At 40.5% G+C, this 141,862-nt stretch overlaps 1 protein-coding gene and 1 long non-coding RNA gene across 2 annotated transcripts; one reads left to right on the top strand and one right to left on the bottom strand.

Moving 5' to 3' along the window:
* Positions 1 to 20,909: 20,909 nt before the first annotated feature.
* Positions 20,910 to 86,114, top strand: MKX (mohawk homeobox). Its single transcript, XM_031034697.2, has 8 exons — positions 20,910 to 20,950; positions 23,168 to 23,434; positions 25,218 to 25,377; positions 33,045 to 33,198; positions 33,621 to 33,959; positions 81,010 to 81,043; positions 81,161 to 81,349; positions 85,313 to 86,114. Exons 2-7 carry the CDS (start codon positions 23,247 to 23,249, stop codon positions 81,345 to 81,347), a joined length of 1,062 nt encoding a protein of 353 aa, XP_030890557.1. The 5' UTR covers positions 20,910 to 20,950; positions 23,168 to 23,246; the 3' UTR covers positions 81,348 to 81,349; positions 85,313 to 86,114.
* Positions 54,525 to 62,829, bottom strand: LOC145721412 (uncharacterized). The gene is made up of 3 exons (XR_014145085.1): positions 62,674 to 62,829; positions 59,116 to 59,201; positions 54,525 to 54,910 (listed from the first exon to the last, which is right to left on the bottom strand). It is a non-coding gene; the product is annotated as an uncharacterized LOC145721412 (long non-coding RNA).
* Positions 86,115 to 141,862: the final 55,748 nt, after the last annotated feature.

The following is a 141,862-nucleotide window of genomic DNA, read 5'->3' as shown; positions in this document are numbered from 1 at the left end:
GGTGATGGGTATTAAGGCGGGCACGTACTGCATGGAGCACTGGGTGTTATACAAAAACAATGGATCGTGGATCACCACATCAGAAACCAATGATGTATTGTATGGTGACTAACATAACATAATAAAATTAAAAAAAAAAAAAAAGAAATTGGAATTTCAATCAGGATCCTTTGTGCTTATTTTAACTATGTTTCTACTGAAAAGTCAGATTCAAATGATATCATTTCAAAAATGATATCAAGTATCACTTGGACAAACAATGCTGTTTCCAGAAAAGCTGGATTCCATATATAATAATTTCTACACCTGAAAACAATGGTCTCCACACTCTTTCTGAGCAGTGCAAGTTCTCTGTGTAAAACATAAATTCAGGGCTGTTCTCAATGAAGCTCAATAAGAGATCAGCACCTTCCTTCCCCACTCCCATTTATCTGTAAAGTAATACTAATTTTTTGTATGGTTGTTTATATTCCAAAACCAGAGGAGAGGGTACTTGGAAAGCCCAGAGTAACGGTTTCCAAACTGTGTCCCCAGAAGTAGCTATGTGGAGTTGCCCTGGGAGGTGGGTAGAAAGCAGAGAAAAAAGGAGAGGTACAGAGGTTGGCACTGGAGGAATGAGAGGTGGTGACTGTAGGACATCAGGCCCATATTTGTCAAGAGAGACAGGCTAGGTTGTGACGGCCTGTGATCTCAATGGCATCATACCACAAATGTTTATTTCTCTCCCCACAAACACCAGTGTAGGGTGAAAGGCCTTCTCTTCCATCTGGGAAGTCCAGGGTCCGGCCGTCATCATGGTGTGATGTTACTAAATCAATACATGGACTCCACTGTTGCTGTAATAGGAAGAAAGAAAAGGAGGTCCCACAGGGGCTTTAGGGCCAGCGAAGTGACACGTTTCATCGGCAGGAATGACGTCACATGGTCTCAACCTAACTTCAAGGGAATCTGGAAGACATAAGCAAGCCCCTGAATATACAGGGAGCACAAAATATTTCTGCCACAGGCCCTACCGCTGCTTTGATGAGAGCAGCTATTTATTTATTTACTTATGTATAATGTTTCCAAGGGATATTTTACCTGAAGAATGCATTTTCTGGCTAAAAAAAAAAATATATGAAGGCACTGATCCAAAAATAAAAATGATTATTTCAGATCTAAGATAGTCTCATTCTAGTATGCTTCTGAGAATATAAAACTTTTATGGTTTGACCAAGTTCAGGAAGACTGTTGATAGACTGATGTGCTGACTTGTCAGAAGCAACAAAAAAAGGACATCATCCCCTATAGACGTTGAGCTTCCACTCTAGAACAAGAGTTCTAGAACAGGGCATCAACTATTGGTGGCCACCCTTCATTCCATCCTTTTTCTAGTTGGCCTTCTCGGGCTACCGAGACTAGAGACTTAAGGCCTACGTTTTCCAGATTACCTTGCAGCTTGGATTCTGAATGCGATCTAGATTTGACAAATCAGACGTGTTCTGCATGAGATCTGGCATTTGGAAGTAAGGTAGAGGTCTCGCCTCCCAGTTTTGCCATTTCTTCTGGTAGGCCTCCTCCCAGAGACATTCGAAGTTTCTCATGCTACCCTCAGCAGATGTTCCAAGTGTCCACACATAAGTTCCATGGGTCCACTGTGTCCAGAGGCACAGTGGAGGACACTGATGCTGTTTGAATGAATCATAGCTCTGGAGCCAGCAACAGTGGTGGCTTCTTAATTACTGCAATTGCTGACGATGACACAGGGCTGGTGGTGTTCTAGCACTAGTAGCTCCCTGATCAGGGACGAGATGGAAGCTCTTTTGGTGGTCCTGCTCTGTAGTGAACTTGAGAGTCATTTCTTAAAAATCTACCCAGAATTTACTTATTGAGCACCTCTCCTGCCCACTCTTAAGCTCTTAATGATTTTCTAAGTCATTTAATTCCTTCCTGATGAAACTAGCTAGAGTAGATTCTGTTTACATCAACTAAGTCCTGCCTGATACAAGACCCAAATGTGGAACAATTGTAAACCTTATCTTGATGAAATAAAGAAAAAGATAGCCATGTGGGGACATTTTAGTTACTTACTCAAGTGGTCTCCCTAATGTCCTGTACCAGGATAAGTGCAATTCTCACTCAAACCCTATTTTCTTAGCATTTTGTATGCACTACTGGTTTTTATAAAGGAGCTAAAAATGGGGGTGCCTGGGTGGTTCAGATGGTTAAGCGTCTGCCTTCGGCTCAGGTCATGATCTTCAGGTCTTGTGATCCAGCCCCATATAGGGCTCCCAGCTCAGTGGGGAGTCTGCCTCTCCCCCTCTGCCTCTCTCCTTCTGCTCGTGCTCTCTTTCTCTCTCTCTCTTAAATAAAATCTTAACAAAATAAATAAATAAATGAGCTAAAAATTGACTAAGGATGAGAGTAGAGGGGAAAATAGCCTTAAAAAAGTAACAGAAGCTGCAGGTTATCCTTCCTTTTCTTTCATAGCAGGGATCAGCAAACATTTTCTGTAAAGGGCCAGACAGAAAATATCTTAGGTTTTGTGGCCCATAGGCTCTCTCTCACAAGTACTCAGCTCTGCCATTGTAGTGTGAAAGCAACAACAGAAATTATGTAAATGAATGGGCATGGTTATGGCCTAATAAATTTTTATTTACAAAAGTAGGCAGCGGCCAGATTTGGCTTGCAGGTCATAGTTTGCCAATCCTTCTTCCATAGTAATAGTATCCTAAATTTTATAGATGGGCACCATGGCCACTTGGAATAAAGTCTGCATTTCTCAGCCTTGCTTGCAGCTAAGTGTGGTCACACAATTAAATGTGATGTGCGGGATACAAAAAGTAGTGTGGGGGTGGAAGAAGCATGCATTTCTGTCTCCTGTTCTCCCTTTCTGCTGACTGGAATGTGGTCACAATGGCTGAAAACTCCAGCAGCCATCTTGGACCAGATAATCATCTCAGAACAGAAAGGCATGCCTTAGATAAGTAACAAGACAGAAGGTGACTAGATCCTTGACATCTTGGAATGTCAGGTAGACTCTTGAATATATAAGAAAGAGGTAAACTATTATCTAGTTTAAACCACTTTGATTTGTTTTTTTTTTCTGTTAATCACAAACAATCCTAACAGATCAAGCAAGAATTCAAAAAGCACAGTCAATAAATAAGGAGCTGCTCAATAAATAATTTTTACTGAATTAAATGACCATGAATTGAAGTTGGCACTACATGAAATGAGGCTGTCAGGGGTTGGCTCAAATGATCTAAATGTCCTGGGGTGCCTGGGTGGCTCAGTCATTAAGCATCTGCCTTTGGCTCAGGTCATGATCCCAGGGTCCTGGGATCGAGCCCCGCATCGGGCTTCCCGCTCAGCGGGAAGCCTGCTTCTCCCTCTCCCACTCCCCCTGGTTGTGTTCCCTCTCTCGCTGTCTCTCTCTCTCTGTCAAATAAATAAATAAAATCTTAAAAAAAAAAAAAGACCTAAATGTCAACCTTTTTTTTTTGAGCAAGAGAGAGTGAGCACAGGCACAAGTGGTGGGAGTGGTGGTGGGGGAGGGGCACTAGGCAGAGGGAGAGAATCTAAGCAGACTCCATGCTCAGGGTGGAGCCCAACACGGGGCTCAATCACAACCCCAAGATCATGACCTGAGCCAAAATCAAGAGTCAGGCGCTCATCCAACTGAGCTACCCAGGCGCCCCGATCTAAATGTTAACTTTAACTACAAAATGTAAAAATGTACTTGGTTTATGGTATTTGCAATACCACATTCCTGTATATGAACTTTCTTTGTAGAAAGTAATTTCATATATTCATGATATGAAATAGAGAAAAATTAATTTCATCAAAAGGGAGGAAAACAAGTCTAAATCTAGTTATAAAGTGTGAATTAAAAATTTATAACTAAAACACTCACTAATTACAGGATAAGCTGTCATTATATATAGTATTCGTATTTACATCACAGTTTAGTCACTGTGCTACAGAAATAGCTTTCTTAATTAGTTTTTACAAATATTTCTCTATACCAATAATACAATTAAAATAATTTTTCCATCTCTATCCATCTCCCCACTGCTCCCTATAAAGAGAGTATCTCATTGGGTACTATTTGTCTTTCTAGGTTAAAAAAAAATCTGAAGTAAGCTCTAACTAAACTCTTACAACCTTGCTATTCAATGTGTGGTCCTTAAAAAACAAAACAAAAGCAAACAAACAAAAAAGCAATAATAGACCCATAAATACGGAAAACAAACTGGTGGTTGCCAGAGGGGAAGGCAGTGGGAGATGGGCAAAATGGGTAAAGGGGAGCAGGAGGTATAGGCTTCCAGTTGCAGAATGAATAAATTACAGGGATGAAAGTTACAGCATAGGGAATATAGTCAGTGGTATTGTAATAGTGTTATATGGTGACAGAGGGTAGTTACTCTTGTGGTGAGCACGGCATAACATATAGAGTTGCAGAATCACTATGTTGTACACCTGACACTAATGTAACATTGTGTGTCAACTATACTTCAATTAAGCAAGCAAGCAAGCAAGAGTATGGTCCTTGGACCATTAGCACCACCTAGGAGCTAGTTAGGAATGCAGAATCTTGGGCCACATTGTATCATAAGCTGATTTTTAATAAGATCCCCCCAGGTGACTTTGTATGCATGTTCAATTTTAAAAGACTGCTTTTTAATTCTTTTGCACTGAAATCCAGTAGCAAATATCCTTTAACTTCTGTTAGCTCTTTCAATCTCAAAAAAAACCAACAACCTAAGTAAAATACTTCTGTATTCCTAAACTACCTACCAAACACAATAACTCAGGTCAAATATCAGGAAACCAGAAAAAGAACTAAAATTAAAATATATGTCTCATAGGATCACATTCTTTCCCTTTTGTGATCTCAAAGCACTTCTTTTTACTAGTAAAGCACCTAGGATTAGGCTTATCTCAGGTCTTGAGGATGAAGAATGAGATTGTAGTCATAAATCCTTAACAATAAGATGCCATATCTGTAAAGCTATCTGTAAAGCTATTTGGAGATCCTACAGAGTCTATTAAACTCTGATAAATAAAACTAGTGGTTTTATTTCTTGAAACATCAATTCATTAAGGTCCTGATACATAGGCTATTACATAATACTCTTTTCACTACAAATATGTCAGTTTCATGAGTGCTATAAATGAAAGAATATAAAAATTTGTATCTTTTTTATGCTGGTTAACATACCCAAATGTATGCTTTAGGGATTTGGAGGAGAGCACAGATGTAACCAAAGGTTTAAAAGTACAAACTTGGAAGAAAAGTTAAAAGCTTCTAGAATTAGAATACTTAAAGGAAATTGAAAAATAATCTTCTAACTTTTGTCAAAGAATGGTTTCTGGCTGTTCACAATCTCTAACATCAACCAGAAAAAAAATTAGTTCCATATAAAGGATGAGAGTTTCAGGTAAGGCATAAAATTAATAATGGAATATCTCTTTCTTTGAGGGTATTTAAAAATATATTGGGTAGAATCCCATCATGATCTAATTGTGGCCTCGACTAGATGTGGAAAGATAGATTGTATAACTCCTCAAGGTCTTTTTCAACTTAACATTTATTGAATAGTCTCTGTATAAATAAAATTCCATAGTGAAAATCAACTCAAGCACCTTATACCTTCCGCCATTCTGTTTTCTAAGCTTTGGCTGAAATATTCAGAAATACTGGCAGCTATATTACCTCTTCTGAAGAAGAAATAAGTAGTAAGATTCTTGATCCCTTTCATACCGGCAGTTTTAAAGACTTTTAGTGTATTCCTGATACTTCTTTGAATTCATATTCTTATGTACGTAATTCTTTTCTTGCCAGTTTGATATATCAACTCATGTCTGAATTAAAGGCCTTATTAAATGTCTGAGTCAAGAACAGCAAGATTCATTAGAGATCTGTTGTTGAATGCCATGCATTTTCTATATGGCAACTTTAGGGTGACCAACTATCCCATTTTGCCCGGGACTGGAGTGTTTACTGTGACAAGAGACTTCCAGTGCTGAAGTCAAGAGAGTTGGTAACTCTATAATTTAATAATACATCTTTCTGTGTGTGTGTGCGTGTGTGTGCACATGGGTGCATCCTCATATGTACCTGCTCATACACATTTATAATTTTCATGTTCTTCTGGATTTAACTTCACTTTAGAAGACAAAATAACAAGCAAATAAATATATGCTTCTTTTCAATGTATGGGCTATGGAATGAACTGTGCCACTAAGCCAGTAGTTAGCTGTTTATCAACTCATTTTTTAAAAGGGTAAGAAAAAAATCTGAAGTTCAGTATCTGCGAAAAGAAAAGAAAAGAAAAATTCCCCAAATAGAGACATCTTATCTCGACTATGGTACAATGAACAGTTCCTGAAATGGTGCTTTCCTTTCGGCATTGGTAAATCCATTTTTCCAAGAGTAAATTCATTTTCGTCTTGCGAAGCTGACAGACAGAACTTCACACACTGCAACGGGTGGAGGGCATACTCCGAGCCAGGTGGCTTGTCATGTGTAATGAAAGGGATTTTCACCATCTTGTCAATCTTATTTTTTCAAAATATTCATAAAATGGTAGAATTGGCTGTATCTGTTTCTTTTAAATAGCACTGCAGTGTAAAACAACTGATGCTGAATTACTCAACTTAAAACTTTTAGTTCCAAAAACTGTTTTGAGGATATAGGAACATTGATTGAATCAAAGCAAATCCATGAATCGAGAATGATACTTAAAAAAAAAAAAAGCCTTCTCCCCCCTCCCCCAGATGTCATCATTTGAGGGAGTTATTAAGTAGGCTTTTTCCTTTGAAAACATGTATCTAATACGGAATATTAAACATTTATTCTGCAGTTCCAGTTAGACTATATTACAGAGTAACCAAAACAAAACAACCCCACTTGATGAGGAAAAACTTTATCTCATAGAAGAATGTCACTGACTAAGAGAAAAGGAAGGATTGAATTAGATTTTAATCACTGTTGATTCCTAATGAAATTATTGACCCAGGCAAGGATTGTCAAGTAGTGTTAAAAGCATTAAGTGCATGATTTATGGGGAATCTGATTTTCGCCGAGAGCCAAAGTAATACCACAAAGATTTCTTTCTAGTCACAGGAGAAAAACATAAGTGTACATTTGTAGGGGGATCAGATTTTCATCACCCGAATCCGGTGCGCAAATTTAGCCCCATGAATGGTGGAGCCATTAAATATTATGTCTCCTGATGTGGCACAATAAACTACAAACCGTCACCTATGGCATATCCTAGCCAAAATGTTTAACATGAACCCAGCAAAAAGACCTAACTTTCAGCATAAGAAAATATAGGGTAGATGGGGGAAGTTCAATGATAGCACCAGAAGACACCCAGACAAAATTAAGATGAGTCATTCTGTTAGGATCCTTGGTCTGGTCTATTCAACAAGTCAGCGTACAATGGGAAAAAAGTTAAGGATGATGCTAGAGTAAAAGAAAACTGAGAGCCATAAAAACTAGATTCAATATGTAGGACTAACTAGCTCTAAAGGGTATTATGAGGATAACTGAGAAAATCTGATTAGAGATAGACTGTTAGATAAGATTAAAATTTTGACTCATAAAGGGAAAGATCATTAGAAAACCAGGGTACAGAACAACTTGCAAAGTATTATCTCATTTTAATAAAAATACATCCATAAATATAAAGTATCTGAAAGCAAATCAAAATGATATTAAAGATAATCCCCAGTAGCAGGAATATAGTGCTTTTCTTAATTTTTGCTTATCTAATTTTCTAGCTTTCTCAAGGTACTTATGCAGTGTTTGTAACAATAAAACGTTTCTTTATTAAAAAACTAAGAATTATGCACTGAGGGTGGGAGTGCCATGATTCAATGCCCTTAGAGTTTTAGACTGTTCTAGTACCTAGCACTGATTACTGCAATAATTTTCGATGACTTTAAACAGAGAACTTTTAATCCTAGGTAAGGACTATTGGTGAAGATTTGCTCATCCTCCTTTTGTTTATTGCCAATAATATGTCTTCCGAACATAAGAAAGTGATTCTGTTTTAAAGGAAGGAAGGAATTAAAAAAAAAAAAAAAAAAAAAAAAACAAGCAATGAAAGGAAGTTTGTGAAGAGGGGAACGGCAAAGGACAGAGGTGAGACATGAAAGAGGAAGCACATGATATCTATTTTCAAGTACTATGATACACATCTGAATGGAACCTCCTCTGCCGCCCCTACCATTCCACCTAGCTAACTTCCTATCATTCCTTTGGGAAGCCTTCTGTCTCCCCAAGTCTGTGCACAGCCGTTTTAGCCATATAAACAATCTCAACACGCTATATTAACTACCTACCCACTCACCTCTTTCTCTCTAGACTGAGAGTAAGGGACTGATTTTTGAAACCACTGAATCTCAAGAATCTAGCACAATGCCTGGAATAGAATGGATGCTTATATATAGACTCATTCAGAAGAAGCGCTCCAAGAAAACACAAACTAATATTTATAATATTAGAAAGTGCCCTAGCCACTAATACGAAATCTCTATATGTCACAGAAATTAAAGAAACACATTCTGAAGTTAATGATATCCAAAACAACCAGATAGAGAATTCCTGCCAAGAAGGCTGTAGACTTCTGGAAATCAATGCTCCACAAGATCAGCTGATGATTTCAGATATTCTAGCCTCTACTCTGTTTGCAGATTTAAGATTGCAGAGGGCACCTTCCGCGGGAGGGAGGTCTGCTTCCCGAGTATGTAGCATGCAGCCCCCAAGCACCCTCCAGTACCTCTTCCATCTTACTGGGAAGCCAGAGTTGTCATAATCATAGGTCCGGGGCCAGACCTGCATTTCAACTCCTCAGGTCCACAAATGAAGTCCCCAAACTTGCCAGATTCCTGGCTCCATTATTTAGTGACTATATGACCTCGAATGCAGATTCCTCATCCATAAAAGCCTGATACTAGAACTGTGCCCAGGACATTGTGTGAATAAGAAATGAAGTGATTCACATAAAGCCCTGGACAGTGCCTTTCCTAATTGTCAGCTCTTGCTACTGTTGCTATTCTCTCTCACAGTGAAGGATTCCACTACACACCCAGTTACTCAGGGCTGAGAGTCATCCCAGATGCCTCCCTGCCCCTCCCACAGTGAATCAGGGATGTCCACAATTAGCATTTATGACTGCTCCATTTTTAAATGAAAATGAAAGCATAAAATGAAAATGAAAATGGGCATAAAATACAGTCCTCCCAGTATCTAGCCTTCGCCCATTTCTTGGCAAGCTCATGATTTTCACCATTTCCTTTACATGTCGGAAACCTTAGCTTTAAGTCACGGTCATTTGCTTATTGTCTTAAGGATGTGACTTTCAATGGGAATCTACCTTACTGTTATATAAAAAACATAGAACACTGTTCATCTGCCCCCTTCAGGTAAAGATGACATTTAACAATAATTGAGAAAGTAACTGCTTTCCAAAAGACACTCATGATTTAGAAATGTACCCATCATTGTGTGATTTTGTTCGTGAAAATGACTTGTATTGCCTATTGAAACTCCTATCATACTTCAAAAACTTGAAAACAGAATTTTGAAATCTCTCAAAGAGTTTCAGTGAATTATTAAAGTCAGTTTTTGAAAATAAAAGTGTAACATGCTGTGATTAATTTACAAAAACTGGTTAATATCAAGGAAGACTTGTAAGCATAATTTTAAGCAAACTCTTTCTATCATTTGTGGATGGGCTGAAAACAAATGGTAAATACAGTCGGAAATCGACCTGTTCTCTGTGAACCTGTCTTGTCTTGAAGTACCTTTTTTAGAGATGACATGAAAAACAAGTCTCTGATTAACCTGAACTTGAGTCCCAACCTTTAAATTATTAAGCCAAGATTTTTTTAAAGTCTGAGGCAATTCACATTATATTGCTTTCACTAAAAATAGCCTGTTAATCATATTAATAAATATTTCTTTATTAACAATTATATTTTGCTGGAGCAAAAAGTATTTTTGTATCACTGAAAGATAAAACAGTTGTTTTAAAATATTGTTTACCTTTGCCTTTTAGACAAATTTATGGTGTTTTGTATTTTACAATTTACATGATATAATAGCATAATAATGCACATACACTATTTACAAATAAATGATTATATATTAGAGATACCTGACCAAAATATTTTTACTCATCAGGGTGTATAGTTAAAAAAGATTAAATAGCCCTAGATCAATTTTTTTCTCAAGCATGGTTTGAGAAACTCCTGTGTCACCTTGTCAGCATCACCATGGGGCCTAAGCCCATGTATAGTTGGAATCTGGAATGTGCATTTTTAACCAGTACCCCTGCTTAAGGCAGTTCATAGGCTACATGTTGAAAAACATGGTGTTGAAGGACATTTAAAAGCATTTTGTGGGGCTCATGATTGCCTGTGAATAAGGCAAGTAAGTGGTAGCCAGATGCAGTGCCCATAATCAGCTGTCTCCTCGTACATCTGAAGGGAAATACTTTGCAAAGCTGACTTCGCTCAAGTGTATCATCCTCCGACCCTCAGGGATGACATTATTTTCCAAAGGATGGCTCTGTAATAATTGCCCCTGCTAAAAAATGTCGGTTAAGTGTCTGCCTTCGGCTTGGGTCATGATCCCTGGGCCCTGGGATCGAGGACCTGGGACCGAGGCCTGCTTCTCCCTCTCCCTTTGCCTGCCCCTCTGCCTGCTTGGCTCTTTCTCTATCTTTCTGTCAAATAAATAGATAAAATCTTTTTTAAAAAATGTATGTTTCCCTGGCACGGCTTTAAAAATGACCCTGCTTTCTGTCACTTCAGGTGTCGTCCTGCGTGTTAATCATTGTAGGATCATCAGAGGATACACTGATGCAAAGGCTTCGGTAAGTGTGATTTCATTTTGATTCATCAGAGGGCCCAAGTTTAATAAAGTAAAAAAAGAGAAGTAAGTATGTAAATAAATACGTAAAAATTGAAAAGCACTCAAAACGACCAATATCACCCTTAGATCCAGGCAAAAGGCCACTGCCCCGAACGTTTCTTTTAAAGGACCTCCATCACACACACACATGCAGGTAACTGTATTAAAGAACACAGGGTGCTTCTGTTGTGTAGGATTTAGCACTCACTAGAACACAGTGCAACTTAAAACCCAAAAATCTGCTGTCGTGACTACACTATTCAGGGCCCATAGAAATGCTTCTATACATCGTTTGCTGTGCATCCTCAGAGTAAAAGGTGATCACATCCAAAAACTGTAAAGGTTTGGGTTATCCTGCTAAGAGCATTGGAGGTGACCACTGCTTCCAAGAGCAGGGAGAAAAGACAAATTAATCACCTCAGCAAATTCCCTGAATGCTATCTAGCCTTACCTCATGCAGTATTTGTTTTCTAGGAGTGCCTGCCATCATTTTTTTGCTTCTCCAATACATGGTTCTGCAGGTATTCAATGTTTAGCAAATCTCTGCAATGGTGGTGCCTGGCAGCAAAAGAACATTTTGCAATATTAAACAATTCATGTCACTCAAAGATTGGTAAGTGTACAGATACAGACAAATCATTCACAAAATTGGTTACCAATGAAAGTTTTACATTGACAACCAGCTGTGCCTTGAACACTAGCATTAACAAATAATTTTATTTATATAAAATATTCTAAATTAATTTTTCAAAATATTAAATAAAATTTCAGCTTTAAAATATAGTATTCACTAATTATTAATTTTTCTTTTCTATTTGAATATTATATATAATGAATTTTAGAATAAAAATAGCACTTTGTAATAATATATATTAAAATAAATTTAAAGTTTTCTATATTTGTTTTAATGTATATTCTTGATGAAAATATATTCATATGTTTCAGATAGTCAATATATTTTGGACACTTTCAGTAGAATTACCTTTTATTTGAATTCTTTCAGAACACAAATTGTGAGAGAATATTGATTATAATAATATAGTGATTTTTACTGAAATGAAGACCAGAAAAATAAATTTCATTAAATAAATACATAATAAATTATGAATTATGTCTTTTTCATTTTATTACTCATCTAACATTGCCAGTCTAACAACAAAACATCCAGACATGTGCAGTAACAATTAAACCAACTAGTCTTTGATATTTTCCCAACAAAAATCATAACTTTACATAGTTTTCGACTTTTCCTTATGATAGTACAGTTGTCAAGGTAGAGGGATGTGACATATTTTATTGAACAGTGGTTTAGCTTGATTTGTAACTTTTAAATATTTAGACATATGGTGTGTAGGCGTTCATTTGTACTCTTGCCTTGGACTACACAAATGTTAGAGGCAGGCCTACAAACTATCACAAATGAAAACAAGACAAAACAAAACAAAACAGAGACAAAACAGCAAGAAGAAGCTCATGACGTTGTATGAACCTCTATCATCTCTGTAGGCTTCTCAGTCAAAGCTACTGGTTTTCACCCCACTTGAGATACGCCACTTACAATCATGCTGTGTCTACTCCTCTTATAAAGCAACATTTCCAAACTGCTGGGGCTATTCCAAAGCATGTTTGTTTGTTTTTTTTCCATTGCTGAATCACTTCACTGCCTGGTAGGAAGGATGTTCTCCAGATTTAGAGAAGCCACAGAAGAGTCAGCACTTATTGGCTTTTGAGTGTGAACCCACACACGAAGATGAACAGGAAATAGAGCTTTTTACCATGATGTCGGAGCTGTGGGAAGTCGTCACATTCTAGGTGACACTGAGATCCCACCGGCTCCCCACCTAGGAAAAAGGTCACATACAGAAAGAAAAGCAAACACATTGGCATTGAATTTCCTGCTGTTATGTGAGGAGCCAAAAGTGTGCAACCACATATTTAGCTGTGCCTACAATTACACAGTCAAGTATTTTCAAGTTCTTTCTCTCTACCCTTCCTAGGTACCTTCAAAGAGGCAGTGAGTTATAGTCAGGCACTCGCCTGACTGCATTCAAATCCTGGCTCCACCAGGGATCAACCCGTGACTTAGGGCAATTCTATGCCTACGTGTCCTCTTCTACAAAATGGGCGCTAATGGGTGCTTACCGCAAAGGGTGGCTCTGAGATTTACATGAGTTAAGTGCCTAGAATAGTACATGGGTGTGTAGTAAGTGCTGTGTGCATATCATGTAAATTTTTACAAAATCCGTAATTATGTCCCGATTTATAAGAGTCCAGAAGAGCCGTATTAGGACATTCTGTCTTGAGCTGACTGCTACTGCAGGTCCAAGGAAAAAATTGTGACATCTGGGTATTGTAAGGCTTCTCTTATCCTAGACTCTGGGCTATTTAGATTGCACAATTCACTGGCATACACACCTTTTTTCCTTTTCCCTTTCTTGTATAGCCCACTCTCCCTTCTAAATAGGATTTGTGGTAGCCGACAGCATCAAATTAGCAAAGATAATGAATATCAAAACAAACGATGGCTAATCAATTACTTAGGATCACTGCATAGTTCTAGGTGCAGACCTGACTCTGCCCCCACAAACATGCCTGTGGGAATTGGGGGGGTCTGGGGCCCAGACACTTGGGCAAGAGTTAGTCTCCTCAAGCTGAGGAGCGGTGGGGGCTTCTCTCTCCAAGCCTTAAGAATTACCTCACTGGGGGCACCTGGGTGGCTCAGTCATTAAGTGTCTGCCTTCGGCTTGGGTCATGATCCCAGAGTCCTGGGATCGAGCCCCGCATCGGGCTCCCTGCTCAGCAGGAAGCCTGCTTCTCCCTCTCCCACTCCCCCTGCTTGTGTTCCCTCTCTCGCTGTGTCTCTCTCTGTCAAATAAATAAAATCTTAAAAAAAAAAAAAAAAAGAATTACCTCACAGCCACATATGACAAGTTTATTCACAAAACTCCTCTCCTCCAATCCTCCTCTCCCTTCAACAGTTTTCCAAAGGCGGGTAAGGTGGAAGGCCAGAGGCAGGTTGCAGGAAGGCCTGGACAAGGGAAGGAAGAAGGAAAGATCATGAGCTAACCCGTGTGTTTACTCTTTCTGTATTTTTTTTTTTTTCAATGGAAGCCCTAAAAATCTCTCTTGAAACCCAGAGGTTTGGGGCATAAAACTTGAAAAGTCTGATGTAAGAGGTGAAAATGCTGTTTTTCAATCAGGTTCAAATTTCTGAAATAATGATCTTTTTGCATGTTTTCGGGAAGGATGTTGGTAATATGGTTACAAAATTTTTAGCAGACACATAAAATGGCCCTTCTATCGTCTTCAAGCTCCCTCATGCATTTCTACAGATGATTTACAGATTTACCGGATTCAAGCAATCTTTATATCAGACACCTTAGAACATTTTAGATGAGGTATGTTTGTTTTCCCAGGCTTTCTTAAGTTTATAAGCTGGGCAAAGATCATGTCTTCTAAATCAAATTCTATGCAGTTCTTGGCACAGGATTTTGCATGCAGGTGTCCCATAAATATTTACTGTTGATGATTTAAAAAGAAAACAATGAAAAAAATAGTTTGAATTTTGTGGGGTTTTGGGGAGAGGCAGGAGGAGGTGAGCCAGAAAACAGTAATCCTTATAAATTAATCACCTTTTTCCATGACTTAAAAAAAATAAGCATCAAAACCCAAACACCAATACTGTGTTTAAAGGTATGTCAATACTTTTTTAAAAGGGGTAAAAATATAAAAAGAACAGCATCAAAAATATTGTAAAAATAATTAGGCTAATTCTCTAAACACATGTAACACATTCTCAGGAGGAGTGGGGAGAAAGCATGCTTTCTTTACATCCCCTTTCCAGTTCTCTTTGTTTGTGAAAGCCTCTAGTCATCTAAAAAGCCCTTTGCTTAAGCCCACTGGTGGTAACTTTATACAGGTGTGCATTCTGGAGGGTACAGGCTAAGTTCCCTTGGCCAGGAAACCCCAAAATACAGTGACTTCAAGAAGGGGAGGTCTTTTTGTCTCTCATAAGAGTCCAGAGCTGAGTAGCCCAGGTCCAGGGGACCAGCAAACACAACCTCCAGTCAAATCTAGCCTGCGGTCTGTTTCTGTCTCTGAGGCAAGAATAGTTTGTACATATTTAAATGGCTGGGAAAAAAGTCAGAGGAAGTATATTGTATGGCCATTAAATAGTTTGACTGAAACACAGCAACACTCATTCATTGACTCATTCATAGTCAAGCATTATCTATGCCTGCTTTCATACTGCAATGGCAGAGTTGAACAGAGACCTTATGACCCCCAAAAGCTAAAACATTTACTGTCCGGCCCTTTCCAGAAAGAGTTAGCTGAGCCCAGGCCTGGAAGCTCTCACCCATGTGGTCCATTCGAGGTCCCAAGTTCCTTTCATCTTGTGGCTCTGCTGTTCTTTGAGTTGTTATCTGATCAATAGATGTGGGTCACTGCCACATCCGTGTTCCAGTCTTTGGTAACAGGGAAGAGTTAAAGAAGAGGACAAGCATTTTCTTTTTAAGCAGGTTAAGCAAAAGTTGAACTCATCACTTTTGCTCACCTGCATTTCTTTGATGAACTTATTCAAATATCCTACACATAGATGAAAACGGGATAAAAATGAAAGCGGGGAGGATGGATGGGGTGGGGGGTCAGCCGAAAGCTTGATACAGCATGAAGTACATATAGTAATTAAATTGAGTACCTGAAGTCCATTAGGCTCCAAACATCAAGTCATACTAGCTTGTGATCAAAAGTCTTCACTATATTTATTTAAATGGTCACGTTTTGATGTGCAAACAAATTGATTTTCAAGATAGAATAGTCTCCTGGGAGAAATTCTTGTATTTCAATGCACGTTTTGAGGACAAAATGTTCTCCAGATTCCCCTCAGGACCTCAGCATATAGTATATTTTCATGTGTGTAATGGAGTAGAGACTCCGTGACTATTGGTTGTGGGTACTGGAGATATTTTGGAATTAAGCGAAGAGATGAGGTACCAGTGTCCCAAGGTTACTTCAGATCCTATCTCAAACTCTCTGAAGTAGAAAAAAAAAAAAAACATTAACCCACCTGGATCTCAGCTCTACTGACTGTCTGTACTTTTATGTAGCTGACATTTTGAGGAAATGGTGGCAACAAAATATTTGCATTTTTGTCCAGAGTGAAATTGGCTAATATGCAATCAGATTGAAGGTTCTCATCTTGACTGGTTGCTTTGTGAAAAAAAGTCATTCACATTCCATAAAGAATTGAGCAAGAAAAAAGAGATGCATTTTACTTTTTCAAATAATGGATGGCAGGGACTCATCACTTTGACAAATAACCTTATATTGCTCGTGATCAGTTACCACTTGGTTATGTGATGCATTTGCAAAGCTCTGTGCAGCCCGTACTCCACTCTGGAGAATATGGCTGCCTGAAACTGCTCTCCTGCTTCGAGCAGGACGGCGACAAAATGAACGGCAACTTCGTCCTAGAACAGTATTGAATTAGCCTTCTAAATTAGAACCATAACCAGGCCATGCATATTACTATTTCGATACTTGACATGCTCTGAAATTAGAAACAGAATAATATTGGAAGTCTTTGGAGCGCAAGATGGTTTTAAATTTTTGAAGATTAAATTTATTACAGTCTATTGGGTGTTTTGCAACATCTCTTAAAGCCTTCTTAGACCAACCTACACATGGAAAGGAATTTGCCATGTACACCAGGAAAGTAATTTCAAATCAGTGGGAGAAAACTATTAGACACCATAGGAATAACTGGCTATTCAATTGAAGAAGAAAAAAAAAATCAAATTAGATTTCTACCTCACAACATATACAGATTAATTCCAGGAGGATTAAAGAGCCAAGTGAAAACAATTTTTTAAAAGCATTAGAAGAAAATACAAAAAAAAAAAAAAGCCTTTGTAAGGAAGACACAAAACCCAGAATTCATAAAGGAGAATGCAGACCTATTGACCTATATTCATGTTTAAACCTTCTGTAAGACAAAAACAAAATAGGCAAAAGGCAGACGGCAGACCAGATAACATATCTGTAATATATAAAGCATATATATCATGGAAAAAATGATTAATAAAGGACTTTATAAAATTAACAAGGCATCTGATAAAGATATAAGCAAGTTTCTTCAATTAAGAAATACAAATGGCTCATAAACAAATGAAAAGGTTCTCAAACAATAAGACATTATTTTACTTATCAGACTGGCAAACATTATGAAATCCAAACATAAGAAATGCGGTGTCGCATGTCAGCAAATGGGGCCTTTGTGGGGGGTACAGTTTGGAGAGAAATTAGAAATATCTATCAAAATTTTTAAATCATGTCTCCAACCCAGCAATTCTACGTCAGTGTAGCTATTCCTGGAAAAATGTTTACACATGTGCAGAAATAATACTAAACAAGGGTGTTTAATGTTTATAATAGTGAAAACTGAAAAGGCAACAATGAGGATGGGGAATGGCTAAATGGATTATGGAGCATTATGTAACAGTTAAAAATATGGAATTACACGTTTATGTCCTAATATGAAAGTTCTCTATGAAGTTGAATGAAAAGGCATGTTTTAGTTTAATTCTGGGTGTCTGTGAGTGTGTACATTTATACAAGGGTATAAGTATGGTCTCATCTCTTTCAAAAGGTCATAAAACAAAACTATAATGTTTTGTTTGCATTCACGTATGTGAACGCAGCAAAAAAAGACCCAAAGTCTACACATCAAACCAGCAGTGGCCACCTCTTGGTGGTTGCCTCCCAGGAACGTGATTGGGTGGAGCTGGCTGAAGAGGAACTTTCACTTGTACTCTATCCCTTGGTTGTGAGTGAACTTATGGAGAAGACCCTCTCCCAGAGAATTTAGCCTGCATTATTTATGCAATTAAAGTTAAATTACAAACAAAGCACAAATGCCTTGTGAGAAATTGGGAGAGCCCCCCCACCCCCATTCTCCTGGTTTGCCCACAATGTTTCTGCAGCTGTGATTTTCACTACTCCTTCCGTTGTTCCACTTAGGCACTTCAACATGTATCTCTGCAAGTCACAATGGCCAAGTGTGAGGTGAACCTGCTATTTGTTCATAAATTTACTATTTTATAACATTTGGACAGGAAGTGACAGTCATTCCCTGGCTTTGTAATTTATTTCATTGCCTATAAGTAATAACTAGGAAAGAAAGTTTAAAAGCAATCCTTATTTTCAAAAACTTTAACCAATATTTGTTCTGAAATGTCAGGCTCCTTCATAAAATATCAAAATGCTTAAAATAAAGACTTCTTTTTTTTATTTGAAAGTAAAAATTACTTATAATTACACTCTAGGTCTAATAGAATGAATTAAGATTTCTGCCAAATGTTCTTACTTAACATTTTTCTAGCTTTAGCAATGGCAAACGTTACTTTCACGTTTTAAAAAAAAATCTTAATAATAGCATATGGCAAATTTGTGGAAAACTTAATATCTTCATTTTATAGTTTAGTAAATTCAGGCTAAACCAAGATCAAATTAACCAGAATTAAGATTAGGACTCAAATTTTCTGACTTCTGGCCTAAGCTGTTTTTTCTTTTCCCTGCATATGGCTATCTCCCACAAATTACATACTCTCTTAAATCTTCTGATATGTTTTCTAAAACTTCAGGGTTTACTTCTGAGGATTATAATACAGCATTTCATATACTGAGATTAGAATATAGCATTAGAAGCTCAGTAAAATTCATCTTCAGAAAAGGTGAAGTTTAAGATAATGATAACTGTATCTCTACTGTGGGTTAAAATGAAGAAACTTTACTCTTGTAGAGAGGATGAAACTTGCAAAAATAAAATTTTGTTCTATCACAAAATACATGCCAATTTGTATATTACAGAGGGATTCTCCATACTATTTCATTTTAAAATCAACCCTTCACTGTTTTTTTTTTTCATTTTAAAATGGACTCTAATTATTAAACTATAATCTAAAGTAATTCTGCATTACTTTTTCAGTGACTTAAAAACTAAGGTGTATGCTATTCCTATACCAAATAAAAAATGTTTTGCAGAAAGATTTTTCGCTGTATATTTTATATCAGATTTTAAGAAAACAAATCTTACGTGTAAATATATCTCAAGTCAAAGTCCTCTAAATGCATTTTAAAATTGTGTAAATGCAGTAAAGACTAAAACAGCATTTGTCCTATGCTAGCCTCCATTACAGCATATTGCTCCATGAGTCAGTATTGTACTATGAAATTGCAAGCAACTACATACATGCCTGTTGCTTTACCCAGCACAGCTGACCAAAATATATGTCAGAGGGGCGTCTTACAGCTGATTTTATTATAATGTCTGGTGACCACCATCAGTCATAGAGACCATAGGACAGAATCCGTCTCTTTCTTCCTCTGAATTATCAATTGTTGTGAAGCTTAGTGGCTGCAAGTCTGTGGCTGAAATTTTATGATGTATCCCTGACTTTAAATTCCACAGCGAGGACTGTAGACCGATGCGTATATTGAATTCACACTACAGCAAGTCAAGTGCAGCGCCAACGACAAAATGTGAACGCTCCAGCCGCAAATTATACAATAAAGGAAAACAAGGACATTGGGAAATGTTATCAAATGATAATATTTGCCTAATGCGCAAAAACTTAAACCTTCATCCTTTTCTGCTTTAGATTGTGCCACTGCCCGGTTTGCCGTCGCATATTTTGGGAGATAATATAATGGAAAATTCAAAGGTGTGATTAGTCTTGGAAATAATAGCTTCAATATATATAAATCTTTAACCACTTCCAGGCCACATAAAAGGAAGATGCTTAGGTGGACCCCTGCCGCAGAGTTGGCCAGCCACCTTGAAGGAGAAAAGAACAAATGATGCCCTAACTTTCAGGTTTGGGAAAATCTACTTTCGCTCTTATAAAAAGATGAAGGTGTCGCTGCGGCGGCAAGGCCCACGGCGAGAACGCGGGCGGCTTTGTGCTCGGCGCCTTGAGGATCTTCAAGGCTGCCAGAAGCCCTGAGCTTGCAGTTGCACCTAAATCACAGCTTTCGCTACTCTCATATTTGGGGTGATGGTGGAAAGGGGACTATCATCAATAAGAGAATCTGAGAGGCATTCTCTCTCCTTGCACTGTGTCCCAGCTCTTCTTCCAAGTTCCATCCCCCCTTCCTCCATGCAGCTCCCTGGCCCAGGGCTCGCCTTCTCTTCCCTACCTGGGGCACAGTGGGTTGGGCACCTAGCCTCGCCTCCCTCCACCCCTACGTCCCGCGGCGAGCGCAGCCTCTGCAACGCTGGCCTCAGACGGTGAACGTGTGCCTGGATTTGACACAGCCCGGACCTCAGAAGCCCAGTGACACCAGAAAAGAAGCTCCCGGGGCGCAAGCACCTCCTGTAGCATGCTCGCGCGTTATAGGCACAAACCCGAGCTCTAACTTCACTCCCGCTAATCTCTAAGAAAATAAAGGGCGCGACGCAATGCTCTCTGGTGCCTAGCCACGCGTGGTTAAATTTCCGGCTCTCCCGCCAGCTAAAACGCGGGATTTGCACCGCAGCCTCTCAGCTCCCAGAGCCCGAGCCGGGCGCTACTTGCGGCTTCTCCAATTTCTCCCCTAAATGCGAAGGAAATAGCCCCTTTTGCTCTGCGCCTGCGAGGCCGGCGGATCTGAGAGCCGGGCCCCGCTGGGGAAGACTGGGCGGGCCGGGGGGCTCCTCGGCGGCGCCTGCAACGGCGGCTCATCTGCGAGGGTTAACAGCAGTCCCCGCGGCCGGGTGGGTGCCGAGGCTTCCTCTCGCCGGCCCGGGAACGTGGATACCGCGCCCGCAGGATGTTCGCCGGCTGCGCCGGGCAGTCAAGAAACATGAGAAGGCCTCGGTATTCCTGTTCCCGGGCCGCGCGCGCCCGTCTGGGTAAATAAAGCCGAGACGACGGCGGTGGCTGCGGTGAGCCGCGCTGGAGCCCGCGCCGAGAACATGCGGCGGGGATGGGAGTGCGCCTAGCCTCGACGCGGGAGAGCCAGCCGCCCTGCCGCCGGCCGCCGGCCCCACCGCCACAGGTACAGCCCTCGGGTCTCGGCGTCCCTGCTCCGGGCCGCGGGACGCGAGGCTCGCTCTGGCTCCCGAGCTGCTGGTTTCCCCCCTGCCCCCCGGCGCCTCCGTTCTCCCCGCCCTTCCCCCACCCCCCTCCGAGGTCCAGTGGGCACGCGCCCTGGTGGTGGCCGAGGCTGGCCCGAGGGTCTGCGAGGAGCCTGGAAGCCCACCTGGCCGCTCCTCCTTGCCTTTAAAATTCTTCGCGGGCGTTGGGCGGGGTAGTTCCACAGGGAGGGGATCTCCCCAAGCGACAGTTTGGAGTGAGTCTGGGTAGGGGTAAGTGGGGGAGTACAGGAGCAGAGAAGAGGCGCTGGGCACTGCGCTTGGGCCGAGGGTGAGGGCCAGGAACCGCGCTTCACACGCCCACCCCCCCGAACCCCTCGGTTCAGGACCCAGCTCTCGGACCTTTGCAGCCCCCTCCCACCTCGCCTGCTGCCTGCAGACCCAGACCGCTACGGGTGTCTGTGGTTGCAATCTCTGTGTGGGCTTGGGACAGCCGGGAAGGGTCCGGTATAGCAAACCTTTCGGCGGAGTCGTTAAGAAAAACTCGCCGTTGAATATGGGAGGACAGGACTGGGGTGGGGAAACACTGTGGGACTGGAAAAGGGTGTGTTTTACAAATAACGCAGCATGAACGCAAAGCACTAAGCGCACTGATTTAAAAAGAAAAAAGAAAAGAAAACAAAACAAAACCAAGGCTAGTCCTGACCTTAGAAGAGGGGCTTCGAGCACGGAAATTTGCTTTGACACTTTTCGGCGAGGCTGTGTGCACACTCCAGACACGTACCTGTCTGCATGGGAGGACTCAGCCTTACGGTATACCGGGCAGCCAGCGGAAGTCTGACTTCACCTCCCCACGAATACTGACGGTAGCTGTCGCTTAATCGCTATGGTCACGGCCCTAAATGTCGCCCGTGGCCGCAGCTGCGGTGGCTGGAGGGCGGGGCAGGGGGCGTTGGTAAGTGTGGGCAATCTGCGAGGCAGGAGATCTGTACGTGTTGGTGTGGCAGCCCACGCCTGGGCGGGGCGGGGTGAGGGGGCGCTGGCAGCAGTGCCGAGACGGCTGGGAAGAAACAGGAGCTACCCCGAGGCGCGAGGCGGGGTGATGGGGGCGGTAACTCGACTGCTCGGCGGCGGTGTGGACTTGAACCTGAGGCCCGCGCTCTACAGCCAGAGGCTCCCGGCCGCCGCGACCCGGGAGGTGAGCTGAAAGCTTTCTTTAACCATGGCAGCCGCAGGCTCGGTGGTGCGCGGACCGCGATGCCTCCTTCCTCTCCTAACACCTATGCAACCTCAAATGGTTCCCCGAGACCCGAGAAAGGAGCGGGTGAGGAAGGGCTCCGAGCTCGAGGCTCACACCCGGGCTGCGGAAGAGGACAGCACTGACAGCGGGCTCTGGAAGGCCTGGGACTCCGGCGCCTTTGACCTGCCGGGACCCTGCGCATCCTGGAGCAGGCTGGGGGATGGGAGGAAGACTCCGGGCCAGGGAGACAATGTGGTGCATTTGTCCCTGACGCCACTTAACTTTCTAGCTCCGGAGTCAGCTAACTTTCCCTGCCCTCACCCCGACCCCCAGGGACCTTAACCGGAATTAGAACACTGGTTTCAGCCAAACCATCCAGGATCTAGAAAACATGAAAATCCCCGGAATCCCGGTGTGGCCTGGGACTCATTAACCGGGACTTGGATGGAGATGCAGTTGTTCATATTACCCAAAATTTTCCCTTCCTTCCAACCCCTCCTTAAAACCCGAGCGGGAGCTCCGAGATGCTTTAGACTTCCGTTGTGACTGAAGAGCAACCCCCCCCCCGCCCCCCGCGCGCGCATATTCCGCTCCGCTAACCCGAGTGCAGTTCTTCCAGATTAAAACCAAAAAAAGAACTCGTTTAGGAATTACTTTCCTTTGCCTACGCAGGTAAATTATTCCTGGTTGAGGTTCCTTGGGAACTCGATCGCCAGGGCAAGGAGGAGGGTAGGGACCTGTCCCGGGAGCGTGCGGGGAGTTGGGGGGAAGGGGGAAGCAGTGTAGCCAAGTGGGGAGAGGCAAGGGGTCCCTTGTCCAGGTGCGGCGGCGCCGCTCCTCCCCTCGGCTCCCCGGCCCAGAGCCTCGGCCAAGCCCGGGGCTCAGGACGAATAGGGATGTGAGCACTGAGCGAGTAACGTGATGCATCTTCTTCTCCTAGAACCCGAGCCCTGCGGAGCTCCCAGCGGCCAGGCCTCGAGGCGCTGCGGCCGCGCGGCGAGCCCCAGCCAGCCGGCACCATGAACACCATCGTCTTCAACAAGCTCAGCGGCGCCGTGCTTTTTGAGGACCGCGGTGCTGCGGAACGGGAACGGGGCAGCCGGCCCTATGGTGGCGTCCTGGACAGTACCCACGCCCGCCCTGAGGTGGGCATTCCGGACGGCCCGCCCCTCAAGGACAACCTCGGCCTGAGACACCGGAGAACTGGGTACGCTCACGCACCCGGGACCCCTGCCCGCCTGCAGCCCGGAGGGGTGGGAGCGGTGAGCGGCGCGGGCGTGCGAGTGGCAGCCGGGGCCAGTGGGTTAGGGGCGCAGAGTTCCCGGGAGGGCAGGTCTCGTGCATTGTCTTTTTAAGGCATTAGTTTCTCAAAATATTGGGGAATCGGTTCATCAGAATAGCTCAAAAGAGGCTTGTTGGAAACTGAGGACACGTGGAACGGCTCCTCAGTCCCCTGATACCTGGACCTCAGGGTAGGGGGCTACCTGCCCCTCTCCGGACCATGGGTGCAGACGCGCGGCTGAGAGCGAGGCGGAGAGGACTGAGCGGGATGCCTAGGAACAGGGCAGGGCCAAGCAGTCGGGGCTTCCCAGGTCAGGCCAGCCCCGTGGGCTTCCCCTCTTATGTCACGACAGGGCCTCGCCACGGCCTCGAAGCTCGCCCCGCCTCGGCCAAGGTGTTGGCAAGGTCGGCTCTCCGCAGGGCGCCCCGGACGCGCGCGCGCGCGGTTCGGCGGGGCCCGCTGCGAGCCCGGAGGGGGAGGCCGCGGGCCTGCCGGCCCGGGTTTCGGTCTAGCCGGGTGAGGGGCTGCTGGGGAGCGAGAACTCGCGGGTGGGCCAGCAGCTCCGGCTGCAGAGGCGTGGCGGCGGCTCCCTGAGCGCCCCGCGGGGGGAGGGGCAGCCGTCCTGGCAGTCTCCACCTGAAAGATTGCATCAGCTGCTTGTTCTGCGGCGTTGTTGGTTAGGAAAATAGAGATTAGGTTTCCTCAAAATGTTACTACCAGTCCTTTCGGATGGAGTTGCATTTCAAAGTGTTTAAAGAGGCAAAAGTCCTGGAGGCTGCGGCGCAGGCGCGCGAGCCTCCCCGAGTGGTGGGGCGCGCCGGCGGCCGCGCGGCGACACCTCCCGGAGCCGCGGGGGAGCGCAGCGCCAAGCATCGGACTCCAGGCTGCTTCGGCCCCTTCCCCCTTTGAATGTGCTTTTCCTCACGGACGGAGTTTTCCGTACTTTTAAAACTCTCCCTTCAGTCGGGAAAAGGCCCCTCGAGTGGTGGTTTTTTGTTTGTTTGTTTGTTTTTTTAAGGTTCTGCGTCCTTCCTCCACAAACGCTTGCTCGGAAAGTTTCCCCTTTTTCCAGAGGATCAAAGGAAAGAACCAGGGCGGCGGGACGGCCATCATCCCTTGCCTTATTCCCGCCGTCCAGTGGGCGACTTTTCCTTTGACCACGGGCGACGGGAAGCCCCGAGCTGCAGGCATGAGTTCCCTAGAGCTGGCAGCAGCCTGACCCGGCCCACGAAGCCAGAGGCACTCCAGGGCGCCGGCGCAGGCGGGCGAGAAGAGGGCGACAGCCCTGCTGCGCAGATCTATAGCCTGAATAACAAATTCCCTCAGATCATTTCACCATCGTCACCTAAACCTCTAACTCCTGGCTACTCGCTCCAAGCTAGCCCCCCCTTTCAAGATAAACTTAGTGTCGGTCACCGCCACATGACCCCTTGCGACAACCAGGCCATTTCAAAGAGAGACGCCCAGGGAAGGGTATTCGCGCCCAGAAGTCGTGTTGCCCCCTTCCCTGCCTCACCTCAGCCTGGGGGCGCGGGGCGGGCGCGGCGGTCGGAGCCGGACGCCCTGCAGAACCGGACGCGGGCGCGGCGGCCGTTCTCCGGGGGCGCGCGGCTGCGGGAGCAAAGGTATCCAGCCGTGGAGGGATGCTGGGGGCAGCGGCCAGGCGGCGCCGCTCACCCGAGCCTCCTCCTCCTCTCCCGGTGTCCAGGGCCAGGCAGAATGGCGGGAAGGTGAGGCACAAGCGGCAGGCTCTGCAAGACATGGCGCGGCCCCTCAAGCAGTGGCTTTACAAGCACCGTGACAACCCGTACCCCACCAAGACCGAGAAGATCCTCTTGGCGCTCGGCTCGCAGATGACGCTGGTGCAGGTAACCGCGGCGGAGGAGCCGGCCCGCGTCGTGTGTGCGCGGATCTCCACCTGGCGCCTCCCGCTGGGGAAGGATGGGGCTGGTCGAGGCGGGTCCTGGTGCTCTGGCTCCTGCCTCAGAGGATGCTGAGGGCTTGTAGGAAGTTTCTGGGTTTCCTCTCAATCTTATCTATCAATTCAGTGCTCGTGCTAGGTTCAGGAGGGACTGCACGGTGTTTTGGTAGGGAGGGCAGTGAAAAGTCAACTGAGAGTTACGAAAAGGTGTCTGGGAATCGGGACTCGTGTGCCCTGTATTGATGGGTACAGATGGGACTCCCTGCAGTGATTTTCAAATTTGAGTGTGCATCACAATAGCCTGGAGGACTTGTTCAAAGTCACACTGCTGGGCCCCACACCGGAGTTTCTGATTCAGTCGTAGGTTTGGGGTGGGGTCAATATTTTGCATTTCTAACAAGTTCTCAGGATGATACTAAAGCTGCTGACCCTGGATGAAACTTTGAGAGCCATGCAGAAAGGCACTTCAATATTAGGTACCCGTATTAAAGATCAAGTACAGGATAACTTAAAAATTACCTTTACTGACAAAGCTAGGACGTAGGGTGGAAGGGCAAGAAGTGGGTTTTGATTTTTTTTTATTTTTATTTTTTAATAAGAGGCATCCTGAGCATTAGCTAGAATCCACAGAATTTTGCTGCTGGTATTTTTCTACTGGGTCTAAGAAGAGGCCAATTTCAAGTGGTTAGTTTATTTTGTCAAGTGCAGAGAAAGGGTGCAAGTTTGTTTCTTCTCTAGTGAACAAACTCCTTTATATTTGACTAGCTTTTTCCTTACATAGTCTTACTTGGTATTCACAAAAATGCGGTGAGGTAGAGCAATAATAAGCATTTTACAGGTGATGTGACCAAGGCACTGTGGCAGTTAAGTATTAGTATGGGGTAGAGGTAGGCCTGGAAATAATGTAATCCCAGATCAAATGCTGTTTCCAACACACCACAGACTTCTTTAATAAATGTGATGACATGAACTTTTATACATGCAAACAACAAATTTATTCAGAAAGAGGAGGAGGAGCTAAATAAGCTGAGAAGTTTCATATATTATAGTAGCACTACATTACTGCATTTGTGAAGTTTTGGTCATTCCATTAAATTTATAATGAGAGAGGCCCCAAATGAAAGATAATATTTAACTACTAGATAAAATAAAAGCTGCTTTCCAGAGTATTTAAGGTTGACATTTTAGGAATTGCTGGAAAGTTTGACAAAGCATGAAAGTTGACTTGTATTCAAGCTTATTAAAACTATAATATGCATTTGTCTGCTTATATTCAGAATACAATTGTAGAGAAAAACATCTGTTTTGCTTCATGTTAACAGGCAATAGTATTAATAGTGATTTGCTGCAGCACTGGAGGGGAAAATTTATTTAGTGTTCTTGGCTTAATATCTGTTTAACATAAAACTATGAATTTTCAGTGATTCCAGTCAGAAAAACTTGACTTGTGAAAATAAATGCATACGTTCAAATTTCAGTTTAAACAGGTATGCTATTTATTTTGAAAATACACTAGTTTATAGAGCTATTTGAATGTTTCATAGTGATGTCAGCAATAAAACATTAGACTAATTCTGTATATCATACAGTTCCATACTTAATGCTTGTCATTCTTTCATACAGAAAACAAAAAATATGACATATTTAGAACATTTTTTAATTATGAAAAGTAACATTGTCATTAGTAGAGACATTTAAATTTTTGTGTACAGTAGTTTTGTTGGGATGCAATACAAGTAGTTGTAATTTTAATACAGAACCAAATTATTTCCTACCTGTAATGATAGTTCAAATACAAATAACCATTCTTTTTGCGTTAAGATCTTGGTAATGCTATTACGATTTTCTAACTATATCTTATATTCTCATTATGTTTTCTTTTTCTTACACTAGTCCTCAGAAAATAAAAATGCCACAGAATTATTTAATTTTTAAATGGAGTAATAATTATTTATAATAATAAGATACCTGCTTAATGATTTCCAAATTTTTATAATAAATGAAGTTGGTTTCTGGAACGTTGTAGTGATAAATGGAAAAAATCAAATGTATAGAATAGCCAAGGGACCTTTAAACATAGTAATCCAATTTGGCTCTGCTTATTTTCAATTAGGCATAATAGGGTATCTATGTAAGAATATACATATATATGTGTATATATGTGTATGTGTATATATGTATGCATGCATATCTATTTACAGCTAACCCTTGAACAACACAGGGTTAGAGGTGCTAACCCTCCCTGCAAGTCAAAAATCCACATATAACTTTTACTTCCCAAAAACATAACTACTAATAGCCTATTGTTGACTAGAAGCCTCACCAGTAACATGAACAAGTAACACATGTTTTGTATGTTATACGTATTATATATTGTACTCTTACAATAAAGCAATCAAGAGAAATGAAAATGTTATTAAGAAAATTATAAGGAAGAGAAAATACATTTACAGTACTGTACTGTATTTGGTGAAAGAAGTCCGAGTATAAATGGTCCTGTGAGGTTTAAACCTGTGTTGTTCAAGAGTCAGCTGCACTTATGTTGACATATATGTGAGAGTTTGTGAAAGTCAGACATACATTAAACATCCAAGCAAATTCTGACTGTATGGGAACCAAATAAATTATGTAAATACTTTACACTTCTGAAGGAAAAAATATAAAGCTATGAGCTGAATAAAACTTTTGATCCCTGCAAATTAGACCCCTATTGAATGAGTCAAGTTCTCCCAGTGAATAAATTCTCTTGTGGAGTCAGCTTCTTGAGAAGAGCAATCATGTCTTTGTCATCTTCATACCCTCATATCATTCCAGCACCGTACATGTTTACAGAGTGACTAAGTTCTAATTGGGGAATACCATTATAATCACCATGCAGCTTTCCAAAACACCATTCTGAAAACTAGAGAATGTCTTGAAATCTAAGATATTCTAGTTTTAAAATCCATTCCATTGAATACACAGAGGGCAGCTCATTATCCTTAATGCTATATGATGGTTCTATAGAACAGCATGAATATAACTCATTATCTTCAATATAGCTGGGAATATGTCATATTTTTATGTCTGTGGACAAATACGGAGTGTTCCCCTTATTTCTGGCTCTAAAGTCCTATTTCCTGTTTATTTCAGTACCTCCTATCTCTGTTTCTCATGACTGATGTTAGTAAGTGATTAACATAACTTTTATTCCCTAACTATGAGAGTATCTTGTATTTTGAGAATTTCTTTTACACTTAACATTTTCCTTTTGACTGTGTGTCAAGCTGTTAAACTTTTCATAAAATGTACTTTTGCCTTGTTTTGTTACTCTTAAAATGATAAAGAAGGACATAAAACCTGCTCAGCAATCTCCACTAAATCTAGAAGGAAGGAACTGAAACGTTAGTGGAGGAAATATTTTTAGGACCACAAAAGGTACTTTTTCTGATAAATAGAAGCTCTAAGGATATTAATCTGCACCTACATTGTATTTGTCCCTGAAAAATGAGGCAGAAAGAGTTATTTATTGTTAATCTGGCATCTTACTTCCTAATGAGATATAAACATTTTCATAAAATTAACAGGTAATGATGTGTGTGTGTGTGTACTTTAGCCAACCAAAATATTCCATTGTGCTTAATTTCTATGGCTGACCATTGCTTAAATATTATAAAAAATATACTCTGTATTATCAAAATGTGAACAGCTTTATTGTGGAATAACATAAAGTGGTATGCAATTGGGATTTTGTATTATTGTAGGATATAGAGCTTACTGCAGAATAATTGCCTTGGAAGAAGTTTTTCAGAGAAGGGCAGATGGGTGCTGTATCTGGTTTCAATGATCCCCATTGTTCATGTGTATATATTTTTAATATATTTATATTTTTTCTGGATTATAAAGAGTGAAATGTCTCCTTGGGATGATTTCTTTCATGGTCAAAATGCAGAGTGCAATGCACGTGGAGTTTGAGATTACATTTAATGATTGGATGTTGATGCTTCCTTTACTTATAGAAGTTTCACATTCCTATGATAATGTCCATGTACAATTGGTTAAAACTGCTGTGTTCTAAGATTTTGCCCCCTCTGTTGACATAGCTCTATTTTTGCTGGGTGAGTGTTTCTGCTGAGATATGTATGTAGTTATCAACTGCAAGGATTATAGCACCTGTTAAATATTCAACAAAATCTCAGATTGGTCTTTATTCCAGGTGTTATACTACATGGTGTAGAAATGAGGTTCTCAATATTTCAGATGAGTAACTCAGAGTAAGTTTGTTAATTCTGTATGTTCAAAGGTGGACAGATGCTAGCTTATCCCTTTGGGTTTACTATAATGATTGCTCTGTCAGTATGATGAATGTAAACACCTCAGTTAGAGTAGGGATGAAAATTACTTAGTTTTCTCTTCCAAATTCTAGGATATTTGCTTCTCCAACTTTTCACTGTAAAATACAGTGTTTCTTAAGCACTGAGTTTGACATCAAAATGCTGTTGCAGAACCTATCCTTGGTAAGGAGGCCTGTTTCATGTAAAATAGAATTTAATGAGATTTGCATGACAACCTGAAAGAATCCATAGTAAGTTAAAGGTAGAAAATCTAAACTGGTATTTTTACCTTCTGTGAAACAGATGGAGTTTGCATTATTTCATCAGGACAAAAAAATTTGCAGAACAGTACTTATGCAAATTTGTTAACCAACTGTTTGCTGTTTACATGACTGAACGCAAGCAGATTATTAAACACCTTGGACTATATCCAGCCCTTAAATTGTATGGTAAATTTCTGGTGATAAAATACTGGCAGAGTAAATATATTAGCAGATTGCTTGCCAGTCATACTTAGGAAATCAGGTTAGAGACAGTCCATGTTAGATACCAGCAAACCTTTCTGGAAAATTTTCTGATTTGTAATTAATATCTTATGGTAAGAACTGAGTATATAAAACACAAAAAAGGATATGACCCCTGCGTATGAAAACCTGTAATCTCACCGTGACATTTAAAGGTCCCCATTTTTTGTATGTTAGAATTATAGTGTGTTAATGTTTTTGGAAATCAGAAGGCTATTGCATTTAAAAAAAAAATGAAGAGTTGCTTAAGAATTGGATTTTACACTGTATTATGTGATGGTTGTGCTAAAGTTTAAGCTTAGTTATGATTTAAGGATACTCTGAATTATATGATATTTAGTAAAGAAAGTAGTAAAAATGTTTTGAAGTATTCTAATAAATATAAGTGATGTAGGCATAGGAGAAGTTGCAGTTTGTCCTCTGCATGTCAGGGGACATAAACACACGTGTCTGATTGCTCGAAAGGGTGGTGGTCAAGAGCAGAAGGTAGGTTAGCACCAGCTATAAAGGGAATAAATTAACACTTTTGTAGGAGAGCATAGACTATATTCACAGATCTTAGTTTTTAGAATTGGTAAGTGTTAGGTACCATCTAATGCATTTTACAGATGAAAGGCTTAAAGTTCAGAAAAGTTGAGTGACTTCTCTAAATTCACACATGTTTTTGGCAAATTGAGAACAGAAAACCAGGTTTCTTTCCATTATACCACAGTTATAGGACAATAGGACATTAATGACGATTTGAAGAAGTTAAGCAATTAAATCATCATGGTGCATCAACACTTGAATTTGAAGGTGGTGGTTAAGATTCATTCAAGTGCATAGAATGGAAGATAGGGAAGTTCAGAAAAAGAATGTTCTAAAATTCCCAGTTACTACTATCCAAGGCATGGATGAATATTTCGGCCATGACTTGGAGAATAGAGAGAGGTTTGAGGACTGGACCAGGCATTTCGTGCTTCCATAGTGAATGTTCACCCATGTATCACAGTTAATACATAGTTCTATGCCAATCGTTCCCTGTGTGCAGGGACAAAGTTTATCCTAACACTTAAAAATTTCTGTCACTGACCACCATGGCTAGAGCACAAGAGCTACTCAATGTGTATTTATTGAATGAATAGTCCCAGAAGTTGTCTGTCTTTAGAGGTTGGAGGAGACTTATAATTTGAAGCCAGATTAAATCGTAGTTATTATAGGGGAACTTGATAGGAAGAAGGTTAGTAGACTAAGACTTCTGGAATGCCATGGTGAGTTATTACATCAATGCACATAAATTTAAAAGGACAGTTATTACTTAAGACACAAAGGAGGTAATAATACTGAATATATATATTATATATGATATATTTTCTGTATACATATATGTGTGTGTATGTGTATGTGTGTTTATAATTGGGGAAAACTACCATGTTTTAAAAACCCATGGAGGCAAAGAGGAAAAGAATTGTGGTTTTGTTTTCTTAAAAAGTAGGATTCACCCTAGGTCTATTCAATAATTAGGTCTTGAGAAATGTGTAAAAATTGTATATTTATATTATAAATCTAAAAAAAGAAAAAAGAAATTTCCAGTGCAAGCTTTGACACATAAACCATTACAGTAATATGGAGTCATGTTCTAGAATAAATTGGCAGAAAGATGTAATTCTCTTTCCACATTTCATTCTTTTAAAAGCAAATATTGGCCCTTTGGGTTATTTACATTTTTTTTTTTTGGATGATAGCCTGATATTTTAAAGGAAATCTCAAGCACCATTTTAACTTCTGGAAATCCAATAGCATCTTTTAAAAACAATGGAAGTAACTTCCCTTTGTTCTGCAGTGTTTGTTTGTTTGCCTTCACCTATTTGCTTTTGGAAGCACTTGACTTGCAACTTAAAGCTGGGTGTTATTGGCATTTTTCTCCCTCTGCTTGTCTGATTGCTCTATGTCTGATTGTTCTGCTAGCTCCTCTTTTATAGTCTTGCCTCTTTGATGTCTGGAGGTTTCCAGCATTTGGTCTTCAATCATCTTTCTTTCTACCTACTCAAAACTGCTGCTGTCACCTCTGTGTGTTTGTCCCACATCTGCTCTTCCTCTCCCTGAGTCTCGGATATCAGTTTTATTTTCTTGCTGCACATCTCACCTGTATGCTTTTCTAGTTCCTCAAACTAATCATTCCCCAAACCAAGTACATCCCTTAAACAGTTCTACTTTCTTTCTCAAATGGCACTATCCTCTTGGTTACACAGGGATGACTCAAGGTCATCTTTAACTTTTCCCTCTTCCTCACTCACCACGTGTCTCTGGAATTTGACTCATATTTGTTCCCATGTCCTCTTTACTGGGAACACACTTCCCTACCCGTTACACCTGACACATTCCTTCAACACTTCACTTAATTCCTCATGAAGTCTTGAAAGTAACCCCTTCTTCCTTTGGACTCCTGCATCATTTTATTTTAATGCCTCCTAAGCCATTCCTCACATTGTTTCCTATGTTAAAGTTATTTGTACACTCTCCTACCTCTCTTACTAGCCTGAGCATTTAATGGCAAGGGATGTTCTTTTTTTTTTTTTCATTCCCAGAATACAGTATGTGCTCAGTCTCTGTAGTAAGTGCTCAGCATGTTTGTTGAATGAATGAGTGAATGAATGGAATGAATGTCTAGTACTATTACATTCTGAGAATATTTAATGATCAGAGATACTGAGAGAGGCGTAGGTCCCTTGTGGGAAAGTAATTATGTGATGGGTAATATTTTATGTTTTGTTAATTGAAAAATAAAACTTTTATAGGTGTCAAATTGGTTTGCTAATGCAAGACGTCGGCTTAAGAATACTGTTCGACAGCCAGATTTAAGCTGGGCTTTAAGAATAAAATTGTACAACAAGTATGTTCAAGGAAATGCTGAGCGGCTTAGTGTAAGCAGCGATGATTCATGTTCTGAAGGTTGGTTAATATTTTTTTTTTGCTTTACCTCTGTTAATAAGAAGTTCACCCCAATTGCTATTTTTAAGGTTGACCCCACAAAACATGATGGTGCCATAATGGTTCTGTTTTACTGCATGAGGTAACTTCACTTTTACAATACTGTAAATGACCAACAGAATTATGGCTGTTTCCTCCTGTTTATAGATTTATCATGTGTCGGAATAACATTTCCTGTGAAATTCATTAAAATTAAAGTACCATAGGGAGAGATTACTTAGATTCCTGCTTCCCTTGCCTAAAAATTAATCTTGAGTATCAAAGATAATTTTATACACTCTAAATACTCTGTCTTTATGTATATATTTAATGATTAACTGTAACAGTTTGGTGGCTGGGGAAAAGTATATTAAGTACTACCTACTGATATTTTTCTCCCTTAGATGGAGAAAATCCTCCAAGAAACCACATAAATGAAGGGGGCTATAATAATCCAGTTCACCATCCTGTGATTAAAAGTGAAAGCTCAGTCATAAAAGCTGGAGTGATCAGGCCAGAGTCACGGGCCAGTGAGGACTACGTATCACCCCCCAAATACAAGAGCAGCTTATTGAATCGTTACCTTAACGACTCTTTGAGACATGTCATGGCCACAAACGCTGCCATGATGGGAAAGACAAGGCAAAGAAACCATTCAGGATCTTTTAGTTCCAATGAATTTGAGGAAGAATTGGTGTCTCCCTCATCATCAGAAACCGAAGGCAACTTTGTCTATCGCACAGGTAAGTCTGTGCTTTTCATGATACCTTGTCTAAAACAGAACTAGAACTGCAGCAAGGGGTCTATTTCAACAGGTATAAAGGCATAATTTTTATTGCTTTTGTATGAGATTATTCACATATAGCCCATAATTTAATTTGAAAGCTTTTGTTTTTGATAACCAGATACGCTTGTTAGTAGGTGATGGTCTACTGGGGATTTTCACCCTTAATAATAAAGATGAGAATTTTCATCCTTAATACTCATTTTTAATCTCAATGATACATATTCTTGGAGGAGGAATGCCCTGAATTATAGGCAGCCATGCAAACACTTTGTATTTCATCTTTTCTCTTAAATTCTTTGGTTGCTAATAGTGGTGGAAAATGAACACAAATTAGCATGGGTGCCAAGACTCTTGTGAAGGGAAAGTGTAGGTCTGGCTTAAATTGCTTCGGAAATTTTACTTTTATTCCTGGAAAGCACAAATAGGGCTGATAAATAGCTTTGAAATTTTTACTTTTATTCCAAAAATAATAAATCGATTTCTGCCTGTCCAAAACTTTCTGATGGAGTAGTGAGTTTGGTAAAAATTTCTCTCTTCACTTCAGTTTCCAGAGAGTTTTGCTCGTAAAGAGTATTTGAGCAAGTTACTCAGAACAAAGGATATGTGTGACCTACATCTGGTGTAGATAGAGTCCAGGTTCTGAAAATGCCAACAAATGAGATTTAGAAATGTTAGAGTTGGAAATAACTTCAGAAAGCATCTAGTCCAGCCATGTTATATCATAGGTAAGAAAACCCAGACCAAGAACACATAGCTAGTTACTCTTCCTGGATCAGTAGTGCAGCTTAGCCTGCATAAGGGGTAGGAGGAATGTAACTACTAGCAGACTATGATGATTCTTAATTATTACATATACCGCCACCACTCATTTATTCAGTAGTTATGATATGCTAGGCCCTCTACTAAATACTACACAAACAATACTGCATGTAGTCCTTGTAAGGAGCTTAATATGTGAATAGTAGGGCTTTATAAAAGAATTTAAATTTGGTCTGTTTAATATACTTTTCAGATTATTTAACTAGAAATCTTCTTTTCAAGTGTCTACAAATGTGTACAAGATATATTATCTGTGAGGATTCAGAGAAAATCTCAATACAGTTTTAAAGACTTAACCTCGTTTTCTGTTTGCATCTCCAACTTCAAGAATGAAAACAACTCCAAACGCTCTGAGATACAAAATTAGTCTTGTAAATAATAATTGGGTCTAGGAAGAAGTAAAAGATGAAATAAAAGACTATTTAGCTAACAACAAAAAATTTAAAACTACATACTAACATCTAGCTAATGTGACCAGAGCAGAACTTGGAGATAATTCAGAGCTTCATGAATTTTATTTACAGTGATAAAGGATAGGAAATCAAATCATTCATGTACAGATAATTGAAAAAAGAATAAAAATAAAACAAAAAAGTTAAAATGGAAAGCTGCAAAATAAAGAGTTGACTCTTTGAAAGCAATACTAAAAAAATAAGCAAAAATTGGCACAGATTAAAGTTGGAAGTGAGAAAGGAGATATAGCAATCAATACATAGTAATTAATAATAGTTTTTAAAATTATGGTGTACTATGCACAGTTGTTTGACAATATACTATATGCAAATGTGTAGATGAAATGAATCGGTATTATCCACACAAATTAAATTATAAAATTATAATGAGAAAAGTTGTAAATACCACTAATTCAGGAAAAGTCAAGGTTTTTAGTAAACCCCATTCCCAAAACACATGATTTGATAGAGTCATTGGATTTTTCCCCAAACTTTGAAGAAATAATTAATTCTCATGCTTTATGCATTTTTCTGGAACATGTAAAAATATGGGAAGTATGTCAGTTTTTTGTTGTTTTGTTTTTAAAGATTTTATTTATTTATTTGAGAGAGAGAGAATGAGAGAGAGAGAATGAGAGAGAGCACATGAGAGGGGGGAGGCTCAGAGGGAGAAGCAGACTCCCTGCAGAGCAGGGAGCTCCGATGTGGGACTCAATCCAGGGACTCCAGGATCATGACCTGAGCCGAAGGCAGTCGCTTAACCAACTGAGCCACCCAGGCGCCCAGTATGTCAGTTTTTAAAAATGTAAATGTAATCCTAATCCAAAACCAGATTAGAATAGCATAAAAATCAACATTTTTATTTATGATACTGACACGGACTTCGAAGCAACATGAGAAATATTGATAACATAAGGTTAAGTGAAAAACAATTTAAAATTGTGGAAACATTGAATGCAGTTATGACAGTACAAGTATGTGTAGACAAAAAACAAGGAAGATTTTTGGAAACAATGAAAATTAATTTTGAATAGGTGGGATAATTCAAGGTCTATTATTTTTTTTAATTTCCTATAAATTTCTTTATGCTGCCCAGTAAAAACTAATTTGAAATTTACCTAGTGTGATGAGTCTTCTGAAAATGCACGTTCTTTTCAAAGGTGATAAAATAGAAAACCAAAGAGGGAATAGCATGCCTATATAGTTGATGCTTCTCGAAGTTAAGTATCTCAGCCATTTATTTTTATTAAAATATCCAATGGCCTATTCTTTTGCCAAGTTCTATTTTTAAATAAAAACCTATTTTTTAGTTATGCAAGCAATGAGAAAGCAGCCTAGACACGTAAATTTCTGGTTTTGCATGCATGTGTGTAAACTTTAAAAAGAACAGAATACATTTTTTTGGTTTTGTGGATAGAGAATTAAGAAAGACTGGTGGTCTAAGACTGGTTTGCTAAATCTTAGCCTGAAATAATAAATGGCTGTCTTCTGGGGGAACCAAGCAACAGCGTTGCTGCAGTTTACCACTCATGCATAAATAGTAGAACAGGGGATTTCAATAAATACTTTCTGAGCAACTGCTATGGTTTTCTCTGGCATGCAGGCTTCTGCTGAATTCCTTCAATTCCTTCTGGTTATATCTTTCTTTCTCACCTAAATAGAAATCCTCTAAATCTGCTATTAAATGCCACTCCCCTCCCCCACCCCACTTTTATAGTAGTGCAAAGATTTCATCTTTTAAATTATTTTTCAAGAGTAGATTGCCTTTAAACACAGTTTATTAGTTCATCTATGCTAAAAACAACTGTATCCATTTTTCCACCCATTTTTGCTATCTTATGATGCATTTCATTAATGATACAGAATCAAAAAGCCAAATGAAAGAGTCGGCGTGTGGAAAGATAATGTCTCACTGAATTTTATTTCACTTGTTCTTGTTAAATTCTAGGAGGGCGAAGCCTGCTGGATTATGATGTAGTAATCCTAATTGAACCATATAGGCAATAGAACTCTTTTCTATGTTAGTGTGAATTAATCAGATTAGCTTCCTCTCCACTTGACTAACAATATCAAAGTAGATACAAACATGTTTTTATTGATTTTATGTAGACATTAAATATTTCTCTGTAATCTGCAGTCTCCCCATCGTGCAAAAAAAAAAAAAAAGCTCTCTCTTCAGGGGGCATGCTAGGCTTTCAATAAATATTGGCTAAAGCATTTCTGATAGCAGAAATTATAATATTAGAATTGATTAGAATTTTCTTTAAAGATTTTACTTATTTATTTGACAGAAAGACACAGCGAGAGAGGGAACACAACCAGGGGGAGTGGGGGAGGGAGAAGCAGGCTTCCCGCAAGCAGGGAGCCCGATGCGGGGCTCAATCCCAGGACCCTGGGATCATGACCTGAGCTGAAGGCAGACACTTAACGACTGAGCCACCCAGGCGCCCCTAGAATTGATTAGAATTTTTAAGGTTTTTGCTTCTAAATACAATGAAATAATACTCGAGAAAAGTTAGTCACTCAGTGTTGTCTGTTGAATTAAGCTGTCTGATTTAAAATTACAGTACTTTTCATTATGTTAGGTTAATGGATGACAATTTTCAGATGTTTGATGGAGCGAATTACCATTACAAACTGACCTCAAGTCCTCTAGTCCTTAGGTGGGTCTGCTCTCTGAGGTATCAGGATGAGGACTCTGGCTTTAATATCCACCTCCATTTCTATTGAATCAGTACTGATATTCTCCAGATGGGACCATCCGTGAAGGAGCCATCTGCCATCTGGGCCACCTTACAGAGTGTGTCCTTACTGGACCCTTTCCTAACTTGCATTCAAGTTTGATTTACCCTCAAAAGCCTATCAAATTTCTTTCTTTACCAAAGGAGAGAGAGGAGGTTTCTAAGAGGTGTACTGACGAAGGGAAAATCAGGCTAGTCTTGAAATAAAATGTGTGGACTTCCCCTCCTTCTTTTGCTTGGCTTGAGGACAAGTCCCTGTTATGTTTTTTATTTTTGCAGCTCACAAATGATCAACTTACAAATGGCTAGTACATTCGAATGGTTATTCTCTGAGCCCCACTGCCCTGGTAGTATATAATTCATAAATTTAACCGGCTCCCACAGGCTGAATGTTTAAACTTCATCTTGTTAAACTGTCTAAAATCCCTCTTAATTAGACACATCTGGTGTGGCAAAAACATTTAGGCAGATAGAACTCTTTTCTATGTTAGTGTGAATTAATTAGATTAGCTTCCCCTCCACTTGACTGAGGTGAATATCCCTGAAGAAATGGAGATTTTGATTGAGAGAAGAAAGAAGTCACTTACTTAGTACATGGAATTCTTTGGAAAGTAGAGTCCATTTGGATGGCCCTGCCACAGTTGGAGCAAGATGACAGAACTAGGGATTTTGGTTACTAAGGAAGGAAGAACTAGGAAGTAGAAAGTAAGTTTGGGAGGATGCCAGAGGCTAAATGCCATTTCCAAACATTTTTTCTCCGCTAACAATGCCCCCCAAGAGGAGAGAGATGTTCTCTTTTCTCTCTCTTCCTGCATACGCATGTACTTTAGAATCCAGGCTGGCATTATCAGTGGTAAAACCCAGGTGTGCACATGAGTTCAATAAAGCATTGGATTACCCTGGGATTTAACCTTAATTTATAGCATGACTTCTTTGAAGAAGTGCACTCTCAGTTCTAAAAGCTGACTTCACAGGTACATTTCTGAGATACAGTCCACTCATATATGAGGTGCTCTTTCATGCATTTATTCCACATACAGAAATGTTTATTAAGAGCTACTCTACACAGGCCCTGTTCTAAGAACTAAGCTTTGCCCTTTTGGATTATTCCAGACATTCTTTTCCTGGCATGCAAATGACTGCTATGTACTCCAACAGAGCATAATAAAACCCTCTATCACCAGCCCAGTTAGTGACATTTAAAGGATACTTGAAAGGTTATCCAATTTCTTGTCTTGTATCCTTACTACAATAATACCTCACCTATCAAACACCATCTGGGAATGAGGTATTCCACATAAGTGAAATTTCCAGATAGAAAGTTAAGTACTGATTTTAAAAATACAGAATTTTCTGCTCTCCTAAGCTTGTAATATTAATCACAGCATGTGGGGTGTGCTTCAATATCCTCTCTTCTCTAAACTACCTCCTCCTATTGCTTTTTAAATGATATTCCACCCTTTCAAATCAGTAATTTTAGGATTAACCACAATCCCAAGCTTGCCCCTAACACCTTTGAATAAAGAATGATGTCTTTCTGATAGCCTGTTGAAAGGGGTTTCTTTCCTAATTACTGATTCCAAAGCATAATCTTATAAATGAGATCTACAGAAGTTCTGACTTTTGGGTAGGCATGGGGTTACTCTAGAATTATTAAAACTTAAGCATGATACTCTAAACACCATAGATTTTTATTTATTTTTTTTTAAAGATTTTATTTATTTATTTGAGAGAGAGAATGAGAGAGAGCATGAGAGGGAAGAGGGTCAGAGGGAGAAGCAGACTCCCCGCTGAGCAGGGAGCCCGATGCGGGACTCAATCCCGGGACTCCAGGATCATGACCTGAGCCGAAGGCAGTCGCTTAACCAACTGAGCCACCCAGGCGCCCCACCATAGATTTTTAAATATTAGTGATGTTGAAGACCAAACACATTCATATAAACTATTGAAAAGTCACTTGATTTTTAAAATTAAATTTCCCTTATGGATTCACTTGAAAAATTTAAATGATATTGCCTAAATGTTCCATCTACTGTTAAAAACTGAGAGACTAATGGCAAACAAAAATAGAAAAAAAGAACAACTGTTGGCATGAGCAGCTTGCTGGCTCCTTCAGGGGTAGATTTTTCCTTCACTTTTCTATTTATTTGGTATCATATGAGAGTCTGAAAAACCTGAATGTAAATACTGAGACCTACAGCCCCTACAAACAGCATGGCTTACAAATAAATCGAAAGGATATGGCAGCTTAGTTTAGAAAATGTACCCATTTTTTAGGACTGTGTTTGGTCCTAATGTTTTCTGCCCTTTCACATTGTGTTTCTTCCATGCGGTACCTAAGAGTGATAGCAACGCTAACATCCCATGTTTGTGAAGGTTAGACACACTGTTTTTCTGAAATACAGCTGCATTCTGTCTCTCTTTTGTGATGCTACTCACTGCCTTATGTGTATTAAAAGTTCTTTGAGGCCCCGAAGTGGCGTTTTATTCACTTTATAACCCCCTTAGCACTTAGTACAGTGTCTTCCTCATATTTGCCCCATAACTGTTTCTTAAATGAGTTAGTGTTTTAATGATTGGGTCTGTTTGCCTTCCAAACCATAAAAGACATCTTAGTGTACACAGATATATGTTGATCTGTGTCCGTGGACATGACAAGAGAGAGAAAAATGATCTCGAATCAGCTTAAACGGCTTTAAAGAAAGGCAATTGCGAAAAAGTTAAAGCCAGAGGAAAATATTAAACAAAATGTAGCTGAAAACTATGAGATGTTTAAGAGATTCAAAATAATAACTTAGGAAGTATAAAATGAAACTAACCCGATTTTCAAGTAAAAGAAGCGACTTTCAGGAAAATGCAAGGATGATACAAGGAAAAGATTAGCTAGTTTTTAAAAATCCGCCAAAGAATAAAAAGAGTAGCAGATAGACAAAAACAAATATTTGTAGTCTCTATCTAGCATATAGCCTTGTAAGTAAGATCTGAGAAACAAAGCACAGATTTAGATCCACTGATTTCACCTCTCCTGCCACATCTCTCAGGATTGATATGACGGCTTTGACTTTTTAAGAATGACTATTTTTAATCCTGTAACAGAATTGGAGGAAGTCTAGGCAGAAATTTTACATCTTACATTTTTCTTTTTCTTCCATATTTTGGGGTAAAGATCCCATACATTTTACATATGTTCCTGTTAAAAACAAGCTTATCAGCCCGAAATTTTGATTCTCTAACTTGCCATTCCTTTTTTCCTGGCATGCGGTCAGTTGTCACTGATTGTCTGAAACTGTCTGCATTTCAGACTTGTTGGCGTGGTCAGTCACATCCTGGTGCTGTTTCATAGACGTGCTTGTTCATGTCACTATATTTAAGCCTGTGTCAGTATTTCCATTAAGAGACTTTTTTTTGGGCGCCTGGGTGGCTCAGTTGGTTAAGCGACTGCCTTTGGCTCAGGTCGTGATCCTGGAGTCCCTGGATGGAGTCCCGCATCGGGCTCCCTGCTCGGCAGGGAGTCTGCTTCTCCCTCTGACCCTCCCCCCTCTCATGTGCTTGCTCTCTCTCATTCTCTCTCTCTCAAATAAATAAATAAAATCTTTAAAAAAAATAAAAAAATTTAAAAAAAGAGACTTTTTTTTTCATTCCCTAGGGCTTCTAAATAAGTCCTAAAAATTCAAGCCCAATTCAAAGCTGGCATAAAAGGGCCTTTTTTTCTTCTCTTATGTATAAGGAACATAAGTGCCTAACTCCTACTAATTCTAAATTTGGTTAGGTTTGTAAACTCTTTACACACTGAAGAGACCAAATAAAATCCATTGACACCTCTCCGGTCTGGGACGAAAAAGGATGTCAAAAAGTTTTTACTGTCTGTGAAAATAACAAGACATTCTATTTAATGAATATGGAAGTGGTTTCTTTTCTTTCTTTCTTTTTTGGTTAGCTGCAGTGAGTTTTTCCCTTCTGCCTCCCTACTTTGTTTCTAAAATTAAACAGGTATTTTTCTATGTCAAAATGTGTCTTGTTGATGTAACAGAATTTTTACTCAGAATAAATATGTGTTTTCTTCCAGACCAGAATTTTGGTACTTTTAAATTTTGGAAGCATCTGCTCTTGTTTTCTGTTAGAAATTATATCATTTGTAATTGTGAGTTTTGAGGAAGCAGAAAAGTTAACAATTTTGTTCACTCACAAGAGAAATAGTTCTTTTACAAAATATGAATTTTCTCTTAGTTTTCAGTTTAGGTGAAGGATGGCACGTTTGAGGTATAGCAGCAGAATGTCCCTTTTCTCCTTTAACAACGCTGTTACCCAATTTCTCTCATTTTCATTGTACTAAAGAAGGAAATAGTCAAGGATTTTTATAAATCCAACAGTGAACTTTAAAGGATCCTCTAGTTCAATTCTTTAATTTGCAGGTTAGAAAATTGCTTTAGGCTCTATCGTAGGCATTGAAGTTGTTAGTTTTTTGGATATGAGTTGCTAGTTTGCTTGGAGATACGATCCAGATCCTTGGCACAATAAGTCTAAATGCTTTGGGCAATTTCAGGTACTTAATTGACTTCTATAAATAAAAGTAAATACTTAAGTCATTAGAGTTGAACTTTTGAGAACTTAGTCTAGGTATGTGTGCATTTAAAAAATTTTCTCTATTTTAATGGCTGCAGTAGAAAGATCCTTACATAGGTTTATGGACTGTAGGTTGTAATAGACATCATTACCTAGGGGTCACCCTTTAGTTACTAAGGGAAACATGAATAGTTTCCAGAAAATGCCTAAAAGTTAATACCGCTGGTTTGTGTGCGTCTCTGCATGTGTGTGTAATCATAGTGGTAATAGAAATTGAGTGTAGTTAGGAAAACAAAGTGGCTTTTGAAACTGACCAGTGGTATCTTCCTTCTGCCTTGTGTGAACACTGGAAACATTGAGTCCTTACCTGATAGTGGTCAGAAAAAAACCTGAGTGATAATAACAACCCAAATGGAAAATGGTTTGGGGAAGATAGATTAGTCTCAGGTTTAAGCAACAGCATTGCTCATCCACTTCCAACTATTTGAGGTCTTCCCAGTCTGAAAAAAGAGCCATGAACTCTTATTCTCAGGCAAGTAGGACACCGTGGTGCAAGATACACCGAGTTAATGCAGAGTCGAATTCACCTTCAGCATTTCCTCAGGCCAGGCACATGGCTAGATGTACCTAGAAAAAACAAAACTAAAGTTCAGACTTCTCCGTCTCACAGATTTGGGCAGCCCCGTAGTGAGGGCACTGTGGCCAGGATGCTCTCAAACACATGCGGTGTCTCCCACTATCCCTGAACTGCAGATAAGGTTAAAAACAGTCTCTTGCCCACCTGCTTCTGTGCTTTAGAGCATCTTTGATACAGTGACCAAGGTGAACATCTTTGACAAAAAGAATGTGTTCCCTTTTTGGTGCCATTATATACACTGCACACATACACACACACCACATAGTACACAAAAACAATTTTGCCTTTTCTCAAGTGTCATTAAATAAAGAGAACAAAAAAGCTTTAAATGGTGATTTTGAGAGGAATGTTTTGTTACTATAAAATTAAAACAGAAAACAACACAAATGAACATGAAACCTTTTCAAGTGCTGAAAGGTGGTCAGAGACAATCATTCATGAAGTGGGATTTCCAAGAAACAGTTTGCTCTTTAAATTTTCACATAGTTGCTTATGTATTTAAAATTTAGAACTGATAGTCCCTTCAGCAGAGCCAGACTCAGGTTATGGTGGACAAAGCTCTCAGTATGGCAGAGACATTTCAAGTAAGAATGCCCTGTTCTGCCAAGACTGTCATTATGACACTAAAATGTACCCTTTTGCTAAGGGCCAGAATTCAGTCTCTCCTTCCAGTTTCTACACTGATTTAGACAACAGATGTATAAAAGGCAACGTGGTATTCAGGATCATTTGTCACATGGCTTCAGGGCAAGAGGATGGCTATCTGGCAAGAGGAAGAATTCCTTAAATGTTACTGGGTCTTACATTTCTAAATGTAAAATCTCTGGCCAGAAGTTATTTGGTGCCAAGTGCCTTTGGTGTGATGTCTTCGTGGAGCACAAAGCTAGATGGTTGCAATATTGTGGCTGCTTGAGAACCCACATAGCTTTTACTAGTTTGCAACTGAGGTTGAGTGCCATTGTTGTTTTGCATTTTCTTTTATCGTTGCCTTGACCGCATTTTTTCTCTCTCTGTGTTTTTTTGTTTTTTGTTTTTTGCCCCCCCACCCCGCTCTCTCTCTCTCTTTCTCTTTTAATTCTTTCTGAGCTGCTAAATCTATCCAGCTGGATCAAGGAGTTTTTTCACAACCTTGTCAGTCGTGCAATTGGTCTTGTCTTAGTTTTTATTGTGTCTCCTGGGTTCCTTTACTTTAGACCTTTTCAGAAATATGGCACCCATTCAGATTTTCTCATAACCCATGGGGCCTCCGGTTTATCTAACCTGTGTACTTTTTTCCTTCAGAAGACTTTTTTATTTATATTTTTTTCTTAAAATGTACTTTAAAAAGTATAAACATAAATCATCTGGAATAGTAATTTTCAACTATCTTGAAAGGTGTTTGAGGACTATTTCACGGTTACTATGATTGAAGCAGTAAAATTTAGTTTATAGTTACAATAACTTTCCTCTCATTAGGAAAATACAAAAAAGCTCAACTTTATGATTTCATGAATATTACCAACCCCCAAAAACCATTCCTAATCCCCACCTCCTGACGTACACACTCAGTGAAATGCTGATAGGAAGCTCAGAACAGAAAGATAAAGGCAAATGATCTATCGATGTTCTATTTGACATCATCCTGTCTCTCAGGTGCTTTAACTAAAATGATAGTGTCAAGGTCTGAGTAGGAACTTTGTGGGAAGCAATACAAGTTTAATCTGTATTTTGACTATAGTTAAATTCCTACTGTTTCATATGTGGTTTGAAAAATTACTTTGCTGGGTTCAAATTTTCTCTGTAGTGAGTCTCTTTCCCTGACCTGAAATTACCCACATGTACATTAGGCCACAGGAAGTTATAATATGGAAAGAGCAGAAAGCATTGCCTTTGAAACCAGGAGCACCATATTCATCTGGAACTGCTAGCAGTTAGGTATGTGTTCCAAGGCAAGTCCCTTTATTAATCAGGGCCTTGGTTCCTTCACCTGTAGAATGGGGGTGCATAAGTACCTTCTACCTTTGATAATCTGAGATTCTGTAAAAAAAGGTATAGGGAGAAAAGGAAGCCTGCAGTTGACAGAAAGTCATAGTGAACTGCCTACCGTTTTATCACTCCCAACTTGGGCTCTGAGCTCAGGAACATTTCAAAGGAGCTTCAGGGCAACAGAAAGCCACCATATGGTGGCAGGTACAGGACTTTGTCCAGGGAGGGTGTTGGGCCCTGAGGGTAGGTTAGGAGGCCAAGAGGGGAGAGGGCTTATGATTAACTATGTCAATATGTTCTTTATGTGTTGTGTCATTTTTAGGAAGACCTATCCCAAGATGGGAAAAGTTCGCTTTTACATTTTCTTCTACTACTTCTCTTATTTTAATTGTACATTTTTACACTTATAATCGCCCTAAAATTTTTTGTAAATTATATATTCTATATTATATTCTGTTTTTTCCCAACACAATTATTTATTGAGTACTTCCACATTTCCTTACTGATTTGAAATGCTTCCTTTATTATACTCTACCTTTCTTTCTATGTGTCTATTTCTAGACCCTAATGTGTTCCACCAAAAATACCCCTACATCAGTAGCACACTGTTTTCATGACTATAGCCTTATTGTGCATTTTGACATATGGCAGGCTATTTCTACTCTCAATTTTTTCAAAATATTCTCATCAAGGCTCTTGAATTTGCTTTTCCAGTTGAATTTTGGATAAGATTGACAAGTTCCATTTTAAAAATTTCATTGGAAATTCATCTGGGATTGCACTGAATTTATATATTAATTTGGGGAATATTTTTATCCTTCTTATATCAAGTCTTTCCACTCAGGAACATAGTATATTTTTCCATTTATTCTGATTATTTTTCAGGACATTCAATAAATTTTTATAGTTTTCTTTACATAAGGTTTGCATACTTCTCATTAAATTATTAGATGTTTTATTTTGTCATTCTTATTGTTTCCTTTGTGAATGACTTTCTATCTATTACATATTATAATAGTTATCACTGATAAATAGGGAATCTGTTCGGTTTTGTGTAGTCTTCCTATATTGTCTTATATTTTCTTTTATTGGATTGTCAGTGTACGCACAAACATACAACCTTCAAATAGTAACAGTTTTATGTACTTATTCTCTTTTCTTTCTCTTCCTCCCTCCCTCCAGTTATTACATTCCATTGACCAAATTTTCTGAAACAATGTTGAATAATAGTAGTGATGGCAAGCATTAAAGGGAATTTTTCTTATATTTTACTATTAAGTATAATGTTTGCAGAAAATTTCTGATATTGGGGCACCTAGGGTGGCTCAGTTGTTGGGCGTCTGCCTTCGGCTCAAGTCCTGATCCCAGGGTCCTGGGATGGAGCCCCACATTGGGCTCCCTGCTCCACGGGAGGCCTGCGTCTCCCTCTCCCACTCCCCCTGCTTGTGTTCCCTCTCTCACTGTGTCTCTCTCTGTCAGGTAAATAAATAAAATCTTTAAAAAAAAGAAAAAAGAAAATTTCTGATATAATCACTTTATCAAGGTAAGGGATTCTCTTTCCATTCCTAGATTATTTAATAAGAGATTCTCCCCACTCCCAAAATGCACACATAACTAAATAGGTCATTATAATTATCAGATGCTAATTCCACAATTTGTAAGATCATTTGACTGTCCTCTTTTTTTTTTATTGTTATGTTAATCCCCATACATTACATCATTAGTTTTAGATATTGACTGTCCTCTTTTAATCTACTTGTATAAAGTAAATTTCCTAGTGTTTAACTTTCCTTGAATTCTTGGGGAAAATTCTATTCCATCACAATATATCATTATTTTAATATATTTCTGGATTTAATTTATTAACATTTTATTTAATCATTTTATATAAAAATTCTCAAGTGAGATTTGTCTATAATTTTCTTTTTTTTTAATGCTCTCCTTGCACAATTTTGATACAGTCTTGTGGAATGAGCTAGAAAGTACTTCATCTTTTTCTACTCTGGAAAAGTTTAAACAATGTAAGGATTAGCTTTTCTGCATATCTTGAGGACTGGAAAGAGTTCACCTGTGAAGTCATCTTGGCCTGGGATCCCTTGGTTCTATACTTTCCCTCTCACACTCTTCATCTTTCCCTTCCATGTCATGAACAGTTATCTCGATTTTCCTTTTCAGATCACTCATTTGGTCTTCAGCTTTGCCCTATCCATTCTATTGATCAACCTTTCTACTGTAGTCTTTCTTTTAATTTTGGTATCTTGTTTTTATTCTCTAAGAACATCATTTTTTTTTCTTATAGCTCCTTTTTCATAGCAGCAGAACCTACAGAAATCAGAAGTTACCTGAATCTCTACTCTGCATCTCTTCATGGCCTTAATCTAGGAGTTGTCTTTGTACAGGTCCCCTAACTTGTTTAAAGAACATTTGTAGAAACTGTGTCCTGGGTTCAGGTGACCTAGAGGTGTTCTGTAGGCTCAGGAAGGAAAAGCATGGCCTAGCTCTTCTGATGTCTGTTCTTTAACTGGTAACCTTCATGATTCTTCCCATGGCCTGCTTTAGTCTCTGTGAACTGCTGACTTGCAGTGTCTTCCTTGGTGGGAAACGCAGCTCACACTCTGCCACTGTCTTGGCCTCCACCTGTTTTGAGTTGTGATTCTCTGTTTAGATTTCCTTGTCAATTTAATGCCATATGCATTTCATCTTTCATTAATTTCTCAACTTTTTTGATTTGACCATGGTGCCCTTTATTGTTTTCGAGCATTGCTAGGCACTGATTTGTTTTTAAATTTACATTCTGTAATTTTAATGAGCTTTTGAGAGAGAAGTAAATAAAGCTTATTCAGTGTACCATCTTAAAGGGAACTCTGTAATATAGACTGTTGTCAGTAAATGATTTTATCATAAAAGATGTTTGTTGCTGATAGTTTTTAGTGGGAATTTGCACACATTCAAAATTATGCACAGATTCTGGATATCAAAGGAATAATAAATAAAGAGTAATTATATACAGAATGGAACATGGGAACTCCTGGAAAATTTTGCTAGGTTTCATGTACATAAACATGACACATTATGATGGTAAGACTTTCCAAACTACAGTGCTTGAAATAAAGAGCTAAATATAATTTAAATTTTAAAATGCCTGTAATTATAATATGATATAGTAGTACTTGGCAGCCATAGACCTAATAAATACTACACTTTTGAAATGTGATTAGAATCTTAATGGATACTATTTTACCCTGTAGTTAAGCATGTGGCAGGGCATGCTAGAACTGACTTTTCTTTTCACCCTTCCAGTGGAAAACTTAAGTTCTTTGTTTGAGTGGGTACTATTGGGAATTTTTAAGTAAAATCAAGGAGCTAAGAATTCCATTACTTAAAGAAAAAAAGAATTCCATTCCTTTTTTCCAATCTTTTCTTCAAGCAAAATTATCAATTAATGGAGCATTAAATAATCATATGCTTCAGATTGTTAGGGCTTGTTTTTTTTATCCTTTTGTACTTGGATTACTTTAATAATTTTTAGCTAGTGCTATAAATGTAGCTGATTAAAGTTATACATCAAAATAAAGAGATACCATGGGAGGGAAAGGGTTATCATATTTCAAAAATATCATATTAATGGATTGCACATTAAAATTTGCGTATTTGATTTATTTTGAAAATGTCAGAATATCTCAACTTTCTCTAATATCTTGCTTCTCCTTCCTTCCTTCCTCCCTCCCTTCTTCCTTCCTTCCTTTTCCTTCCCTTCCCCTCCTTCATCCCTCCCTCTCTCCTCTCTCTCTCTCTTTTTTTTTTAAACAGTAAAGTGCATGGTCTTTGTTCAGGGCTCTGCTATCCAGATTCTTCCTCGGTTTGTTCGACTGTGGCTGAGCTGAGTATTTCGCCACATTCCCATGTCTCTGGGCAGTAGTGGACTGACCACAGAATACTTTTCTATGAATTTTCTTTCTTCCCTCAGGGATATGCTTGATAGTCCAGCTGTCAACATGTGGAAACTGTGCTATTTATACAGTAATTAATTTAAAATAGGTCACTGTTCCTAATATCTTTCCTAGAGTATCACCCTCTTTTATTGGGAGCACGTAACATTTCCAGAGTCTTTTGCCTGTGGTGACTTTATTGTCATTGTGTTAGGCAGTACCTGTTATACTGAGTGGGTCTTTCCCTGGATTATATAGCAAATGCTTTGGTATATCCTTTGAAGCACTAGAATCATTCCTATGAGGCCAAGGGCTTTACATAATACCACTGGTTGATATGGTGTTGGGCAAAAAGAATAAACAGTAAATATCAGAACTAATTCTTAGCCAGACATCGCAGCAGATCCCTTCACAAGGGTTTTCCTGGAATATAGGGATTTGAAGGGCTTTCTTTTCCAATGAGCCTGCATACCCTCTGTTGGAGATGCTAATGGGCAGCAGTATATCCAAGCACTTATTCTAAGAAACTATTAAGTGAAGGCCTTGAAACTAAGAAGAAGAGAAATGCCAGAAAGCCACCTTGAGATCATGGCACATATGTTACTAGGGACAGACAGCTTGTATGCCAGAGTCAGAAAAGGAGTATTTTTTAATTACTTAACCATGACAGATTTGAAAGGGACAACTGTGGTTATAAAGCGAAGAACAGTTCTTAGGCCTATGTATTGGTTTTATATTTGTGCATAACAAATTACGACAAACAGCAGCTTAACGCCATTTATTATCTCTGAGTTTTGTAAGCCAGAAGTCTGGCACTCATGACTGGATTCTCTGCTCAGAGTCTCACTAGGCTGACATCAAGGTGTCAGTTACACTGGACTTTTACCTGGGGGCACTGGGGAAGAACCCACTCACAAGCTTATTTAAGATATTGGCATAATTCATTTCCTCGTGATTATAGGACGGAGGTCCCCACTTCCTTGCCTCTCAGCTTCTAGAGGCTGCCCCCATTCCTTCCCTGCATTTTCAAACCAGCAACAGCACATTGATTCCCTCTAACACTTGAATCTCTCTGTCCTACAGCCCCACAGGAGAAAGCTCTGAGTTTAAAGGCACATATGATTAAATTGTGCCCACTCAGATAATGCAGGATAATCACCATATTTTAAGGTCAGCTGATTGGTAATCTTAATTACCTCTGCAATGCCACTTTAAACATGTAACATAACATATTCACAGATGTGACACTAGGAAAAAAGTCAGGAGGGCAAAATTCTGCCTATCCCAGCAGAGATCACTTAGGGGGATTTAGATAAGGTTTTGCCCATTCAATCTCAAAAGTTTAGAAAATAATCATTATCATTTGTGTGATCTTTTGATTATAAAGTATAAAAAATATACTGCTTTCATATGGATAGCCTTTAAACTGGGAAATCAAATCTTGTCTAAATAAATTAGTTGACATTTACATAATTAGTTACATACGAGCACAAAAGTCACACATTATGTATTCTCTTTATACATTTGGTTAGTCTTGCTTTCCTTAACGATATACATTCTATCTCATAACATGAGGCCGGCATTTTTTTTTAAGATTTTATTTTCTTATTTTGAGAGAGAGAATGCAAACAGGGGGAGGGCAGAGGGAGAGAGAGAGAATCCCAAGCAGACTCCCTGAGATCATGACCTGAGCCGAAACCACAAGTTGGACATTCAACCAACTGAGCCATCCGGGTGCCCTGAAGCTGGCATTTTAACATGCGGGCAATCAGAGAATTGACAAGTATATTTCTAAGGTAGATTCCTAGATGGTTCGCTGTGGGATGATGAATGTTTACTACACGTAGTAACAATAGCTGCCATTTACTGAGTGCTTACTATGTGCCTGGCACTGTGTTTTACCCTCATGTGCTATTTTATTTAACCCCCACAGTAATTTTATGATGTATGTCTTACTGCCCTTCTTTTGAGGATGAGAGAACAGAGTTACATAGAATTTGCCCACATAAGCTGTGATGTTGCAGAGCCAGGATTCAAACTCAGATATGTTTGACTCTAAAACCTTGCTCTGGACCACTATCTTTCACTTTTTCCCAAACCTGGGAAAAGTTACAAAGATGGCAGTTGATCTTTGAGAGATCCTCCCACCTCCTTTTCTAAGCTTTCTTCTATTTCCTGGCTTCTAAGGAACCTATATCCTTGCACTGTGCTCGGTGACCCACCTATCATAGTAAGTATTCTGTCTACCCCTTCAGTCCTCCAGAGTTAATGCAGGCCTTTATCTCAGAACAACTGATACCTCTGAGGTGATAAAAACAGCATGGTCCAAATAGTTTAGGGCATAATAATGACAATAATATTAGCTGGTAATTATCGAGCACTTATTGAGTGCCAGGCACTGTGCCAAGTACTTGACATGCATTTTCTTATTTAATCCTCATAACAACCCTGTGAGGTAGGTACCATTATCATCCCCATTTCCCACACGGTATTTTGAAAGCAGAACTTGCAAGTCTCTAAGTGGCTGAATGTGTGAGAGCATCAAAGGAGCCCCCTTGGCTACTCTGGGCCATCCTAATCATTTCCCCATTGCAGAAGATTATTATCAGCCTTGTGGCTCCTTCATCTTTGATTACAACCTTCAGTCCAGAATTTATTTCACCACTTCCTTTGCCGTAATGCAGGCTCTTTCTTTCAGAGTCCCAGTATGGGCATTTAAGGGTGGAGATGATGCCATCAGGACAGAGCCCTCTCTGTAGGACAGGCAATGGCACACAGTCCATAGACTTCCAGGAGGAAGCATAGAGCATCTCCATAGAGAGGAGAAGGAATCCAGGGACACAACAGTGGCCAGAGGGGAGCAGGCATCTGCCTGAAGCAATCTTCCTGAGGGCTATGGAGTCCAAACATGTGGAGAAAGTAGATAAAGCAATCACACAGAACAAGGATGATGGGGCCCTTTATTAGGGGGAGCTGTTCCCTTGGAAGGGGCAGCAAATCTGCTGAGAAAAAAAGCAGGACTACAGTCAGATTCCTTCCTGTAGCATCCTGAGCGGCCCCAGAGCACTGGGGGCAGGCAAGGAACCAGCACTTGCCTGGAGGCTGGGGTCTAAGGCTTTACTGACAGCCCCTTGCTAGTGTGGTTGACTTCAGGCTTCTACTTCAAGCCACTCTCTAGAAATCCACAGGAAATAACAGTTGTGCCTTGAACTGCAGAATAGATACATTCCACAAACAGATTTAAATTGAATCAAGTTTTAAGGACAGTGTAGACACTTGGTGTCTTCAAATACTCCTACATTGACTCCTTTGGTTATATGAACAATGTAACTCAACTTCTGTGTTTCATAAGTTTATAATCTAAGATAGTGGGTTTTTCTTACATTTAAGGTTAAACAACAATATTAACTGCCTTTTATTAGACCTGTCATTGTGTCAGCAGTAATACCTATTAAAGTATTGCATCCTGGTCATAAAATGTAACTGAAATTACTGGAAAATATCATACCGAGTAGATGAACTGTGACTATCATAGTTTTAAAACCACAAAAATGTTGTCTTTATGTGTGAGTGTATGCTCTCCGTTTTTTGATCTCCCTATATTAATGAAGATTGTTACTTTAGGGGAAGAATTAATTTTATTTTTTATTTTAAATACTTTCTCCAGAAGTTGGACTCAATAGCATTCCTAAAAAAAAAACAAAAAAAACAAAAAAAAAAACCTCACTTTTAATCTATAATTAAAGCCAAAGTTTTCTTTTAATTTTAAAAGCTTGTCCTTGAACTAAAATAACATGGAACATTTTAAAACATGGCTCCGAGCTGCTGTAGATACATTTTATTTAAACCACAGAGACTGCAGTTGGATTTCTCAGTGCCAGACAGACTACAAATTATAACTGTAGCAGAAACGACTGTGAATTTCTGGATGTTGTAGTACCAGCAAGGCTGGTTGTTTTTTTGGAGCTGTTCCTCCCTTTGGGCTCTACTCATGAATGACTTAATCCCTGGGTTAAGATCAAATGTCATGCCCATAGCCCTGCGTAGCTGAAGCAAGCAAAGGCCTTCCCCTCTCCACACTCCCCCCCCCATATTCCCCCCCCCCGCCCCCGCACAGGTTTGATGTGCTCACCTGCAGAGGAGCAAGGCAATAGGTAGGAAGAGTCACAAAATAGAAGCTGTAAAGTGAGGCTAGAACACAGTGAGACTCCAAAAGTTGGATGACCGATAAAAATATCCTTTAAAGCAGAATGCCATTGTTTATTATGGCAAGAAAAGGGGATAATATCCATGATTGAACTGTAAAAATATTTTTACTAAGGTCATTTTTGTACTTACTATTCTGGTATTAGGTTAGCAAATCTAATGCCAGATTAGATCTAATAATATATTGTTGTTCTATGGACTTTAGAAAGTACATGAACATCTGTTATTTTATTTGATCGTCATTACAACTCTATGAGGTAAAAATAAGGATAATTATTCCTGCTTTCTCGCAGGGTGGGAGGGAGTGACCCACTGATGCACAGCTACTTAATGGCAGAGCCAGAAAGAGAAGTTGAGTCTCTCAGCTCCTCGTTCAGGCTTTTTCCACTCGATTTTACGGTGTTTTCCATCAAGTATACTCAAAATAAAAAAAATCATTTATGGAGTAGAACTCTCCAAAACAGTGACTCTTAACTTATTTGGAGCTGTTCCTCCTTTTATACATGGGCTGCCTTGAAAACTGGACAAAAAGCTTTGGATCCTTGTCCAGAGGAACACGCATCCATTCTCCCCACCCCACACTGTAGTGTAACCCAGATAGCAGAAGAGGTCTCTTTGATTCTTTAGAACTAAAAAGGATTCTCTTGGACACTTTATTCATGGTGTGGAAGGTCGGGCCCTTCTGAGGATTCCTGACTATGCCCGAGGGTTCTGTCTTCCAAGAATATGTCATTGCGTACTTCCCAAACTGCGTTCAGCTTATGGGTCGCATTGCCATCTCACATATGTGGTCCCTGTTCTGCAACACATTGATTCAGATATGAAATGTGCTCCCTTCCTCAAATGTCAGTGCATCCTTCCACTCAGAAGATGCGGGCATGTAGTAGACTATGGACAATTTGGAGGGAACAGAGGAGGGCCATATATCATAGCGGTTCACATAGCTTCTTATGGAGCACGATTTTTCCCTATTCTTATGTGTCCTTTAGACATCCCACATAGGATTCTTCCTGCTATGCCTGACATGGTCCCCAGCCTCACAGCATCTCACTAGTTCCTTGTTTCCACCTTCCACCCTTTGTTACTCACCCTCTAATTCCCCAGTTGTCTCGAAATCTCCCAAGTTCTTTCACTCAGTGTAGTAGAATCCAGCTCTCTCCTGCGTCAGCTCCCAAACTCTGCTCCAGGCCTACCTTTGCATGCTCAAACCCACCCACCAAAATGCTTCATTACCTTCACTTTCCTTATAAAGTATTTATGATATTAAATGGCATTTTATTTTGGTCAATTATACGTGTTTATAATTTTAGGGGTTTCAAGGATTCCCTTAAACCCAACCATCATTCCCCCTAGGTTTCGAGATAGTTCTGGGGTGTCTAGTCTTCTTGGGACTGTGAGTTTAGAAATTTCTTGGGCTTCTTCTTTGGAACAAAGTTAGTGGTTAGTCACAGAGTGTTTTCATAACCTCTGCAGGGTTGAATCCAGGTCAGGACAGCTGGTGTGGAGGTCACTTCTGGGCTGAGGAGCCCATACTAATGGATTTGCCCATTCCATCTTCCTGGCCAATCTGGAAACTGAGGGTGGCATCGAAGCTTCTGGGAAAAAAGAAAATCAATGAATCCAGCAGAAAACACTTTCGTTCATGTTTATGTTCTATTAAGAAAATGATACATGTATTATCAGGAAAGGTGAAGAACATGATACAGGATTAGAAATTGGTATAAAAAAGTGGATAGTGATTTTAGGAAAAGAGTTGATTAGGTAATTTCTTCCATTTGATTTAAATTTGCAACTGTGTTATTCTGAGAGATACATTCTTTTCTCCAGTGATGGAGTTTCCCTTCTTGGTGATGGTCTGTGGTTTCAAAGCACTGTTGCTTTCATTCTATTTCCATTTCCAGGGTATTCTAGCATGTATAGTTTTGTCCTTACCTGTGATTGAGCAGGACAAAAAGATTTTCATCTTACTTGAAAGCAGTGATATGATTGGGCTATAGTTTATCATATTTCTGAGGGAAGCTTCCCATTCGGTCCCATGATATGACTTAGAAATATCACTGGTAAACAGTGTTAAAAACTGGTAGAGGTATGGAGTTAGGGATAGACCAGAAATGTCATTATAACCTCTAGAGTTCTGAAGTTGTGTTGAAGGGGTAGAACTCCTCAAAGTGGAAATTAGGCCCTGTCCATGCTTCCCTCCAGCGCTGGAGTTCCTTCTGTGGTCCCTGGTCCTTAGTTTACTCTGATTTATCAACCAGAGGAAGGCTGGGAGGATGTTAAATCAAAGGGGCAATTTTAGATGCATTTCACCTTCTTTAACGAAGTCATCACGATTAGACTGTTCTCTTCAAGTCCTTTCTGCCATCACAAAAAGACTCAGCCAGGGTCAAAAGTCACTTCATTCACCTCTGTTTTAATCACCGATCATTTAAACCTCGGTACTTGAGGTAAATTATATATTAATTTCTTACCTGGGAAGGAAGGACTGTTTTAATGTTTGACTATGGATCAGATAACTCTATCTTGATAAAGAGCTAGAGAATCTGATTTTGAGAGAGAATCATCTAGAAAGATAGTATAAATATGATTACATGCCAGGTATAAGAAATAATGATATCAGAATTAGAAAGACAGAAGAAATGTGTAATAGGAAAGAAAAACTAGAGGAGAAACATCAAAAAAAAAAAAACCTACTTCATAGTGATGTGGGAAAAAGAATATTTGAAAAGTTATTTGGATTGAGAAAGGAGACAGCTAGAGGAAGAAAGGAAAATCAGAATAGAACAGAGGAATGACTCTTATTTCCAGATTTTTCACATCAGGGTTTGCATGCTAAAGGATCAGAGAATTTTTAAAAAGCAGGAATTATTGACAAGTTAGGCCTGAATGGGCTCTTGAAGGAATTTGTGGATTCCATGTTGAGTAGTGTGGGGTGAGTCTTTAAACTGGTAATCTTTATTTATTGAGTACTGTGGGACTTATGTGTAAGCTTTTTATAAGCCTCGTTCAGTCTTCTCCCAGTGTCCCATAAATAAGATAAAAACGTACTGTTAAGGGGGGAAAACTGTGTTAAAGTGTGAATGGAGTCAGCAACATCAAGGATTCTTTCCTTCTCATGCTAATACAGAAACTGAAGATGAGCTGGTAAAAGGGGGAAATGGTCATCATGACCAATTAGTAGTGAATCTGGAATAAGAGGTTTCTATAAACCAGGGATTAAGAATGGAAAGCAAAATACATGGCCACAGTCAAGCCCTATCTTATCTTCAACTTTTTTGTTGTAGGACAATTCTAGAAACGTCTGCTTTCACAGGAATGCTGTAGGAAACTATGGACATTTTCAGTACTTTCAAAGATTCTTCAGAATTCACTATATCACTATGAGAGTTAAGGAATGGCTCATAGAGTGGTTCATGTGTGCATTTTATCTAGAGTCACTTAGAACTGTGCCATCCAATATGGTAGCCTCTAGTCACATGAGGCCACTGAACACTTAAAATGTGACTAGTCCCAATTGAGATGTGTTTAAATGTATGGGGGGAAAAAAAGCATGGAAAATATATTATTAATTTTTCTATTAGATGTTGAAGTGATAATATTTTTGGCTATATTGAGATAAATAAAATATTTTATTAAAATAATTTCATCTTTGGGGTGCCTGGGTGGCTCAGTCAGTTAAGCATCCAACTCTTGATTTCAGCTCAGGTCATGATCTCAGGGTTGTGAGATGGAGCCCCATGTCACACCCCGCGATGGGTGTGGAGCCTTGCTTGGGATTCTCTCTCTCCCTTTCCCTCTGCTCCTCCCCCTACCCCACCCCACTTTACTTGCATGCACGTGCTCTCTCTCTCTAAAAAATAATATACATATTAAAAAATTTTATCTTTTACTTTTTGCTTTTTTAAGTGTGTCTACTAGAAAATTTAAAATTGCTTATGTGGTTTGCATGTGTGGCACACATTGTGATTCTTTTGGAATCACCACAAGAGTGGTGGTGGTAAGAGGCAAGTTAGGGAAGGAGCTTCTCATCACAATTTTGTCAAAGTTGAGGAAGAGACATCAAGGAGAAGGAAGTCAAAGTTCTATTCGGCTGAAAACTGGCTGATATTCCCTCAGTCCCACTCCAGAGGAGAAATGAATCCTACTCTTAAGGAAACCCTGCTATCTTCAAGGTCCTTCGTGCTTCTGGCATAGAGCCACATCTGTATCCGCTCACCTTTGTTTTGTTATCGCCACCAGAGCTGCCAGAAATCAGTGTGAAGGAAAGAACTAGTTTTTTGTCCTCATTAGATTATGACTTCCCTAAAATACAGATTCTGAAGGTGCAACCATTCGTCCCCACACCCAACAAGCTGGTCTGTAGTTGATTTTCTCTGTGTGTTAAGGTATAAAGAAAATGTGTAGATGAATGAATGACTAAATAAATGAATGGTGCGCAAGAAAAATATAAGTCCAAGTAAAGGATCAAAGACCTTGCAATGGTCAGTGGACCAAATCAGAGAAAAAGCATGTGAAGTTGGAAGCAAATTTTTTTCTACAACAAAGTGTTAAACACTCGACAGTGTGCACCAGTGGTCCCTATCTTTATAGCCAACTTGTCTTCTAAGTGGTTGGTGTACCAGCTGTTAAATACTTTAATACTCTCTGGTTGGAAGAATTAGGTTAAAGAAATTCTTTAAATCAATGAAGAGAGTTGTTTCCCTCTTCATGGGTAGATTGTAGGAGAAAATTATTTGGAAAATTTGCAAAAGCTAGCATTATCCACTTTTCCATTTTTTTAAGGGTACAAAGTTGACCTTGGTTTATTGCTGCTTCTTTCTTTTTTTTTTTTTTAAAGATTTTATTTATTTATTTGAGACAGAGAGAATGAGAGACAGAGAGCATGAGAGGGAGGAGGGTCAGAGGGAGAAGCAGACTCCCTGCTGAGCAGGGAGCCCGATGCGGGACTCGATCCTGGGACTCCAGGATCATGACCTGAGCCGAAGGCAGTCGCTTAACCAACTGAGCCACCCAGGCGCCCTATTGCTGCTTATTTCTGATAGAATAACGCACAGGCCAGTTTTAACTTAATCTGCACGTGTACGACATGAGTCACTGTGCTTTCAAATAGAATTTTTTTTATAGACTATAAGCTTCCATTTAGAAAAGGAGAGTTGGTTTTCTCTTAATAAATTCCTCTTGAAATTTCAAGTGAATTAACCAGAGGAACATTTTAGAGTAGGGTGGGAAGAAAGTTCTATTTTATTTTCCATTGTCTTTGAAATTCAAAACTTAGTTTTGCACATCCACTGCTTTTTCCTTGGTTACCTCTCTGAGGGCAACTTCCCTCTGTTACACAATTCCTAGGACCCATGGAAATACTTCCATCTTAATTTCTTTTAAAATAAAAGAAAAATGAACATAATCACAATGAATACATAGCAAACATGGATCATATACATTTATATGTTGATGTAGTCATAAAATATAATTTTAACATTTTTTAATGTAGGAAAGAGTGTGCAAAGACAAAAGTATCTAGAGCACACAAAAATCATAATGCAGCCCTGAGCCTACTGCTTAATTCCCTCAGGTCCTTCTTTCTGCTTTCCAGCATGACTATTTTATAATCTGGCAGTCTAGCATCCCAGTAACGTAATATGTACTAACATGATAAATTACTCTCTCTTCATCGGTTAGTGAGTCTGATAACAAATAATCATTGAGAATCTTTTCTGCTATGTACTGGTTTGCTTTTTTTTTTTTGCCTATTATTTTTATTTTATTTTATTTTTTTATTATGTTAGTCACCGTACAGTACCTCATTAGTTTTTGATGTAGTGTTCCATGATTCATTGTTTGTGTATAACACCCAGCGCTCCATGTAATATGTGCCCTCCTTAATACCTAAAACAATGAACATGACAGACAGCATATGGTGGGAGACAAGCATTGAACAAAGAAGTATGCCAAATATTACAAAGAAATACAGGATACTATAAATATGTAATTGGGGGATGTCATCTAAGTATATTTTTTAAATATTTAACTTTTAATGTACCCTTACAGAGATTCCTTAATATTTATTTTTTTTTTAAGATTTTATTTTTTATTATTTATTTGAGAGAGAGAGAATGAGAGAGAGCGAGTACATGAGAGGGGGGAGGGTCAGAGGGAGAAGCAGACTCCCTGCCGAGCAGGGAGCCCGATGCGGCACTCCATCCAGGGACTCCAAGATCATGACCTGAGCTGAAGGCAGTCGCTTAACCAACTGAGCCACCCAGGCGCCCCGATTCCTTAATATTTAAAAGCAAATGCGAATGTAAATTATTATTTTCCCTATTTTATATAAAAGTTAGACTATTCAACTCAACAGCAAAAAACAACTCAATTAAAAAATGGGGAAAGGAGTTAAATAGACATTTCCTCATAGAAGATACACAAATGGCTGATAAACACATGAAAAAATGCTCAACATTACTTATTAGAGAAATGCAAATCAAAACCAGAATGAGATACTGCTTCACACCCATTCGGATGGCTACTATTAAAAAAAAAAACAAACCAGAAATTAACAAGTGTTGGCAAGGATGTGAAAAAATTGGAACCCTTGTACACTACTGATAGGAATATAAAATAGTGCAACCACTATAGAAAAGAGTATGCTAGTTCCTCAGAAAAGCAAAAATAGAATTACCATATGATCCAGGAATTTCACTCCTGGGTATATACACAAAAGAGCTGAAAACAGGGACTCGAACAGCTGTTTGTAACACCCACATTCATAGCAGCATTGTTCACAATAGCCAAAAGGTGGAAGCAACCCAGTGTCTGCTGACAGATGAATGGATAAAGAAAACGTGGTGTATACATACAATGGAATGGTATTCAGCCTTAAGAAGGAAGGAAATTCTGACACACACTCTACAAAATGGATGAAGCTTAAAGACATGATTTTAAGTGAAATAAGACAGTCACAAAATTTCATTCTCTCCCTGTGTGTATATACATTCATATTCTTTTTGCTATGGGACTCTCTTGTGGATAATGTTTTATTAATTTGAAGAACACATTATGGAGTAGGGAGACACTTGTAACAAATATTTTGTCCCGATTAACTATATATGTTGTGATTTTCCTTTTGATTTTTCCCCAGGTAGCCTTTAAAAAACTGTAATTATGTTTAATAATCTTTCTCTGTATGGCTTCTAGATTTGAAGTGATAGAGAGAAGCCCCTTACTTCACAACTTTAAAGGGGGTGTCAAAAGTTTTCTTCTGATATTTCTATGGGTCCCAATGTTTACCTTAAATCTTTTATCTATTTGGACTGCATCTGAGTTTGACATATGGTATCATATGATGTGAAAAAAATATTCAACTTTTTTTTCCCCACATAGCTACTCAGTTATCCTAATACCATTTAGTGATCTATCTGTCTTTCTCCTTCTTCCCTGGTGGAAATAAACCACATCTTAAACTGAGCCTGTCTTATCTTTCTATTCTCCTCTACCGACTTCTGTTTTTACTCATGTTCCAGTCCCACACTGTTTTAATTATTGAGCCTTTAGAATATGTTTAATATCTGGCTGTGTTTATTCTCATTCTTCTTTTTTCATAGTTTTTCTAGCTATTGTTGTTTGATTATTTTTCCACATTAATTTTAGAATCAACTGGTCGACTAAAAAAAACTGTTTTGTTAGTTTTATTGGAATTGTGTTATATTGACAAATTAATTACAGAAAAATGGTATTTTAAGGATGTAGAATCATCTTATCCAAAAACTTGGTATGTCTATCCACGTCTTCTTTTGCGGCCATTAGTAGAGTTCTAATATGTTCTAAATAGGTCTTGCATATTTTTTGTTAAATTTATTCATAGGTATTTTATCTTTTTGTTGTTTTGTTGTTGTAAGTAGAGTCCTTTCTTCCATCACATTTTTCTAACTGGTTGTTGTTTTTTATATGAGAATGCCATTGATTTCTATATGTTAACATTATACTCTGCTACCACCATAAATTTGCTTACTGTTTTTGGCAGTTTTTTGGTTGACTTCCTTGTGTTTTCTAGTAATACAATTATATGACATGCCAACAGTGATGGTTTTACCTCCTGCTGAAATTTTTGCCATGATTCTTGCCCTGCCTTGTTGCGTTGACTTGTACCTCCACGTGCAGTGTTAAATAATAGTGATGATGGTGCACATTCTTATCCTGCTTCTGACATTCAGGGCAACACTTCTAGTTTTTTCCCATTATGCACGATGCTGGCTTTTAGTTTTCAATCCATGCCTTCCAATTATGGCTTTTGACATTGAAGATCTGGGTTCAGATATTCTTTTCTCTACCACTAACTAACTGAAAAACATTAGGTAAGTCATCTAACATCTCTGATTTATTTCCACATCTGTAAAATGAGGGAGCTGTTGATAATGGTCGTGAAAGCACTTGACAAGCTGTGCAATATGAACGTCCCTTGTTATTCCTGTTTCCTCCTGTATAGAATCCTTCCCTACATACCTCTTTTTGGAATTGTAAAACTGGGTTTCCCTTTGTGGCTCCGAGCCTTTTTTGTAATTCCATTCACTACACAGTTTCTACGTATATTCCAAGGCTGGAAAGAAAAAGTGCTTTTTGAACGATGAACAAATTCCTTTGCTGACATTTAACCAAAATGTATTCCAAACCTGAAGCTTTTTGGAAGGCTAAGAAAATGTTGGTCACCTTCTTGTAAAAAAGTGAAATAAAAAATGTTTGTGTACCACAGCACTTCCTGACTGAGCTGGAAATGAGTGCACTGAGGTGGTGTTATTTTGTGGTGTTTCAGTTCTGGGAAAAATGAAACCAAAAAATATAGGAAATTTTTCAAGATTTTTGGTTGTGAAAGCTTTCCTTTTTTTTTTCTTCTTCCAACTTTGGTTAACATTGAGAGAGCCATCCAAGTTTGATTCAGCTTCACAACTTCGGCAAACTCATTCCTGTCAAGTGATCCGCTAACTAACACTTTCTTCTGTGTTAAATTCTGTGTTTTAGAGCGTGGACTGCGTGGTCGGAGATACTGATGGCTACCATTCCTTTCTTAGACATAACACGGCCGCCTGATAGCCCTGACTGAACGTCAGATAATTTGCGCATATAGGATTTTTTTATTCCTTTTTAAAAATGAGCTTCTGTACTAGTTTTTGTGCAGGGTTATGCCTTGGTCCAATCTAATAAGATGGGCAAATTTACTTTTCCTTTGTAAGAAATCCCCCAGCAAGTGGCTCCGTAACTTAAAGGGTTTTCATTACTTTAATATATCAACTGGCCCCACAGCCCCCATGCCCGGAAAGTAAATTGTGCGGTAATCTGTCTGTCCCCCATGTTTTCTAACACCACTTACCTTCCTCTTTGAGGCAGCTCTCATAGGACCTCGGATTCAAGCTGTGAAAGTAATTTCTTTCGAGCAGTAACAGCCTTCCTCACTGGGCTTGCCGTTTCATCAGTGGCTTGGTCATGTGGCTGGGCTTCAGAAGAGAATTTCATACTCCCTCATTTTCCTGGATTCAGTTCTCTGACTACATGTTGAATCTGAGGAATCTGCCCTTTCTAGAATGGCTTGCGGACGCAGTTTTGCATTAAAAGCTAATGAGGCCTACATGTATGCTCTTGCAGAGACTGGTATGAGTAGGACACTAGTCTCCAGCACATGTTATAGATTTCTTTGCTGTCCTTAGAGGCACGCACACTGGAAAACATATTCCTTCTTTTATATATATATATCTTTTGTGAATCTCAAAGTCAGTAAGAGAAAACAATGGGGGAACGTGGCATAAGGTACATGGATCCATTCAGTTTTTTAGAGGGAAAGGCTTTTAGAAATCTTCGCTTATTAAATGTAAGTGGCAGTTGCTATAACAGTAGCATTGCCATCCTGTATGTTAGTCCACTTTATGGAGCGCTTCTCAAAGCAAATTTAGAAAATTAGAATAAAGGCCACACTAGAAAACATTAAATGAATCAGTCAAAAACTAAACCTTTCATAGACATGGCCTGCACTGCTAAAGAGAGCTGGCAAAGCAGAATATTCATGGCTCCCTTCACACACCACCAGCACTCCCAACGAAGGGCTCCATCCCTAAGTTAATTCAATAATAAAACAAGACTCAGGGTTGAAAATATACTCATTTCCGTGGAGGAAAACTATTCATAATTCTGCAAATTAAGCTGAGTAACCCAGAAAGTGACAGCATGTGTTCCATTTGTCATTTTTCTCATTACTACATTTCAGAAGACAGAACCATCTCCCTCTCGTTCACTACTGTGTTACCAGCTGTTAGCAAAATGCAGTAAAGATCTGTTGATTGATTGGTTTATTGATTGATAGCCGGGGAATATAATAAGTACTTCCACCTTTGAAACAATCTCAGTTTGTTGAGGAAAGTATCTTTTATTATGTAAATACAACAGCAAGCAAAGTAAATATGATGGGCCAGAATCAATTCTTAGGTAATCAGGAACAGACTGTATGCTGTGGAAATGGTTTACATTACCCCAAAAGCAAAATTTTGCAGTTAGTGTAAGATATGGTGGTAAAACATTGAGCTTTTGCTTTCTACTGATAGTGTAAACATTACTCCAAGATGCAGTCTCTGGAAATAATTTAGTTAACTCTTATTTTTATATGCATGTTCTGTTCTGGAGACTTGTTGCAAAAATTGATGGAAAGTTATTCTCTTTAAGTGACAGTTTGTTTACAGGAATTCCTTGAAATCTTGATGGTTATTGAAAAGAATGAAATAAATGTTGCCTCAAACTGCCTGATGCAGAGCTACCCCACACCTTCCAAACCAGTACCATACTTTGTTAGTAAATCACCTAAACTCCATAAAGGTCATGGAGACTGCTCCCTTTGTAAAATGAAATATTTATGTTTCATTCCCAAAAACATATTGTGGATCATTTTGGTGTTTTAAGTTGAAGGTACATAGTAAATTATTCCAAAATTATGGAGGCCAAATGTCATTCTCTCCAAAAGTTTGTGTAATATCTATTTATCTGTGGGCAGATGACTGCATAGCATAATCAGAGGCAGACTTTGTCATGTTAAGTCTAAGTAAACACAGCTGAACATAAGCAAGTTGGACTACAAGGTTTTTTTGAGCTTTGCCAACAGCATATGACCTTGGAGAAAAAAAAATTTTTTTTTACTACAATCTTCTGCTTTCAATGGAAAAAAAAAAGAATTCTTTTTGTTTGGAATTAACAAGTGATGATTAGAAGCTTGTTATGTTCTAATTTTTAGATGCAAGACGAATAAACATCATGCACGCACCCAACAAAAAGCCACCTTCCTGAGGGAGTTATATTCCCCGTCGGGGAGCTGAATATAAACTGCGAGGGTGGAAGCCAATTAAATGGGGCTTCTTTCTAAAAGAAAACTTTTTCGTGTTTATTTGTATTTTGTTCTTTGTCCTTCTGCCATTTCAACAGATTAAAATTGTGGTTCCAGATGCCATTAGAAAATGAACTTTATTGATTTACCCATTCTTTAAGAAGCATCTGTCCTCAATAGCAAAGAAACTGTTTTGTCATTAACTTTCAGTTTTCAGTAGAAACTCTCATTAACTGCTTTAGGCTTTCCACAAGTCCTTTTTTTCCTTTTTTTTTTTTTTTTAATGCAAGTTTCTTTTCAGTCACCTAATACCTTCTTCTTTTAGCCTAGTATGGGGTCCAATATTATATTTTTTTAAGGGCACTTTGTGGCTAAAATAAGTTCCTATTAAATATTTCATGTCAAAAAGTGGACTTTAAGTGAGAACTTTGGTAAAAGATGGATTAGTGGAGATTTGTCTGGAAACGTCTAGCTTTTCAATATTCTCAGACTGGCGAGCGGCCAGATAGATCCTCTTCTCTTCCCGTTCTTTCACTTAAGGAAACTATTTTTTCCCCTTCACCCTTCGGGTATACATTTCCTTCTCAGAGCAAATGCAGGATGTATTAAGGATATCTTCTCCTTTCAGGACCCCCACTCCCTGCCCTTGCCTTTGCTCCCTCCCACAGCACTGCCCACAAGGAGCTGTTGTCATTTCTCTCTCAAAGTGTGAGTTGCTTAGGGATGAGATCCATTTAGTGATTTGTATTTCTAGGGCCTACCACAGTGCCTGGCATATAAGATGCGTTCAGTAAATGTTTGCTGTGTGACCCATGGACTCATGAAGAAGTAAAGACAACTTGGAGAAGAGCAAATTCTGTTACACTTAAAATTAAAAGATCTGGCTTCTAGTACTGGCCCTGTTGTTTACTAACAATTTGGCCTTGGACCTATCAGTCATTTTTTCTCAGTCTCAATTTCCATACTCTAAAATGGGGGAAATGATAGGTATACACAAAAAGGAAATGAGATAAATTGCACACTTATGTCTTACAAGTGTTCAATAAATATTATCATCAACTGAATTATGTTAACTTGACCTAGCCCTTAATTATGCCCCAAAATGGCAGGGAGGATTCGCGGGGATAAAATGATACATATAAAGTATAATTTTCCACTTGACACAAAAAGATAATTTGGTTTTCACTTGGATAAGTTCACATTCACTGTAATGTAGTTGTACATTCTCTATCAAAGTGCCAGCCATCCAAAGATGGCAAAAAAATTTTTTCAAGAGAAATCAAGTATTTCTCACATTCTGCCACGCAGTGGGAAGAACTTTTTAATAATTATCAGTCTCTTTGTAAAATATCAGGAGTATTTAGAATAATCTATACATTCTTGCTCCAGTCAATCAAGAATTTAAAGATATCAAGTACAGCTGTTTAAGATGAAGCCGTGGTACAATTAAGGTCTTTTAAATATGATTTAAGTCGTTATTTTATTCCTTGTGAAAAGGACAGGTATACCAGTTAGATCTTCATAGAAAATTCTTTTTTTTTTTTTTAAGATTTTTTTTTATTTATTTATTTTGAGAGAGAGAATGCGAGACAGAGAGCATGAGAGGGAGGAGGGTCAGAGGGAGAAGCAGACTCCCTGCCGAGCAGGGAGCCCGATGCGGGACTCGATCGCGGGACTCCAGGATCATGACCTGAGCCGAAGGCAGTCGCTTAACCAACTGAGCCACTCAGCCGCCCTTCATAGAAAATTCTTAATGACAAATATTAGAGAAGTAGCTTATAAGAATTGGGAATTTCCAAAGCTGTTTCCCCAAATTCAAGTGCTATATTCTATTGTGAGTAAGGGCCTTCACATGTAAAACTTTCTCCAAGAATTTAAGAGTAAACACTACAACATACCTGTATGATTGCATGGGTAACACATGTAAGCCACTGGTCCAATAGCTACTACATGTGTCAGCCCCAAAATAAGCAGCAAAAGACCAGTTGCTAACATAATCCTGGAATTTGCCTTGGTATGCTCATTCTCACTCTCACCAAAGATTCCATCCTCATGTTTTGCATATTATGGCTGCCAAGCAACTGAAGTGATATTCTCCAAGCCATTGCAAAACCGAAGCCTTCATAATATGCAGTCTTGCTCCTGTGATAATTCTCCACACTCGAGCATCATAGACATAACATGGCTGCCCTTGACCTAGCTTAGATAATTCAAATACAAAAGCTATTTTGAATTGTTGTGTTGTTATCTGCTCCACTTCAAGGTAAATTTTCCACATTCGTCAAAAGTTGCTGCCACTACAGAGTATTTCCAATTGTGGAATAATTGTAGCTGTTATGTAGTGAGTATTACTGGGTGCCTTGTGTCTTACAGTGATTTTTTTTTTTTTTTCAAACCCTTGTGTCGAGGGCTGACTTTCAATAGATCGCAGCGAGGGAGCTGCTCTGCTACGTACGAAACCCCGACCCAGAAGCAGGTCGTCTACGAATGGTTTAGCACCAGGTTCCCACGAACGTGCGTTGCGTGACGGGCGAGGGGGCGGCCCCCTTTCCGGCCACGCCCCGTTTCCCGGGACAAGGGGCTCTCCGCACCAGACCCCGGTCCCGACGCGCGGCGGGGCACGCCACGTCTTACAGTGATTATTTCTAATTTCTGCAAGAGTCCTCATTGTTCAATATTTTTTGTATCTATTATATAGATGAAAAAAAATGAGGCTCAGAGAGATTAGGTAACTTGCCCCATACCACATGCTAATATGCAGCAGAACACCAATTCAGACCCCAAGCTCTTTGCTTCCAAATCTGCTCTCCTTCCAGTGTACCTTACTGTTGGGGAATCAAGTGTGGTTAAGTGAAGGTACCCTCCACAGTTTGCACTGATGAGCAGAGAACAGGTGTACTCAAATCATGATAAACCAAAACAAAGACACGAATCCCATTAAAAGCAGCTGGAGGAATTAGGTAACTAATGGTTTATTTCTGTGCCTCAAAGACTGCTAAAATTAGCTTGGAATTCCATTTGAAAAATTCTTCAGTTAATCATAAATTCTGACTCCTGTTTCTAAAGCAAAATTTTGATAGATGTTTCCAGCACTTGCCCCATGCAACTCCCCTTACTTCCTCTTTTTTTTCAGTGTAAAAATAATCTCTTTTCTATTTCTGGACCCACTTTCTGCTTTTCCTAGCCCTGCCAGTTTTTATTATTACAAGGATTAGTTGTGTGAATAATTAATTAAATGCATTTTCACCAAGGGCTTTTTATCACTGCTCATCTTTCATTTCTTTATTCTTCTCCTAGGAGCTCCTGTAAGTCAACTCAAATACAGATTTCTTGCTTCTTTCACTTTGAGACTATTATTGGCCATCTTCTTGTCCAAGTAAGAATCAATATATTATGTTGTCTAATAAACTATTTTATAGAATGGCTTTTATAAGCCTCCTAACATAGGCTGCAAATCAACTGGGTAATGTATCCAGCTACTTCAAGTTTGGAAAATAAGAGAAATACTTTTTCTAAAAAGCTTTGCTGGCCAACTCCACCTTCTTCCCTCCTATTCTCATCTTATGCTGAGGGCTGTATAATTAACTGCTGCCCTAAAGCCTGAAACAATGGCTCACTTCTTCACGTGTGTTTTGTAATGTCCTGTGTTCAGCTCCCTTTGTGGGTGGCCTGGGAAGGATGGTTACTCCTCCTATGCTTCAGCTCCTTTGGCTTTGGACCCATGTGTGAACTGTATGCATAACAGAGAGTGGTGCACTCATGCTGGGCATTACATGGGTGTGCTTCTAAGTAGATAGACATCTGAAATAATAGATGTCACGAACAGTGGTGCTGTGGCACTTTTCTAAGGCCAGGGGCCTTCACAGCTCTTGGTTTCTTGTGAAACACTAGTCTGCCCTTGAATACCAACCCCTCTTGCTTCCACCTCCTGAGTGTGGAAAAGTGACTAGAACTACCACATCTATTAGGAAGGGAAGAGAGCCGCTTACCTACAAGAGCTTGGAAATCTTATAAAGGAATGTATAGTTTTCCTGGTTGTTATTAGCCTTCCCTACCCCCACCCCCCCAAAAGGGTAATTTTTTTGTGCTTTCATGATGAAAATATATAGTTTGTTTACTCTTTTTTTTTTTTTAAGATTTTATTTATTTATATGACAGAGAGAGACAGCGAGAACAGGAACACAAGCAGGGGGAGTGGGAGAGGGAGAAGCAGGCTTCCCGCAGAGCAGGGAGCCTGATGCGGGGCTCGATCCCAGGACTGGGATCATGACCTGAGCCAAAGGCGAACACTTAACAACTGAGCCACCCAGGCGCCCCTAAATCAATAATTTTTAATGACTAAGGTAAATGTTTTTTATTTTTCAGGTGCCTTATTTACTTATAACAGCATATGACATTTATAAGACAATATGTATGGCAGCTGCTTGCATTTAAATATATTTAAATCATGAAAACATGCCATTCTTTTGTATTTACATTTTCATGAAATGGCTTTGCAAGAATTTTATACTTGTTCTGTCCTTTCCTGGTAGTCATTGAGCTCTGGTGTTCTGTTTTGTTTTGTTTGATGTATGATCATAAGGGTGCTTACTTTCTCTTTATCATTTCTTTGTTTCCATGCTTAAGTACTATATTTTTAATACCTTGTGATGCTCACAGAAGTACCCTTCTTGCATATTACATTCCTTAAGCGTGGGTGTGAAACCTTATTATTTTAGACTTGCTACGTCTGATTTTGGTAGGCCGTTGGCAGTGGTGGTCTCAGCATAGGATGGGTCTGTGTGCTCTGGGGAGAGAACATTCTCTGCTCACCCTCCTGCAGACACCCAGCCAAGAGTTGTTCTCAGTTTTCAGCCTGCCCATCCACCACCATTAGTACTTTGGTTCTCTTCAGTCCTTTGGTCCAAGGTGCTCTGACATTCTGCCATTCTTTAAGAGCAAAGCCATTGGCAGGCCTGGACAGGATCCTCTCAATCCTTCTTCACAACTGTATTCAACATCATGACCACTGCGTTCAATTTTAGTGATTTTGGCCTTGGTGGTGGCCTACTTTTTGCATAGTGGTTCTGTACCCCTTATCCTTGTTCCTCTTTAGAGATCATATAGCTCCAGCTACGTCTCAGGGTTGCTGTAAAAATAACATTAAAAATAGCCAAAAACTGTTTGTAAAACCTCATCACTATGTTGATGTATAATAAAACAGTGCTCTGTTCTTTTTGAGGCAGGCTTGAATAAAACATTCTACTAAGGGCAGCAGAAACTAAGTTTACTTTAGTTTAAAAAAGCTTATTATCTTACCCTAGAAAGAAAAAATTCTATGTTAGGTTGAATAATTAGTTTTTGATGACCCCATGTGGATTATTATCTGTCACCCTGTTTTCCCAAAGGAAAGATAAAAAAAAATACAAGAGTTTCAAAAATAAAAGGCCCCACCATCACAGCAATATAGAGCTGGGCCAACGTGTTTATTTTCAAAACAGAAAACAGAGATCTTATAACAGTATATTGTTACCATTGCTGTTCCAATTAGAAGAAGGAGGATGATTTGATTATTCTGAAGTATTCTGTAATATATTACAGTGAAAATCTTGGGTTTCTTTATTCTCCAGTTTGTATTTGTAATGACTGTCCCTGAATTATATGTCATAGTATATTAAAAATTATAATAACCGGGGGAAAAGCAATGCAAGAAAGTAAAATGTTTTACTGCCCCCCGCCCCCACAAAAAGGCATTCTTAGTGGTATTATATTCATGTTTCAGCAAAAATCGAAACAATGAAAATTATCTCTGAAACCCATTTCTGAACAATATTTTCCAACAATAATGTTATATCTCCTATTCACATGAAGGTAGACTCAAGAACTTCGTTTGTTAAATACAGCCTTGTTATTTGACCCTTGTTGGAATACTAAGAACCCGTAATGATTTTTGAAAAATACCGACTAAATTCTGCCTTATGCTGCTACCCTGGAGTGAACCCCCAAGAGTTCTAGCACTAAACACAGTCTAATGCCCCACAGCAGTTTTTCTCCAGGGGCAGCCCTTTCCTCATCTACATTAGAGCATCCCGGGAGCTCATTCAAAGGCACATTCCTTAGTATCTCTGTGACCTACAGAATCGCAGTCTGAGATGGGATCCAGGAGCCTGCCCTTTTGAGAAGTTCCCTTGTGTATGTTATTCTCCTCTCTACAGCATTTCAAGAAGATGGGTTAGAGGCTAGGGTGGGATAGCGGACACCACACGTGAGGCTAGCACTTCTGTGGCACTTGGAGCAGCCCCTGTGACTGGTTAAGGATGACAGACAGTGTTGCTTCTTTACTTCAGGAATCGTGACGCCATAGCCTTTACTATGGGCCAGGAACTGTTCCAAGAGTTCAACACTCACGACCTCATTTAACCCTCACAGCAGCCCAGGGAAGTAAGTGTTACCGTTGTCCCCATTCTGTAGGGGAAGACACTTAGACGCAGGTGTGCACAACTAACTTGCCCAAGGTCACGTACCTAGTGAGTCAGCTATTTTCCTGTGGTCCCAGGACACATCCTGTGCTTCTACAAATTGTGGTACAAAAAGATGGTTTTTAATCTATCCATGTTTTTGTTTTCCCTCCAAACAGAGCAACTTGTTACTGTTCAGCCATTTGTCCCCCATTTTTTTTTCCTGGAAATCTCTTGTATTCTAAATTTAGGTGATAATAGTGTATTAGGATCTGTATGCTATTAGAATTTAATAAATGCTTTGGGGTGTAGATTCCTGGGCAAAATTTAGAGTAGATACTTCTGGCAAGATTTAAATGGGGCGGGGGAGGGATTTGGTATTTCCTTGATCAAAACAGGTCATCAGAAGACCTTTAGACTAGGAGTACTCTGGGACCTCCAGCAGCAACCAAGGCCTTGGAAGGCATTTTATCTCCCCTTTACACCTAGTTCCTTTTTTAAATTTGCATGCCCTTCAATACCATCAGCAAAAATCTTCCCAATCTTCATTTCAAAGCCCCTCCTCACCCTACTTTAGACTTTTTTTTTTTTAAAGATTTTATTTATTCATTTGAGAGAGAGAGAATGAGAGAGAGAGAACACCTGAGAGGGGATAGGGTCAGAGGACGAAGCAGACTCCCTGCCGAGCAGGAAGCCCGATGCGGGACTCCATCCAGGGACTCCAGGATCATGACCTGAGCCGAAGGCAGTCGCTTAACCAATTGAGCCACCCAGGCACCCTAGACTTTTTTTTTTTTAAAGATTTTATTTGAGAGCGTGAGCGAGAGAGAGCAAGCACAAGCAGGGGGAGGGGCAGAGGGAGAGGGAGAAGCAGACTCCTCTGAGCAGGGAGCCTGATGTGGGGCTCGATCCCAGGACCCTGGGATCATGACCCGAGCCGAAGGCAGATGCCCAACCGACTGAGCCACCCTGGCACCCCTACTTTAGACTTTAAATGACTGTTTCTGAAATGAAAAGCAGAAAATCACAGAACCTAGATGTGTGAACATAGAACACTGACATGCCAAGCACAGTTTTAACATTTTAAGTGTATTAAGAACATTGAAAATGTATTTGAAAAGTAGAAGGACTGGTAATCCTGTTCATCTTATGTCTAAAATATGTTTCTTTTCTATTAATACATACAGCAGATGAACTGTGGGTAGAGAAGCGGTCATTTGCTACTCCTCAGAAAGATCCAAGAAGTTTGTGAGCGTCATCTCTTTTATTGTGTCATTTCTGGTGTTAATGCAGTCAGACAGGTTTAAAAGTAAGGTCTCCTCATCTCAAGTGCCATTTCTGGAGATGGTAATTTGAGGAATTTGAAAAACATGGCAAAAATGTGAGCCAATTCAAAGATACACTATGGTTCATATATCCAAGGAAAAGTACTTTTTGATGGTTTTTCAGAGATACTGAAGAGCTTGAAAATACATAGATGGAGCCAGACTCTCCAGCCAGTTTCTAGATTATTACAAATGCATATTTTTCCATTTCCTGTTGCTGAAGAAAGACATATTAATACTTCATAACCTAACACTATACAGATATATATTCATTAAACAAGTCAGCCTTCTAGAACTGCAATGTAGCAGCTATAAAACTGATCTCAGGAGAAAGAGTTCTTGTGCTATTGAAGAACTTAGGGGATGAATATCAATATCAACTTTGGGCCAAAATTAAGGTAAGCTAAGAATTGGTAAGTCCATCCAGTTTTCAAAACTAGTAGCCCAACTGGCATGCAAAAGGAGTGCTTTTATAAACAATTAATGCTCCTTGCAACACACAGACACACACAGAAGTTATTCATGCATAATTAGGAAGTCATTTTCTGAGACTTTGGCTGGAAACCTAGCTTTCATGGATGAAGCATTTTGGGTAACATCTCCAGTATTCCCCTTGAGAAAAATGAAGTAATGAAATACATTAGACACTTAAAGTTTGCAGCTCTTCTTTCATGTGGCTCCAGTATTCTTTGTCTTGGCATGTTGTGATAGTTTGGCACAAAATAGCATCAGAAAAGCCATTTTGTCCTTGAAGATGATAGATTCTGCACACTTAATCCATTAATCTGAGCTGATGGGCTTTGCCCAGAGTTAAAATATTTTGTTCTTACATAATGGTTTTCTTATTAAATCTCTGAACAATACTAATCTTTCTGGTGACTACATTCAATCCCATATTCTAGATGTAAAAAGTAAAGTGAGAGAGGAGGTTAATTTTTTTATTTTATTTTACAAGGGTTCATATAGTGCTTGGTATACGTGCTCAAGCTCTCATCTGTTTTTTTTTTTTATTTGAGAGAGAGAGAATGAGAGACAGAGAGCATGAGAGGGAGGAGGGTCAGAGGGAGAAGCAGACTCCCTGCCGAGCAGGGAGCCCGATGCGGGACTCGATCCCGGGACTCCAGGATCATGACCTGAGCCGAAAGCAGCCGCTTAACCAACTGAGCCACCCAGGCACCTCAAGCTCTCATCTGTTTTAAAAAAATATTCAATCATGTTGTCCTCAGAAGAAGCGTATCATTATAGTACTATTAGCCCCCTTATATAGGTGAGAAAGTTGAAGTCAAGCAGGTGGTCAGCAGTCAAACAGACAGTAAGTGGTAGAGCAGGGATCCATCTCCTGCTGTCTGGTTCCAGGGTCTGGGCTCCAACCACTGCCCTAGGCTGCCTCTGTGCCTCATACCAGACCACCCTCGTAGTTAATAACGATGAGCTAAGAACAGAAATGAGAATATTTAACATTTCCAGACCCCCTTTCTGGTCACTCACCAACAGTTTCCTCCCCCACAGACTGCATTCTAATTTTCAAAGTGAAGCTTCAGACTGAAAGGTTTAGACTTTGGGAAGGTGGAGCCTTTGAGATCACAGAGGAGCAATCTTGGTAGATGGGATCATGCAGAACAACTTAGCATCAAGAATATTTAATATATTTAGTGAAAAAGATTGAAAGTGAAGTTGAGACATTGTAACTGGGTGGTACTCTGCTTATTTGAAAAGTTACTTTCAAATTATAAATCCCATTTCCTACACCTTTAGTCCTCCAGCCTAGATTGATGAGGTCAGAATACCTGTGCATTTTACAGTAACAAAGGTACCACTTGGAATTAACAAGGAGCCATTAGTCTCAAGGTCTTATGCTCTGCCTAATAAGGAAAGCCATCAAGGCCACTACTCCGTAACTGATAAGGAGCCAAGCCACACTTTCACAGGTTTGCACACAGACATGGGTTACTACTGGAACAATAAAGAGTGTTGTTGTTAATGGAAATATAACCTATCCTGAAAGCTTTGAGATGTCAGCTTACCCCTACTCTCACCGAGGAGTTCTTCGCTATTGGTCCAGAAGAGAGGGGTGTGGTTTCTAATTTTTATTTCCTGGCAGGAGTTAGAGGAGATGATGCATTGACAGAGAGGCAGCAGAAGGTGGGGATCCTGTGGATCCAGGACATCTGGGCATCATTAGCCATAGTGAGGGGACAGCCCACATGAGAGGTAGCAGGAAGGAAAAGAACCTTTGGCCAGATGGTCGAAGTCATGGCTGGAGGAAACACTGGCTTAATTTTTGGAAAAGATTTTTCTTCAAACTCTGAAATGATTTTGGAAGCCATTCATGCTTTAAGGCCTCGGGATAAATAATTGAGCTAGTATATTGCAAAAAGGAAAAAAAAAAATACTAACTCTGTCCATGAAGATGAGGTGGGTTTCATTTATAATTCTCACTATTCAGAAAGCTTGCAAAACTCTCCCCCCACCTCCCGTCTCAAGGCTGTCAAAACTCAGGCTCCAGTAACTCTTCTGCGAGCAATGTCCTTGATACTCACCAGGTTCAACTGCAATCTCTTCCTGCCATGCTCAAGTTTTAAAGTAGAACTCACTTTTGGTTGTAGTAGAACTGGAAGAAGCAGTTCCGTCATCAAAGATATATGTTGCAGGTTGTTGGGTATTTCTCTCCTTCCTGCTGGGGCAAACATCACTTAGAATGATTTATTGTTATTCATTCAGAAGCTCTGCCTACCCCAAAGAGAGGCTAACCACAAAAATTTCCTCTAAAAGTGATGCAGCCACAGCTGTTTAGGAGTAACTCAGCAGTAATTCACTCTGGGCAATAGAAGAGTGATTATAAGGATATCACGTCTATTAAAATGTCAATCCAATTAAAGCATGGGAGAGAGCTCAAGAGAGCTTAGAGTCCCTATTCTGTGATTTGGACAGATTTTTTTTATATTATAGATTAAATCATAAGCAGAAAAAAAGTCTCTTTTTGCATCTCTGTGATCTAAAATACTAACAAAAAGAACAGAAAAGGTGCTTAGTAGATTTTTAATAGGTTGTCATTCGACGGGCTTTCCATGTAAACAGTGCATTAAGCCTTGTCGCGGTCTTCGAAGGTGGCTTTGTCAACAGAGACCACTCGAATAATTGAATGCAGTAGGTAAAAACATGACCTTCAGAGTCGGCTGATGTGATACTCACCACCCCCATTGCCAAACTGTGTCCTTTGCGAGTTTCTGGACCCCTCTAAGCTACAGTGTCATTTGGAAATAAGGCCCATGGTGCATTTCACAGGGTTATTGTAAGCATTTAACCAGATAACATTTTAGAGTTCCTGGCATAGTGCCTGGCATAAGAATAAGCATCCAATCAATGTTAGTAATTGTTATTTTTAAAGATAACCCCTTCTTGTAACACTTGAGTCTCTCAATATTCAAGTTTAAACTGGATGAAGCTGGATTTGAATTCTTCCAGTCTGTTTGTATTTCACAGGCAAAAACCACTGCCACATCAGGGAAGGCCACATGGTAAATTACTACCTTATTTATTAACAAGATTACTATCTCATTTATTAATAAGGCAAAAGTCGAAGTTCAGTGAAAAAAGCAAACATGTACAGAATGACCCTATTTTTAAAAACATATATAAACTTGCTTGAAAAGCCATATATTCAAATATTATATTAGTTATCCCTAAATTGCCTTTATTTTCTCTTTTACACTTTTCCCCAGATTTTCTGCAGTGAACCTGTATGACCTTCTTATTAGAGAAACACAGCATATGCTATTTTTAAAAGGAAAGTGTAGAGTCAGAGTGGAACCAATCTGTATGTGTGTGTGTGACCCCCGCCTGGATCCAGTATGCGGGGAGATAAAGATAGAGACTGTGGAGGTGGGAGCAGGGAACCCCAGGGATCGCTTTGTCCATTTGGGGTAAGGTCCTGTAGATTTAGAACCGTCGGCATTTCGTAAGCTTCAGAGAGGTTTTCCATCTGCCCGGTTCACCAGAGTCTTGTTCTTTATCTCAACTGTTCCAAGTATGTAAATAACTCCAGAAATTGATCTGGTGTCCTGGGAGCTCTTGGGACCTCTGAGATCAGAAACACACCAAACCCTGGCTGTCCACATCAGCTGTCCCTAGTGATGACCCCAAAACGGACACAGTGTGAGGGGGCGCAGTTGTCAAGCGTCTGGAGCTCTGACTCACTCCATTTCAATTTAGGGAAATATGTAGTATGCGATTTTTAGATTATTTAATTTTTTAAAATCCTCATATTCTTTATTTACATTTCAGTGATGTGAGTTATTGCTCCACATTTGTGGAATATTTTTTAAACATTCCTAACTTTAGGGCCTATTGATTAAATTTGAAAAAAAAATTTCAGAGAAACATATTTGGCCATATTTTTGTCTCTTTCTATGACCGTAACTCTTACTTCAGGAATATATATCAGAACTAATACGTTTCTAAATTGCATTTATCAAAGTTGAGTGGACACTTTGCCCACAGAGCTTGGTGCTTACACGTCTCGAATTGCAATAGAAGTGGTTTTCCGTATAATTGTTTCTCAGCGTAACTTTATAAGGAAACACATGTCCAAACTGAGGATAGCCCCACTTTAAGTTTCAACATGGTTTGGGTTTTATGGCATCCAAGATTTTCCTAACTACGCACCTCTTTTTTTTTCTTTCCTTTTCTTTTTTGGTCTTAAAACACGCTCTTTTGGCTGGTTCAATAAGTTGTTCCTGCCAACCAGTTGCTTTTATGGTAATTGACAGCGTAGCTGATTTTTGGAACCTTAGAATCTAAAAAGGCATTTTAGCCCAGACTTCGGAGAGGCCCAGCCAAGCTACTTGCAGAGTGAGAGATACAGCTGAATGTAGGGCAGTCAGACCCTAAGTTGTCTGTGCATGTTAATTAACAGCAGTGAAACGTCTGCTCTTCCTCAGACTTAAGATTTCTGTCTTTTCAGCAGCATTCTGAATCCTTCCCTCTCCTGACAGATCGTGACTGGATGCCGCTCCTGGACAGGAGCCAGTGAGACCACCTGTCTGCAGTGGACAGAAGTGGTATGAGCCCCCTGAGCACTGGTGGTGGGTCAATAGACCCACCACACCTATCTATTGGCTGAAAAGACACAAAATACTTGGATCAGATAAGAGCCAGCAAGTTTACACTTCAAAAAGAAAAAAAGCATAAGAAAAAAACGTCTTCACATTTAATAGAGTTATTTAATATAAGGAGTTAGATTGTACATTTTCTGAGTTCCCCTCAAATGATATCAGTTCTCTAAAATAGCTGGGGTATTTCCCCAGATTTCATCCCAGCATAAGGACTAGAAAAACAATCTTCCCAAACCACCAGATCTTTATTGTCCTTTGCTTTCCTGCAAAAGCACAAATGTTTCAGAGTAAAAGGGCCCCTGTTTGCTATCTTCCTTCTGCTAGTTCTTCTGGGACCTAGAACACACTACTCTGCAGGAGGTGGCTCTTGGACGCCTAATATCCTAGTGACACCGGGCAACCCACCAATAACAGCAACAGCAAAAGCATGCCCTTCTAACACCAGTTTATGTTTTGAACCAAAAGCACCCTGGACACAGAGACTCTCCCCACCCCCCTCCGCCCCAAATAGTAGTAGTCACCTCTTTCTTGTTGGTTTGAAATGTTTGACATTGAGCTTTGTTACACACTGTTTTCGCATTGCTATTGATAGAGAAGCAAAATGTCTCTTCTATTCATTGCTTTTTACGAAGACCTTTCTTCCATTGCTGGGAAAAGAACCTGAATCCGTACCTAATGACATTGAATGTACCCGTCAGCTTTAGAAATAAAACGCAGGATGCAATCTTTTGAACGCTGCTGGGGACATTGTTGAAATTTGTGAAACTAATTAAGAACACCCGAACAGGGATTGGAATCTATGTTTTACACTTCAAAGGTATTTTCATAGGCACCACACTGTAAAACACATACACCCAAGGAGTAAGCAGAATTTTATAATTTCACAGTTGGCTGTAGTCAACTTGTTTCTCCATGGAACAAGTTCAGGGAAGCAGCCGCCTTTGATGGGGCTGCAGGACATGCAAGTTCACGCATCCTCTTAAATAGAAGCTCTCCGTGGACCTTCACAGTGAATTCCATGTTCTCCTTTCGCAGGCAGGCTCCACTCACTTATGGCATTTCTGGGTTCTGTAACCCATTACATATTTGATAGACACAGGCTTCCTTCTTGTCGTCTGTGCGGTAATCACTCTCGGGTTGACCATTCAGGTAGGGAATCCAACTCTGGTCCCCTTTGAATATGTGAGACTGCTTTGTTTGTAAGCCAGAGCATCAGTTACATGGTCTTTTCTAAATTATGTTTTGTTATTTCCCTAATGTTATTTAAGCTTCATGGAACTTATTCTGCTTTTGCCAAGTCTTTCCATTGAATAAATATCTCCATAACCTATTGCTTCACTTTGGCAACAGAATTGTTGCAATTTGTGGGCAAAACTGAGCAAAGCCTTAACTCTTTTTTTTTTTTTCTGTAAAATAGCCAGTGTTGCTGGCTTTCCTCCTCCTAAACAAAGGCCTTGACTCTGTCATTCCTGAGTAAAGATTTACAGATAATAGTATGAAACAAAGAATGACTTAACAGACACAACAGAGACATGCTATCCACATACAGAGTCACTAATACAAAATAAGCTAAGACACAAAGTGCTTAGACTACTGCCTGGCACATAGGAGTGATCTGTAAACTAGGATTATTAGAGTTCTGTGAATTAAAAACTGTCATTCTCTTCCTTCAATTACATAAGTAATTGTGTGATTCCAAAAATATCAAGAGCAGCAGAAATAGAGCTAACCATCCAGGCCAACCTAGTAGGGACCAGAAGATCCAGAGGGTGACCATCCAACTGCTCACAGATTGAGCTGTTTCCCTCAAAGGACCCCTAAATGAAAGGAGATCAAAGAAAGGGACAATGTTTGTTGTTCTGTTTTGGGCCAGACACATAGCAACTCATTTATTCCTCATAACAGCCTTGTCAATTATGCACTGTTTTTGTTTTGTTTGCCTGCCTTCTTTTTTTTTTTTTTTAAGCTCCCTGGGTCCCTGGGAAAGGTTGTACGAAGAGCCCATAGTGACCCATTATTTTACCCAGGTCCACACCAGGATGCCTGACTCAGTATGCACTAACAGGCTTTCCTAATTCTTTTCCTTCCTAGAGGACACAGGAGTTTAGCTGCCTCATCTCCATGGACATGTAATGATTTCCTCTTGACCATATCTTCCTTGGAAAATTTTACCCTGGTTACACTGTATTATGATCATGTTGATGTTCTTATTCTCAAGTCCCATGACTATCTTAGAGCCCAGAACTAGAAAATTATGCGGCCTGGCCTTACTAGCCTTGGGTATTGTAGGGGGGGAAAAATGCCTTCAAAAATATTGGGTTGGGGGAGGTAAAACAAAGGGAGAGGATGGAGGGCAGGAAAGACAGCTTTCCAAAAGCCATAGAACCAGTAGAAGGCCTTGAGTAAATATTGTGTTTTTCATGTTTCCTGTGTAGGGCAAAGTGCCTCATTCTGTAACTACTTGGTAATATTTATTGTTGTTTTTGATGATGATGGTGGTGATGGTGGTCGTCATGACTTAACCTAGTTTTGGAGTCTCGTAGGTTGAGGGGGAGTCCCAACCCTGCTCCTTTGTCCCCACTTCCCATGCCATGCTAGCAGATCCTCTTCACCCTCTCTATATCTTTCCCTCCAGCATGTCTATTTTTGTGTTCCCAATACCATATTCTTTTAGCCTAAAAGCTACCTAGGGAGAGTTAATCAAGATCAATAGCCCATTTCATCTTTCTTGATATTGATGTTTGCATTGGTAGACATTAGTGCCTGAGAGAGGGAGGAAATCTACACCAAAAGAGAGAATGCATAAGCAAAGCTCACACCGTAATGCTCATTTCCTGCAGTATGAGGGGTTCCTTTGCCACTAGAAGGCTGCTGCCCTATTATTCTAATAGGGCCAGAAGTCCTGTGCTGCTACATTGAATCTGTCGCTCATTTGCTAGCTAGCCAGACAGAACTATTTGTCAGTACTTTTTCTGAGAGAAAGGTTTGATTCCCATATGAAGTCATGCATAAAATATTGAACCAGAGGCACCCTGAAGTTCTAGGAACTCCCTTATTTTATAGTTGGGGAGACTGCATCCCAGACTTTGTGGGAGCATCATAGCCTGTCCAAAGGTACACAGCAGGTGAGTGGGGGAGTGAGACCAGTGACCACAGGAAGAGTTAGCGTTCTTGTCCCTATACTGTTTGCCTCCTCATGAAAGAGCCCAATTTCTCAGAATAAATCAACGTCAGACTTTTGTGTATCTACGGAAGCTATTTTGTACTTCATATTACCTGTTCTCATTTGCAGAGAGATTTCTTTTGTATCTTAATTTAAACTACTTTATCTTTGTAGAAAAAAAAATTAACTGATTTTCAACCGTATTTCCTGATGAGCTTCTATTCCGGCTCATTAATGATGCAACTCCAGAGATTAAAACAGAAAGAGAAAAAGAAAAATAATTGAATTTTTGCTTGTCTTTACAGACACTCTGGAAAATGGATCCAATAAGGGCGACAGGTGAGAAATATGTTTTTATCTGCCATTTGTGCTTTTCACTGATGGCATTTTCCATGTACACTGCAGTGAGTTTGATCATTTTCTTTCTTTTTTTTTTTTTTTTTTGCTTAAATCCAGTGCAGCCAACAGGAAGGGACCAAGCAAGGATGACACTTACTGGAAGGAAATTAATGCAGCTATGGCCTTAACCAATCTTGCACAGGGCAAAGACACCCTGCAGGGAACTACCAGCTGCATCATCCAGAAGTCGTCACATATAGCAGAAGTAAAGACCGTCAAAGTGCCACTGGCCCAGCAGTTTTAAGGGTTTGTCACTTTTCAGACCAATGGCTGTTCTTCACGTCAGTGTTTTCCCCTAAATCCTCCTCCTTAAGAGCCGAAGCAGAAGTGGAAATGACTCCCTTTCAAACCACTTCTTATTTTTAATTATCCTAACTAGATCATTTAGTTGCTTCTATAAAAGACATATAAATTATAAAAACCTCACTTTAATCAAAAATAGTAACTTATTTTATGTTACTCAAACTATGCATCAAGTGTCTGCATTGCCATTACAGTAAGTGCCTTGCTTCCCAAAAATCAGCAACAACGTGGGCATAGCAGAGTAGCTATGCCTCAAATGACAGCACCACCATGCTTGTTAGTCTGCGTGTGTCACTCCAGACGGGCCTGTAACCATTCCAGGACTGAAACCACACTCGCTGAAAGCCCTCATGATGTATTCAGTAATTCACATGTTAAAACTTGGAAGTCTATTCAGCCCAAATGAAACATTCCTCTAAAAAAAACAAAACAAAAAAAAACCTTCTGCATTTAAAATTGTTCAGCATGCTTTTCAGAGTGACAGTGAGAAATTCATGCATGTCTCTTGCCTGCCTATCTGACACACAACAAAGGTCCAAAACAAAAGGAGCGGCGATCACATAATATGTACATGTAAGAAGAATCCCAGTGATACATTGTGATCTGAAAAACTTTTTCCAAGCATTGCTGGAAAAATACCACAATGCCCTTTTAGAATTAATTTGGATTTTCTTTTTCTTAAGTTTCGCTGAAGTTTTTAAAAATTTTATTATATAAATAACTCAAAATGTTCCTGTGTAGAACTAAACCTATAGTTTAGTTTTAACACATGATCCTGTTTGCATTAGAGTTCAGTGCTTTTTGTGATGGAAACTGTTTCATATGGAATGGTTGAAAAACCGTTTAGTTGGTTCATTTCAAATTATAATTGCTAATGGACAATTTGTATTGCAACGAGAACAAGACAATGAAAGAAATGTATCTCTGTGAATATACGTATACACACACACAATTGGTTTTTAAATTTAAAACATATGGGAAAACAAAACATTGACAGTCTTTGAATTTTGCCAAGTAGGACATTAAATAAGTAAAAATTAAGTGAAATCACGCATTAAAAGAAAGAACATTTTGTTTCTAAATTAAACTATCATTGAGTGAGAATAATCAATATCAAGAAAGAAGAATATAGTTTTCAATCAGACAATAATATTCTAATCAGTTGGGGAGACTTGAAACTTGAATAAACAGTGGAGATGCCAAATATAACAGAGTATATGTGCTACAGAGAAGTAAAAAGGATTTGACTCTTATGGTGGGATGTTTTTTCTGTGTATGTAATCTATTTTGTAATTTTTTTTTTAAACTGGAAAGCTTTTTTGTGAGTGTGAACGAGAGCCAATAGTGCAGCCATGTGGTGATATTTTTCTTTATTTTGCAAAACGCTTTTAAAACCAAAGGCTGCTCTAGTTGATATATGGACAATATCAATCTTGATATAAATTGTAGGACACTTTTTCATGTAACATAGCATTTGGGGATTGGGTTTATTTAGTGTAATGAAAATAATTTGATATAAAAATATTTTGTATATATATATTTTTACTTTGTTTTCTAAATTGCTGTTTGCAGTAACAGTAAATGCAAAGCAAGATATGTTAAGTTATGACTGTATGATCAGATGAAGTATGAGTTCTTTTGTTTACATCCTTAAATAGTTAGAGATCCATGATAAAAACTTTGGAATCTTTATAAATGAATTTTGTCAAAATGTGATCATGTCAAAGAAAGCTAAGGACAAGTACTTCACTCTTTTTCATACTATTATAAGTTATTCTGGTATTAAATATTTTAATAAAATTGATTTTGTTTTGACATATTTCAGTTAGATGAATGGATGCTGGTTGTTTTTTATTTGAATTAGTCATAATTCATTTTTGCCATCTTTTTGAAAAGAATCAGCAAATTTGTTCTATGTTATAAACTATGGATGACAAGGCAATATAGGAGAGCTTTCACATGATTTTTTTTTAAATACCAAAGCTTGGAATCTGGCCTATAAATACATCAAGAAGATTTTATAATTAGCACATCCTTGGCAATATCTCCAATTGCAATTACTTTTAATTTATTTTTTCTTTTGCTGCTTTAACGTTTTCTGGAAATTAAAGTCCCCCCAATCCTTTAAAAGAATCTTGAACAATGCTGAGCCAGCAGCTAAGAATCTAACTCATAATTTATGTTGTAGAGAAATAGAATTACCTCTATTCTTTGTTTTGCCATATGTAATCATTTTAATAAAATTAATAACTGCCAGGAGTTCTTGACAGATTGAAAATAAAAGTTAATTTCTAGACCTCAAGATCATATGAATTTTGTTTTCCTTTGAGAGTTGACCAGGTGGAGAAAGAAGTAGAACAGAAGGGTCCATTATACGCTGTAAGTCTCTTTAGGTTGGTAAAGGATATGATATGGGAGCACTGCATTTGTATTAGGTTTGATTTTCATCACCGTAGACCACCAACCTACCTTTTAAGAGCCGAGGAAAAGAGAGTATGATGCTAACTGTTAAAATACATAGCTTTAAAATGAACATTTTCACTAAACACCTTCTTTGAGAAGCTAATACAATAAGCATTATTACTGGCTTTGAAGTTAGACAGATCTATGTTTGAATCTCAGCTCTGCCACTCACTGCATAAGATCCAGACTCAGTCACTCTGGGCTTGGCTTTCTTCATCTGCAAAGTGAGAGGAATGAGTCATACCTTGTAGATTTGCTACAAGGTTTAGAGATCACATACAATACATGAAGTGCCTACCACAATGCCTGGCATTTAATAGGTGCTTAATAAGTGGAAGGTATTATCACATAATTATAATTCCTCTATATAGGGTTTGTGTGCAAGAAAGTAGAAATACACATAGCATATGAGATATGGAGAGTTTAATGAAGAGCCTTGGGAAAGGAAAGATATCTGACATGAAAGACTGCTGTGGAGTAATAATAGTTGGGATCAGAGTTGGAGAGACCTTCAAGAAAGATCATTTTATTATTATTACCTTGAACTTCCTAGAGAAAAGGATAAAGTATAACAAAGGTAGGAAAGAACAGACATGCCAATAGAAGACATAGCATGTGGGAGAGCTTCCTTCATCCATATCAACCAGAATTGCATTTCCCTCTATTCATCCTGCTTGATCCTGTTGAAGATGACTAAGAACTCAAGCTGCTGTCTGTATCCCTGCCTGCTCCAAGTAGCAATGTTTAACAAACAGTGGCAACAGCCATGGTCTGCTTTTAAACTCAGCCAGCTCAACAGCATAACATCATGCAAATAAACACAGAGAGTAAGCAAGCCACCCAGACTCTTCTGTCTGGGGCAGCTTAGGTCGGCCATGCCTTGGAAAGCAGTGTGGGGTGGTGGTAAGGACTTGGACTGGCATAACCTGGCTTTGCCTCTTCACTGCTTGGTGACTTTGGGGAATAAGCATAAATCTTGTGTACCCAGTGTTTGCATCTATAAAATTTGATCTATGAAATTTACCTACTCCAAAGATCTATTGTGAGGATTAAATAAGGCAGTGAATATAAAAGTACTTTGCAAACTGCATGTACTGTACAAATGTTAATGATTATTAATGTGTTCCAGAAGACTCTGTAAGACCAAATATCCCATATTTTTGGCAATATAAGCTGTGGTTTCCATGAAGCATATAAGACCCCCAGATTCTGTCAAGTTCATATTGTGATCTACCATCTTTGGGCCTTCTTGAGCAGAGTCTTCTGGTCCTTTACTTCTTTTTAACAGTTATGGTCAGAATTAGGTGACTGATAGTTACACTGCAGGGACAGAATCCTAACTTCATCACTTCCTAGGTTGGAGACACATCTTAGAGGTGGACTAAAAATTTGGTTTGAGAAGTGTATGTATTGCCCATAATAAACTCTTTTTTTTTTTTTAAGGTAAGAAAAACCAATTTCTAAGTTTGGAAAAACAAGCTGGTGTGCTTTTTACATCTTTACACGGATGACGCCATGCAAATTCATGTAAAGTTTGTCTCAGTAAGTCTTCTGAAATAAATTTCAGCCCAAAGCCTGTTTCTGGAAATTTGATCTGCAGTGAGTCTAATCTGACTTGTATTCATGACTTTTAAACAAAATTTAAAATTTTAATTCATGTTTTGAAAAAGTATAAACATAACTTATGCTAGCAGTAGAAACATTTAAGCAGTGTAGGAGGGCATAAGATTAAAAAAAAAAAACCCATACCCTATCTCTCCATGATCTCAATCCCACATCCCAAAGATAACCATGGTTAACAATGTCTTGTGTCTATTTCCAGAAACTCTATGCATATACAAACTTGTACTTTTTCATCTTGCATTTCTTACCATATTAATACTATTCTGCAATATTTTTTCCATTCCATCATGTGTATGTATATATATGTATCATATCTATATATATGTAGATTTCATTATTTAAATGAATGCATAGGATTTTATTTTGGATCTTTTCTAATTAGCAAATATCTACTTGGTGGACTTTTGGATTATTTCCAATTTTTAGTTATTATAAACTAGTGCTATTCAAAGTGCTGTTTTATGGGGTGCCTGGGTGGCTCGGTCGTTAAGCGTCTGCCTTCAGCTCAAGTCATGATCCCGGGGTCCTGGGATGGAGCCCTGCATCAAGCTCGCTGCTCAGTGGGAGGCCTGCTTCTTCCTCTCCCACTCCCCCTGCTTGTGTTCCCTCTCTCGCTGTGTCTCTCTCTGTCAAATAAATAAATAAAATCTTTAAAAAAAATTTTTTTTCTAAAGTGCTGTTTTACATTGAGATAAGGAACTTACACCAGAATATAAATTAGCATACCACAAGAAAAACTTCTATGAATAAAAATTGTCACCTGAACTCACAGTGCTTTTAGTTGATTTATATTCTGACCCCTTATCTCCTCACAGACTAATAACAAACAATTGGTGAATTGTCATCATCATACAGACCATATATCAACATCACTGATATAAATACTGATGCAGTGAACATTCTTGTATATATGTGTCTTCAGGCACTTATACATCTATGGAATAAATATCTAGAAGTGGAATTAATGGGTCAAATGATAGGTAAATTAAATTTTTTGATGGATGCTGCCAAATTACCAAGTAAAAGGTCTACCAATTTACACTTTCAACAGTAGGATGTGAGTGTCCATTTTTCTTCACCTTGTTCAAAACATTGAGTATTATTAAACTTTTCAATACTAGACAATGTGGTAGGCAAAAGTGGTATTTTGTCATTCTTTTAACTGGTACTTTTTCAAGATGAGTGACACACATAAGCTTATTGGTCATTGGTATTTGTTTTCAATGAACTGCTTATTCATGTCTTTTGTTTTGTTTTGTTTTTTTATTTCTTTCTTTTTCCTTTTCTCCTTCCTTTCATCCATTTTTTAGTGATTTGTACATTATTTGTATATTTTAAAATTCTATTCTATTCCATCTATAATATATGCTGTAAATATTTTCCAAGACTGTTTTTATATTTTTTTTACTTCACTTACAATATTTTTAAATTCAGAAGCTTAAATGTAATCTGTACATATGCATAGAATTGTCTAGGAGGGTACTGCATATATTTGTAGTATAGTAGTTCAGGACATGAACTATGGAGCTAGACTTCTGAGATTCAAATCTTATCTCTCCTGCTTACTGTTTCTACAATATTGAACAAGACATTTAACCTATCTAGCCTCAGTTTCCTCATCTGTAAAATATGGATTATAATAATTACTTGGTAGTGTTGTGAGGATTAAGTTAGTTATTTTTTATAAAGCACTTATAATCATAGTACCTTGTACTTACACAGTGCCAAGTTTGTAAAAAAAAAAATCCATTCATCTTTTCTGCTGTTAGTATTATGATTTACTTTTGTATGTTTAAACCTTATATCCATTGGCAAATTTATTTTGGCATAAAAAATGACCTAGGCACCCCCCAAAAATGAAATCTTTATGAATAAATCTAACAGAATGTGTACAAGAACCATAGGGGAAAATGACAAAACTCTGATTAATGAAATTAAAAAACTAAGTAAATGGAGAGATAGTCCATGTTCATGGATGGAAAGACTCAATACTTCTCAGATGTCAGTTCTTCCCAACTTGATCTATAGATTCAATGCAATCCCACTCAAAATCCCAGCAAGTTATTTTGTGGATATCAACAATCTGATTCTAAAGTTTATATGGAGAGACAAAAGACCCAAAATAGCCAATATAACATTGAAGAAAAACAACAAAGTTGGAGGACTGACATTACCCAATTTCAAGACCTACTATAAGGCTACAGTAATCAAGGCAGCATAGTACTGGTGAAAGATTATACACATTCAACAATGAAGCAGAATACAGAACCCACACATATAGACAACTGATATTTAACAAAGTAGCAAAGACAATACAATGGAGAAAAAATAAAACGGTAAAATTCAAAAAGAATTTTTGAAAGAAAAGATAAAATTCAAAAAATAGAATTACTGGAACAACTGGACATCCACATGCAAAAAAAAAAATGAATCTAGACACGGACTTTACATCTTTCACAAAAATTAATTCAAAATGGATCACAGACCTAAATGTGAAATGCAAAACTATAAAATTCCTAGAAGATAACATAGGAGAAAATCTAGATGACCCTGGGGATGACAATGGCATTTTAAATACAACACCAAAGGCACAATACATGAAACAAAAGGTAAACTGTATTTCATTAAAATTAAAAACTTTTGAAAGACAATGCCAAGAGAATGAGAAGACAAACCACAGACTGGAAGAAAATATTTGCAAAAGACACATCCGAAAAATGACTGTTATCCAAAATATACAATGAACTCTTAAAACTTAACAATAAGAAAACTTGATCTGTTTTTAAATGGGCCAAAGACCTTTATAGAAAACTCATCAAAGTAGATATCCATATGGAAAATAAACATGGGAGAAGATGGGCCCCATCATATGTCATCAGGAAGTTCAGATTAAAACAGCAATAGATACCACTATACACCTATTAGAATGGCTGAAGTCCAGAATGCTGACCACACCAAATGCTGGCAAGACTGTGGAGCAACAGGAAGTCTCATTCATCGCTCGTGGAAATGCAAAATGATAACAGCCACTTTGGAAGACAGTTTGACAGTTTCTTATAAAACTAAGCATACCATGTGAACCAGTAATCATGTTCCTTGTTATTTAAAGGAGTTGAAGACTTATGTCCACAAAAAACTTACACATAAAGGTGAAGCTTTATTCATAATTGTCTAAACTTAGAAGCAACCAAAATATTCTGCAGTAGGTGAATGGATAAATAACCTGTGGTATAACCAGACAGTGGAATGATTCAGTGCTAAAAAGAAATGAGCTATCAAGACATGAAAAGACATGGAGGAAACTTAAATGTATATTACTAAGTGAAAGAAACCAATCTGAAAAGGCTACATACCTGTATGATTCCAGCAATATGATATTCTAGGATAGGCGAAATTACAGAGACAGCAAAAAGATCAATGGTTTCAGGAGTTGGGGTTGAAGAAGAATGAATAGGCAGTGCACAGAAGAGTTTTAGAGCATTTAATATACTCTGTGTGATACCATGATGATGGACAGGTGTCATTGCACATTTGTCCAACCCCCAGAATGCTACCAAGAGTGGTGTAAACTACGGACTTTGGGTGCAGTGATGTGTTCAATGCCAGTTCATCAGTTGTAACAAATATACCACTCTGGTGGAGGTTGTTGAACATGAAGGAGGATATGCATGTGTAGGGAATATAATTGTATAACCAACACAGAGATAAAGATAAAAAGCATTAGAAGTATTCCAGAAATCCCCCTTAAAGGTAAACATTTTTCTGACTTCTGCCTTCTTTTGAAATTCAAATAAATGGAGTCATAGAGTTACAATCTTGTTTGCCTTCTTTTGCTCAATATTGGGTTGGTGAAGGGGGGTGGGGGGATGGGCTAGCCCGGTGATGGGTATTAAGGAGGGCACATATTTCATGGAGCACTGGGTGTTATATGCAAACAATGAATCATGGATCACTACATCAAAAACTAACAATGTAATGGATGGTGACTAACATAACATAATAAAATAAAATTAATTAAAAAAAAAATAAATAAAAATAGGGACATGGGGCATGTGGGAAATCTCTGTACCTTCCTCTCAGTTTTGCTGTCAACTTAAACTGTTCTAAAAAGATAAAGTTTATGGGGCACCTAGGTGGCTCAGTCGTTTAAACGTCTGCCTTCAGTTCAGGTCATGATCCCAGGGTCTTAGAATCGAGCCCCACAAGGAACCTGCTTCTCCCTCTGCCTCTGCCTGCCACTCCCCCTGCTTGTGCTCTCTCTCTCTCTAATAAACAAATAAATAAAATCTTTAAAAAAAAGATAAAGTCTAAATAAAAAATTTTTTAATTTAAAAAATGAACTAGTTCTCTGGCTCTTCACTGAACACCCCCGCCTCCATCCTGCAGAAGGAAACATAGCTGGTGTCTCAAAATTATTTGCTAGATAATCCACTGATCTAAATAGTTACTTTTGAAGTCTTTATTCAGTTTCTTATTATGGCAGTGTGTATAGAGTCCTTCATTTCTATGATTCCTTCTTATGATTTTCCTGCCTCTTTCCTCATCTTAACTTTTAAAGATATACATGATAAACTATTTTACCAGATCCCCACTCCCCTCAAAATTGTGTGGGCATTTGTGGATTGTATGAATATATAGGTCAATTGACATGTTGCAATACTGAGTTTTATTGTCCAATTTTCTTCTTTCATTTCATCCTCAACAGTTTTATTTTCCTTCATGTATCTTAATTTTTATTCATTGGTATTTATTTTTGTATTATATTGTGAATGGGATTTTTCCATTTTTTATAATCTTAATTATCATTTTTATAGGCAAACTATTGGTATTTAAATGTTTTTCTTAGCCACAGTCACCTCAATTAGGATTCTATTCTTCAAATTAATTTTCCAGATGTATCATTTGGATTTCCTGGCCTACAATCATATTATTTATAAATAATAAAATTTACTGACCCCTTTCCAATATTTGTACTCTATTTCTCTTCCCTTGTGGCATTGACTAACATTTCCAGAATAATTTTTTAAGGATAGAGGCGATAGTGAGCTTTCTTGTATTTTTTCTCCCATTAATGGTCTCACCTCTAGTGTTTAAATATTATATGTAATAAAAGATGTTGATTTGAGGTGTTACTCTTTTTTATATTTTAAAACAATATACTTTCATTCTTGATTTACTAGAGGATTTTATTATAAACAGATGTTAATTTTTTCTAAACATTTTAATTAAATTGTAGCATGGAAAACTTCACAAATCACAGATGTATAATTCAACAAACTTTTATGAAGGGAATATAATTGTGTAACCAACACAAAGATAAAGATAAAAAGCATTAGAAGTATTCCAGAAATCCCCCTTAAAGGTAAACATTTTTCTGACTTCTGCCTACTTTTGAAATTCAAATAAATGGAGTCATAGAGTTATACTCTTGTTTGCCTTCTTTTGCTCAATATTGGGTTGGTGAAGGGGGGTGGGGGGATGGGCTAGCCCGGTGATGGGTATTAAGGAGGGCACATATTTCATGGAGCACTGGGTGTTATATGCAAACAATGAATCATGGATCACTACATCAAAAACTAACGATGTAATGGATGGTGACTAACATAACATAATAAAATAAAATAAATAAATAAATAAATAAATAAATAAATAAATAAATAAAAATATTGGATTGGTGAGATTCACCCATCTCATCGCATACAGCAGCAATTCATTTTTTTATTGCTATATACTACTACATCATTATAAGAATATACCACAAATTATTAATACACCCTATTCTTGATTGACATTTGGATTGTTTTCCATTTGGGGAGCTATGACAAATAATGCTACTATAAACACGTTCTTATACATTTGATAAATTTATGTATGTATTTCTGCTAGGTAGAAGTGGACTTGTTGAGTTATATTTTAGTTTTAGTGAATATATTCAAACAATTTTCCATAATAGTGATACCAGTTTACATCTCCACAAGTAGGATATGAGATACCCTTGCTCCACAAACTTGCCAGGTTTTTTAAAATTATTTTTTACATATTTATTATTATATTTATTTTATTTAAATTCAGTTATTAACATATAGTATATTATTAGTTTCAGAGGTAGAGTTTAGTGATTCATCAGTTGTATATAACACCCAGTGCTCATTACATTAAGTGTACTCCTTAATGCCCATCACCTAGTTACCCCATCTCCCCACCCACCTTCCCTCCAGCAACCCTCAGTTTGTACCCTTTGGTTAGGAGTTTCTTATGGTTTGTTTCCCTCTCTAATTTTGTCTTATTTTATTTTTCCATCTTTCCCTATGATCATCTGCTTTGTTTCTTAAATTCCACATGTGAGTGAAATCAGATAATTGTCTTTCTCTGATTGACTTATTTCACTTAGCATAATACCCTCTAGTTCTATCCACGTCATGTTGCAAATGGCACGATTTCATTCTTTTTGATGGCTGAGTAATATTCCATTATATATACCACATCTTCTTTATCCATTCATCTGTCGATGGACATCTGGGTTCTTTCCATAGTTTGGCTATTGTGGACATTGGAGTGCAGGTGCCCCTTCAAATCACTGTGCAAACTTGGCAGTTTTTAAAGTTTTAGCCATTATGGTAGATTTGCAGAGGCATCTCACTGTGGTTTTAATTTGTGTTTTTAACATTAAAACAAGATAATATTAAATATATTTGTATTATTTAATATTAATACTATGTAATATTAAATTTAATTAATATGTAATTTGTGGTTTTGATATATATGGCCTATTTGGATATTGTGGAGTGCCTGTTCAACTTTTTTGCCCATTGTTGTATTGGGTCATCTGTTCTTTTCTTACTTTCAAAGTATTTCTTAATACTTTATCAGATGTATACATGTTTGTGCTCATGTGTATGTGTGTGTGTATATAGCAAGTATCTTCCAGAAAATATCTTGTAAAATACTATGCTTGAATCTCTTTAAATGCATTTGTTTGTCTGTTTATTATCCAGTTGTGATAGTTCTCCTCCATCCATCATTTCAGTAGAAACTGCCTGTTCTGTTTATTGTGTTTGTTATTCTTTCTCCGGCTGTTCAATCACCATTTTCATTGTGTGCTCAAGATTTTCTTTAACATGAAGCCCAAGTTCATCTTAGGCAGTGGAAAGCTTATGAGTAGGGAGGGGGGTGGGGCAGATGCTTTCAGCCCTTGTGATCAGGAGCTAGACCAGCTGGCAAGCTGTAATCCCCTGTTAAGGCACCCAGAGTCATCCTTCTGCTCTCCAGACCTGCAGAACTGCAAAAAGTAGGAAGACCTTGGCTAATTGCTTAACAGTCCCACAGCGCTTTGAGAGTCAGGACGGCACCCTGGCTAAGCTGCCTTCTTCTCAGAGATCTATTTTCACAAGTTACACTTTCTCTAAGAACTTAGAGCTCCATGCTCACTTTGGGGCTCTTCTCTACAGCTCTCCACTTCTAGTCTGGACAAAAGGAAACAAATAAATAATCTTCTTCCAATCTTCCTTCTCTACTCCCCTTCCTATTCTTTCTTGGTTCTCTTCTCCTTGCACTCCCCCCTCTCTCTCTCTGTCCTCTTAACTCCATAGGTTCTGCCTAATGACTTAAGAGCATCTTCTTGAGGCATTGAATAGGAACTGGCAGGGAGGGACAGGGCAGCTGAGATGCACACATGGACTGCCATTTCCCCATCTCTATTTCTCAAGCTACACACTCTAAGTACTACCTGCTGAATCCTCAATATGAAAGATGAAGTCCCTAAAGTTCTTATACTTCCTTTCATTCTCACATGCCATTTAAACAATTTTCTTATTAATTTTGCATTGTCGATATTTGTGCTACTTAAATTATTCTCTGAAATCTTAACCTCCACTGTTACAGAAATGGGGTTAGTATGAGTCCTTTCATACGCTACTTCCCCTTCCTGAGTTCTCTATTCTGGTTTACTTTTTGATTGGATAGACGTTGTTATTGTTTTTTTAAGATGAGCTCATGAATGTTGTATTCCCTGAGGTTGAAGCTGTCCTTCATACATTTATAATACCTAGAAAAGCATGCAAGTCTGAGTCTTACTTTCACGCTTGGAACTCTTGTTACTGCTCCACCACTAACAGACCAATTAGATGTTGTTGTGGGAAACTCTGTGTAGCCTTATATTCCCCCCAATACGTTGCGTGTTTTGATTTTGGTTTTGGTTTTGCCCAAATGCCCATACAACTCTTTGTTTATACTTAATGTTCAGAATGTATTTGACGTATTGTGGAGCATTCCATGTTTTCTGGATCTAGACTGAAATCTAATTTATTTCAGGAGAAAAGTTCTTATATCTAAATTATTTTTTAAGTTCCCTTTTCTGTTTGCTTCTTTAAAATTGCCATTTGCCTTATTCGTTTATTCAACTATACACCTGTACTACACCAGACACTCTGCTAGGTGTTGGGTATCAGTACTAGCAGAAGAGTAGAATTCCAGATAAATCTCGTGTGTCAGTCTTTCATACCTAAGTTTAGTGGCATCGAGTTTTCCTTTTGTTGTTTTCACATCTCTGTGTTTTGTTTTGTTTTTTAAATTATCTGGTATTTCTTTCTTGCCCTTAGGAGGCTCACTTTTCATGTCTTTATTACTCTCTGTTGTAATAGTTAAATCATTTATGTCCTCTTAGAGATTGCTTTTCAAAATCTATTTCTTTTTAGCATCTAGATAGAGTACATAGAGTAATATTTGTCATAAGTATTTTTTTCCTGGAAAACTTCTTTTCATATAGGTTCTTCATTTGCTTTTTGCTTGTTATGTTTGATTTTGTCCTTTTTGAAAATAACATTCAGGTCCCGCCTTTATATTTACTGCTACTCTTTGCTCAAAAATGGTTGTGGGACTGGGGAGGGCACAGTGTCCCTGGCAGTTTCAGTGCAGGTATGTGCTTCAAAACAACACCATGCTCATATTTCTCAACAAATCTGCTCTTTGTCCGTGTTGAGGGCAGAACTCCTCTCTCTGGGATGACCATGTCTCCCAGGCAGGACTTGGAAAGGCTCAGAGTGAAATATGGCAGCTCTCAGCGATCACTTCTTTGTTCCACTGACTCAGGTCAGCAATTGCAAACCAGGTCTTGCTTTCTGTCTTTTTTTCAGGCCTGTCTCACTTCTAATCCATTTCTGGATAGGGGAAAATAAGTCTTGCAGCACCCTCTCCCTCTTTAAGAAAATAAATGCCCATCAGGATTTACCCCTTTTCCTGTGGTCTGTTCATGACCCAAGTCCTTGTCTTTCTAAGTAAGGGATTGTCGGTTGGCTATTTTAGGATTTTGTTTCACTTACTTTTAGAGCAATCTATACCCTGCCTGAGATGCAGAACTCATTTGGCCAAAATGTCACTGCCTACAATAGATATTCATCATATTCGGTGGTTGAGCCCAAGCCAAGTTTCATCAAATATGGAACTTTGCCCTCTGCTTTTCTTCTTGTTGGTACTTGGGGGAGGCTCTGGCAAAGGGAGTGGAGGAAGTGTAACTTTGCACCTCCATCTTCTGTCAGAAGTCTCAGAGGAAATTACATTCTTATTATTTTTCTTTATTGTGGTCTTTAAAATTCCTTTTGTGATATTCCTTTTCTTTTTGACTTTTTTTTTTTTTGGTACCTTTCCTAGATTTGCACCAGTCACTCTCTCTCTCCCTCCGTCCCTCCATCCCTCCCTATCTCTCTCTGCCTGACAATATCATATTACCTAGAAATGATTTCCTCCTCTAAATAGCCTCCATTTTGCCTTTCCCAGTGTGCTGAAGACCCCCTGAGGTCCATAATGAACGGAGTGGCTATGAAGAAGTGATAACCTCGATTTCCTGTTCACCTTCTCACAGGCGGTTAAGCTTAAATGTGTGCTATAAAATCTCCTCAACCAACAAGCCCAACCATTTATCACTATAGTCTTAACTACCTCTGCTTTTTGGATATCTTAACTCCCCAAAGGACTGTCAATTTAACCATAACTACCTAACAACTGCCAAGCCTCACTTTATGAGCTGCTGTTGAGAGTTTAGCTATTTAAGGCTGATTTTTTAAAAATTTTATTGGCACTTCATGGCATTTGCTTGATTTACAGTGCTGTAAATAACCACAAATTAGGAACATTTCTTTTCCTTTAAGGTGTAGGCAAAAATTAAAATGGATTCTGAATCATCTTGCTCCATATATTTAACTCCTTGCCGGGTCATTCTTCCAAGTTTGTCCAACTCAAAAAGGTTAAATGTGGTCAATTCTTGATGGGGAGGAGACATCCGTGGAAAGAAAAAGTGGATTCATTAAGACAGCAACTCTTTTCTTTCCCAGCCTAAGCTGCCAGAGGCCACTTCTCCAACAGCCCCGGTGTCTTTTTTAAGACAAAGCCTTTGATGAGACGCATGGCTTCGTGTATGTCATGGAACACTCTGTGTTTTTGCAAAGTGGGAGAAATCCAGTGGTTAAAAAAGAGACATCAAATATTATTCAGCCATAAAGCAGAATGAAATTTTGATACATGCTACAACATAGACGAACCTTGAAGACGTTATGCTAAGTGACATAAGCCAAACGCTAAAGGATAAAAATTGTATGATTCCACCTAACTGAGGTACCTAGAATAGATGAATTCACAGAGATAGTAGATTAAAGGTTGGCAGGGGCTGGGGAAGGGGCTTAATGGGTACAGAGTTTCTTTTGGGGAGTAATGAAATGCTGGAGATAGAGGGTGGTGATGGTTGTAGAACATTGTGAATGTACTTAATGCCACTTAATTGTACCCTTAGAAATGGTATTTACATGGCTTTTAAAAAAAGATATATATTACTTTTTAAAAAAGAAATCAGAAAGTAACTTCAGGACTTCTACTTCCTCCACATTTACCTTGTCTGAGCGAACCTGAGTAAATGCATGACGCTGGGGTCCTGCCCAGGAATCCTTTCTCCTCACGCAGAATGGGAGGCCCTTCGACTATGTCCAGGTGGATGCCTCTCCACCCGGCTCCTCGTTTCTCCAGTCTTGGGCCCCCCTCCTGGAGGGGCCGCCTTGCCTTCCCTCTCCCTCCCTCCCTCTCTCTGGGAAGAGTCTGACTCCAGGTCCCTCTGCCGGACTTGCAGGCTGTGACACCCCCTTCAGCAGACCTCCCCTCGGTGGAAGGTGGGTGTGACAATTCCCACCAATACCAGCTGAGATTTAACAAAAGCATGCTCCCGGTTCTGTGTGGGCAGTGGGCATCATTCTGCAGCCCCTGCCGAAATGGCTCTCGGAGCGGCCGTGACCGGGAAGGGCAGCAGCCTAGGCAGGTGGCGGGCTAGGAAGCATGCAACCAGTGTTCCAAATCACGTAGTGAGCTGTGGAGGGTGTCACCCCTGCCCTGCCCTAATCCCTCACGCCAGGTGACCAGTTCACTGCCAGAGGCAGGGGACAGGTACAGGTACCTGCATGGCCGAATGAGCAAAAATGGAGAAGGCCCCAAACAGCATTTAAGGAAAGATCGCTCCTCTTTCTAAAACACTATAGAGGCAGGGACAGATCCTGCTGAAAACGCAAAAACCAGGCCAGGAGCAAAATCCGTTGGTGTAGAAGACAGTAAGCGTCTTGTGTAGTTACCTGAAAGGCCCCCATTCATATACAAAATGGCAGGGACAAGGACAGAGGTGGGCAGGGTCAGAGACCTGTGGAAAAGCCACAGCAAAACCGAACTTGGGGAGAAATCCTCACCAACTGAGGAAATTGGTCACTAAGTGAATTGATGTTTAGTGAATTTGCTTTCAGGTCATGGGAGTCTCCACCCAGTGACTCCCAGTTAGAACCGATAATGGTTCATATAAAGTTTATTTTCAGATTTCTCAGAAAATAGTACTCATCACATAGACACAAGCAAGAGAGAAAGATAACACGCCTATATATATATATATATATATATATATATATACCAAATATTTAAGTTATTTTACCTAGTCACAACAGACAATTCCAGGTTCCAGGGAACACGAGAAGCAGAGCTTAACTGCATTTATCTGCTTACATGTGTTAAGAATCATCAGAGGAACTTGCACATGAGCAGGTGACAGAGGCAAAAACCAGAGTGACAGAACTTCTGAGCAGTGCAGGCTGGTGCAGCCACAAATGTGCTGGCGCATAGAGGGGGACTGCCTTATTAGCCTAAGAAAAACAGCATTAGGAAGGAAATCTGCTACTGAAAACTCTACCATCGTATATCATGCACCCCCAAAGCCAAATACATTGGAAGGTTTTTGTTTATCCACTGTCTGGAATTTTCCATACTTTTGCTATTGACCAATGGAGAAACAGCCTCAGCTTGGAGCTGGCTCATTAAGACCTTTCAGAAAGGAGCCAGTGGATTTAGCATCTCATCCCAGAGGGAAGGGTCCTGATCACGTTAAACCAGAACGGAGCTGACTGCTTCCTGCAGTGCACTCTTAGCTCAAAGTGTAGTTGGAATTACATTTCACTCTTCTGACATTGTTGTCCTCAGAAATATCCTAGACAAGCACACGATTTCTCCAACCGGACCCCACACTTTTGTTTTACTTTCTAACCCCTCTTTAATTCATTCTCTCTTTTTTTTATTTATTTATTTGACAGAAAGAGAGATAGCGAGAGCAGGAACACAAGCAGGGGGAGTGGGAGAGGGAGAAGCAGGCTTCCTGCTGAGCAGGGAGCCCGATGCAGGGCTCTATCACAGGACTCTGGGATCATGACCTGAGCCGAAGTCAGATGCTTAACGACTGAGGCACCCAGGCGCCCTCTTTAATTCATTCTTTTCCCTTTCTTTCTCTCTCCTTTTTTAACTTCATGTAGCTACTTGGTAATTTGTCTCTGAGTTGAAGTCAGCTTTCTGATACTAAAAACAAACAACACACACACACCAACAGCCCCGATGTGAAAACTTCTTTCTGAAAACAGCTCTTTACGGTATTTGGGTATCTTGTAGAATGAAAATGACATGGTCGTGTGTTTTAACATGGTTTTACTGTTGAATCTACAAGGGCTGGACTACACCCTCGTTGGTAGGTGGAGTCTCACTGGAAAGATGGAGCGATTCCTGGGCCAGCTTTTTTAGGAAGGAAGCTTCGGCTTCAAAAAGGAAATTGGAACCAAGAACATGGACCTATGTAGGTGTGAAATAGGGTTCAGCTTTTCTTGGTCTTGACATCACAGGGTCTAACGTCTGCGGGGGAGGAAGACCCCACTCCTGAATGGTGGCTGTTAAATATGGCACTTTCCAACTGACACCTAGAAAAGAAAGTCTCACAACAAGGCTGGATTTGGTAGTCAGATATCCCACCAGCGGCTGTGACTTTTGGGCCACACGCTCTACCTGTCAGTGATTAAAGGATTATTCTCAGGGAGTCAAGAAAACACCTCTTTGACGTTGTTTAGGTCCTAGTGTCTTAAGGATGCAATGAGTCCCCGGGGTCAGCATGCCCCTACAGAGGAGGGTCTGTGGTAGAGACAGGCTTAGGACTTCCCTCAAAAAAGAGAGTCCCATCCTAACACCAACTGAAGAGTATTTGGGCCTCAATTCATTATGGCAGTTGGTACTTCTTTTGCCTTTTCATGCCCAATTCATTTAATAACCTCCTTCTTCCTTCCCACATTTGCAGCCAGTTACTAATTTTTGCTCAATTGAATTAATTCAGTTAAAAGAAATCAGGTCTGGTGCACCTGGCTGGCTGATTGGAAAGAGCATGGGACTCTTGGTCTCTGGGTCATGGGTTCCAGCCCCATTTTGGGTGCAGAGGTTACTAAGAATAAATGAATAAATAAACTTTAAAAAGAAGAAGAGGAACACTATAAAGATCAGGTCCTGTTCTAGCCAGGAACCACCCCCACCCTGCCAGACACAGAATTTGCAATTAGGGTATACTGCCGCCAGGTGGTGCAGTAATTTAACTTTTTGTTCAAACCAGTAGTTTTACAACCCTGGGCAGGACCGGCTGTGTCAGAATGAACTGAGATAATCTTTTAAATTGCAGATTCTCAGGCTCTGTCCCAGACCTATTCAATAAAGGTCTGAGGACAGGGTTCATAAATTTTTGTTCGTTCAACAGTTCTCAGGTGAATCTGATTCACAACGGGTTTTTAGAATTCCTGATACCAACTATGACACACATTTATATTTTGTTCAAAATCCAACTTCAAAAAAATTTAACCAAATGTCCCTTGGCTTTATAATAAGTGATCCATCTTGTATTTACCAAAATATAAAACCCTTTACTAAGTTTACAAAGATGGCTTCTAAAACTATTTTCGCCTCTCAGAATATTTTTCCCCCTTTTCTCTTGAGTTTGTGAAGGTGTTTTGTAAAGCCTGTCTTCCATATTACTAAGTTGGTATTCCAAGATAGCAGTTCAGAGTTTTATTTCATTTTGTATTTCATAGCATTCCTTCCTCATCCCATTTAGCTTTTCAAGAAAATCTTGGGGCACCTGAGTGGCTCAGTCCTTTAAGCATTTGCCTTCAGGTCAGATCATGATCCCAGGGTCCTGGGGTCGAGCCCCACATCCGAGCTCCTTGCTCAGCGGGAAGCCTGCTTTTCCCTCTGCCTGCTCCTCCTTCCCGCTGGTGCTCACTCACTCTTTCTTTCAAATAAATAAATAAAATCTTTAAAAAGAAAATCTTAGCTGGATGACTGATTTCAGTCCCATTTCATAAAGTCCATATTTTCTTAAATTTGATTGGGTCCATAGCAGATGCTGCCTACATACGACTTCCTTTTTCTGCAGTAAATCTTTTTTTTTTTTTTTTTAAAGATTTTATTTATTCATTTGAGAGAGAGAGACTGAGATAGAGAGAGCACATGAGAGGGGGGAGGGTCAGAGGGAGAAGCAGACTCCCCGCCGAGCAGGGAGCCCGACGCGGGACTCGATCCAGGGACTCCAGGATCATGACCCGAGCCGAAGGCAGTCGCTCAACCAACTGAGCCACCCAGGCGCCCTTCTGCAGTAAATCTTTTACAAAATTATGTTCCCTCTGCCTTTTGAGTACTAAGTTTTCCTTCTTGTGTTGGAGAATTTCTCCCGAGGCCTGTATGAGTCAGGGTTCAATCAGGAAAGCGTAAACACCCTGGATATTTTAAACAAGGAAGTTATATCCAGGGAACCGGCTGCAGGGGTGAGGGACGAGATGAGAGCCTAGGCTCCTTGGCAGTGGCCGCATCGGGGGCTGGGACCACAGAGGGACAGGACGACCTGTCCGGTGGGAGCTGGAGCCCGAGGGGCCACTGCCGGGGCGCCTTCTGAAGCCTCGAGGGAACGTCCTGGCTTCTCCCTTCCGCCCGCCCTCCGGGCTCTGGCCGGAGCCTCCCGAGAGCAAGAACGCCTTAGATACGGAGCAGTCGCCTGGGGCCAGGATCTGAGAGCAAGCAGGAAAAAACGACCTGCACAGTGTTGGCTGCTTTTGTTTCCTTTCCATTGTTTCTCGAACAAGGAGGGTTCTTTCTATACAGGCTTGGTATTTGCGCCCAAAGGATTCCTCTCGGAAGGCGTCTTACATCCTAAGCTTGGTGCGCTTCGCTACCCGGGGTGGGGTAGGGGGGCTGTGGACAGGATTTGGGGTGCTCCTGGCCGTGGATCGCCCGTCTGCTTCCGGCGAAGCTGCTCCGCCGGGCTCCGGCTCGGGGCTCCCCAGCTGCCCGGTGTCTGAGCTTCCTCCCGAGGCCGCCTCTTCGGCGGCCACCGCTGGCCCCTGCGGGCCACGGCGCGTCCGCGGCCTCCCAGCCCAGCCAGGCTCTTTGCTTGGCCTTCTGCCTGTTGCTGCAGCCTGAGAAACCTTGTAATGCCCACCGCAGACCATGGCCTGGCGGTGCTCCCAGAACCACACACTTCGCCTTGCCCCAGCTCCGAAGCCGAAGACCCTTACCGCTTCTGCAGGGGCCTCCTCCCCCGATGCTTCTGTCCGGGTCCCGCGGCCCTTACTATGGCTGCCTTTGTCCGGGGCCGGGGGACCAAACCGTCTTTAGGCTGGCCAAAATACTGTGACAAGCTACCCCTTCTCTGGCCACCTCTCCTCGCCCTTGGATGCAGAAGATATTCACGCAGTCTGAGATCCTCTCTTATTTACTTTCTGCAAGGCCACCACACCCAGGGACTCCATGAAGCGCCAAGGACACAAAATGGACAGAGCAAAGTCCCTGCCCCACCAGGAAGCAGGGAAACAAAGAGGAAGAAGAAGAGCTAAACAGAGGATGCAGGTAGGAGAGGCACCTCGCCTGGCTTGGGGTAGCAGTGGTCAGGGAAGGTTCCCGTATGGGGACTGTGGAGGGGAGACCTGAGGGAAATCGCAGAAGCAGGTTGGGCTACTGCTGGACAAGGGAGGCACAGGGGAAGGAGGGGCCTCTAAGGTAGAGGGCAGAGCATCAACAGAGGCCTGAAAGTGGCAGAAAGGCCAGAGTGAGGGCGGGTCTGTGGGGCGGGAGAGGGGCAGAGAGTTGAGCAGGTAGGGAGCCTCTGATGGATGGTTCCAGAGCAATGACAGCACTTAGTGTTTATTGGATGTGGGATGTCAGAGAGTAGTCACTGGAACAGCACTGTGGCCCTGCTGACTTGGGTGACCGGAAGAAGAAAAGAAAGACTGAGGTAGCAAGCATTGAATGGAAACCAGGTCAGCAGGACTGGGAGGGAAGATTTGATTTCTCCTTCTCCTTCTCCCCCTTCTCCTCTTCCTCCTCCTTCTTCTTCTAACTTAATGAGTCTGAAACAATGTGGAAAATCTGCTTAAGCTAGAATGGCTCTGGAGTGCAGTTGTTACCTACAAATTCTAAGAATGCTTGTTCATCTGGGTAATGACGTTCCAACTAATAAGATTGTGTTACCCTATAAATTCTATGTATGTATGATACAAATGGCAAAGAATACTGAAAATGCTCTATTTGGATATGATTCCAGATGTTTCCACCACGATCATGACAGGGACACAGGTCAGTTTTAAAGATGGCAATTTTTATTAGAGTGTGTCCTGTAGTGACAGCTATTCAAAGTTTCACAGGTCAGCAGATCCACCTTGAGGCAGAAGACAGATTTAAAACACATTGAGAGAGGGGCGCCTGGGTGGCTTAGTCGGTAAGCGTCTGTCTTCAGCTCAGGTCATGATCCCAGGGTCCTAGGATCGAGCCCCGCATCGGGCTCCCTGTTCAGCAGGGAGCCTGCTTCTCCCTCCCCCTCTCTCCCTGCTTGTGTTCCCTCTCTCGCTGTGTCTCTCTGTCAAATAAATAAATAAAATCTTTAAACACACACACGCACACACACACCATTGAGAGGAGGCAGAAGCATCAGCCATGTGCACAGTAGTCCTTCGTGAAACTGGCTGGTTTCTCAGGAAGCTCTGCCTCACAATTACTGAGCAGGACAAACAAGACTGTCTCCCTGAGCAAACATGGCCAAGTCAGGAACTGTGAAATTTGGTCTCTATCAAAAAAGTCCCCAGGGAGCCTGAAACTCATTTAGAGCTGTTTCATAGAGAACCCGTTCGCGGAACATGACTGGCTTCGTACAGCACCTTTAAAATAACAACTTTCCATTAAGCTGTGAACACTCAGGAAAACATTTCTCACAAATATTTTTTAACCAACTTCCAACAGAGCGTTGCCTTATACAGCTGGCCTGGCTGAAACACTGCTTTCCTTCTATGAGAAGCTATAGGACCTCCTGCAGAGATGAGCATGCTCTCAAGGGCATGGCTCTTTGCAGCTTTTCTAGGAACAAAATGGAGTGGGAATTCTCCACATCATTTGTAATGTGAAATATTCTTTGGCTCCGTTACATAAAAATACATGCCAGAATAAAAGTGATGGTAAGGTGAATACGAATCTACTATTGAATTTCATTCTTACTTTAAAAAAGAAAAAAAGAATTATAAGCACTTACTAGATGCCAGGCACCTTTATAGGTGCTAGAGATAAGAAGCTAAATGATAAGGTCTCTCTGTTCTCAAGCTCACATTCTAATGTGGAGAGAAAGAGAGTAAACAAGAAAACATATAAATGAACAAAATAATTTCAGCTTGTGCTGAGCAGTATGAAGAACTATGAATGGAGGGTTTATGGAAGAATGTGAGGAGCTGGGGCAGGGTGTTCAGTTAGAAGAGTAGTCAGGAATGTTTAATTCATACATTTCACAGAAGAGAGTGATATTTCATGGCATGTGAAAATTACAAAAAATTTCAAATTTTAGCACCCATAAATGAAGCTGTATTGGAACGTAGCCATGTTTATGTATTGTCTATCATTAATTTGTGCTATGTTGTCAAAGTTGAGTCATTGCCACAGAGAGAGTATGGCTTGCAAAGCAGAAATATTTACTATGTGGTTCTTTACAGAAATAGTTTTCTGATCTGGTCTAAATTTAGGAAAATGAAATGAAAATATTAAAAATGCAGATTCTTAAACATTAAAATTAAGAGTGTTATGTCTCTTAGTGTTACATTATGAATAGCACAAAAAATGAGGAAATAGTTTCGCAGTATTTGGAAACTATTACCCAATTCAACGAAGAAATCTTTCACATTGTTACCAAACAAGTGAAGTTCTGTCATACTTCTGTTGCTTCACTTTCTTCTTAAGCAAAATAAACAAAAATATCAACCAACATTAATGATGTGAGTGATTCCTTTGCTAAATCATACAGTAATCAAGCATTATTTCTAGCCTGATTTTTGCTGATATTGCTGGAAATGGTACAAAACCTGACAGTGGAGGACTGATGTCAGGGAAGAGTAGGAATCTCCAGAAATCCATCTCTAGTAAATAAAGGGGCTCCTGGGTGGCTCATTTGATTAAGCATCCAACTCTTGGTTTTGGCCCAAGTCATGATCTCAGGGTCATGGTCTCAAGCCCCACATTGGGCTCCACACTTAGCACAGAGTCTGCTTGAGACTCTCTCCCTTTCCCTTTGCCCCTCCCTTCCCCATGCACTCTCTCTCTCTAAAATAAACAAATGAATCTTTAAAAACAAACAAACAAAAAAAAAACACCCATAAAAGAAAACATTGATAAAGTGGACCTTATCAAAATTCTACTAAAAGGATGAAGAAACAACTTACAGAAGGGGGCAATACTTGCATACTACATATTCAGTCATTTTAGAGATTGAATCTAAAGAGAATAAAGAACTCTCAAAACTTAACATTAAAAAAAGTGATCTGTTGGGGTGCCTGGGTGGCTCAGTCATTAAGCATCTGCCTTGGGCTCAGGTCATGATCCCAGGGTCCTGGGATCAAGCCCCACATCGGGCTCCCTGCTCTGTGGGAAACCTGCTTCTCCCTCACCCACTCCCCCTGCTTGTGTTCCCTCTCTCTCTGTGTCTCTCTCTGTTAAATAAATAAATAAAATCTTTAAAAAAAAAAGTGATCTGATTAGAACATAATGAATAAAAGACAAAGAGACATTTCACTGGAGAACATATACGGATGGCAATAAGCTCATGAAAAGATGTTCAACAGCACTAGCCATTAGGGAAATGCTAAGACCATGATGAGATAATACTACACATCTTGTAACACAGCTAAAAAACAAAAATGAAAAACAAAAGGCAATACCAAATGCTGGTGAGGATGAGGAGTAACTCAGTTTCCCATAAGTCTCTGGTGGAAACTAAATGGTACAGGCAGTCTGAAAAAGTTAGATAGTTTCTTTAAAAACTACACAATTATTATATGTGATGTTCCAATCAGAAGACATAGAGTATCAGAATGGATTAAAAAAAAAATAAGACCCATCTATATGCTGCCTACAAGAGACTCATTTTAGGACCTAAAGACATCTACAGATTGAAGTAAGGGGATAGAGAACACCTATCATGCCAATGAACATCAAAAGAAAGCTGGAGTAGCCATACTTTCATCAGACAAACTAGATTTTAAATGAAAGACTGTAACAAGAGATGAAGAAGGACATTATAGCATAATTAAGAGCTCTATACATCAAGAAGATCTAACAATTATAAATATTTATGCCCCCAACTTGGGAGCACCCAAATATATAAATCAATTAATAACAAGCTTAAAAAAGTCATTGATAATAATACAATAATAGTAGGGGACTTTAACACCCCACTAACAGCAATGGACAGATCATCTAAGCACAAAATCAACAAGAAAACAATGGCTTTGAAAAACACACTTGACCAGATGGACTTAACAGGTATATTCAGAACATTTCATCCTAAAACAGTGGAATACACATTTTTAAGTGCACATGGAACATTCTCCAGAATAGATCATATACTGGGTCACAAGTCAGCCCTCAACAAGTACAAAATATCGAGATCATACCATGAATATTTTCAGACCACAACACAATGAAACTTGAAGTCAACCACAAGAAAAAATTTGGAAAGGTCACAAATACATGGAAGTTAAAGAACATCCTACTAAAGAATGAATGGGTTAACCAGGAAATTAAATAAGAAATAACAAAATACATGGAAGCAAATGAAAATGAAAACATGACAGTCCAAAACCTTTGGGATGCAGCAAAGGCAGTTCTAAGAGGGAAGTATGTTATAATACAGGCCTACCTCAAAAAACAAAAAATGTCTCAGATGTACAACCTAACCTTACACCTAAAAGAGCTAGAAAAAGGAACAGCAAACTAAGCCAGGAGCCAGCAGAAGAAGGGGAATAATAAAGATTAGAGCAGAAATAAACAATATAGAAACAAAACAAACAAACAAACAAAAAACCAGTAGAACAGATCAATGGAACTTAGTGCTGGTTCTTTGAAATAATTAATAAAATTGATAAACCCTTAGCCAGATTTATCAAAAAGAAAAGATAAAGGACCCAAATAAATAAAATCATGAATGAAAGAGGAGAGATCACAACCAACACCACAGAAATACAATTATAAGAGAATATTATGAAAAATTATGTGCCAACAAACTGGGCAATCTGGAAGAAATAGACAAATTCCTGGAAACATGAAAACTACCAAAACTGAAACAGAAAGAAATAGAAAACCTGAACAGACCCATACCAGCAAAGAAATGAATCAATAATCAAAATCTTCCAACTAACAAAAGTCCAGGGCCAGATGGCTTCCCAGGGGAATTTTACCAAACATTTATTTATTTATTTATTTATTTATTTATTTATTTATTTATTTATTTATTTTTAAGATTTTATTTATTTGACAGAGAGAGACACAGCGAGAGAGGGAACACAAGTAGGGAGAGTGGGAGAGGGAGAAGCAGACCTCCTGCAGAGCAGGTAGCCCGATGCGGGGCTTGATCCCAGGACCCTGGCATCATGATCTGAGCTGAAGGCAGCCACTTAACGACTGAGCCACCCAGGCACCCCCAAGCATAGAGGGTTTCTAAGAGTGACTTCTGTTTGGATAACTCAAGATTGACCGTGACTTAGTTCCTGCAGAGGTTGTCAAATTTAGCCTGAGTCAGAGTCACCTGGAGGATCTGTAAATCTTGGATTGTTGTGCCTATCCCCACATTACCATGTCAATAGTTCTGGGGTACAGCCCCCCAACTTACCTTTCTTACCCAATCTCAGGTGCCTGTCTAGGGAAGAGATGTTGAGAACCAATGTCTAAGGACATATTTATAGTTGTGTTCTTCATAAAGGTATTAGCCTTATCAAAATGTAGTCAGATACACAGGTATATAGTCTTGGTTCTCCAGGTGTGAAAGTGGACTCATTGCTGGGCCTTTCCTGTGTGTTTAGAGTAGTCAACCAGAAAGCCACTCAGGCTATATGTGTGTAATGTGGCCTGGAATTTTCAGTTTGAAGTCTCAGTTCATGGAAGCTGTTCTGTGTGAAGACATCTGGGTGAATCATTGAGTTTTAAAGAGGAAAGAGGATCCAAACACAGGTCACCTTCTGGAAGGGCATCTGAGCTGGCTGCCCCATGTTGACTTTTAGGGTATCCATATTTAAACACTGACTCTACCAATATTGAGAGGCTCACTAAACCTTCTTTTATCTAAATCCTTTCTGTCCGTAAAAGGACAATAGTAATAACACTAACACATAGAATCAAGAACATTAAATACATTACAGTGGATAAAGCATTAATAATTGTGGAGCATACATTGTACATTTTATGCAAAGGAACATGGCAGACACTAGTGAGTATGTTGGATTTTATTTTTCACAAAAAGATAGTCCACAATCATGCTGAGTCCTCTCTACGTGAATGTGAATATTGAACCTTGGAAAATTTGATAACTGGAATGATCTGTCTGGTCCATTTTTCATCAGACTTCTGTAGAATTTCTCACTCTTGTATCTGTACCTCTTCCTTTACTGGGTGTGTGGCTACTGTCTCCTTTCTCTTCACATCCCAGGGTTCTTTTCTTTTCCAAAGAAGTTGACCAGATTCAGATTAGAGACAGCAAGCCCTGGATGAAAGGCTACTGTCTCCTTTCTCATCACATCCCAGAGCACCTTCTTTTGTTCCAAAAAGGAGACCAGACATTTAAAAAAGAGTTAATACCTATTCTTCTCAAACTGTTCCAAAAAATAGAAATGGAAGGAAAACTTCCAAACTCCTTATATGAGGTCACCATTACCTTGATTCCAAAACCAGACAAAGACCCCACTAAAAAGGAGAAGCGAATTACAGGCTAATATCCCTGATGAACATGGATGCAAAAATTCTCCACAAGATACTAGCAAATCAAATCGAAGAGTACATTAAAAGAATTATTCACTACAATCAAGTGGAACTTATTCCTGTGCTGCAGGGGTGGTTCAATATTTGCATGTCAATCAACATGATACACCATTTTAATAAAAAAAAGGATAAGAACCATATGATCTTCCCAATAGCTGCAGAAAAAGCATTTGACAAAATGCAGCATCCATTCTTGATTTAAAAAAATACCCTCGGGGCGCCTGGGTGGCTCAGTTGGTTAAGTGACTGCCTTCGGCTCAGGTCATGATCCTGGAGTCCCGGGATCGAGTTCCGCATCGGGCTCCCTGCTCGGCAGGGAGTCTGCTTCTCCCTCTGACCCTCCCCCTTCTCATGTACTCGCTCTCTCTCATTCTCTCTCTCTCAAATAAAAATAAATAAATAAATCTTAAAAAAAAAAAAATACCCTCAACAAAGTAGGTATAGATGGAACATACCTCAATATCATATAAGCCATATATGAAAGACCCACAGCTAATATCATCCTCAATGGGGAAAAACTGGGAGCTTTTCCTCTACAGTCAGGAACAAGACAGGAATGTCCACTCTCACTGTTCCTATTTAATATAGTTCTGGAAGTCTTAGCCTCAGCAATCAGACAACAAAAAGAAATAAAAAAGCATCCAAATCAGAAAGGAAAAAGTCAATCTTTCACCATTTACAGATGACATGATACTCTATGTAGAAAACCTGAAAGATTCCACCAAAAAATTGCTAGAACTAGTACATGAATTCAGCAAAATCACAGGATATAAAATCAATGTATGGAAATCTGTTGCATTTCTATACACAAATAATGAAGCAGCAGAAAAAGAAATCAAGGAATCAATCTTATTTGCAATTACACAAAAACAGTAAGATACCTAGGAATAAACCTAACCAAAGAGGTAAACAAGACCTGTACTCTGAAAACTATAGAACATTTATTAAAGAAATTGAAGAGGGCACAAAGAAATGGGAAAACATTCCATGCTCATGGATTGGAAGAACAAACATTGTCTATATTACCCAATGTCTATACTACCCAAAACAATCTACAAATTTAATGTAAACCTTCCAAAATACCACCAGCATTTTTCACATACCTAGAAAAACAATCCTAAAATTTGTACGAAACCACAGAAGACCCCAAATAGCCAAAGGAAACTTGAAAAAGAAAAGCAAAGCTGGAGGCATCACAATTCCAGACTTCAAGCTCTATTACAAAGCTGTCATCATCAAGACAGTAGAGTACTGGCACAAAATAGGTACATAGATCAAAGGAACAGAATAGAAAACCCAGAAATGGACCCACAACTCTATGGTCAACTAATCTTCAACAAAGCAGGAAAGAATATCCAATGGGAAAAAGATAGTCTGTTCAACACATGGTGTTGGAAAACTGAATGACAACATGCAGAAGAATGAAACTGGACCATTTCCTTACACCATACACAAAAATAAATTCAAAATGGATGAAAGACCTAAATGTGAGACAGAAAACCATCAGATCCTAGAGGAGAACACAGGCTGTAACCTCTTTGACCTAGGCCAGAGCAACTTCTTACTAGAAACGTCACCAGAGGCAAGGAAAACAAAATAAAAAATGAACTATTGGAACTTCATAAGATAAAAAGCTGCACAGAGAATAAAACAATCAACAAAACTAAAAGGCAGCCTATGGGATGGGAGAAGATATTTGCAAATGACATATCTGATAAAGGATTAGTATCCAAAATCTATAAAGAACTTATCAAACTCACACCCAAAAACCAAATAATCCAGTTAAGAAATGGGCAGAAGACATGAACAGACATTTTTCCAAAGAAGACATCCAAATGGCCAACAGACACATGAAAAGATGCTCAATATCACTCATCATCAGGGAAATACAAATCAAAACCACAATGAGATACCACCTCACATCTGTCAGAATGGCTAAAGTTAACAACAACGGAAACAACAGATGTTGGTGAGGATGTGGAGAAAGGGGAGCCCTCTTACACTGTTGAGAATGCAAACTGGTGCAGCCAATCTGGAAAATAGTACAGAGTTTCCTCAAGAAGTTAAAAATAGAACTACCCTATGCCCTAGCAATTGTACTACTTGGTACTAACCCAAAGGATAAAATAAAATAAAATAAAATAAAAAACAGATCCAAAGGGGTACATGCACCCCAATGTTTATAGCAGGATTATCAACAATAGCCAAACTACAGAAAGAGCCCAATGTCTATCAACTGATGAATGGATAAAGAAGATGTGGTATACATCTACAATGGAAAAGTACTCAGCCATCAAAAAGAATGAAATCTTGCCATTTGCAACAATGTGGACAGAGCTAGAGTGTATTATGCTAAGTGAAATAAGTCAGTCAGAGAAAGACAATACCATATGATTTCACTCATATGTAGAATTTAGGAAACAAAACAGATGAACATATGGGAAGAGGGAAAAAAAGAGAGAGAAAAGAAACCCTAAGAAACTCTTTTTTTTTTTAAGACTTTATTTATTTTTGACAGAGAGAGAGAGTGTACAAGCAGGGGAAGCAGCAGGGGCAGAGGGAGAGGGAGAAACAGGCTCCCCACGGAGCAGGGAGCCCAATGCGGGACTCAATCCCAGGACCCTGGGATCACAAGCTGAGCCGAAGGCAGACACTTAACTGTCTGAGCCACCCAGGCGCCCCAACCCTAAGAGACTCTTAACAATAGAAAACAAACTGAGGGTTGATGGAAGCAAGTGGGTGGGATGGGGTAAATGGGTGATGGGAATTAAGGAGGGCACTCGTTATGATGAGCACTGGGTGTTATATGTAAGTGATCACTAAATTATACTCCTGAAACCAATATTACACTAATGTTAACTAACTAGAATTTAAATTTTTTTCTTTCTTTGGAAAGAAAAAAAAAAATCCTTTGTACCATAAAAAGGGGGGGGGATAAGAGAGAGACTAAAAAAACAATAGAGAAAATCAACAAAACCAAGTTGTTTCTTTGAAAAGATCAATAAAATTGACAAAACTTTAACTAGACAACTAAGCAACTAGAGGTAAGGCAGAAATTCTAAAATCCGCAATGAAAGCAAGGACATTACTGCTGATTCTATGGAAATAAAAAGGATTATAAGAGAGGACTCTGAGCAGTTGTATATCAACAAATTGGATAACCTAGATGAAATGACAAATTCTTAGAAACATAAAACCTACCAAGACTAACTGATGAGAAATAGAAAATCCGAATAGACCTATCATTACCATGGAAATAAAACCAGTAATAAAAATTTCCCCACACCAGATGTCTTCACTAGTGAAGTAAAACAAGCATATAAAGAGAACTAATACCAATTTTTCTCAAATGCTTCTAAAAAACTGAGGAGGGAAAAACACTTCCTAATTCATTCTATGAGGCTAGCATTATTGTGATACCAAAGCCAGACAAAGACACCACTACAAGGGAAACAAATAAACCATGGACCTATATCCCTGATAAATACTGATGCAAAAATCCTCAAAAATGTACTAGCAACCAAAGCCAGCAATATACTAAAAGGATTATACAGCATGACCAAGTGAGATTTTTTTCTGGGATATAAGGATGTTAAACATACAAAAATCAATCAGTGTAAAACACCACATTAAGAGAACGAAAGACAAAATCCACATGATCATCTCCATTGATGCAGAAAAAAAATTTGAAAAACTTCAACTCTTTAATGATAAAAACGCTCAACAAACTAGAAATGGAAGGAAACTACTTCAACATAATAAAGGCCATATATGAAAAAGTCACAGCTAACATCATGCTAAATGGTGAAAGACTGAAGTCTTTTCCTCTAAGACAAGGAGAAGGATGCTTGCTTTTGGCACTTCTGTCCAGCTTAGTATTGGAACTTCTGGCTAGAGCAATTAGACAAAAAAGGAGGGGGGAAGGCATTCAGACTGGAAAGGAAGAAATAAAATTATCTCTGCAGAAAATGTAATCATGTATGTAAAACCCTAAAGATTCCATAAGAAACTGCTAGAATTAATAAACAAATTCAGCATGATACAAAATCAACACACAAAGGCAGTTGCATTTCTAAACACTAATGATCAACAATTCCAAAAGGAAATTAAGAAAACAATTCTATTAACTATGGCATCAAAAAGAACAAAATACTTATGAATTAGTTTAACCAAGGAGGTGAAAGATTTATAAACTGAAAACTACAAAACATTGCTGACAGATATTAAATAGGACATCAATACATCCCATGTTCATGGATAGAAGATTTAATATTGTCGAGATATCAATATGGCTCAAAGTAATCTACAAATTCAGTACAATCCCTGCCAAAATTCTAATGTCATTTTTTGCAGAAATAGAAAAATCCGTCTTAAAATTCTCAAAGGACCCTCAATAGCCAAAACAATCTGAAAAAGAACAAATTGGAGGACTCATACTTCCTGCCTTCAAAACTTAGTACAAAGCTACAGTAATCAAAAGAGTGTGATACTGGCATAAAGACAGTCATTCAGACCAATAGAACAGAATGGGAAACCCAGAAATCACCCTTGCATACATTGTCAAATGATTTTCAGCAAGGATGCCAAGACCAGTTAATGGCAAAATTTTCAACAAGTGTGCTGGAAAAAACTGGATAGCCAAATGCAAAAGAATGAAGTAGGTTCCTTACCTAACACCATAATGAAAACTAACTAAAAATGAATCAAAGACCTAAATATGAGAGCTAAACTATAAAATTCTAAGAAGAAAATATAAGGAGAGCTTCAGAACATTGGATTTGGCAATTATTTATTGGGTATAACACCAAAAGCACAGGCAAGAAATGAAAATATAGACAAACAGAGCTTCATCAGTATTTAAAGCTTTTGTGAATCAAAAGACATGTCTGCAGAGAAAAAAAGCAATCCACAGAGTGGGAGAAAATATTTGCAAATCATGTGTCTGAAAAGGATTAATAACCAGAATATATCAAGAACTCCTGCAACAAAACAAAACAAAACAAAATAAGACAAAAATGTAATTTAAAACTGGGCAAAGGAATTGAATAGACATTCCCCCCCAAGAACATATACAGATGGCCTATAAACACGTGAAAAGATGTAAACATCACTAATGGTTAGGGAACCACAAATCAAATCCATGAGATACCACTTCATACCCACTAGGTTGTCTATTACCATAAATAAATAAATAAATAAATAAATAAATAAATAAATAAATAAATAAATAAATAAAACAAGTGTTGGCAAGCATGTAGAAAAATTGGAACCTTTGTGCACTGCTGGTTGGGTTGTAAAATGGTACAGTTGCTGTGGTGAATGGAATGCTGGTTCCTCAAATAACTAAACACAGAATTACTATATGATCCAGCAATTCCATTTCTGTATATATACCCAAAAGAATCAGATGCAGGGACTCAAGCAGATGTTTGTACACCCATGTTCATAGCAGCGTTACTCACAATAGCCAAAAGATGAGACAACTGAAATGTCCATTGAGGGGTGACTAAACAAAATGCGATATATACATACAATGGAATATTGTCCAGCCTTTCAAAAGGAATAGAATTCTGACACCTGCTACAAAACAGATGAAACTTGAACACATTATGCTAAGTGAAATAAGCCAGACACAAAAAGATTAATATTGTATGATTGCACTAATATTAGGACCTATAAGAGTCAAATTCATAGACACTGAAAGTAGGACAATGGTCCCAGGGGCTAAAGGGAGGAGAGAATAGGGAGTTATTATTCAATGGGTATAGAGTTCAGTATCAGATGATTAAAAAATTCTGGAGATGGATTGTGGTGATGGTTGCACACACAACCATGTAATGGATGTAAATGTACTTAATGCCACCGAACTGCATACTTAAAAATCATTAAAATGGGGGGGCAACTGGGTGGCACAGTCAGTTGGGCATCCAACTTTTGGTTTCAGCTCAGGTTGTGATCTCAGGGTTGTGGGATTGAGCCCCGAGTTGAGCTCTGCACTCAATACAGAGTCTGCTTGAGATTCTGTCTCTCCCTCTCCCTCTGCGCCCCCCCACCGCCACTCACTCTCTCTCTCTCTCAAATGAATAAATAAATCTTTAGAAAAATGATTAAAATGGTAAATTTTATGTTATGTATATTTTACCACAATAAAAAATAACTAATAGTAGATTTTGCAGGATAAAAAGGTCACACTGAAGTGACAGGTGAATGTAATTTAGAATAAAAAATATTTTTATATTATTATATATATATTTTTTAATTTTTTTAATTTTTTTTTTTTTAAGATTTTATTTATTTATTTGAGAGAGCAAATGAGATAGAGAGAGCATGAGAGGGGGGAGGGTCAGAGGGAGAAGCAGACTCCCTGCCGAGCAGGGAGCCCGATGTGGGACTCGATCCCGGGACTCCAGGATCATGACCCGAGCCGAAGGCAGTCGCTTAACCAACTGAGCCACCCAGGCGCCCTATATTATTATATATTTATATTTTATTATGCTTTATGAATTGTATGCTACTACATATCCTTTATGTGAGTAAAATCTATAATAAATGTACGTATGTATATACATCCATGCATACTTTTCTTTAGAGAGCTAGTTAGAGATCTCCGGCACACCACTACCCACAACTCTGTGAGCTCCTGGAAACCTGGACCCCACATCTTGCTCCTACTAGCACTCACAGCTGCCTTGGCACCAGCAGGATTCATCTTCCTATACCCCTTATCCTTGTTTATGTCAGTCACCACAAGACCCCCAGGTATTCCCTCTTCCTTCGGACATGAATCCCCAGGTGGCTCTGCAAACCGCCCCTTCTGAGCCCATCTCCCACCTCCCACATCTCTACATCCCTATCTTCTAGAACTCAAGGTCAATCATCAGCAAAGCTCCTTCAGCCCTATGCCTCTTCTATGGACATTTTCTTCACCTTCTTCCTCTTTCTAAAAGTTGGCTCTCCCCTGAGGACCCTGGGCGGGGAGGGGGATGTCCCAGGGGGCTGGCTGCTATCTTTCCCACAGCCCTTCTTCCTACCCCTCATTGTTGCAGCCATCCTCTCCCCCCCGTTCCCTAACCCTCAATCCTTACCAGGATCATTCCAAAAGCCCTGTAATCCAGTTCCTTCAATGCCTTGTCTCCAGTGGTCTTGTCACCACCCAATCTCAGTCACTCATTCCTTTGGTCACGTGCTTTACCCTGGCATTAACAGAAATTTCAAATCCTCTTTCTCAAGTTCAAAGCTCTTGCCCTCTATCCAACAACTCCCCTCCTTCCACTTCCTCCTCCCAGCTGCCCCAAAACCAGCAAGTTCTTAGACAGTAGAACTTTCCATCCATGAATTCCACCATCTTTTCCACTGTTCTCCTTCATGTTCTCACTTTGCTCTTCAGTCAACTAAAATTTCACTCACACCCTCATATATACCCACAATGCCTTGGCTCTTCTCTTACTTCAGGGTACTCCCGTGGCAAAATCCCAACTGTGGTTAAATCCAACTCTAGCTATTTGGAACAGCTGTCCAAGGGTAGATTTTTTAAAAAGCACCACCATGTTCACTGGTCTTGTTTTAATTCGTGAGCACTACATGTTGTCTGTTGGTTAAACAAATTTTTTTTTTCAGTCTGTTCACTCTCCCACTATCCCAGCAAACCTAGAAAACCACCTCATGCTTTCTCCATCTTCCCTCCCAGCTTATGATCTTACTTCTTATTTCACCAAAAAAAAAAAAAAAGAAAGCAATCAAAAAGATCTTCCCCTAGTTCCAACCACCACAAACTTACTTTTGTTCCCATATTCTCTACTTTCTCTCCTGTGAGGATCATACACCTAACTGAAGCCAACCCTTTTACTGGTCCACTCGATATTGCCTTCCCTTGAGTATGAAAGGACATTGCTCCAACAATTCTTCCCTCTTTCTATAATTTTCCTTTCTCTGTGCAGCACTTCAATAAGATGTTCACCCATATCATGCCACTGAATTTGCTTTTGTCCATGCCACTGACAATCTCCATTTTGCTAAATCCAATGGTCAAACTTCTCATCCTCAAGTTTTCTTGAGTCACCAGTGGCATTTGACATCTGATCATGCGGTCCTTCCCAAAGTGCTTCCTTTACTGGGCTTCCAAGACAACCTCTTTGCGGCCAGACTTTTTAAGTTTCCTTTTCTGGCTCTTCCTCATCTCCCTGACTTCTAAACAGTGATGTGCTCCAGTTCCCCATCCTTGGGTATCTTCTCTTGTCTATCTGCAGACACTCCCCTGTTGATCATAAACTGTCCTATGGCTTTAAATAGCAACTATGTAATGGCGACGCCCTGATCTATACCCATAGCCCACACTATTGCCCTGATCTCATCTGAACAGTTACCTACCTGATACCTCCATGTGATGTCTTCTAAATAACTTAAAACTTAACATGTCCAAAACCAAGTTCTTGACATTCCCACCCAGGTCTGCTCCAGACAGAGCTTTCCCCCTTCTCGGTGAAGGGCGACTCTAACCCACCAAAAATCTAGAATCACTCTTGAATTCAGATGGTCAACAGGTCTCATCAACTTTTCCTTAAAAGTGCATCAGGATCTAGTTTCTCCCCATTTCCACGACTAGTGCCCTCCCTGTTGCAAGCCTCCAGCCTGCTTCATCTAAATCACTGCCGTAGCTCCATAGCTGGTCTCCTCGCTTCCCCCTCGCCTCGTCTTCACTCTGTGTTCAAAACAGAAGCCAAAACGATCCTGTTACAATTTACCACATCATGTCCCTTCTCTTCTCAAATTCCTCCAGTGGGTTCCCATCTCACATAAATGAAAAGCCCAAGTCCTCGCTATGACCTGCAAGGTCCTGGGTGATCTTCCCCAACCCCCACAACCTCTCAGAAATCATCTTGTGCTGTTCCCCCAGTCACTCTGGCAGGCACCTTCTTCCCTCACAGCCTTCCCCCAAGCTCCTCCCACTGAGATGCTCTCCTTCTCGTGTCCCTCAGGTCTTTATTCAAATATCACCTCCTTGGTGAGAACGCGCCTGGCCACCCCATCGAACATTTCAACTACAGCCATCCATCCTGATAGCTTCTAGCCCTGCTTCAGTCATCGGTCTTAGCATTCACGACGATCTGTCTCCTATATAGCCACCAGACTGTAAACACAGGACAGCAGGATCCCTTCGGCCTGTTTCGTTACGTCTTTTTGTACGGCTGTATCCTCACACCAGGAGAGTGGCTGGCACCCAGACTTCCAATGACTATTTGTGGAACTGATGCGTGCATATAGCACGTCGGACTTGACAACTGCCTTTCAGTGAGTGCTTGTGTGTTTGGAAGCAGAGGGAAGACACGTGAGGAAGCAAGGACCCGGCATCGCGCATTTCCACGGGAGACTTGGGTTTTGCAATGCAAAAATAATATCGTTATGTTGGTAGATAGCCAGTTGGTGGGGAGCATCCTACAGTCATTTTGAAACGACTAACCATTTCCAAACAGAAATTTTCTTCAGAGACTGCAAATGAGGACAAAGATGAGGTGACATTAGTAGTATTTGAGATTGATTTTTTTTTAATGTATTTTTACCTGTACTGGGATTAAAGGAATCAGGGAAGGGCAGCTGGAACAGAGAGAAGGCCCACAAGCAAGGAACGGGAGAACCGTCATATGAGGCAAAAAGATGGGGCAAGGCCAAGAGAAAAGTGAGCGACAGGGGCCAAGAGTGATCCAACCTTTGGCTTTTGTGGCGTAACCCAAATATAACTGGAACCTACTTGGCCCTGCTTCGGCACATACGTTTTGATTCAAAGAACCACACTCTGCTGAAAAATATAAATGAAGTCAGTTCCAACTTTCACTTACAGAAAAATTGCCAAGAAACGTGGAGAGAGCTTACTCTCTCAGTGCGGCCGGTCATGCAGAGCCCTGGATTCCCGTCTTGGCGGCTGCCCACGCTCAGTGCTCACCCCCCCCCATCCATGGCAGCTGACCCCCCACCAGGGCTCCCTCCCTCTCAGCTCCTCTCCGTGGCCCAGTCGGCCGCTACTCCTCATCTTCCACGTCCACCCCTCCTCCCTTTCATCTCAGGAATAATCTTGTCCTTTCCAGCATCAACAGGAGGTTGTGTGTCTGTCTCCGCCTCCATTCTGCATCATAAACCCAGGCTCTGAGCTGACAAAGCTAGAATTCTCTTGAGAGAGGCCCAGGAGGTCCGGGAAAGGCTGTGACCACAAAACATTAACAATTTTCTTCCCCATTACAGTAGAATAAAGTCTCTTTTCCCTCCCTGGATTTCAAGTGTCTTAAAATATCTGATTTCAAAAGAAGGAGGAGGAAGAACCCCTTGGAAAGAAAGAAATACTAGTGAAAAGAGAAATCCCTCTCTTCCACGAGGGATTTCAGCCAAGGGAACTAAAAGGCCAGGATTCTTTTTAGCCGTCCACACCACAAGATGTAAACGAATCTATTTACTCAGCAAAATATTTCCTTATTACATTTTGAGTAATTTCCCATTGAAAACAAACAGTGCATGTCAGAAAGCTCCAGGAGTCCCTCGGGCCCCCGAGGCCAGAGTGGGCCATCTCAGACATCTTTCCTCTTCTTTCAAGAGAGAAAGCCAGACAAGTTTATTTTTACTTTTGTCTTTCTATTTTCATTTACCAAATGCCACCACTCAACTGAGCTTTGAAAAAAGACAAACAAATGCAGAACCATCTTAGTTTAGATTTGAGCTGAGAGAGATCTTAGCAAGCAACCATGTCAATCCCGGGTTCTTTGCGGATAGGCAAACTGGGAGCTGTCGCGGTTACCATCTTTGACTGGGGATGGCCAGTGTTCTCATAAACTCTTCATTAATTAACCACTGAAAAAGACATAAAATCATTACTCTTTCCTTTTTCTAGTGGTCATCAACACAATTCATTGGACAATCAATTCTTTCCCTACTGATGTAAAATGCCACTTCCTGTAAATTTATGATTAATTTTAATATCTTATATAATACGTCTACTTTCCTTGCCCTTTAAAAATCACTGTCCTTTATATATATTACTCTCGGTGAAATTTAGAACCATTGGACTGCTTTTGTTAAACACCTATATTAGGGCTTATTTATTAAATTAGGGTGCACTTAATGTCATTGCAATTTTATTTATTTTTCTAAATATTCCTCTTTTTTTTTTTTTACTGTTTTCTTCATATAGGTATAATCCAGATGTCAGCTACACTCTGCTCATTTTTTTACCTTTCAAATTGAATTGTCTTGCCTCCTCCCCCAAATGCAGTGGGAACCCCAGATTAGGTGAGCCCTCGAAGACAGGTTGGGATATTGGTTATGAGCCCCCCAGGTGATGTGCAGAATGTTGAGAACCAATTGCCTAGACTCCAGCTGACTAACTCACTGGGGTCCCGCTGAAAGCCCGTTGTTTGGGCTTTAAGAACACAGAGTTCTTGCAAGAAAGGATTAGAGTAGCCTTTTCATTTGAGCTAAGAGGTTTTCTCAGGAAGGAGTCAATTTTCTGTTAGAGAGTTGAGGCTGGCTGTTAGTTTTCTGAGACCCAAATGAAGAAAGAGGACCAGAGGTTTCACAAACACTGTCAACTTTCCTTTGACCTTCTATTTTCAATATGGCACCTCACTCACTTTCTTGGTGTGCCAAATCTAGAATCTGTCAGATTCGCCCTCTCCCAGGAGAAAACCTCCAATCTTCTGCTGAAAATAGGGAGAAGTAGAGACACGACCTGTGAGGTCAGGGAAAGGATCTGCCTAGTCCATGCCTTGTGCATATATCCAATTTTGGAGGACACAAGAACTCATTTTTCTTAGTATGTATCCCAGGAGTGGAATCACTGGGTCATGGGATATACACATATTTAGCTTTAATAGATATCGCTAAGAAGTTTTCTTAGTGTGTACTTGTAATTTGATTTCCTTTCCGCTGTATCTTTCCTTCCCGTCACTGATTTCTGCTTTAGCTTTATTTTTCCTTCCATATTCTGAGGGTTTAATTTGCTCTTTATTTCCTAAAAAGGAGGCTTAAATCATTGATTTTTCCTCTTCTAATATATTCACTTCAACTATACATTTCTCTTTGGTCAGAAATGGCATTCCACAAGTTTTGATATGCCACATTCTTATTTTTGAGTTCAAAATATCTCATAACTACTACCATGATTTCTTCTTCAATACATGTGTTATTCAAAGTTAGAGATTTTCTTCTTAACTTTCCATTATTCGTCTCAAGTTTAATTCTGCTGTGGTCAAAAAACATTTTCTGTATATCCTTAGTCCCTTGAAATTTTTTGAGACTTACTCTATGATCCAGCATATGGTCTATTTTGGTGAATGTTTCATGTAACCTTGAAAAGAATGCTTGTTCTGCAGTTGGTGGGTGTGATGTTCTATATGTGTCAGTTAGGTTCAGATCTTCCATGTTTTCATTAATTTTTTTCTCTACATATTACTACCAATTATAATCAGTTATCGAGAATGATGTATTAAAATCTCCAACTAAAATAGTGGATTATCAATTACTACTTTTAGTTCTATCAACATTTGTTTTATATCTTTTATAACTATTAGGTATATACAGAGTTAAAATTATTATGTCTCCTTGATGAATTGGCTCTTGTGTCATTATGGAAATCCCTCTGTCTCTATTACCATTTCTTTTCTTTTCTTTTTTTTTTAAAGATTTTATTTATTTATTTATTTATTTATATGACAGAGAGAGACACAGCGAGAGCAGGAACACAAGCAGGGGAGTGGGAGAGGGAGAAGCAGGCTTCCCGCGGAGCAGGGAGCCCCATGCGGGGCTTGATCCCAGGACCCTGGGATCATGACCTGAGCTGAAGGCAGATGCTTAACGACTGAGCCACCCAGGCGCCATTACCATTTCTTGTCTTACATCCTATTGTTTGCTATCAATGCAGCTACCTCAGCTAGGTTTTGGTTAGTGTTTGGATGGCACATCTTTTTTCTTCCTGTTTTTCCATCTTCTTTTGTCCTTATAAATAAAGTCTCTTCCAAATGGTATTTTGTTTAAAGTGTGTCTCTTATAAATGGCACACAGTTTCTTATTTTTAACCAAATTGGCAAATAGTTTCAGCAAAGAGAATAGCTAGTAATTGCCAGATCACCTCAGACCTGGAATTCCAACCTATCTAGTTCTGTCTGTCTCCACAACTCTGCTATGTCTTTAAACATATAATTTTGGAGGAGCGTCTGGGGGGCTCAGTCGGTTAAATGTCTGACTCTTGATTTCGCCTCAGGTCATGATCTCATGGGTTGTGAGATTGAGCCCCGCCTTGGGCTCTGCGCTCAATGGGGAGTCTGCTTGAGGTTCTCTCTCTCCCTCTGCCCCTCCCCCTGCTCTCTGTCTCTAAATAAAAATAAATAAATCTTTTTTAAAAGAAAACATAAAATCTTGGAAATTTTCTGGATCTTTGTAGTTCTTGGCAGGGAGAACATTGGGCTTCTGTGACCTACTACATCCTGCTGTGATGCCAAGTCTCTGAGTCTTTGTCATTTAATAGTAAGTTAATGTGAAAACTGCTTTATTTGATCCAACCTTGTGTATCTTATTTAATGCACTGTGGCTGTTTCTCATTTTATTTTTTCATAGATGTAACTTTTTAACTCTAATAATATAGACACTATGTACCCCAGCTGTCACATGGCTCCTTTATATCTAAAAACAAAACCATGGACCCTCTCTACCACATTCAATGAGAAGTCTAACATCCTCTTCCAGATTTTGGCAAAATTCTAGGAACTTAAATTCTCATGGTGAATTTTGCTCAGATCATCTGTCTTTCACCCTCAATACCTTTTGCAACACTTCCTGGAGCCGAGCCCATCCCTTTGCCTTTAATCTCCTCAACGTCCTTGTCGCTCCAGACCTTACATAAGCTTTTAATTACTTCTAAACCTTCTGCAAAGGTTACTGAACACTGGAGGTGATGAAGGATAGTGAATTATAGCAGCCTAAGAAACATAATATCAGATGGGGCAAACATCTTCTTAAAAGTTCTTTGATCATGACCCGAGCCCAAGGCAGCTGCTTAACCTACTGAGCCAGGGTCCTGGGATTGAGTCCCACATCGGGCTCCTTGCTCAGCGGGGAGCCTGCTTCTCCCTCTGCCTGCCACTCCCCCTGCTTGTGCTCTCTCTCTCTGACAAATAAATAAAATCTTAAAAAAAAAAAAAGTTCTTTGATCATCGTGACAGTCGACACTTCTTACGAGCCACCTGTCTCCACAGGTGACTATTCTCCCAACATGTAAAGTTGACTTCTTTCTCTCACTGGACCTGGGTAACATGTTAGCTTCTCACCCCTATTCAAGTCAGCCTGCCTTGTAACTCCCCAAAGCTCATTAACATAGCGTGCTAGAAAAGGGGCATATGTTTTCTGGATCCTATGTTTACCAGCATCAAAGTATTTGCATATGATTTTAAGTTTCTGTCTTTCCCCCAAATTGTCTCTCTATATTATTATATATATACATTCATATATATACACATATATATACAAATATAATATATAATATACATATATAATATATTCATATTATATTATATGTATATTCATAGTATATTATGAAGACTTCTCTTTTCCTTTTGGCATGACTTACGCTATGTTTTTTATCTCTCTATATTCCTGTTTATTTTATAGGACGTTGCCTTTTAATATTTGAACCTACATTCTTGATCGCAAACAGGCAAGAAGTCTTTGCTGTCCTTCATGTAAAACAAGACTCGAAACAGCCTATTACTTCATATCCCCCAGCTCCACGTTATTGTTGACATAATGCAAACTTTTAGACCCAAATTACTAATATTTTTTTAAGATTTTATTTATTTATTTGAGAGAGAGAGCACGAGCAGGGCGGGGGGAGTGGCAGAGGCAGAGGGAGAAGTAGACTCCCTGCTGAGCAGGGAGCCCGATGCGGGACTCTATCCCAGGATCCTGGGATCATGACCTGAACCAAAGGCAGATGCTTCACCGACTGAACCACCCAGGTGCCCCCAAATTACTAATATTTAGGTTTTTTTACATTATGTATATGACCTTTCAAGTCACTTCTATCTATCTTCCCAGGAGTAGCAACCTAAAATATTAGGATCCACCGCCCTTCCCATCACTGCTCTTTTCTGTCATTCCTGCTTTTGTAGAAACCAGGTAAACACTGATGCAGATTTCTTGGTTGTGTACTTATTTGCTTATTTCAATGGGAATTTGGAGGGGGAGAGGAAATCACCTGCGTGCTTAAATGCAGGGAAGCTTATCTGCATCTTGAACTAGAAATCCACTTGTTAACAATTACTGAAGCAAGGTCTCCTATTAAAACTCATTCCTTATATGATTTCTTGTCCACTTTTAAAGTATAAATCCATCTTCCCTCTCCTAATCCTACCTAATTTACTCCCTCAACCTTCTCCACTCCCCCTCCGCCTTGACCCTCCCATCATGGTCTTAAGCCACATCCTGATACTTGCCTAGTAAGAGTTTATTCAAAGAATGCAAATTTATTTTAATATTCACCCCAGTCTGTTTTTATTTTTAAATGCCTACTGCATTTTCACCACATAACACAGACTGTATTCCTAAAGTTCTGTTTAAAATTGATTTTTTTTGGTAAATTAAATGCACCAGCAGAGTTGTTATTTAAAGGAAGCATTCAGTGAATCATTTTGCAAAGTAAAGAATTTTTATGCAATGTGAACAAACTCCTATCCCAGCCCATTTCCACCTCCTCTTCCCGCTAACAACAATAACAAAAAAAAAAATCTGTTTTATAAATTTGGATTTCTGAATAGTAAATGGGGCTTACCATATTTCATTTAAAAACCAAATATAAACACTTACAGACTCTGCACTAAGGCTCTCCTATCCATAGACATAATTATGCATTCTCTCTATTTGAGAACTTACTCTTTCTTTTTTCCCTGCTTTCACTTGCCTCTCTTTCTTCTTTCTCTTTCTAGCCTCAGACCTCGCAGATGCTTAAAGGGAGCTGAAATGAACGACAAGAAAGATTAAAGAGAAACAATGTTTTTCTTTGTAAATGTTGTAAGCCTCTTAATTCTTCTGCCTGGGCTCAGAGCTCCTTTAACTTTGTTCTGTGGTTATTACTGGCTTCTCAGAGATAAAACAAACGTGCTAACTAGCATGTACACACGGCAGAGTTTTGTTCGCTGCTCTCGGGCAATGAAGCCAGCCGCCTAGAAAAATCAATTCATTTGCTGGAGTTTAACTTTCTGGCAAAACCACCACTTCAACATGAATGTCCATTCCCATTTCAGGAATTTCTTTGCACAGTACTTTTCCCAGAACTACACTCTTGATGTAGTTAGTAATGATGACTGTTATGGGGATGGAGGTTCCAAAAATGAGAAAACCTTGCGTGAAAGATAAGCTTTTGCAGTTGTCCAAGAAACACAATAAAGTGGTGTTATTGAGCCGCAGTGCTCGCTAATAGGACCTGCTTCTGATGATTAAGGGAGAGCGCTCGCTAGGCTTCATGCTGAAGTAATTAGCGGAATTTTTGATTATATTCTGACAAGTTCAATACAGAGTTGTTTGGTTACTTCCTACAGTCGCAACACACATGGAAAACACATGTGGCACTGACTGGAGTTTGTTCTATGCTAGAGGTGTTGATAAAATATTTTTTAAAATGTAATTCACAAGCCTGTAACATTCCTCAGCCCTTCAGGATGTGAACCCGCCTCCCAGTCAAAGGGCGAAGTCTTTGCAGAGAACCCCATTGCTACCAAGCTGTCTGTACCACCCTGAACCAGCACCGCCCTGCCCAGGCCCTGACCTTGGCTTCACCCCAGGCCACTGCTGGGACCCGGCTCAGCAAAAGAAAGCTCTGCATTCCAGAGAGGGAAAACACCACGCTGGGCTGGTCATTCTCTTCTTCCAGCTTTTCCAAAGGGTTCTGTGTTCCTGGAACCCAAGCGCCAAGCTGCCAACAGAATCCAGTTTTAAATCTCCAAAGGCAGCATATAAATGACTAATGAACATAGAGTAAATAAAACTACCAAGCCCTTGTGATTCCTCTCTCTCTGTACTTCTTATATATCATGAATTCATCTACCATCACCATCAATCTCTTAACCCTGGCCACCATCATCTCTACCTTGGATTAAAGCAGTAATCTAAAATATCTCTTGCTTCCGGTATTCTTTTCCTCAAAACATTCTTTAATGCCACCAAAGTAGTATTTCTAAACTGCAGATGGGATCATGTTTCTGCCCTCCTCAAAGGCCTTTGCTGGCTCCTTGGGTTCTTCAGGATGGAATTTGGATTCTTTGATGTGGCTTGAATGGGTGACCATATCACTTTTGTGTCCAAGCCAATCACCACTGTGAGTGAAGGAGGGGCGGGGGTGGTCTTTATGCTGGGGCAACACATGTAGGTGGAGATTACCCCAGGGCAAACTGGGACATAAGGTCACCAATCACAGCTCATCTCTCCCACCTTGCTTCTCGCCTTTCTCCCATTTTTGCACATGCTGTTCTCACTGCTTTGAGCTCCATTCTCCTTACCACCTGCTCCTTCATGTGGATGGCTCCGAGCTGGTCCTCCAGGTCCCTGCTTAGGCTCCCCTTCTTCTAGGAAGCCTTCCTTGACCTCTTAAGACCAAGCTAAATACTCCCTTTTGGGTCCTCTTCCTCCCCCTGTGCTGACTATGGCCTTAGCAGTGACCACACCCTATTGGTTACTTGTCTTTCTTCCCCCCACAGAGGTTCATAAGCTCTTTAAGAGCAGAGATCCTGGTACTGGTTGGCTCTTGATGCGTTTGGATGGGACTGAACGTTTGTATCCTCCCCAAATTCATATGTTAAAATCCAAACCCCCCAAGGTGAGGGTATTAGGAGGTGGGGTTTTTTGGGAAGTGATCAGGTCATGAGAGTGGGACCCTCGTGAATGGGATTAGTGCCCTTGTAACAGAGACCTCTTTCATTCCTTCCTCCACTTGAGGAAACAGGAAGAAGACAACCATCTATGAACCAGAAGTCAGGGCCTCACCTGACACCAGATCTGCCGGCACCTTGATCCCGGACTTCCCAGCTTCCAGAACTGTGGGAAATAAATCTCTGTTGTTTATAAGCCACCCAGTCTATGGTACCCATACCGAGGCCCCAAAGGACTTAGACAGTATCTAAGCTGAGTGAGTTGACAAACTCCCAGAGCCACTGGAATCGAGGAGGTAGAAATCGGAGAGATCTGAGGGAGAAGATATTTGAGCCAGACTCTGGGTAATACTGGGGAGTCAGAGGGAAGTGGAGGTACAGCTGGGGAAGCCTGAGGAGGGTTTTGGGGTACATGGCCTGCCTCTGGCCTAGGCGTGCTCGGCCCTGAAGTTCGGGCACAAGATAAATCATCATCATCTTAGGGGCTGACAGGAAATGTGTAATTTAAACTATAATGACTAAGAGGGAGACGGCAGGGCCTGGAAGGGAGCTGAGGGGGTCCTTGGGGGGCTTTCCTGCAAGTTGGGTGCCGGTTGCACAGATGTGTTCAGTTTGAGAAAATTCACTGAGCTGGGAGACATGCTTCTCTGTACGTGATTCATAAGTTTACAAATACGATGAATACTTTCTCTCTAAATCCCTTTTCCAAACTGAACAACTTGGGAATCACAAGGTGTTAAATATAAAAAGCCCAGCCTCCATCCTGCCCTCCAGCCACCGTGTGAATCCGGACAGCCTTCCACAGGCCTCAGCGTATCTGAAAACCTCCTAGACTTCCACCCCTGCCACAGCATTAGGGGTTGGTGATGTGAGCCCCACAACGGAGCAAATCAAAATGAACCAGCTTGCTAATTGCCTAGGTGCAAGTTCACGTTTTCTAAGATACGCTTTCGTTTTTGTTAATTGTGCATGTGTTTCCAATGAAAATTCCAAATGTGTATTTGAGCTCCCCGCCCTTTCTGGGGGATGCTCACAAACATGCTCCAGTGTGCCCTGGGTACAAACGTTAACATTCAATTTGCTCTCCACACCGCCCAGACATGCATATTTATGGCTGTGCCCCCTCTCCAGGCTACCCGGGCCCCCCTCCCTCTCCCCAGCCCCATGCCCCCTATTTACATTTTGCTTTCCTGGCAGCCAACACTTGACACTCGTCTAGGGCCGCCTGGGACTTTGACGGGCCCATCCCCGTGGTCCTAGAGTGACACTGGCTGCTGACATCCAGTGGTTGCTTGGCTTCAGGACAGATGTATGTTCCGCCTCGTTACGCGGGCCCCTGTCCCTTTTGGAAGGAGCCCGGCCCAGTGCTGCAGAAATGATCCCACCACAGACAGAAGAGTAACAGAATAGCGCCTTCTTTGTCCTGAGTGGAGGTTCTGCCATGCCTCGATTATTCCATGCTGTCAGACTCAGAGGAACACGTCAAGGGCCTGCCGACCCCGCTGGGCCCAGGCCAGCCTGACTCGGGGCCCAGGCCAGAGCAGACCCCTTAAATTCTGCCTTCTCCGCCACCACCCCCCTTCCTCCACCTAAAAGGCCTAATGGCTAATCATTTCCTGACAGAAAACTCAACTTGAATTGTGAAACAGAAGCCATTCTAAAAGAGACCGGCTCCGCATTTTATTATTTTTCCAGGGAAAACAGGTTTGGCCCCCGGTAGGATATGAGTTGTGACAGCCCTGAAACCCATTCAGAACGACGGTGAACGTGACTGCGGGCCTCGGCGCCCTAATTTAAACCGGGTATCCCGGGCAGGCGGTGTTGACCACAGCCCCGTGAGCACCAGCGGCTTTCTTTCCGAGGAAATCATTCCTTTTGAATCCGGGGCTGAGAGAGAGAGCCTATAAGAAGGAAAAAAGTTTGGTTTCAATATGTGAAATCGGGTCCCCCCCGGGGGGAAGCTTTAATTCTTGTCAAATGTTTAGGGAGAATGCAATAGGGAAATTTTCCACGTTTGCAGATGCGGTCCGTGGCGCTCCAGCCCCGAGTTGCTGTGCAAAGCCTCTGACTCCCGTTCCAGGGGCTTCTGGAGGGAAGGAGCCTTGGCATGGCCTGGACGGGGGGATGAAGGGACACCTGGCAGGAAGACAAAGAAAGGGGCTGTGCGGCCACAGCCAGCAAGATGCACCTTGTGCAGGGGGAGGAAGGGACAGAGGCAGGGGCAGGACAGGGCAGAGGCTAGTCCTCAGGAGTGCAGTCACCCCTGCCCAAGACAGACAAGTCTGGGAAAACGCTGCTCATAATACTGCTTTTCACCTTCCTTTCTTCTTGGCTGTACAGGTTCTGCAGGTCCCAGAGGTCCATGTGCCAGGAGGCCAGCCACACCAGCACTCCTCGCCGCCCCCAGAAAACAGGGCTGGAAGGCGGTCCTTCCAGTGATCCTGCTGGGCCATGGAAATGGAGCCTTGCTTACGGTGGTCAAAAACACATTTTCTGGCCCTAGCTTCTCAAATCCAAAGCCCTCGGGGTAGAACGACCAGGAATTCTAATAGGCAACTTTGGGGCACTTGCAGGCATAGCTGGTGTTTTGAAGAGGAAGGGGAGACTTGGGGGTGGGAAGAGGGGAAACTGGAAATTCCAGCAATGAGAAAAATGCTTTCCAGGCAGTTCTCCTACAGAGATAAATCACCCCACAGGTAGGAAAATATCCTGTACAGCCCCAGGGTTTAAGTTGAGATGAGCTACGGAATGAGATCCGATTAGATCCCTTTCCCAAAATAGAGATAGGACCCTCAACTTTGGGGAAATTCAGAGGTGTTTTCAGGGACGTAACTCTGGGCTTGGTTCCCAGGGACAGCCGTCTTGTCTTGGGCTTTGAGGTGCACTCACTCAGGTCATCACTGCCCTGTTATGACCCACATCATTGCCCTGACCTCTAGATGGAGAGGTGGCCCTAGCCCTCCCATAACCCCATCTCACACAGTTGCTTCCTAGTTGGACTGGTGACTCCCTGCAGGCAGGGTTCGTTGTGCATGGCTCCCCTCTGAATCCCCAGTGCCTACCTCAGACTGGCACATAGTAGGTGCTTAATGACTCTTTGATTGAACGAATGAATAAACGAGCCCTCCGCTTGCTGCTAATGAAAAAGAGTGTTGGAAAAAAAGAGATAAGGAAAAAAAAGGGGGAGATTTTTAAAACCCCAACTGGCTTAGCTTGGCTTAGCATGGTTTAGAAAAGAACTGAGGAGAGAAAAAAAAAAAAAAAATCCCTTGAGGCCATTTTCAGTACTGGCTAAAAGAAGCCTGTCTTGAGCCTCATCAAAGATTCCCATTATGTGACCCGCGCGCCTGTTGGCCATGTTGGGGCGCGAGGTCTGGTTGCACGGGGAGAATTGCCAGAGGCACAAAGAGATTGCAAAGAGAAGGCCAGCTTTACAGAGTCAGCAGAGTCCAGATGTGAGCACACCAGCCACGGGTGTCGCCACAAATTTTCCTTTTGCTCTCTTGGGTTGAGGCACAGAGGGCTGCCTTGAAACGCAGATGTTATCCTGGAAGGCAACCTCCCGTGGATTTAAGAGATGGGTCGGATGAATTCTTTGATGGTCCACAGAAGGCATCTTGGTGCTCTGAATGCAGAAGAAAGGGGTCCCCAAAGGGAATTCAAGGAGGATGGCAGCAGCAAAGGTAGCCAACCAGACAGGTTCACCAGAAGGGTATTTAGAAGGGAAAGCTTCTACGGCATTGATGGGATAGGTTCCTGCACTAGATTTAGTTCCATTTTTGACAGTTGTCTCCGGGTTGATAGAGGAGGAAACTGCAGTGGACATGCTATGCAGTTTCAGCAAAACATTTGGCAAAACACCCACCAAGATTTGTATAGAAAATATGGTAAAGGGGCGCATGGGTGGCACAGTCGGTTAATCGTCTGACTCTTGGTTTCGGCTCAGGTCAGGATCTCAAGGTCGTGAGATCGAGCCCCAAGACAGGCTCCCCCCTCAGCACGGAGTCTGCTTGAGTTTCTTCCTCTCCCTCTCCCTTTCCCCCCTCCAGCTTGTGCTCTCTCTCTCAAAAAATTAATAAAATCTTAAAAAAAAAAAAAAGAAAAGAGAATGAAATGCAGGCTGGATGAGAACAAGACCGGCTGGACCTGACATCGGTGAACAATTGAATCTGAAGAGTAAGTAATGGCCTGATAACATCTAGAGAGTTGTTTCCGAGCTTTAACTTTTTCATCAGTGACTTTTAAGAAGAAAGACAATTTCAGTGTTGCAAGTGAAAACAAATCAAGAGAGGCAGCCAGCACTGTAGACAACAGATTCAGGATTCAACACACCATCAACCATCTTGAATGTTGGCTGAAATTGGTGGCATGAACCTTAACACAGGGGAGAAAAAGGTAAAGTCTTAGATTTAGTCTCCAAAAGTAAATCACAGAAGAACAGAATGAAGGAGACTCAAGTTGGCGTGATTTCATATGGAAAAAAGATCAGAGAAAAAAAAAAAAAGATCAGAGAATTAAGAATAACTAGAAGGTAAGCAGAGGTGGAAGACTAAATGAGCAGAGTTCTGAAGAACATGAGAAATGGCTGCAAAAATAGGATGTGTTGCTTGGAAAAGAAAGCTGGAGAAATGTGAGTGCTCTCTTCAAATACTGAAAGGACCATTTGTCAAAAAGAAGGAGGACGTGTTGCAGAAGGAAGTCCAAGTGACAGGAAGACAGACTTGTTCAACAAGAGAACGAAGTGCTTCCTAGCAATTACAGCCCTTGAACAATGACTGTCTTGTGGGGTACTGAGTTCCCTGTGGGGGCAAGACCTGGTCAAAGTCATCTGAGGACAGATACTTTGCAGAAAGAAATCCTGCAGTGTGTGGTAAATGGAGCTACATGATTCCCCAGGTGTCTTCCATCCCGTCTATGCCCTCCGATTCTAGGAGTGTGAGGACCCTTTATTTCTAGCCCTTAATTATATAGAGTGCCAAGAGCTGCAACAGACCATCTTGATGAGAACACACACTGCTAGGAAATAGTGAGCAAATCACGCAAACAAGGCCCAAGTGGACAGGAGGTCTTGTGCGTGGGATTCAGAGGCAGGTCTGTCACCCCGTGGACAGAGGATCCCTATGGAATGGGTGTGAAATAACAGGCAGCCAATGAGGCGACTCCAGAGCCCACGATGGGAAGTTCTCAGTGGAAAGGTGGCCTCGCATCCTCAGTGACTTCCAAAGTACCTCTCAGCCTTTTGATTCTGAGCCACTTCTTCTTTTAAATTTTTTTTTAATCCCCTTCCCTGTCTGGGTCTTGGCAAGGACACACATCATTAGGTCGCTGAGTTTTCTTTGTGAATCACTCATAGAACAAGCAGCTGCTCTGCCCTGTCATAAAATATTTTTCCACTTAAGGACACAAAAGAATTTGTTGTGAACACAGAGAACCCTGACATGCTGTCCTCTTGCCAACAGTTCCAGAAATTGTCTGAAAGAGAGAGTCAGAGGACGGAGGAGAGAGGAGAGAAAGTGGTGTTTCCATGGTCTTCACGCACAGGGCTCCTCTGGGCAGGTCTTATTCGATCCGTCTGGCCAGTCTCATGAAACATTCTATTTTGTATCTTCTGGGGCCGTTGAAGAGGCAGAGTGGAGATTTATAACAACAGTTGTTCATTCCAGCCCAACTGGTTTGGCACAGGGAGGAGCTGTGTTTTTCAGAACAGCTTTTCGACATTCCTACATGAGTTGAAATGCATAAAAATTTCAGTTTGGAAACAACCAGATGTTTTTGTCAGGGAAGAAATAGATGACCTAAAGGAGACTGGGAGGGTGAGCTCAGGGCTGGGAGGAAAATGGTACTGCAGGGAGCTCCTGTCTTTCTCACAGCTCCTACCAGCCACTCACCATGATTAGCCTACTTGTACCAAGGCCAGACCCCACTCAGCATTTTCCTTCCTCGGGATCCCACTCGAGCAGCATTGCTGCTCAGAGTCTGGGAGTCGAGGAAGAAGCTCACTGTCTCCCCATCGCAGACAGAAATGGGGGAGGATGGATGGCTGGGAGTAGAACCCCTCCAGTCAGAACTGGCCCCCGTAAAGCAGATACACAACGGGCTGCAGAAGGTGGTAGAGATAACACCAAGCTTGGAAATGGGGGGCTCTGCATTGCTCAGCCCCTGATTTTGTCATCTCCAGTCTCGCCATCTGTAAAATGAGGGGTTTGGAATGGATGACCCCTAGCATCTTTTTAACCCCCCTGGTTCAGTAAATCTCCATTTCCTCTCTCCCTTAAAAACAGATGCTATATTGAAACTGACCATGAGGAAATAACTTTGCCATTACCAATTATTGGATAAAAAATAGGAAAGGTTCTCTTCAAGTTAGCATTTCCTAATTTGATAGGCATAATGACTTCAGAAGATTCACTGAATGAAATCTATATTACAATAACCATAGTCACAGATTTTTTTCAAAATGGTCTCGATTTCAAATATTCCGACCTGCTATCTTACCATGAGTTCTGATTTTCAGTTAGGAATCTATGGTCAGGTACTTATAAATACTGGTGGGAAAATGGAGAGAGGCAGGAAGGCACAGAATTCTTCCTATGACTGTTTTTATCCTGAGCATAAGATTTTTTTTGGTCAGTTCTTCACATCTTTCTGATAAGTCTTTTTGGGGTTCTTGAGCAAGAGAAGCCCAAGAGTCATACACCTCCTTTGCCCCATCTCCAGGAGTTCAGAGTTCTCAGCAATGTGTCTAAGACAAGGAGTTACCCATGGATCTATCTGCTGCTACAGCCAGGGACCAAGAGCTCTGGGCATCCTAACTGACGCTCCTTGGTGGTCTGGCACCTGCTACCATTTTCCACTCTTTCTACCACTTTCGTCTATTTTACAAAATCTTGCTTGGGTGTCAGGGGAAAAACAGACCTTGGGAAGTGGAAGCGCCTGAGCATAATTTGGACAGAGCGCTCTGAAGGTGCCTACCTTCATTTGTACCTGCCATATGCCATACTGGTTTGACTTCTAGAGCCACCCATCAGACTCCAGCACTGCTCTCTGCCTGATGAGCCCCAGCTTCCCAGGCAGCTCCCCATGCTTTCCAAGTGCTACTAGCACCTGGGTGATTTGTTTAACATTACTCTTGTAAAGTTGCTGCCTCTCCTACAGCCGCGTCAGCATGCCTCCCTCTTCTTCGAAGAGAGCCAAAAGAAACTATTAAAAATGTGTTTGAAATTACACATTCCCTGCTCTCCTTGACAGAGGAGCTTTGCAAAGCTCGTTAAGAGAGCTGGAGAAAATTCCACAGCACATTTCTGGGTTTATGGTTATTATTTTGCATGTGCTGCTGAGCTAATAGAATGTGACTTTGGACATCCATGATCCAAGGGAAAATGGCTGCCTAAGTCCAGAGGCTTTGCCACCAGAACAGCAGAGATGGCTACCATTTTGGCGACTCACCCCCACCCCCTTTGCTCTACTTGCAAACTTTGTGGTGAAAGAGATGAGAGCCAAGGAGACAAAGATGAAGAGGGAAGGAATAAATTAAGTGGATTTTGGAATGAGTCCTCTTTCTTCCCTACCCCTTTTGTTCCTTCCCCCTTCCCCCGTCCCTTGCCCTTTCAAATGTTGGATGGGCTGATTTAAGCTTATTTTACAACTTTTCTCTAACTCTGTGAAACCGAGTTCTACCAGAGCTGGACTCTGAGACTTGTAAATAATCTCCTAGAGGAGCCTCGCTAAGTGGAAGCAGCCTGTTCAGTTCAATTTTCTCCTCTGGTTACCATCGATGACCTCCAGACATCTCAATTCCTTACATAATTCTCGAGCGAGCAAAGCCACCACTCCATTGCCTCTGTTGGAAAGAATGTTACGCTTGACCTTCTCCCTTGCTGGTGTGTGAGCATGACAACGTGCGAACCAGCCCCGCTCAGATCAGGAACCACCACGTTGAAACTCCAGATACAGACCTCATTGCTTTATATCTTCTCCAGAAGAGTTGAATGCCTGGTGAACATATTGCTAGACAGACACATTAGAAGTGAAGTTCTCTACCACCTCATTGAAACTGATCTTTTCCTATAAAAACAATGGAGTCCAGCGACGTTTCCGCCAAGCAAAATGTGAAACAACACCATTTGACCTTAGGCCATGTAAATAACTTTAATAAGCAAAAGCTAAAACATACTGAGTCCATCTAACAAGAAACATATAGTAAAGAATCTAGCATGTGGGAGAAGTTCAGCAGAATTTTTTAAATCCATTAAAAATGGCAACTGAACAGCTCAAGAGATACCTGATTTCCAGGGTGATAAATTTCTGAAACAAAGAAGGGAGGACTTATTCCTAGGGCTGGGAATACAACTGCGTCTTGAACCAAGAGTTGAAAGAACATCTGTCATCCCTTTCTTCCTATTTACCTGTGCTCTCAGTTCTTGATGTGAGATACAGGTTTCCCCCGCCACGAGAAGATAGAGCATGTTCCTAGGAAACCCTTCCTAAGTTGAAATGGCATAAAGCAAAGAAGAAACTGCCATTCATTTACATGGAAAAGTTTTTGAGCATTCCCACACCCCCAAAATAACCTCTTTTAGGCTTTACTGATACCTTAGGACACAGCTCGTTAAGGGATGCACAAAATAAATCAAGGTAAAACACAGATGCTCACGGACACAGGTCAAAGTGGTGACGGCCTGGTGCTGAGATGCGGAGTGGAGTTCCCGGGGAAGGAGATCGGTGGGACTCGAGCTGCTGCTATTTTCACTTTTCCTCTTTTTTCATAAAAGCAAAAGTCCTCTTCAGATTTCTGTTGTTTAGCAGAAACAGATGCTAAGGTAGGTCCTCCCTAAGAGCCAAGTGGCGTAACGGTGCCCTTCCCAAAAGTGAGAAGCCACTAACATTGTTAGATAAGCCAGCTTTCCCCTAAAGGATGAACGCCATGGTTTTCTTTCATTTCGACTGAATTCGGGTTCTCTCAGTGTGAAGACACTGGAAGAGAACGAAAATATTCTTATCTTCTTAGCTCAAATAGCTCTCTTGATAAAACAAAGACTAAATTCTTCACAGGACCTGATAGAACCAACACCCAAAGGATTCAGCATTCTGCAGAATTTCAAGCACAACTTCAGGTCAGAGAGTTAAAAAACAGTTTTCAAAACACAATTCCAAAACTACATCCATCGGTCTAAAAAGACCTCACTTCCAAAACCCTGTTGTAAGCTTTTTGTTTGGCTGGATAGGTTTTCCTTTCCATCTCAACTTTTACCTAAAGCAAGGACCAATTCTTTACTCACAAGATTATCTCAGGAAAAATTTTCAGCGCAGAATGTTTTCTCTTCTTGATTTCCAAACACCCTAACCCACAAAGCAGGATCTTTTTTGTTTGTAATAATCACTGCCTGCAAAGATCTGACCCTTTTACCTGAAAATGTGTGTTTCTCAGATTAACATCAACTTTATACTCAATTAATCGTTCAAAGTTCACAGGCTTTTAAACAATCATCATCCTTCCGTCGGGCTGTGGAGGAGTTAGCGCTCAGCATACATCCCCATATGCCTCTAGAAGGGACATTTGCTCTTTGTATTTAAGAGGCCCGTGGGGAACTCAGTGTCCTGAGTGTCTGGGACCATCTGGTACATGGCTCACGGCACCTTCCTCAGACGCACACAGCACTCCAGTGCTCTGTCCTCCATCCAACTGGAGGGTGGCAGTGGGTTCATGATGAACTCATGCATCCGTGTAGCAGCTGAACTTGAACTGCTGGTCTGGGGAAGCAGCATTTTCTAACTGGCCATAATGGAAATCTCTCTGATTGAGGATGGGAAGTCCCACCCTTGACTTGTGCAGGTCATCTGTGCGCGAGGGTGGGTGGGACTGGATCGCCTCCCTGCTTCCTTCACTTGGAGCTGGAGACCGCTAAAAAGGAGACTCACCCCCTGTAGCAGCACCCTGAGAAGGAAGTTTGTTTGTTTTTAAAACCTCATGCGGCTCTTAAGTCTCTAGGCTCCACTGGGGAAGGGAAAAAGGGGCAGAGAAACTTGCTCGCTCCCAATGGCTCTAACAACCACCATTTTCAGGAGCTGATTTATATAAAGGGGGAAAAGCTGCAGAAGAAATTTCCTTCGGAGCGCACACAGAATTTCAGGAGAAACGAAAAGGTGCCCGGCAGAGCCTGGCTGGGTTCTGATTTGTTAGCCTTTTGAAAATTCTGTGGCCCTGGTGCTCCAGCCTGTGGCCAGGCTGCTCCCGAGTGACAAGGGACAGCTGGGACACGCAGTGCTGGGACTGATTTTGGAAGAAGGAGCAGCTCCAGGCCGATCACACACGCAGGAAATCATCAGAAAAGATCAAAATGTGTAAGAAAAGACAATTTTAAAGCACCTGGGTTGGAATCATAAACTGGGGGGTGGGGGTTGAGGGGAAGCAAATGTAGGTTGAAAAAAATCGATGTATTTCATGAAGAGAGTTTAACACTTTTCAAACAACAAAAAGGAGAGAAAGAGAAAGAAGAAAAGGTGGTAAGTCAGTGGATTCAGGTGTAAAAAGACTCGTGAACTGAAGTCCACTGGTCTTGGAGAGGCTCTTCTGGGCGGCCACTCACTCCCATGTGATAGCCCGTCTCTCACTCTGTTATCTTCTGAGAGCCAGGCTAATTACCAAATTAACCCCAAATTATCAAGTGGAAAACTCTTCTCATGCTTTAGATTCTATCACCTCCCCAGGGAAGCCCCCTGGATCCCTCCCTCCATTAGACCAGTCTCTTGTTCAAGTCTGTCCTTGGCCCTGAGACTTTCCGCGGCACTTACTGTGGGACAGCGTGTGGGTCACTATTCCATTTCTCGTCTCCTCCACTGGCCTGCAAGCCACGTGGAGGTGGGGAGTCAGTTCTCACTCACTGTTGACCCTCCACCACCAGCACAGTGTCTGACACATTCATTCATTCACTCAACAAATGTTCACCATGCTCCTCTATGAAACAGGATACATGCCAGGCACTGGGGATACCATGTAGCATGGGGCAGAAGAAGGCTTCTTTGCTCTCATGGCATTTAAATTCAGGGTTGTGGGCTGGGGGGCAGACGACGGAGGCCAATATAGAAGGAAACAATTAAGCAAACAAGATAGCTTCAGGTACTGTTAAATTCTGTGAAGAAAGTAAAAAAGGTGTTCTTTTTCCTTGGTGGGGGCTGGGAAGAAGCCATCTGATGGAGTTGTCAGAAAAGCTTCAGAGGGGCGATGTTTGAGCAGAGACAGAAGGGACAGAAAGTGGCAAGCTAGGTGAAGACCTTGGGGATAGAACACTTCACACAGCGCCTAGTCCCTCAGATAACCGTAAGCTGGGCACGTCCGTGGAAGAGAATGAAAATCAGTGTGGCTGGAGCACCATGGGGTCTGGGGAGACAGGGAGGAGATGGGGCAGGTCACATGGGCCATGGCAAGGAGTTCGAGTTTTGTCCTGAGCTCACAGGATATTTCTGGAGACGTTTAAGCAAGCAAGACATGGGCATGATTTCATTGGCACTTTAAAAAAATGGCTGACTCTTGCCTATCGGGCTTTAGGGGACCTGTGTGATGAAAATGAGGGACATCCTAGTTCATGGGTTGAAAAATCACAGCAGCAAGCTCCCTGCTGTGGTTAGTAGAGGGTCTTCAAAACAGCTCTTCGTGGCGACTGCTTCGTCTGGGGGGATCTTTGGAACCAGTTGGGCAGAGCAATCCTTCAGGAACCAGGAGCCCAGACTGAATGACACTGGCCCAGGCAGTTGAGAGAATCCCCAGTGCGGCTTTACAGTAACAGGACAGAAAATATGAGGAGAGAAGGAGGAGGAAGAAGTGGTTTCTTTAGTTGGCGTTAATATGCTCCCTTCCTGCAAGGCTGAATTTACCAACAAAATTTAGTTATGTTCCTCAACTCTGGAAGGAAGGAAATTTACTTCAATTCTCTTCACTTAGCAGGGTTGGGAGAACAGCCATAGTAAGCATTATAGACCATTGCTCCTCAGTGTTACCCCCAAAGTACTCTAACTCTGAAGGGTGAGTGGAGACCCCTGGGAAAGCAGCCTCTTTGCTGGAGGCTAAGACTATGTCAAGGGATTTAACTTCCCATTCCATAATATACCTGGGTTTGTTTTAAAATTTAGAGATTATAATGTTTTAAATTAGTTTATCAATTAAGATATTTGGCTTCTCCCTCGCCATTTTCTGGAAAATAAAGAAAAAAAATTCCAACCCCCCCAGGAGGTCTCAGGTGACCTGACACATTGCTGCCATCCCCTGGGAAGCCTGCTCTCCAGCACGAGAGGTGAGGTTCCCGGTCCATCACCACCCCGACTACCACCCCACACCCCAAGAATCAGGGCACACACCAGAAAAGTAGTAGATGGAGTCTGGGCCGAAGGGAGGGAGCCAGGAAAGGAAGAGTTAAGAATCCTGCCCAGGTTCCAGAATATGCCTGGATTTTCAGATGCTGTTCAAGCCCTTCATTACACCCTTCCCTCCGAGGTGAACCCCTGTACTTCCCGCAGGACACTTGGGACCTGGACTGATTCCAGGTGTTATAACTACTGCTCCGCCCATCAGATGGACCTCTTTTCTTGCCTGCTTCTGGAGAAATGCCAGGAGCTGAGCATTAGCTGAAGAATCCAAAGGCTCCTCCCACTTCATCCTACGGCCCTTTGGATGAATTGTCCGTAAAGTTCATGTCAGTTTCCCTGTTTTGCATAATCAATGCAGTTTTTCACTTGCTGGGCCAACACAAGAGTCCCAGCCAAATCGGCCATCAACTGTTATCTTCTTAGAATAAATTTCAAATAATGAAGTACTCTTGCTTTTCTGAAATGCCTCGAAGAGGTTATTTCCCGGCCGACACTCCACTTGCCGGCTTTTATTTAGAAACACATTTTTTATGTATTCACTCCAATTCTCTAGAAGAGACAAGGGCCAAGAAAGAGTAAATAAAGCAGCAGCCGAGGTTACTGCCCATCCATCAATCCCGGAGCCCCGATGAAACCCCAGCCATGCAAACAGAGCCTTTGTAGGTGGTGGCACCGGCCAGACCCTCTTTCAAAAGGGACCCTTGTTGCCCTTGAGGGTTGAGAGTTGAAAAGGAAAGATTTTGAAAGCCATCAGAAAGTGAAAAGCAACCTAAGTGCATCCATGTAGTGCAAGAGTGTCAGAATTCATAATTAGGGGTCATAAATCTTTTTGCAACGGAGCAAAAATAAATAAACTCTCGCGAGCACAAATCTAAAGGCGGCGGGCGTACACACGCTCCAAGCGTCAGCTTTAATTTATTTCTCCACTTGGAAAGGGGAGACTCTGAAAGCTGGCTGCCACTCTGGAGGGAGCCTCCTCGACTCTTCTTCTGGCCCAGACAAAGGTTTGAATGTTGGAGGGAGAAACCCAAAGAATAACACAGGAAGTTTTTGACTTCTTACGTTGAAAAGGAGTTCTTTGCGGGCGGGAGGGTTGGGGGGAGAGAAGAGAAGGAGAACAAACCTTTTCTAAGAGTCATCGCTTTTGTGTAATATAAAATGCTTGGCACGTTCAAACCAAATACCAACAAACAAACAAAAGAAAAGTCTGACTTTACAGTATGCTGCTTGACACATCTGGAGGGGGTTTAGGAAAGATATTCACAAACCATTTTAAGTGCATGGAGAACTTTGCTAGGGCAACAAAGATATGTATATAAATATGTACATATGTATTCACACAACTCAGAGTGTACATAATCATTTCCCTTGTGAATGGAAACAGCATCATTAGAGCATTAAAACTGGAGGGGATCAATAGTAATGGAATTTCCTGAGAGCACCATGTGGAAAAAAGGTCAATGAAAAAGGTACCTGTGGAAATGATTACTTGTCATTAGACGCAGCAGCATGAAAATAAACTTTTCCCCTCTCTTTCTGCTGTCACTCTAAGGCCTCCGAACAGAAAGCTTCCAGTTAGCGAAGTAAAAGAGCTGCTCCGGGAAGATTCTGGTGCTCTGGGGAGATGCCATCCGCCGCAATCTCCCAACAGTAGAGCCAAGTGAAGAAGTTTATGATCTGAGTCAACGTCGCACGTACAAGCTGTCTGTCTGTCGGTCATACAGGAATCATGCTGGGTGTTAAGTCACCAGACTCCTGGGGTCACCCCTGAGCTTCTACGTCTCAGTTTCCCGAGTCTATAGAGTATGAAAGGACCTTTGTTTTCCTAGTGAATCATTTTGATGTTTAAGATAAAACGAGTTAAGATACAAAAGCATGTTTAAAGCATGAAGTGCCCTAAGTATATAAGAAATGTCTTGTTCCCAAACTATGTTAGGCAGCCCAAGCAGAGGGTAGAGGGCGGAGGGCACAGGAGAGAGGCTTCTCCAGTTTCTCTTGAAGGCCGGTATGGGAAGGAAGGTGGCAGGTGAAAAGAGAGGCTGATGACCCTGTTCTGCATTTGCATGCGCCTAGCTGCTCTGGCGGGACTGGAGATGGGGGGTGGGGGCGTCAGTGGGCTTGCCCCATAGCAGCCTGCCTCCTCCACGGAGGACACTCAGAAAAAGCCTGACTTGCTAGAACGGCAATCTCAGTGTTCAGACCCATGTATCTGCCATTGTCAAGAAAAGCTAGAGAAATTGGAATAATTCCTTGGGGAAGAAAATACCTAATCTTTTTGCCACTTTCCGTCATTTCAGAAGCCACATCCCATCACCTTATAGGAGACCGGTGCCCATAAAGAAGGAGGCACTTGTGGCCTTCCGCTAAGGTGTGGCTCCCCTGAAGAGCCTCTCAGGTGCCGAGCGTCAGTCGAAAGAACCCTCTTGGCCTCTCGTGATGCACCTGTTGGCGATGCAACAGGGGATCTGCACGCGGGCTTCGGGTTTAGCGGGTCCTCCCGCCCGCCACCACCCTTCGCACCTGCATCCTGTCAGGAAACCAGCAGATTGGCTGCCGTGGAATAATCTGCTATTCCAGCAGTGTATCATTATTAGCCAGTTGAGGGGCATGATCGAACTAACGAATTCACTTCCTCTCCGCCGCTGTCCTCCTTTGCAGGCTAGTCCCCACGGCCACCCAACGCCACCAGGAAGTGAAGACGGTTGCCTCGGTTCCGCAGGCTCATTTCTTAACCGAGCTCCGCCACGGCTTCCAGATCCCTCCAGTGCACGAAGCCACAGCGGCATAGAATAACGGGCATTTTGCTCCTGAGTTCTATGGGTTCCCCTGGGCAGTTCTGCCGACTCGGGAAGACTCGGCTGATTTCGGCCAGGCTCTTGGGGTCAGATGGCCGGGCAGATGGGGGGCAGCGGGGAGGAGCCACCTCTGCCCCGTCCCCCGGCGGTCTCCGCCCCTCCCCCCCACTCCCCGCCCACCTCCACCCCCGGGGCAGGCGGGCCTGGCTCGCTCCCGTGGCCGCGGGGCGGGGTTCCGAAGGACCGCAGAAGCACGGAAAGCCTCTTTAGGCTTAGATTCATAAACCGCACGGTGTTCTTCGAGAGCGTTCTGTTGGCCAAAACAGATCACATGGTTGGCCCACATTTGAAAGGTGGAGAAACAGGCTCCACCTCTTGGTGCGAGGAAATTCTTCTAAATCGCAGGACAAAGGGTGTGGATCCAGGGGGAGGTGGAGAACCGGGGGCCATTTTTCACCATCAGCCTACCACAGTTTTTCCCTAAATGGACGGGACAAACAAGCCTTCTGTTCTGCATTAGAAGAGAATGCTGTTTCTACACTTTTAAGCCCAGAGGCTTGTCCTGTCCTTACTCAAAGGTAAAAATTTATCAGATAAGGAATCCTTGAACAGCAAGGCCCCTAAGGAAAATCACGATTTTTTTTTTTTTTTTTAAGGAGGGTTTTCTGAGGGGGGGG

This window comes from Leptonychotes weddellii, chromosome 5 (genome assembly GCF_054177405.1).
Source record: "Leptonychotes weddellii isolate Sample4059 chromosome 5, ASM5417740v2, whole genome shotgun sequence".
Classification (NCBI taxonomy): domain Eukaryota; kingdom Metazoa; phylum Chordata; class Mammalia; order Carnivora; family Phocidae; genus Leptonychotes; species Leptonychotes weddellii.
The sequence above is the reverse complement of the archived record's forward strand: the minus strand, read 5'-3'. Positions and strand labels throughout refer to the sequence as shown.

Bases quoted from the DNA above. Each gene is read 5' to 3' on its own strand.
- MKX (XM_031034697.2), top strand. From the start codon at position 23,247: ATGAACACCATCGTCTTCAACAAGCTCAGCGGCGCCGTGCTTTTTGAG. The intron at 25,378-33,044 runs GTAACCGCGGCG...AAACTTTTATAG, and splicing joins CGCAGATGACGCTGGTGCAG to GTGTCAAATTGGTTTGCTAA. The intron at 33,199-33,620 runs GTTGGTTAATAT...TTTCTCCCTTAG, and splicing joins CGATGATTCATGTTCTGAAG to ATGGAGAAAATCCTCCAAGA.